At 42.6% G+C, this 144,179-nt stretch overlaps 5 protein-coding genes, 1 long non-coding RNA gene and 1 pseudogene across 10 annotated transcripts in view; 4 read left to right on the top strand and 3 right to left on the bottom strand.

Moving 5' to 3' along the window:
• The window catches only part of npy8ar (neuropeptide Y receptor Y8a), a 25,013-nt gene extending 15,707 nt beyond the window's left edge, over positions 1 to 9,306 (bottom strand). For 2 of the 3 annotated variants that reach the window (XM_029620168.2, XM_029620171.2), the window contains exons 1-2: positions 9,152 to 9,306; positions 3,993 to 4,109 (exon numbers count right to left, since the gene is read on the bottom strand). The gene's annotated coding sequence lies outside the window, so the exon portion shown is untranslated. The remainder of the gene's footprint in view (positions 1 to 3,992; positions 4,110 to 9,151) is intronic. The other variant, XM_029620169.2, reaches the window with a different exon arrangement.
• LOC115101023 (uncharacterized) lies at positions 1,989 to 5,738 on the top strand. Its single transcript, XR_003859235.2, has 3 exons — positions 1,989 to 2,925; positions 3,303 to 3,792; positions 4,001 to 5,738. It is a non-coding gene; the product is annotated as an uncharacterized LOC115101023 (long non-coding RNA).
• A 49,978-nt stretch (positions 9,307 to 59,284) lies between the features above and the next one.
• Positions 59,285 to 69,916, bottom strand: LOC115101021 (cytochrome c oxidase subunit 5B, mitochondrial). The gene is made up of 4 exons (XM_029620167.2): positions 69,776 to 69,916; positions 69,250 to 69,320; positions 60,613 to 60,712; positions 59,285 to 59,885 (listed from the first exon to the last, which is right to left on the bottom strand). The coding sequence occupies exons 1-4, from the start codon at positions 69,870 to 69,872 to the stop codon at positions 59,773 to 59,775; spliced, it is 381 nt and encodes a 126-aa protein (XP_029476027.1). The 5' UTR covers positions 69,873 to 69,916; the 3' UTR covers positions 59,285 to 59,772.
• Positions 69,917 to 77,665: 7,749 nt separating this feature from the next.
• tcf7l1a (transcription factor 7 like 1a) lies at positions 77,666 to 97,091 on the top strand. Of its 2 annotated transcripts, none has more exons than XM_029620164.2 (12): positions 77,666 to 78,629; positions 78,771 to 78,852; positions 79,184 to 79,347; positions 86,640 to 86,723; positions 89,087 to 89,204; positions 94,567 to 94,660; positions 94,797 to 94,883; positions 95,603 to 95,719; positions 95,806 to 95,971; positions 96,112 to 96,219; positions 96,305 to 96,392; positions 96,503 to 97,091. In XM_029620164.2, exons 1-12 carry the CDS (start codon positions 78,444 to 78,446, stop codon positions 97,075 to 97,077), a joined length of 1,869 nt encoding a protein of 622 aa, XP_029476024.1. In that variant the 5' UTR covers positions 77,666 to 78,443; the 3' UTR covers positions 97,078 to 97,091. The 2 variants fall into 2 exon arrangements, with proteins under 2 accessions (XP_029476024.1, XP_029476025.1); XM_029620165.2 differs by having other exon boundaries at positions 77,667 to 78,629; positions 78,774 to 78,852.
• Positions 97,092 to 99,123: 2,032 nt separating this feature from the next.
• On the bottom strand, positions 99,124 to 105,349 carry LOC115101020 (caspase-7-like; annotated as a pseudogene).
• A 3,830-nt stretch (positions 105,350 to 109,179) lies between these two features.
• dusp11 (dual specificity phosphatase 11 (RNA/RNP complex 1-interacting)) lies at positions 109,180 to 117,063 on the top strand. Of its 2 annotated transcripts, none has more exons than XM_065004706.1 (10): positions 109,180 to 109,353; positions 109,567 to 109,648; positions 109,757 to 109,832; positions 110,485 to 110,586; positions 111,941 to 112,064; positions 112,197 to 112,257; positions 112,362 to 112,408; positions 112,484 to 112,559; positions 112,658 to 112,786; positions 115,966 to 117,063. In XM_065004706.1, exons 2-10 carry the CDS (start codon positions 109,614 to 109,616, stop codon positions 116,357 to 116,359), a joined length of 1,044 nt encoding a protein of 347 aa, XP_064860778.1. In that variant the 5' UTR covers positions 109,180 to 109,353; positions 109,567 to 109,613; the 3' UTR covers positions 116,360 to 117,063. The 2 variants fall into 2 exon arrangements, with proteins under 2 accessions (XP_064860778.1, XP_029476023.1); XM_029620163.2 differs by having other exon boundaries at positions 109,181 to 109,353; positions 110,455 to 110,586.
• Positions 117,064 to 121,874: 4,811 nt separating this feature from the next.
• LOC115101017 (V-type proton ATPase subunit B, brain isoform) lies at positions 121,875 to 136,933 on the top strand. The gene is made up of 14 exons (XM_065004705.1): positions 121,875 to 122,057; positions 122,383 to 122,438; positions 122,558 to 122,656; positions 122,802 to 122,895; positions 126,424 to 126,501; positions 126,645 to 126,784; positions 127,121 to 127,222; positions 129,933 to 130,030; positions 132,692 to 132,815; positions 132,936 to 133,086; positions 134,590 to 134,672; positions 134,836 to 134,940; positions 135,043 to 135,172; positions 135,298 to 136,933. The coding sequence occupies exons 1-14, from the start codon at positions 121,919 to 121,921 to the stop codon at positions 135,426 to 135,428; spliced, it is 1,530 nt and encodes a 509-aa protein (XP_064860777.1). The 5' UTR covers positions 121,875 to 121,918; the 3' UTR covers positions 135,429 to 136,933.
• The last annotated feature ends 7,246 nt before the right edge of the window (positions 136,934 to 144,179 follow it).

Here is a 144,179-nt window from a genome sequence, read left to right as displayed (position 1 = left end):
GTGCGCGAGCGTCGCAAAATAATTTTAGAAATCCATGTTATTCAATTATTGCACCTACACTGCTTGTGCACGCCAACGAGAGTCTGCGTTTCCAAGGGCTGAAATAGAAGTCATTCCTATTTCTGACGCAGATCACGCTGCAAGTCCCGCCTCTCCCATCTCCTCATTGGTTTATAGAAATAGGCACTCACGTGCCATCTCCTCATTGGTTATACCCACGTGGGTGATTGAAAGATGAACTTTGTTGCCGGTTGTGGTGGTAACACAATGAAAGTTTAGATGGATCACCATATAAGTTCAAAGATGAAAAAACCTGGAAGGAGGAGAGATGACTAGAAACGATTTTATGAGTGGATTAATTGTCGGAGTAGAGGTCCTTGTGCATTTCAGGTAAAATAACAACTCAATGTTTATATCCCAGGACAAATTAGCTAGCAAGTGCCAGCTAGCTGGCTAAATTGCCATACATGTTTAATGCTTTTCGACCTGTCCCCAAATTAATGTCATTGGTTCAGAGTTTGTTTTGATATTTTGACCTGTGTGTCGTGATCGTGTTTGGTTGTGGGGGGGGCAAAAATAAATTTGTGCACGTGCTCTATCAGCCGGTTTGGGTTCCGTGTTACAGATAACTTCTAAATACGAGGTTCACCGGTATTCACCAAGGTACTTATCGCTCATTTCATAATGGGCATGGACACGTGCCTACATCATGGAGTTTTTTTTACGCACGTCCAAACGGGAACTGCATGGCTAAAATATTGTGGGCCTACCTCTCCTTTCAAACTTAAGCTTCGGAGCCAAACGCATTATCGACAGTCTTGATTACTGCATTGGGCAGAAAAAAAGGATTCATTGTGAGGAGGGGAGGCTATGCTTGGATTTTAATCAAATAAAACATTTTTTTTATGTAGGTTTCTAAATACGAAGTATACAGGCACCAAAAGCACATTGGGCTGCTCTTGTTTCATGCGCATATGGGCAGTGTGCTTCACAGCCGAATAGTCTGCGTTTCTGCAGTCAAAATTCATGCCATAACCAACTGTTACCACTAAACCCAGCTTTTGGTTGGTCTAATATATTCGATCAGCGCTGCCTGAAATTAGTACTTTGGAACATGCTTTTAAGAACAAACCTCAAATATTTCCACCACACCTATCTGAGCGCAAGCGAGCTGATATGAGACTAAATTACTGAACCTGGCGTTAGGGCTGGAAAATATTAGGGCTGGAAAATGCCAGTTCACCAGTTTTTACATGACAAAATTACAAACTAACATGCGTTTGACACTAGCGCCGCCTTAACCCCAGCCGAAAATTTAGCCAGGAGTATTCTCTCTCAAATGGTAGAATACTGACTCACCTCCCCTCTTTTCTCTTTCCATCTCCTCTCATAACCCCTATTCTATTCTCTTCTCTCCTAACCCCTCTTCTCTTACATTTTAGTCACTGGGCGAAAACAGTCCATTACAGGGGATATCTTTACATGACATGTTTTTTATATTCTAAAGAATACAGAATTTTTCCAAAGCATATTTTGAGTTTTGTGGATATGCACCATATCCTGAAAAAAATCTCAAACCAGATATGTCCTTTAAACATATATGATATTGGGATTATTCCGAATATCACACATGGACATTTACTACAGCTGGATATGGACTCATTCAATATTCTGTATCATGACTGTACTGTGAGGATCCGAATGGGTCAGATCAATTTTCTGGTGGATGGGATTATTTAAGATACTATTTTAAGTGGTAGGATTTCAGATGTTTTCGGAAGATGGGCAGGGACTCTGTTGTCCTAGCTTCAGGGGGAAGCTGGTTCCACCATTGGGGTGCCAGAACAGAGAAGAGCTTGGACTGGCGTGAGCAGAATCTGGGGTGGGAGGGCCAAGAGACCAGAGGTGGTAGATGAAGTGCTCGGATTGGGGTGTAGGGTTTGAGCATAGCCTGAAGGTAGGGATGGGGCTATGATCCTTCTCCCTCCTCTCCTAACCCCATTTCTCTCCTAACCCCTCCCCTTTTCTTTCCCACTACATCCCTAATGACTTGAGTATCTCACAGCAGGCTGCCTCAGGGCTGGATTAATGCAGGGGTTAACCGGGGTTGAAGCCCCTGGGCCCAGGCCTTGGGGGGCCTGTCATTCCAAATAGTGTCCACCTGCCAAAAGGTGTCTTCCCATGCCTCACAATGGGATTCAGTGAGTTCTAGCTTCTGTTGCTAGGGCTGTTGCTAGAACTTGCAAAATTCTGACCGGTCTACGTAATGAACCAAAGCATCCGTTGCTCTGCTGGTTGCTTGGCTCCATTTTACCTAGCGGTCATGGAGGACAGAGGACGCGGGCAGTTCTAATTCTATTTCACCTCATCAGCGCTCGCTCTGTCTGCACAAAATTATTAGCTCAGAATTGCTCCCCAACGACAGTGTTTTTGACGGCGACTAACTGTTACCTGCTACCGACTGCTTCGGAGGACCGAGAAAACTGGAAAGAGAACACTCTTTCTTTACCATATAAATGTCTTTATATAAGAAAATATTGTTAAATAGGATGAAATAATTTAAGCTGTTTTCAGATTGACATTGCTAGCTAATGTACTTATTTAGCTCAACCTGCCTAGTCAGCTAGCTAGCCAGACAGTGTTATTTAGCTCAGCCTGCCTAGTCAGCTAGCTAGCCAGACAGTGTTATTTAGCTCAGCCTGCCTAGTCAGCTAGCTAGCCAGACAGTGTTATTTAGCTCAGCCTGCCTAGTCAGCTAGCTAGCCAGACAGTGTTATTTAGCTAATGTTAGCTAGCTAACTAACTGTTATTGTAGCTTTCTGTTTGTATGTGACTTGCACCTCAATGATTTTCTTTTATCTTTCCAACCAGGCGAAGTACTATGAAGACACCCCTGATCTCGACAACAGAAATTCACATTTCAGGGTAACGTTAAGCAGTTAACTTCTATTAGATAACCGGAAGGATTTAGCTATGTACAACCATTTTTCAACAACCATTTTCCATCTAGCTAGTTGGTCATCTACATGTTGCTCGCTATACATGCAGTTAGTTATATGTCTGTCATATTGTGGTATCGAGCTATAAGTTAAACCTGATCAATCAAATGGATAGGTGGAAGCAATTATGATAATTCCAACTGCCCTTAACTAGGTCTCTTAGCTAGACTACACAAACAGAGAGGGGGGGGGGTGAGATAGGATGAGAGTGGGAGACGGAGAGAGAAACAGAGAGAGAAAGACAGCAGTGCAAATGTACTTAGACTTGAATATCTCAACAACTCTTCTCTACCAATTTGTTAGGCAATCACATGTACCTACGGGGGAAGGATGGCCAGCCACACAGGAGGTTGATTTTCACTAAGGACTAGAAGGAGGCTGTGCTGACCAAAATGCATGCTTGCCATTTTGGAGTGAAGCGCATGATTGGCAAAATAAACCTACGCTTCTTCTGTTGTGGGATTGTCAAGGATGTGGACAGCTGGGCAAGTGAAATAACAATCACATTCTATTATATCTGAAAGTATTATGATTTCAACGACTGTCATAATCAAAGAACACACAATGTTTAAATGTGTCACTTTGTGCTTAAAAGGTCAGTACCCTGTCTAGCCTACCAGAAGTTTGAGAGGGTGAAGACTGTGGCGCTGGAGCACAATTCACGTTTTGCCCTGATAAGTTGTTTTGTAATGGTTGCTTTATTTGACCACAGGAGATGTCAATACTATAGAATGGGTGTGTGCCAGTATCCTTATAAATATGAACATCTGCATACTGTACGACACAGATATGGGTAAGAATGATGTAATCTTCTATCTAATACTTTAAATATTAGGGCGTGGACCTCATCGGACCCTTCACTTTAACAAGTGGGTGGAAGCAATACACATTAAGCTCAGTAAAGGAAGAGAATGTGCTTAACTCTAAATTCCCTTCTGTATAACCCAATAAGGGTGCTTGGAACCAAAAATGTTTTCTCGTTTTGTGTGATACCTATCAAGGATGAGACTGGCGAGGCCACCTCCAAGGCCACCTCCAAGGTGACGATGGACATCTTCAACACCCACGGTTTTAGGCTGAGTTCATCTTGAGTGACTGAGGTCGTGAACTCTGGAACAATGCACAGATGTTATAGGTTATATTCTGTCACCAACGGTTTGTTTTGTTTCTCTTTTTAAATTTGTTTTTCTATGGTACATAGTCAGACATACACTACATGACCAAAAGTATGTGGACACCTGCTTGTCGAACATCTCATTCCAAAATCATATCCATTAATATGGAGTTTGTCCCCCCTTTGCTGCTATAACAGCCTCCACTCTTCTGGGAAGACTTTCCACTAGATGTTGGAACATTGCTGCGGGGACTTAATTCCATTCAGCCACCTGAGACGTAGTGAGGTCGGGCACTGATGTTGGCCGATTAGGCCTGGCTCGCAGTCGGCGTTCCATTTCAAATCAAAGGTGTTCGATGGGGTTGAAGTCAGGGCTCTGTGCAGGCCAGTCAAGTTCTTCCACACTGATCTTGACAAACCATTTCTGTATGGACCTCGCTTTGTGCTCGGTGGCATTGTCATGCTGAAACAGGAAAGGGCCTTGCCCAAACTGTTGCCACAAGTTTGGAAGCACAGAATCATCTAGTATGTCATTGCATGCTGTAGTGTTAAGAAGCCGGTTGGATGTACTGCCAAATTCTCTAAAACGACATTGGAAGCGGCTTATGGTAGAAAAATGTACATTCAATTCTTTGGCAACACCTCTGGTGGACATTCCTGCAGTCAGCATGCCAATTGCACGCTCCCTCAAAACTTGAGACATCTGCACATTTTAGAATGGTCTTTTATTGTCCCCAGCACAAGGTGCATCAGTGTAATGACCATTTCAGGGATTTTCTTTATTTTTACTATTTCCTACATTGTAGAATAATAGTGAAGACATCAAAACTATGAAATAACACATGGAATCATGTAGTAACCAAAAAAGTGTTCTTCAAATTAGCCAACTTTTGCCTTGATGACAGCTTTAAACACTCTTGGCATTCCCTCAACCAGCTTCATGAGGTAGTCACCTGGAATTCCTTTCAATTAACAGGTGTGCCTTGTTAAAATATAATTTGTAGAATTTCTTTCCTTAATGCGTTTGAGCCAATTTGTGTTGTGACAAGGTAGGGGTGGTTATACAAAAGAAGCCCTATTTGGTAAAAAAAAATATATATATCCATATTATGACAAGAACAGCTCAAATAAGAAAAGAGAATAGTTGAAGTGTACCTATGATGAAAATTACAGGCCTCATCTTTTTAAGTGGGAGAACTTGCACAATTGGTGGCTGACTAAATACTTTTTTGCCCCACTTATGTGGGAACTCTTTTGAGACTGTAGGAAAAGTGTTCCAGGTGAAGATGTTTGAGAGAATGCCAAGTGTGCAAAGCCATCATCAAGGCAAAGGTTGGTTACTTCGAAGAATCTAAAATCAAAAATAAATGTTGATTTACTTAACACTGTTTTGGTTACTACATGATTCCATATGTGTTATTTCATCTTTTTGATGTCTTTACTATTGTTCTACAATGTAGAAAATAGTAAAAAGAAAGAAAAAGCAGGTGTCAACTTTTGACTGGAACTGTATGTTCTTGTTTTGTTGCCTGTTTTGCATGTTATTTCGGCATTCATTTGTATCACAAATCAGTGTCCAAACAATGTGATAAAAAAAAAAAAATAAAAGTTTAAAAAGGTAATAAAGCCACATAAAAACATGGTCGTTTTTTTGCTTTCTTGAGTAAGGCAGCTCCAAAATAAGAGTTTCAGCCTAGCTCAGTGCTTTCTGTGGTGGTGGTGCAGGCAACGGAAAATACAGAGTGTAGGGGTTGGTAAGGTTCTCTAGGTGCGCCGTGAATGGCTCCGTGTTCTGTCAGTCATGGGGACATTACACCACCGCAAAATCTATGGGGAGAGCTCAAAAATTCAAGCCCCTTGGGTGCTGCCATAGGTTTACTTTAGAAGTGCCTATCCAACGACGCTCAAGGTAATTTGCCACATAAAATGACGTCAAATCACATATCTACCGTAGCTTTGATTGGACTGATCATGTCAAGATCATACTTTCAAAATGTTAGCTAGCAAGCTAGACAAGCAGTCATCATGAATCAAGTCAGCAAATCATTTTCAATCCTTGTCATTTGAAGAGCTGTTATAGGTGCTCATCGGCCACTGGAAATAAACATTACACAACAAGTTGGAAATCGCAAAATTCAATAACGAGTGGTTTAGAAGGAATCAGTGGCTAATTGCAAGTGTTGCAAACCAATCACTAGCCTGCTATTCAGTGGAGAGGGTGTGTGGTCTATGGCTAAGTTTAAGGGTCTTTATGCCAAGCAGAAAAGGATAGGCATTCAGATTCAACACCATGGGCCAGAAAAGGTTGAATACATTGGCCATGCTGCCAATCCAGCATGACTTCTGCTGAGTTCAAGACAACTGGGAACTCGCAATAAAATGTGCTCCGACTTAGAAAATACATTTTGAACGGTCATCCAACTCGGAATTCCAAGCCGGGAACTCTGGCCTCTTTCTAGAGCTTTTTTTTTTTTTGCTGTCAGAAACCACAATATAAATGAGCTAATAGCAATTACTGTTTATAATTCAACACAATACAGGTAACCTTAACATTGATCAAAATAATTGAGTAAAATACTTTCTAGAAAATAAAAGTAATCCGACGATCGCTAGTTTGTGCGCGTCGCCATGATTGTTTTTTTGTATCAACCAAAAGATAATAAGAGGAGACAAGATGAGTTTGGTCTGTTTGCAGTGTGCATGTTGAAGGGGGTGTGTCGTCTACGATCATTCACGTCCCTTCATTCACTTCCGGGAAGTTTACTTGAGAGATGATTGACACATTCCTTCACCTCATAATAATATCTTTGGAAAGAGCGACATTTACGTGACACCCAGAATGCATTGTATAATGTCAACAAACATGGCTCGACACATACCTGGCAAATAGCTTAACATTAGCTCATTATAATCAGTACAACCTTCAAAAAAGTATTTTACACAAATCACGTGTCCATTACAATCTAATCAATAATCAGAATGCATTACTTGTCACCAGAACTTGAAAACGTGAAAAAAACTGTAAATACATTTAGCTACACACATACTCGGCCTTCGGAAAGTATTCAGACCCCTTGACTTATTCCACATTTTGTTAAGATTACAGCCTTACTCTAAAATGTTATAAATTGTTTTTTTTTCTCTCATCAAGCTACACACAATAGCCCATAATTGCAAAGCAAAAACTGTTTTATAGAAGTGTTTGCTAATTTAAATATATGTTTTTACTGAAATATCACATTTTCCATAAGTATTCAGACCCTTTACTCAGCACTTTGTTGAAGCACCTTTGACAGTGACAGCCTCGAGTCTTCTTGGGTATGACACTACAAGCTTGGCACGCCTGTCTCTGCAGATCCTCTCCAATTATGTCAGGTTAGATGGGGAGCGTTGCTGCACAGCTATTTTCAGGTCTCTCCAGAGATATTTGATCGGGTTCAAGTCCAGGCTCTGGCTGGTTCACTCAAGGACATTCAGAGACTTGTCCAGAAGCCACTCCCGCGTTGTCTTGGCTGTGTGCTTAGGATCGTTGTCCTGTTGGAAGGTGAACCTTCGCCCTAGTCTGAGGTTCTGAGCGCTATGGAGCAGGTTTTCATCAAGGATCTCTCTGTACTTGGCTTCGTTCATCTTTGCCTCGATCTTGACTAGTCTCCCAGTCCCTGCCTCTGAAAAACATCCTGACAGCATGATGCTGCCACCACCATGTTTCACCGTAGGGATGGTGCCAGGTTTCCTCCAGATGTGACGCTTGGCATTTAGGCCAAAGAGTTCAATCTCACCTCCCTGACCAAGGCCCTTCTCCCCCAATTGCTCAGTTTGGCCAGGTGGCCAGCTCTAGGAAGAGTCTTGGTGGTTCCAAACTTCTTCCATTTAAGAATGATGGAGGGCACTATGTTCTTGGGGACCTTCAATGCTCCAGAAATGTGTTGGTACCCTTCCCCAGATTTGTACCCTGACACAATCCTGTCTCGAACCTCTACGGACAACTCCTTCGACCTCATGGCTTGGTTTTTGCTGTGACATGCACGGTCAAATGTGGGACCTTTTTATAGACAGTTCTGTGCCTTTCCAAATAATGTCCAATCAATTGAATTTACCATAGGTGGACTTCAATCAAGTTGTAGAAACATCTCAACAATGATCGATGGAAACAGGATACACCTGAGCTCAAATTCGAGTTTCATAGCAAAAGGTCTGAATACTTATGTAAATAAGGTATTTCTTTTTTTTTTTTTTACTTTTAACACATTTGCAAAAAAACTCTTTTCACTTTGTCATTATGGGGTATTGTGTGTAGATTGATGAGGAAAACAATGTATTAATCAATTTTAGAATAAGGCTGAAACGTGGAGGGGTCTGAATACTTTCCAAATTCACTTTATTGTGGTCTGACTCTATGACTAATGGCATAGCTGCCACACACACACACACACACACACAGTGATCCCCACTGCAGTAATGCCCTCTATATTCAGTGTCCTATTCTGCAGTGTTAGCTGCTGTGTTATTGTGTAAGACTTCATGGTGTATGTTTTTGGCCTGCTCTGGGAAATGTGTTGTTTGCTTTACACTGTACTGTACAGGATATAAAACACTACCATGTATTTGACTGAAAATGGTCTGTCTTCAACACTGTACATGTTATAACACACACATGCACACACAGACAAAGAGTTACACGATGTCTGGTATTGATCCTTTCTCAGGAGTAGCCTGGGTAAACAGCACGCCTGGAATTCTCTCTCTCTCTTGCTCTCTCTATACTTCATTAGCGTTTCAGTAAATCAGATCACTGTACTTGAGTGAGAACCATTCACGCTTTATCAGTGTCAGTATGGTTCCCTCGTGCTGAAACAGCTGTCTACCCGAAACCAAGTGATTGACAACATCTTAAAAAACACAAGATTTCAAGAAGACAACAAATACACTCATAAATAAACGGTAGCATCGGAGAATACAGGCGCATCAGAGCTGGACAACACAAATCTCGGTGAAGAATGAAACCAAATGTCTGAATGAGATTTGAGAGGACATTTACCTTGTGTCTATCTCCGAATGCTCAGCCAAGTCACCTGCTGTAGGCTACACGGACAGAACAGATGCGTTCTCTCTCTTGTGTGTGATATATCGGTGCTTCTCTGCTGCCGCCTCTGGGCTGTGCTGTGTGGAGGGACTCACTGCGCGTAAACGCGGCTTTATAACGAGAGGAGCATGGGGAGAAACAGGGGAGGGGAGAGACAAGTAGGGGGCAGTCGGCAGCGAGTCTTATGATAAGAGAGAGAGAGAGAAAGAAAGAGGGGGGGTTAATAAGGTAACTTCTTGGGAAAAACGTGCATTTCTTCTAAGACATTTCAACAGATTATTAAATCAAGAGGAGGATAACTTTGCTGTGAATATGTCTAATAATCTCAAATGACATATGAAGGCATGAGTCATCATATTTGTACATATTCTTCTTTTATCTAGAAGAGACTGTCAAACGTAGTTAATAGTCAGACGCGTCTTATTGAGCCGATTGTCATTGGATACTCTTAGAGAGGGACACACATAGGCCTAGACTAGGGGAAAATAAAGAGTTTAGCGGGGATGGACACAGCATGCTTTGTTCTATAGCTAGATGACTCCTGATATCTAAGTATAATTGTTGTCTTCATTTGTTGTTGTCAAGTACCAATGGTGTAAAGTAAGTAGTATTTTGGGGGTATCTGTATATTACTATTTATATTTTAGAAAAGGTTTACTTTTACTTCACTACATTCCGTAAGAAAATAATGTACTTTTTACTCCATAGATTTTCCCTGACACGCAAAGTACTTGTTACATTTTGAATGCTTAGTAGGACAAGAAAAATAGTCCAATTCACGCACTTATCAAGAGAACATCCCTGGTCATCCCTACTGCCTCTGATCACTAAACACAAATGCTTTGTTTGTAAATGATTTTTGAGTGTTGGAGTGTGTCCCTCTCTATCCGTAAATTAAAACATCTGTCCTCGTTATTGTCTCTAACCCCTCCAGGTGTCGCTTGTTTTCCCCGGTGTATTTATCCCTGTTTTTCCTGTCTCTCTGTACCAGTGTATTTATCCCTGTGTTTCCTGTCTCTCTGTACCAGTGTATTTATCCCTGTGTTTCCTGTCTCTGTGCCAGTTCATCTTGTATGTTCAAGCCTACCAGCGGTTTTTCCTGCTTTGCCTTTTCTCCTTTTTCTAGTCATCCCGGTTTTGACCCTTGCCTGTTCTGGACTCTGTACCCGCCTGCCTGACCATTCTGCCTGCCCTGACCTCAAGCCTGCCTGCCACTCTGTACCTCCTGGACTCTGATCTGGTTAGATCAGATTGTGCCTGTCCACGACCATTCTGCCTGCCCTGACCTCGAGCCTGCCTGCCACTCTGTACCTTCTGTCCACGACTATTCTGCCTGCCACTCTGTACCTCCTGGACTCTGATCTGGTTAGATCAGATTCTGCCTGTCCTGACCTCAAGCCTGCCTGCCACTCTGTACCTTCTGTCCACGACCATTCTGCCTGCCCTGACCTCGAGCCTGCCTGCCACTCTGTACCTTCTGTCCATGACCATTCTGCCTGCCCTGACCTCGAGCCTGCCTGCCACTCTGTACCTTCTGTCCACGACCATTCTGCCTGCCCTGACCTCGAGCCTGCCTGCCACTCTGTACCTTCTGTCCACGACCATTCTGCCTGCCACTCTGTACCTCCTGGACTCTGATCTGGTTAGATCAGATTGTGCCTGTCCATGACCATTCTGCCTGCCCTGACCTCAAGCCTGCCTGCCACTCTGTACCTCCTGGACTCTGATCTGGTTAGATCAGATTGTGCATGTCCACGACCATTCTGCTTGCCCTGACCTCGAGCCTGCCTGCCACTCTGTACCTCCTGGACTCTGATCTGGTTAGATCAGATTGTGCATGTCCACGACCATTCTGCCTGCCCTGACCTCGAGCCTGCCTGCCACTCTGTACCTTCTGTCCACGACCATTCTGCCTGCCCTGACCTCGAGCCTGCCTGCCACTCTGTACCTTCTGTCCATGACCATTCTCTTGCCTATTCCCTTTGGATTTAATAAACATCTTAAACTCCAACCATCTGCCTCCTGTGTCTGCATTTGGGCCTCGTCTAGTGTCATGACTTTTACTTTGAATGCTTATGTATATTTTAGCAGTTGCATTTACTTTTGATACCTAAGAATATTTAAAATCAAATACTTTTAGAATTTTACTCAAGTAGTATTTTACTGGGGGATTTTTGCTTTTACTCAAGTTTGACAATTGGATACCTTTTCCACCTCTGTCTAGTAACTATCTTTTTGCTAACTAGGACCATCTACTTTAAGTGCTGCCTGTCTTCGCAGTAGCCTACTTGGTGTGTGAACTGCTTACTGCTCATAACTTGCAGATGATTGTTGACACATCAACCAGGATTAAAGGGCAGTGCAATTTGACTGTTGTGGTTTTGGTAATACTGTCTGTGTCAACGGCGGTCTCATCAAAACTAAGACCGTCGCTGAAACAAAGATGGTTCTGCTGAGCTATTTGTGGAAGGAAAGAGGAAGGCTTCATACCACTCACTCGTTTACCTAGTTATTTTCAGCTGATCTCATTTAGCTCATTTGTAGCTTTGGCAACTACTCCTCTCTACCTTCTATTCATCTGTATCCGCTGCTAGAGGCACTTTCTATCACTCTAAATTTCATGCTCTTGCCTCCACCATAGGAAACTCTTTTCCATCTGTGGAGACCTTCTCCCATTCCTCACTTCCCTCATCAACTCATCCCTGGCCACTGGCTACGTCCCCTCTGACTTCAACAGGCAGAAACTGCTCCCCACCTTCTAAAACCAAAACTCTGATGTCCAAAACGACAGACCGGTAATTCCTTTAATCTTTTCTTCCAAAACACTTGAGCGTGCTGTCTCCGACCAACTCTCTTGCTATCTCTCTCAGAACATTTTTCTTGTCCCTAGCCAGTCAGGCTTCAAGACAGGTCGCTCAGCTGAGCATGCTCTTCTCTGTGTCATGGAGCCTCTCCGTACTGCCAAAGCTGACACTCTCTCCTCTGTTCTCATCCTCCTAGATCAGGGATGGGCAACCGACAGGCCACGGCCCCCCTTTTGAAGGCCCTCGGATGCATGAAAGTAAAAAGTCAGTTGGGGTCTCGACCTTCTGTTGCAAGTTACAGCAGTAGAATACACAAGGTGCAATTTCAAAATGTGGTTGTGCATCAGCAGTTTTCTCTGGTTATGTCAGTCACTGATAGTCACTCAATTAGCCCATCAGCTAAATGTTTTTAGATTGGTAAATTAGTCTAGCTGCCAACTATCTAAACTTAGTCATCATGGTCGAATTACCGGCTGGGGGGTCCCCATTGATTTTGTTAGTTAGTCTCACTCAGATATCATATTAATTTAAAACGGCAAACATTTCTCTTCACCTTATGGTCAAATGTGTAGAATTGCATGGAATTCGCTGTAAAACAGATGCATTGCAATGACTTCAGATTTTTGTTGTGGTCCTCACCGCCATCAAAGTTGCCCGTCCCTGTCCTAGATCTATCCACTGCCTTCGACACCATGAATCTTCAGATCCTCCACGCCACCCACTCAGGGCTGGGCGTCTCATGCTCTGCACACTCTTGGATTGCATCCTGCCTGGCAGGCCACTCCTACCAGGTGACATGGAGACAGTGGTGTAAAGTATTTTAAGTTTAAAAAATATATACTTTAAAGTACTACTTCAGTCATTTTTGCGGTATCTGTACATTACTATTTATATTTTTTACATACATTTTCCCTGACACCCAAAAGTACTCGTTACATTTTGAATGCTTAACAGGACAGGGAAATTGATCCAATTCACACACTTATCAGGAGAACATCCCTGGTCATCCCTACTACCTCTGATCTGGCGGACTCATTTAAACACAAATGCTTCGTTTGTCAATTATGTCTGAGTATTGCAGTGTGCCCCTGACTATCCGTAAAAATACAAGAAAAAGAAAGTTGTGTCGTCTGGTTTGCCTAATATAAGGATTTTGAAATCCTTTTAATTGAGTCATTTTCTATTAAGGTATCTTTACTTTTACTCAAGTATGGCAATTGGGTACTTTTTCCAACTTTTTCCACCGCGTAGAGAGGATCTGTGTCTTTGCTTACTGGTGTCCCACAGGGCTCTGCCACCTCTGGTCTCCTGGCCCTCCCACCCCTATGAGAGGGCAGCTCCCGCTCAGCGCAATCCAAGCTCTTCTCTGTCCTGGCACTCTAATGGCGGAGCCAGCTTCCTCCTGAAGCTAGGACAGCATAGTCCCAGCCCATCTTTGAAGACAGTTGAAATCTTACCTCTTTAAAGTGTATAGTAAACAATCCCACCCCCCAAAAAGCATTTAGTGAACCAATACACCATTCAAACCAACCAAGACGTTTTCTCGCCAACTTTTCTTTATATATAAACCAAACGAAACCATGAGATAGGATTGTGTTGAGGCACAGATCTGTGGAAGGATACCAAAAAATGTCTGCAGAATTGAAGCTCCCCAAGAAGACAGTGGTCTATAACATTCTTAAATGGAAGAAGCTTGGAACCACCAAGACTCTTCCTGGAGCTGGCTGCCTTGCCAAACTGAGCAATCGGTGGAGAAGGACCTTGGTCAGGGAGGTGACCAAGAACCCAATGGTCACTCTGACAGAGCTTCAGAGTTCCTCTTTGGAGATGGGAGAACCTTCCAGAAGGATAACCATCTCTGCAGCACTCCACCAATCAGGCCTTTATGGTAGAGTGGCCAGATTGAAGCCACTCCTCAGTAAAAGGCACATGGTAGCCCGCTTGGACGTTTGCCAAAAGGCACCTAAAGGACTCTCAGACCATGAGAAACAAGATGGTCTGATCGATCTAAGATTGAACACTTTGGCCTGAATGCCAAGCATTACGTCTAGATGAAACCAGGCACCACTCATTACCTGGCCAATACCATCCCTATGGTGAAGCATGGTGGTGGCAGCATCATGCTGTGGGGATGCTTATCAGTGGCAGGGACTGGGAGACTAGTCAGTAGGGAAAGATGAACGAAGCAAAGTACAGAACGATGCTTGATAAGGACCTGCTCCAAAGCTCTCAGGACCTCAGACTGGGGTGAAGGTTCATCTTCCTACAGGACAACGACCATAAGCAGACAGCCAGACAACACAGGAGTTGCTTCGGAACAAGTCTCTGAATGTCCTTGAGTGGCCCAGCCAGAGACCGGACTTGAAACCGATCAAACATCTCTGGAGAGCCCTATAAATAGCTGTACATCAACGCTCCCCATCCAACTTGACAGAGCTTGAGAGCATCTGCAGAGAAGAACAGGTGTGTCAAGCTTGTAGCGTCATTCCCAAGAAGACTCGAGGCTGTAATCTCTGGCAAAGGTGCATCTCAAGAATGATCCATGGAAAGACAATGCACCCAAGCTCAATTTCGAGTCTCATAGTAGAGGGTCTCAATACTTATGTAAATGTGATATTGGAGTTATTTATTTTAATACTTTTGCAAAACATTTCTAAAAAACGATTTTTTATTTGTCATCATGGGGTATTGTGTGTAGATTGATGAGGAAGAAACCATTTAACCCATTAGAATACGTCTGTAACGTAACAAAATGTGCAAAAGGTGAATGGATCTGAATACTTTCCGAATGCACTGTAGTTTTATTTTCACCAAATGGCTAGTCATGATTGTGGCAACGTTCTTAAACTCTTGATGGTTGCTTGCAAATTTGCTTACATTCCTGTTAGTGGGCATTCATTCTTTGCCAAGATAATCCACCTGACAGGTTTGGCATTTCAAGAAGCTGGTTGAACATTGTCATTACACAGGTGAATCTTGTGCTGGGGATAATAAAAGGCCACTCTAAAATGTGCAGTTTTATCACGCAACACAATGCCACAGATGTCTCAAGTTTTGAGGGAGCGTGCAATTGCCATGCTGACCGCAGGAATGTCCACCAGAGCTGTTGCCAGAAAATTGAATTCCTGTCAGTAAAAGGAGCAGGTAGGTCCATATTTATCAAGTGTAAAAGGACAGAACGTCCCTCACCTCTCCTCTCAGATCAATCCCCTCCTGTGGGACGCATTCCCTTGGTATCATGTCAACCTGTCAGCTAGCCACTCTCTCATCTAAATACATTTGGGTACACTACAAACCCTGACCAGAGGTCTACACCTTTATAGGCCAGGTTTGGTTGCCCTATTCCCGGGGATGCTGGTTCAAGCCCAGCTGAACCCCAGCTGTCTTATACAAACGCTACATTGAGGCAGATGTAAGTAGAGTTCCTGTCTACCATGAGTAATTGGGAATCAGTGTGCGTGTGTCAGTGCTCAACAGGCCTCTACTCTCTCTTTGAGGTGTCTGTATGGACACGATGCCTCACGTCTCTATGGGGGCCACATCATTTTTTTGGGGGGGGGGGAATCATTGCTAATATTATATATAAGTTCCAGTGAAGCACCTTTCACTGTGCAATCTGAGTTTACACATTGTTCAGAATAAGTGCTGCCTATGCTGACAAAAAGCCCCTTTAGGAGAAATGAAACAAGCAGATTGTAGAGCTGCCTTTGTTCACAATTGTTCGCAATTTACTTTGATAATGAGTTTCTGATTCTCCGAGATACTGAGAGAGACATACAGAGAGAGAGAGAGGGGCGGAGGGAAACAGGGTGGGAGAGAGCGAGCGAGACACAAAGATCCCAGCTAACAACAAATGTTCCCACATCTTTCGAGAATGTTCCATTTTAGAGTGTCATTCGGTCATTACTTAATGTCTTCACGGGAATGTTCCAGTGATGTTCAAGGACGGTTTCCAAGAGACCATTCCGTTAATGTCAAACAGTACTTACCCAGAACGTGGTTACCATGTTCTCAGAATAATCAATATTAAGGTTCTGGACACGATTCATTGGAAATCTGCAAGACCATTCCTGTAACCAATGACGTGCAAAACATAGGGCCTTCTGTTTTGTCTAGTTCCCAGCTTGCTCCGGGGCAGTTTAAGACGTTTATAGGATGTCCCCTGATGGTCCCAAAGAAACTTTTTTCACCATAAAATGTGTTTCTTTGCATACCACCCCTTGTTACTTTTGCCGAGGCCATCAAGGCCCTCATTGTTAAACAGATCGACTATTTACAGATTTTTGTCTGTGGCAACATTAGAGACAACCACACACAGTGCTCTTAACATACAATGCTTTCAACTTACATATTTGACACACCTGGTTACAATAGTGCATGTTCATTTGTACAGTAAATATTATTCAACATGTCCTCAACTGGGATTTGAACGCAAAAACCTCTTGGGTCACGGCATTCCGATCTTCCTGCTATGCCACTGTTTCCGTTATCCGTTACTAAATATTCTCTCATTATTGATTTGATTGACTTGTTTCAGCAATGCAGCCCGCTGTCCCTCTTTTGAAGACCCTCAAATCAATAAATTAAGTCAGGGGTGCACACATGTGGGTACGCAGACCCATGAGCAACTGTGGCCCCTCATGATGAGTTCAGATATTTTTGTGGCCCCCACCCCCCATCAAAGTTACCCATTCCTGATGTATGTCAAATTGTGTCAAATATGTCAGTTGAAAAAGCTTTGTGTTGAAACACTGTTTGTGTATGTGGGTATGTGTCCCTAACCTGGCCCACAGACAAAGACATTTATGGGCTTGACAACATTTATTCGGGACCATGTCTTTAGGAACATCCCCGGAACAGGTCGGGAACTTGATTTTAAGTTTGAGATTCTGTTGTGGTCGATAGACACCCATTTCTGGAAATGGATTATTTCAGACTGAGTCAGAGTGAGAGTCAGGCAGAGGAACATTTGAAAGTCTGTAGAGATTCTCAGAACGAGAGAGAGAAAGTAAAAGAGAGAGTAAAAGAAAGCAAGTTACACTAGTCATATCTTATATTTTGAGAACATGGCGACCATATTCTGTGCATTTCTGGTGGGGTAAATACAGATAAATATATTGATAAAAATCACCTTGTCCTAGAGAGATTTACACAGTTATCAAAATGTCATGTCAGGGCAAGCCTACAAGAAACACAGCCCTTATTTCAAGTGTTTCTAAAATCCCCCATGGGAAAAATGAATGGTGGAAAACAATTGGAACCATTTCCTTGTTTGACAACTAGATTTTATGGGTATTATGACTCGTACTGTGGTACTCTATAAGGGATCATAGCCTTCACCTGGATTCATGGAAAGAGCAGGTGTTCCTAATTTCTTGTACACTCATTGTATGTCCGAACTCAGAATCAAAGAAGCCTTCCCCAAAATAACATGGCTTCTGTGGTGTAACATTTATTTTGATTGGCGATTTTACGCATTTATCAAAATCACAACAGGTAGGCTGATTTCAGATGTGTCATGTAAACAAGGTTATTTGGGAAATCGTTCTTCTTGCACAGCATGTTAGTAATGTTTAAATTGAACTATTATATTAATCTGACCATTCACAATAATCGTATCGTATTGTGTGCATACTCAGTGCCGGCTGTGTTCCTATTGGTCAGTCACCGGGATCAGCTTGTAACACCAGCCACACCAAATCAAATCAAATCAAATTTTATTTGTCACATACACGTGGTTAGCAGATGTTAATGCGAGTGTAGCGAAATGTTTGTGCTTCTAGTTCCGACAATGCAATAATAACCAACAAGTAATCTAACTAACAATTCCAAAACTACTGTCTTATACACAGTGTAAGGGGATAAAGAATATGTACATAAGGATATATGAATGAGTGATGGTACAGAGCAGCATAGTCAAGATACAGTAGATGGTATTGAGTACAGTATATACATATGAGATGAGTATGTAAACAAAGTGGCATAGTTAAAGTGGCTAGTGATACATGTATTACATAAGGATGCAGTCGATGATATAGAGTACAGTATATACGTATGCATATGAGATGAATAATGTAGGGTTAGTAACATTATATAAGGTAGCATTGTTTAAAGTGGCTAGTGATATATTTACATCATTTCCCATCAATTCCCATTATTAAAGAGGCTGGAGTTGAGTCAGTGTCAGTGTCAGTGTGTTGGCAGCAGCCACTCAATGTTAGTGGTGGCTGTTTAACAGTCTGATGTCCTTGAGATAGAAGCTGTTTTTCAGTCTCTCGGTCCCAGCTTTGATGCACCTGTACTGACCTCGCCTTCTGGATGATAGTGGGGTGAACAGGCAGTGGCTCGGGTGGTTGATGTCCTTGATGATCTTTATGGCCTTCCTGTAACATTGGGTGGTGTAGGTGTCCTGGAGGGCAGGTAGTTTGCCCCCGGTGATGCGTTGTGCAGACCTCACTACCCTCTGGAGAGCCTTACGGTTGTGGGCGGAGCAGTTGCCGTACCAGGCGGTGATACAGCCCGCCAGGATGCTCTCGATTGTGCATCTGTAGAAGTTTGTGAGTGCTTTTGGTGACACGCCGAATTTCTTCAGCCTCCTGAGGTTGAAGAGGCGCTGCTGCGCCTTCTTCACGATGCTGTCTGTGTGAGTGGACCAATTCAGTTTGTCTGTGATGTGTATGCCGAGGAACTTAAAACTTGCTACCCTCTCCACTACTGTTCCATCGATGTGGATAGGGGGGTGTTCCCTCTGCTGTTTCCTGAAGTCCACAATCATCTCCTTAGTTTTGTTGACTTTGAGTGTGAGGTTATTTTCCTGACACCACACTCCGAGGGCCCTCACCTCCTCCCTGTAGGCCGTCTCGTCGTTGTTGGTAATCAAGCCTACCACTGTTGTGTCGTCCGCAAACTTGATGATTGAGTTGGAGGCGTGCGTGGCCACGCAGTCGTGGGTGAACAGGGAGTACAGGAGAGGGCTCAGAACGCACCCTTGTGGGGCCCCAGTGTTGAGGATCAGCGGGGTGGAGATGTTGTTGCCTACCCTCACCACCTGGGGGCGGCCCGTCAGGAAGTCCAGTACCCAGTTGTACAGGGCGGGGTCGAGACCCAGGGTCTCGAGCTTGATGACGAGCTTGGAGGGTACTATGGTGTTGAATGCCGAGCTGTAGTCGATGAACAGCATTCTCACATAGGTATTCCTCTTGTCCAGATGGGTTAGGGCAGTGTGCAGTGTGGTTGAGATTGCATCGTCTGTGGACCTATTTGGGCGGTAAGCAAATTTGAGTGGGTCTAGGGTGTCAGGTAGGGTGGAGGTGATATGGTCCTTGACTAGTCTCTCAAAGCACTTCATGATGACGGAAGTGAGTGTTACGGGGCGGTAGTCGTTTAGCTCAGTTACCTTAGCTTTCTTGGGAACAGGAACAATGGTGGCCCTCTTGAAGCATGTGGGAACAGCAGACTGGTATAGGGATTGATTGAATATGTCCGTAAACACACCGGCCAGCTGGTCTGCGCATGCTCTGAGGGCGCGGCTGGGGATGCCGTCTGGGCCTGCAGCCTTGCGAGGGTTAACACGTTTAAATGTCTTACTCACCTCGGCTGCAGTGAAGGAGAGTCCGCATGTTTTCGTTGCAGGCCGTGTCAGTGGCACTGTATTGTCCTCAAAGCGGGCAAAAAAGTTATTTAGTCTGCCTGGGAGCAAGACATCCTGGTCCGTGACTGGGCTGGATTTCTTCTTGTAGTCCGTGATTGACTGTAGACCCTGCCACATGCCTCTTGTGTCTGAGCCGTTGAATTGAGATTCTACTTTGTCTCTGTACTGACGCTTAGCTTGTTTGATAGCTTTGCGGAGGGAATAGCTGCACTGTTTGTATTCGGTCATGTTACCAGTCACCTTGCCCTGATTAAAAGCAGTGGTTCGCGCTTTCAGTTTCACACGAATGCTGCCATCAATCCACGGTTTCTGGTTAGGGAATGTTTTAATCGTTGCTATGGGAACGACATCTTCAACGCACGTTCTAATGAACTCGCACACCGAATCAGCGTATTCGTCAATATTGTTATCTGACGCAATACGAAACATATCCCAGTCCACGTGATGGAAGCAGTCTTGGAGTGTGGAGTCAGCTTGGTCGGACCAGCGTTGGACAGACCTCAGCGTGGGAGCCTCTTGTTTTAGTTTCTGTCTGTAGGCAGGGATCAACAAAATGGAGTCGTGGTCAGCTTTTCCGAAAGGAGGGCGGGGCAGGGCCTTATATGCGTCGCGGAAGTTAGAGTAACAATGATCCAAGGTTTTTTCACCCCTGGTTGCCCAATCGATATGCTGATCAAATTTAGGGAGTCTTGTTTTCAGATTAGCCTTGTTAAAATCCCCAGCTACAATGAATGCAGCCTCCGGATAAATGGATTCCAGTTTGCAAAGAGTCAAATAAAGTTCGTTCAGAGCCATCGATGTGTCTGCTTGGGGGGGGGGGGGGATATATGTGATTATAAACGAAGAGAATTCTCTTGGTAGATAATGCGGGCTACATTTGATTGTGAGGAATTCTAAATCAGGTGAACAGAAGGATTTGAGTTCCTGTATGTTTCTTTCATCACACCATGTCTCGTTAGCCATAAGGCATACGCCCCCACCCCTCTTCTTACCAGAAAGATGTTTGTTTCTGTCGGCGCGATGCGTGGAGAAACCCGCTGGCTGCACCGCCTCCGATAGCGTCTCTCCAGTGAGCCATGTTTCCGTGAAGCAAAGAACGTTACAGTCTCTGATGTCCCTCTGGAATGCTACCCTTGCTCGGATTTCATCAACCTTGTTGTCAAGGGACTGGACATTGGCGACAAGAATGCTAGGGAGTGGTGCATGATGTGCCCGTCTCCGGAGTCTGACCAGAAGACCGCCTCGTTTCCCTCTTTTTCGGAGTCGTTTTTTTGGGTCGCTGCATGGGATCCATTCCGTTGTCCTGTTTGAAAGGCAGAACACAGGATCCGTGTCGCGAAGAACATGATAAAGGCCAAAAAATTCTGACACGACCAGAACTTTGTCTGAGCCTACGACGACACGTGGTGGTACTTAATCGGCGGACCTAAACCCTGTTACACTGAACGAGCCAAGATGTCCGACAATCGTTTACAACCAAGAATTTGCCCACGACATGTACATCTTGTCTTGGACAGCAAAATCCAGGCATAACATGGCTAAAATTGTACAGTCTGCAAAGGCTTTAACAGAGACAAGCCACAGTAATAGTCAGACTTTAAGAGATAATTTCAACAGATTATAAGGGTTTGATCTTTTGACTGACTCACACAGAGGATGATTTATCTCATCAGAGGCCAGATGGCGTGAGGGTGTGTGTGTGTGTGTGTGTGTGTGTGTGTGTGTGTGTGTGTGTGTGTGTGTGTGTGTGTGTGTTTTTTGTGTGTGCATGTATGCGTGTGTGCCTCCGCTCTGTGACATCAGCCACTACTTTGGATGAAGGTGGGAGACGAACAGCACACACACACAGGGCCATATCAGCGATGGGTGATGTCATATCAGGGTACAGAAATAACACACACATTCTCAATCATCTCCAGGTCCTATTCATATATGAAACAAACTGGCCATTAGTGCTGAGCAATTAACCAACATTTTGGTTATTTTTCATTTTTTAAACAACTAATTGACTGACATCTGTCGAATTATTTGAATTCCATTTTGTTTGTGTTTTTTTTTCCGTGAGCTCAATGTGCATTTTTCACAGTTTCTCTAGAGATTAATCAGATCAAGCCCGAACCGTGCAATGTAGTAGGGAGTTGTAGTTTCTAACAGTCCAATATTCAACATAGTTTAGCGCAGAAAACACAGTAATGAACTACAATGACCATAATCCATTGCCCGCCTACTTGTCCGGTCTATGTTTCTTTTATGCCTGCTACATAAAAGAGACAGAAAAATGCGTGATCGAGAGGGATAGAGAGCAGTTGCTTCATGAGGTATCTCTACCTGAAAATACATCGTCAAAATGATTGATAATTGGTATTCATTAGGCAGTCATAAAGGTATGGCTTATTTACTTTGAAGAACTCCTAAAATAGTGCATAGGCAGAAGCTCTATAGAGATGAGATGATGACTTGGAATTAAGTAATAAAGTCTTTAAATAAAAAAAATGTAATATATTATTAAAGGAAAGTAATGTGAACAAATTATGTTTTATAAGTGATAAGCAGTAATGGGCAGTCACTACCATCAAATAATTGTTATTCATAGTGTTTATTCTGTGTTGTTACAGCATTCAACCCACATAATGAATAGCGCATTTAATGTTTTCAAAATGATCGTGTGTGCATGCGTGCCTTTGTGCGTGTGTGCGTGTGTGACGAGCGCAATTGCTCGCTTGCTCGTCGCAGCTTAGAGCCCTCAGAAACACCTGCAGCTGTGAGTGTGAAATCAAGCAGACAGGACTTCTGCAGCCAACCATCATCTCAACACACACACACACATCCTGTTCTCTGCTCATCAACACAACATCCACAACAACCGTTTTCTCTCAGTGACATTAAAAAGACTTCAGAAATGATTTGTGTTTTTTTATTAGCTGCATCTTCATCGATCTGAAGGACAGTCTCTATTGTCTCTTCTCTCCTCTGTCTTCCTCCCATCTCTCCTTTCACCCCCTCTCTCTCTCCTTCTCCCTATTTCTCTCTCTTAGTAATGCTCTCTCAGTACCAGCGCTCCACACAGGCTGGTTGATGGGTATCTGAGCCCCAGTTGGAGACCTCTAGGATGGGAAATCATCTTAGCTCCTTCAAAATCATCTTAGCTCCTTCCCCTGGGAGTGACACAGCCTGGAGCTCAACGTTCTAATATTACACAGCCAGAGGAGAGGAGAGATGGGATCATGGAGGGATAAGTAGGGGTGAGAGGGGGAGCAGGCGCACAAAATGTGATTTGATGTGAACCCAATCTTCTCCTGCCAGAAAAGCTTATCACACCCTGTTATCATCTCTTCTCTCCATTTGAATAATAGTTTCTCTCTCCATCCTTCATCATGAATGTTCTTCCATTGTTCCCGTGAAATGTGTCTAGAATGTTAATATTGAATATTCTGAGAACACGGCAACCACGTTCTGGGTAAGTTCTGTTCTGACATTAAGGGGATGGTCTCTTGGAAACCATCCTTGCACGTCACCTAACGAGACTAAACATCTCCAACGTTCTCTCAAGTTGTGGGAACGTTGGTTGTTAGCTGGGAAGTTTTTGATGGGGTTTTATTCTTAAACGTTCCAATGTTTAAAACATACAGTTGTCCGCTGAGAGAGTGAGCGTCGCTGGGTGTCGTCTCTAATGAAATGGAATGAGAGAGAGAACACAAAACATTGACAGTTCTCCAAACACATTTTTGAATATTTCCTATTAAAAGAAGTTGTGATTACTTGGCTCACTGCATATTTGCATTTAGAAGAGTTAAGTGTCACCAAATGTATGGTAATGTTCTGTGCAAGTTTGGTGGAATATTCTCCAAACCATCAGAAAACTGATTTGATGTGAACCCAATCTTCTACTGCCAGAGAAGCTTATCACACCTTGCTCTCCTTCCATCTGAAAAATGTTCTCTCTCCCTCTCTCTAACGCCATGACACACGTCTGTCCTACCCATTACTTGATCTTCAGGTCGTTCACATGTATGTGCATGCGTACATGCACTGCCTAGTCACACCTGATGAGATTGACAAAGCATGATCAGGGGTGTCAACTGTAAGCGTATGTGTGGGACAGATGTTATTACAATGTAAAGGTGAGGGGTCAGATGAATGAGATTTGGTTCCATAGGGAAATCATTGAATTAGATAAATGCACCAGTAGATGTGTGTGAGTTATCAGACATGAAGGTAAGACCCAAATGCAGACCACGTCGGATAACCAATAATCCCAAAGGGGCAGGCAAATAGACAGGTCAAGGCAGGCAGGGGTCAATAGACCAGAGAAGAGGGGGAAAGGTACAGGACGGCAGGCAGGCTCAGGGTCCGGTCAAGCAGAGGTTGGTTATCCAGAGGAAGGGCAAAGGTACAGGACGGAAGGCAGGCTCAGGGCCAGACAGAGTGGTCAGGCAGGCGGGCTCAGAGACAGGACAGGCAAGGGTCAAAACCAGGAAGGTGAGAAAAGAGAGACTGGGAGAAAAGCAGGAGCTGAGACAAAATGTTGGTTGGCTTGAACAAACAAGACGAACTGGCACAGACAGACGGAAAACACAGGTATAAATACACAGGGGTTAATAGGGAAGATGGGCGACACCTGGAGGGGGTGGAGACAATCACAAAGCAAGGTGAAACAGATCAGGGTGTGACATCAGTAGGCATATGTAGGCATATGTGTGCCAGTGGAGGCTCCACAGAGGAGGAAGGGGATGGCCATTCTACTCAGTGAATTTCATCTTGTCACGGATATCATCCTCTTCGTCTGAAGAGTAGTAGCAAGGATCGGACAAGTACGCAGCGTGGTAAGTGTCCATGTTTTAATAGCATAAAACTGAACATGACAGAAATACAAAATAACAAAGTGAATGGAAACAAAACAGTCCCGTGTGGCATAAACACTGACACAGGAAACAATCACCCACAAAATACCCAAAGCATATGGCTGCCTAAATATAGTTCCCAATCAGAGACAACGATAAACAGCTGCCTCTAATTGAGAACCAATCTAGGCAACCATAGACATACAAAAACCCCTAGACTGGTGCCAACCCCACAAACATACAAAACCCATAGACAGGACAAAAACATGTAATCACCCATGTCACACCCTGACCTAACCAAAAATATAAAGAAAACAAAGAAGCCTCAGGTCATGGCGTGACACATCTAAATAAAATAGTGAACATTAACTAAATTATCATTTTTAGATAAAACTATACTAAATATATTCACGTGTCACCAAATAATTTATTAAAACACACTGTTTTTCAATGAAGGTCTGTAGTAGCCTCAGAAGCAGTCTGTAGGGTAGCACCATGGTGTAGCCGGAGGACAGCTAGCTTCTGTCCTCCTCTGGGTACATTGCCTTCAATACAAAACCTAGAAGGCTCATGGTTCTCGCCCCCTTCAAAAGACTTACACAGTAATTATGACAACTTCCGGAGGACGTCCTCCAACCTATCAGAGTTCTAGCAGCTATCCACCCAATCAAAGGATTAGAGAATGAGTCTAGTACTGAAAGCATATAAAATGTGGTGAGTAGTTGACTCAAAGACAGAGAAAGACAATAGTTGAACAGTTTTTAACAAATTAATTTATTCCAAAATTGAGAGAGAGCTATTTGGTTGTATCGATTTTTTAAAACTTTCACTTTACAAATGCAGCTAGGTAGTTTAGCCTACTCAAACAACCGGCTCAAACAGAGAGGGATGCCATGTTCGCTAGCTGATTATGGTTAACCAACACTGGAACTCTTCCAAGTCAAGGTAAGCTTTTGGTTTTATTAATTTATCACCCCAGAGGCCCGTCGGTTAACTGCTAAACTGCTTTCTGACTGTACACTGTACTGCATGATTATAGCGGGTTTACTAACGCGTTAGTTCTAGTAGGTATGTTGACTATGATGTGAACACGATGTATGCTGCGTGTAGTGGTTAGCGGTCATGATATGAAGGTGAAGTGTTGCGCAATGAAGTCCGCAAGCGAAGGGAAAAGGTGAGAGGAGGAGAGCGCGCAGATAGTTGCGAACAGGAATTATACAGTACCAGTCAAAAGTTTGGACCCACCTACTCATTCCAGGGTCTTTCTTTCTTTTTTATATTTTCTACATTGTGGAATAATAGTGAAGACATAAAAACTACATAAGGAATCATGTAGTAACAAAAAAGTGTTAAACAAATCAAAGCATATTTTATATTTGAGATTCTTCAAAGTAGCCACCCTTTCCTATGTTGACAGCTTAGCACACTCTTGGCATTCTCTCAACCAGCTTCATGAGGTAATCACCTGAAATGCATTTCAATTAACAGGTGTGCCTTGTTAAAAGTTAATGTTCCTTTTTCCTTCTTAATGAGTTTGAGCCAATCAGTGGTGTTGTGACAAGGTAGGGGTGGTAGACAGAAGACAGCCCTATTTGGTAAAAAAAAACAAGTCTATATTATGGCAAGAACAACTCAAATAAGAAAAAGAAACGACAGTCCATCATTATTTTAATAAGACATGAAGGTCAGTCAATACGAAATAATGCAAGAAGTTTGAAAGTTTCTCCAAATACAGCCGCAAAAACCATCCAGCGCTATGATGAAACTGACTCTCATCAGGACCACCACAGGAAAGGAATACCCAGAGTTACCTCTGCTGCAGAGGATAAGTTCATTAGAGTTCCCAGCCTATGAAATTGCAGCCAAGAAACACGAGCAATGGACATTAAACCGGTGGAAATCTGTCATTTGGTCTGATGAGTCCAAATTTGAGATGTTTGGTTCCAACCACCATGTCTTTGTGAGACGCAGAGTAGGTGAACGGATGATCTCCGCATGTGTGGTTCCCACCATGAAGCATGGAGGAGGAGGTGTGATGGTGGGATGAGGTGGACCACACAGTGAAGGAAAAGCAGCCAACAAGTGCTCAGCATATGTGGGAACTCCTTCAAGACTGTTCAAAAAGCATTCCAAGAGTGTGCAAAGCTGTCATCAAGGCAAAGGGTGGTTACTTTGAATAATCTAAAATCTAAAATATATTTTTGGTTACTACATGATTCCATGTGTTTTTTAAAGAAAAACCTTTGAATGAGTAGATGTTTCCAAACTTTTGAATGGTACAGTGTATTTACAATGAGCAAAATGATCATGATGTTTATATTTGTATTTATTATGGATCCCCATTAGCTACTCTTCCTGGGGTCCAGCAAAATTAAGGCAGTTATACATTTTAAAAACATTACAATACATTCATAACATATTTCACAATATATCAGGGGTGTATTCATTCCGCCGATTCTGTTGAAAAATGTTTCTGAAATGGAAGCCAACGAAACGGGAATAAACATACCTGAATTAGTCCAATAGAAACTCTCATTTGCAAATATTGGACTAATGATTCCACCCTAGATCAGCTAGATGCAGGCAAGAGTGTGCAAGGTGGTATTGAATGAGTCACTGTTTGTCACCTTTATTACAAAAAATAATCTCGACCTGTGCACTTAAGTTGTAAACTTTCATTCATATGACACTTTAGTATCATGTAGTAGCCTAAAACCTATCGATGTTACATTGAGCTGGGTGAATGGAATAGGAATGACTGTCATCCAATATGCTGTAATAGAAATAAGGCTCATAACAACAACAAGAAACGTTACCAACCGCCACTGCTGTGTGCATGTGGGTGAGTGAAATGAAGTGTGAAAATAATAAAAATAACTTGGTTTGATTTTCACATTGAGGTTCTGTGCTGGTCGATAGCCACCCACTTCTGGAAATGGATTATTATAGAGTGAGTCAGAGTGAGATTCAGGCAGATATCGAATTATACAGAGGAACATTATAAAGTCTGCAAGAGATTCTCAGAGAGAGAGCGAGAGAGAGAGAGAAACAGAGAGAGAAAAAACACTAGCCATCCAGGTCCATTTTACACTCCTAACAGAATAGAGATGGGGATGCGGGTGAGATTAAGGTGAAGGGAAAAGTGGCCACCTCTCCCCTCCATTCTACTGGCCAATATACAGTCACATGATAATAATAATGGATAATAATGGATGACCTCCAATTGTGGATTTTCCATCAACGGGACTCTCAAAACTGCAATTTTCTCTGATTTGCCCCCCATAGCTTTCCAACTCAATGGATTCTCTATTCGCCGTGCGGACAGGACAGTGGAGTTACGGAAATCGAGAGGAGGGGTTTGCCTCTTCATCAACAACAACTGGTGTGCTGAATCAAGCGCAGTGGGAGTGTTGACCCATTGATCACCTGTCTTGGAATGCCGGATGGTCAAATGCCGACCCGAGGGACTTTTCAGCTGTTATCGTGACTGCTGTATATATTCCACCCCAGGACAAGAAAAATAACACGCTGGCAAGAGCTGTACGAGGCTATAAACAAGCTAAACAAAATGTAGATCCGGAGGTTGCTTTTCTGGTTGCCAACGATTTTAATTCCACGTCACAAAGACAAGTGATGCCCAACTTCTATCAACACGTCTCCTTCGCCAATAGGCACAATAAATTCCTAGACCAGTGTTATTCTGCCCACAAGCAAGCAAGGCCCTCCCTCATCCGCAATTTGGCAAATCAGATCATGACTGCTTACTCTGCGTAGTAAGTACCCGTGATTCACTCCATGGAGAAATTGTCACCAGAATCAGAGAGTATACTACAGGACTGCTTGGCTAGCGCTGATTAGAATATGTTTCGATACCCCACCGGTAACATTGACGAGCTAACCACCTCAATCGCCGGCTTCATTAGGAAATGCAATGGTGACGTTGTCCCCACAGTTTGCTGCTTCTCCAATCAAAAGCCCTGGATTAACACAGAGGTTGATGCTAAACTAAAGGACAGGCCTATCACAGACAACCCTGAGGCTACGGCTGAAGACAGGAACAGTACAAGAAGTCCCGCTACGACCTCCGCAGAGTCATCAAACGAGAAAAATAACAATATAGGAATAAGGTGGAATCATATTACACAGGCTCCGCCACCCACCGCATGTTGCAGAGGCTACGATCCCATCACAGATAACAAAGGATGACCCAGCCGTGATCCGCCCAACGCTGCCTCTCTACCAGATGAACTCAATACAATTGATGCACGCTTCGACAATAACAGCATCGTGCAGAGTGTGAGGGCCGTCACCAACCCAGAGGACTGGGTGATCGAACGTGAGTAAAGGCCTTTAATCAGATCAACACTCGCAAAACCGCGGGGCCCGACAGTATTCCAGGGCTCATTCTCAGAGCATGCGCAAAACAGCTGGCAGGCATATTCAGGGTCATTTTCGACCTCTCCTTGTCCCAGTCTGTCATCCCCATGTTTTAAGATGACCACCATCATTCCTGTTCCCAATAACGCTAAGGTTTCATGCCACAATAACTATCGCCCTGTAGCACTCACATCTGTAATCATTAAGTGCTTTGAGAGGCTGGTTATGGCACACATCACTCCATCATCCCAGACACCCGAGACTAGTGATTCCCAACCAGGGATATTAGGACTAGGTACTTGGCCTATCCACAGGGGGTCATTGAGAAAACTCATGAGACTATAGGCTTTATGGTAAAATGCACATGAGGGGATACTTCAGGGGAACTTCAGGCAGAGCAAAGTTCAGTTGTAGGTACAATAACTAAAAAAGGTTGGGAATCACTGCCCTAGACCCACTCCAATTTACATACCGTCCCAACAGATCCATAGACGACGCAACCTCAATTGCACTTCACAAGGCCTTCACGGAACCTAGATAAGAAGAATACTTATGCGAGAATGTTGTTCATTGACTATAGCTCAGAGTTTAACACCATTTTTCCTTTCAAGTTCATCACCAATTCTTAGGACCCTGGGACTTAACACCTCCCTCTGCAACTGGATCCTGGACTTCCAGACGGGCCGACCCCAGGTGGTGAGGATAGACAATATCACCTCTGCCATGCTGACCCTCAACAGGTGGACCCCACAGGGGTGTGTGCTTGGTCCCCTCCTGTACTCCCTTTTTATCCATAACTGCATGGCCATGCACGACTCCAAACCCATCAACAAGTTTGCTGACGACATGACAGTGTTCACCGGCAACGATGAGACAGCCTACAGGGAGGAAGGAGGTCAGTGACCTGGCAATGTGGTGACGGAAAAACAATCTCTCCCTCAATGTCAGTAAGACCAAGGAGCTGATCGTAGACTACAAGAAATGGGGGGGGCCGAGCACGCCCCATCCACATCAACGGGTCTGTAGTGGAGGAGATCGAAAGCTTCAAGTTTCTCTGTGTCCAAATCAATAAGGACTTAAAACAGTCGACACACGCACAGTTGTGAAAATGGAGCAACAATGCCTCTTCCCCCTCAGGAGGCTGAAAAGGTTTGGCATGGGCCCTCAAATCCTCAACAACGTATACAGCTGGTACCGTAGAGAGCATCTTGACTGGCTGCATCACTACTTGGCATGGCAATAGCACTGCTCTAAAAACGTGGCGCTACAGAGGGTGGTGCAGACAGCCAAGTCCATCACTTGGCCAAGCTCCCTGCCATCGGGGACTTCTATATCAGGCAGTGTAAAAGGAAGGCCCAGAACATTGTTAAAGACTCCAGCCACCCAATCCATAGAATGTTCTCTCTGCTTCCACACGGAAAGCGGTAATGGTGACACCAACAGGCTCCTTTACAGCTTCGATCTCTAAGCCACAAGACTGATAAATAGATAACTAAATAGTCAACAAAATGTCTACACAGACTATTTGATATGATATCCATGCTCATTAAAAAAACATCCTCTAAACATTACCGACCACCACTGCTGTGTGCATGTGGGTGAGTGAAATGAAGCCGGGGAAAAATAAACATTAAACTGAACACACTTCAAACATTATTTTGTATTGCTCCTTTGGTTTGATTTTCACATTGAGATTCTGTTGTGGTCGAGAGTACATTTCCAGAAACGGGTGGCTTTTACAGAGTGAGTCAGAGTGAGATTTAGGCAGATTTTGAATCATACAGAGGAACATTATAAAGTCTGCAAGAGATTCTCAGAGAGAGAGAGAGAGAAAGACAAAGAGCGAGAGAGAGACACAATCATCATATACGCTGCTGCTACTCTGTTTATCATATATCCTGATGCCTATGCCATACATATACTGTTGAAGTCAGAAGTTTACATACACCTTAGACAAATACATTTAAACTCCAGTTTTTCACAATTCATGACATTTAATCCTAGTTAAAATACCCTGTTTTAGGTCAGTTAGGATCATCACTTTATTTTTAAGAATGTGACATGTCAGAATAATAGTAGAGAGAATTGTTTATTTCAGCATTCATGTCTTTCATCACATTCCTAGTGGGTCAGACGTTTACGTACACTCAATGAGTATTTGGTAGCATTGCCTTTAAAATGTTTAACTTGAGTCAAATGTTTTGGGTAGCCTTCCACAAGCTTCCCACAAAAAGTTGGGTGAATTTTGGCCCATTCCTCCTGACAGAGCTGGTGTAACTGAGTCAGGTGTGTAGGCCTCCTTGCTCGCACACACTTTTTCAGTTCTGCCCACAAATTGCCTATGGGATTGAGGTCAGGGCTTTGTAATGGCCACTCCAATACCTTGACTTTGTTGTCCTTAAGCCATTTTGCCACAACTTTGGAAGTATGCTTGGGGTCATTGTTCATTTGGAAGACCCATTTGCGACCAAGCTTTAACTTCCTGACTGATGTCTTGAGATGTTGCTTCAATATATCCACATCATTTTCCTGCTTCATGATGCCATCTATTTTGTGAAGTGCACCAGTCCCTCCTGCAGCAAAGCAACCTCACAACATGATGCTTCCACCCCCCGTGCTTCACAGTTGGGATGCTGTTCTTTGGCTTGCAAGCCTCCCCCTTTTTCCTCCAAACACAACGATGGCCATTTTGACCAAACATTTCTATTTTTGTTTCATCAGACCAGAGGACATTTCTCCAAAAAGTACGATCTTTGTCCCCATGTGCAGTTGCAAACCGTAGTCTGGCTTTTTTAATGGCAGTTTTGGAGCAGTGGCTTCTTCCTTGCTGACCGGCCTTTCAGGTTATGTCGATATATGACTCATTTTACTGTGGATAAAGATACTTTTGTACCTGTTTCCTCCAGCATCTTCACAAGGTCCTTTGCTGTTGTTCAGGGATTGATTTGCACTTCTCGCACCAAAATATGTTAATCTCTAGGAGACAGAACGTATCTCCTTCCTGAGCGGTATGACGGCTGCGTGGTCCCATGGTGTTTATACTTGCGTACTATTGTTTATACAGATGAATGTGGTACATTCAGGCGTTTGGAAATTGCTCCCAAGGACTAACCAGACTTGTGGAGGTCTACCATTTTTTTCTGAGGTCTTGGCTGATTTCTTTTGATTTTCCCATGATGTCAAGCAAAGAGGCACTGACTTTGAAGGTAGTCCTTGAAATACATCCACAGGTACACCTCCAGTTGACTCAAATGATGTCAATTAGCTTATCAGAAGCTTCTAAAGCCATCACATTTTCCAAGCTGTTTAAAGGCACAGTCAACTTAGTGTATGTACATTTCTGACCCACTGGAATTGTGATACAGTGAATCATAAGTGAAATAATCTGTCTGTAAACAATTGTTGGAAAAATGACTTGTGTCATGCACAAAGTAGATGTCCTAACCGACTTGTCAAAACTATAGTTTGTTCACAAGAAATTTGTGGAGTGGTTGAAAAACGAGTTTTAATGACTCCAACCAAAGTGTATGTAAACTTCCGACTTCAACTGTAGTATCTACCTCTATCACCGCAGTATCCCTGCACACTGTGGTACTGGAATTGACTGATTCTGTATATAGTATGCTTACTTACTTTCTCGTGTTCATATTTCTATTTCTCGTGTGTTTTTGTTCTACCTTGTGTTATGTTTAGTATTACATTGTTATTGATTACTGCATTGTTGGGTTTAGAGTTGACAAGAAAGGCATTTCACTGTGCTTGTGCATGTGACATTAAAACTTGAAACTTGAATAGAGAACATCTAAGAGGTACATCATCTAAGATATCCAGTATCTAAGATATACAGTATCTAATATGTACAGTATCTAAGATGTACAGTATCTAAGATGTACAGTATCTAAGATATACAGTATCTAAGATGTACAGTATCTAAGATATACAGTATGCTATATTTGATGATTCTTTATCCAAGCTCAAAGAAGTTCATAATGGTATCTGTGATGAAAACTTTTCACACATTCAAATGTGAAACATACAGCGCATTCAGAAAGTAATCAAAGCTCTTCCCTTTTTACACATTTTGTTACGTTACAGCCTTATTCTAAAATGTATGAAATGAATTGCTTTCCTCATCAATCTACACGCAATACCCCATGATGACAAAGCAAAAACAGGTGTTTAGACACTTTTGCTCATTTATTAAAAATGAAAAACAGAATGAACTTTTTTATATAGGTATTCAGACCCTTTGCTATGAGACTTGAAATTGAGCTTAGGTGATTCCTGTTTCCATTGAACATCCTTGAGATGTTTCTACGACTTGATTGGAGTCCACCTGCGGTAAATTCAATTGATTGGACATGATTTGGAAAGGCACACACCTGTCTATATAAGGTCTCACAGTTGACAGTGCATGTCAGAGCAAAAACCAAACCATGCGGTTTGAAGGAATTGTCCTTAGAGCTCCGAGAAAGAATTGTGTCAAGGCACACATCTCAGAAAGGGTACCAATAGAATTCTGCAGCATTGAAGGTCCCATCAGGCCTTTATGGTAGAATGACCAGACCAAAACCACTCCTCAGTAAAAAACACATGACAGCCAGCTTGGAGTTTGCCAAATGGCACGTAAAGGACTCTCAGACCATGAGAAACAATATTCTCTGGTCTGATTAAACCAAGATTCAACTGTTTGGCCTGAATGCCAAGAATCAATTCTGGAGGAAACCTGTCACCATGCCTACGGTGAAGCATGGTGGTGGCAGCATCATGCTGTGGGGATGTTTTTCAGTGGCAGGGACTGGGGGACTAGTCAGGCTCGAGGGAAAGATGAACGAAGCAAAGTACAGAGAGATCCTTGATGAAAACCTGCTCCAGAGCGCTCAGTACCACAGACTGGGGGCGAAGGTTCCCTTTTCAACAGGACAACGATCCTAAACACTCAGCCAAGACAATGCAGGAGTGGCTTCGGGACAAGTCTCTGAATGTCCTTGAGTGGCCCAGCCAGAGCCCAGACTTGAACCCGATCTAATATCTTTGGAGAGACCTGAAAATAGCTGTGCATCAACACTCCCCATCTAACCTGACAGAGTTTGAGAGGATCTGCAAAGAAGAATGGGAGAAACTCCCCAAATACAGGCATGCCAAGCTTGTTGCGTCATACCCAAGAAGACTCGAGGCTGTAGTCGCTGCCAAAGGTTCCTCAACAATGTACTGAGGAAAGGGTCTGAAGACTTATGTAAATGTGATATTTCTGTATTTATTTGTAATACATTTGCAAAAATTACAGGGTATCGTTTGAAGATTGATAAGTAACTATTTTAAAAAATCAATTTAGAATAAGGCTTTAATAACGTAACAAAATGTGGAAAAATTCAAGATGTCTGAATACTTTCCGAATGCACTGTATGCCAACTCACACTATTCAATTTGACAGAAGCCTGCTTACCTGAAATGGGTGTACCAGCAAATCTCTACAGCATAGCAGTGCTATATACAAGTGATATGGGTATATACAGTGAGTGCACAAAACATTAAGAACACCTTCCAAATATTGAGTTGCAGTTGCACCCCCCCCTTCTGAACTCCCCCCTGACCATACTGATCCACATGGAAGAATCCCAGAGCTCTGCATAGTGCACGCTTTCATCTCCCAGTCAGTTTGATTTGGGTGGATTCACCAACCATGGCAGAAAGTGCATAGAGGAGAGAGACGAAAACCAAGATTCAGGATTTTTTTTTTATTGGCTTCAAGGAAGCTGTAAAACTTCCCAATCCCTCCTGGACCGACTGAAGCCCGAGAAAACTCCTGCAGACAGTCACAGCTCACAGCAGGGGAGGGCCAGCTAGGATGGGGAAATAGGGTGCAGAGTTTGGATGTAGAGTTAAGACGTAGAGTAAGAGAGCTGCAGCGTCAGGGTGAAGACAGAGGGTGCAGAGTTAGGTGGAGAGTTAAGACGTAGAATAAGAGAGCTGCAGCGTCAGGGTGAAGACAGAGGGTGCAGAGTTAGGTGGAGAGTTAAGACGTAGAGTAAGAGAGCTGCAGCGTCAGGGTGAAGACAGAGGGTGCAGAGTTAGGTGGAGAGTTAAGACGTAGAGTAAGAGAGCTGCAGCGTCAGGGTGAAGACAGAGGGTGCAGAGTTAGGTGGAGAGTTAAGACGTAGAGTAAGAGTGCTGCAGCGTCAGGGTGAAGACAGAGGGTGCAGAGTTAGGTGGAGAGTTAAGACGTAGAGGAGAGCTGCAGCATCAGGGTGAAGACAGAGGGTGCAGAGTTAGGTGGAGAGTTAAGACGTAGAGTAAGAGAGCTGCAGCGTCAGGGTGAAGACAGAGGGTGCAGAGTTAGGTGGAGAGTTAAGACGTAGAGTAAGAGAGCTGCAGCGTCAGGGTGAAGACATAGGGTGCAGTGTTAGGTGGAGAGTTAAGACGTAGAATAAGAGAGCTGCAGCGTCAGGGTGAAGACAGAGGGTGCAGAGTTAGGTGGAGAGTTAAGACGTAGAATAAGAGAGCTGCAGCGTCAGGGTGAAGACAGAGGGTGCAGAGTTAGGTGGAGAGTTAAGACGTAGAATAAGAGAGCTGCAGCGTCAGGGTGAAGACAGAGGGTGCAGAGTTAGGTGGAGAGTTAAGACGTAGAGTAAGAGAGCTGCAGAGTCAGGGTGAAGACAGAGGGTGGAGAGTTAGTAGGTTGGAGAATTAGGGTGGAGAGTTAGTGAAAGTGCACAGTGTTAAGGGCGTCGACTTAACTAATAGTGAAGGTAGATTGAGTAGAGTGTGAAGTTAGCAATCATGGGACCTGGGGCTACCACTTTCTCCAGGCCTGAGGTTAAATGGTTTGTTTTAGCTTGAACATGAGCATTGACAGATATCCAAACTCAAAAAGGAGAAAGGAGTAATAACACTGTAACGGAGATGCTGGGTCGAGAAGCAAGTGCAGGGGGGTGAGTTTAATAATACAATAAACATGGAACGATACAAAACAAGAGTAGCGTCTGGACATGAAAGACATAACTAATCGTCCCTGGGGAATGAACCAAAGGGAGTGACAGATATAGGGGAGGTAATCAGTGAAGTGAGTCCAGGTGAGGCACATAATGAGGCGCAGGTGCGCGTAACGATGTTGCCAGGTGTGTGTAATGATGAGTGAGAGAACCAGTGATTAGTAAACCGGCGATGTCGAGCTCCGGAGAGGGGGAGCGGGGGTAGACGTGACAAACACACTCTTAAACATAACACACATGTGTCACAACATTTGCTCGTTAGCAGATACACCCTCTCCACTGCAATTAGGGAACCGCAGGGGCTCGTTTTCCACGACAACCACTCTGTCACTTTCATCCTCCAATGAAGTAAATGGTGGCATCCGGCTCCTGATCACAGGGCGTGTGTGCTTGTGTAACAGACGTCAAGCTGCTTGCTTCTATGCCTGCATTGCTTACTGTTTGGGGTTTTAGGCTGGGTTTCTGTACAGCACTTTGATATATCAGCTGAAGGGCATTATAAATACATTTGATTTGATTTGCTTAGCAAGTACCGCTTCCTCCTGATTCGGCTCACACGGAGGCTGGAACACAGGACCTCTGCCTTGCTGGCACACATGACCTCCTGAAAGCATTTTACCAGTCGTGCCATGCAAAAAGCCACCTATTCACCAATGCAAGTGGGGTACATTTCAGGCTGAGGAGTGTGTTTCACACATCCCAATGCTACAAGTCTGTGTGTGTCTGTGTTTGTGCCTTATTTTGCTGTAAGTTTCCGACAGGCTACAGACTACCCCTTTGTGTGTGTGTGCTAATACAGTATGCACAATGCATTCGTAAAGTATTCAAACAGCTAGACTTTTTCCACATTTTGTTATGTTGTAGACTTATTATAAAATAGATCAAAACATTGTTTTTTTCTCATTAATCTACACACAATACCCCATAATGACAAAGCAAAAACATGTTTTTAGACATTTTTGCACATTTGTTCAAAATACAAAACTCAAATATCACATTTTCAAAAGTACTCAGACCTTTTACTCAACTTTGTTAAAGCACCTTTGGCAGCGATTTACGCCTCAAGTCTTCTTGGGTATGACGCTACAAGCTTGGCACACCTGTACTTGGAGTTTCTGCCATTCATTTCTGCAGATACTCTCAAGCTCTGTCAGGTTGGATTGGGAGCATCGCAGCACCGCTATTTTCAGGTCTCTCCAGATATGTTCGATCGGTTTCCAAGTCCGGGCTCTGGCTGGGCCACTCAAGGATATTCAGAGACTTGTCCAGAAGCCAATCCTGCGTTGTCTTGGCTGTGGGCTTAGGGTCGTTGTCCTGTTGGAAGGTGAACCTTCGCCCCCAGTCTGAGGTCCAGAGCTTTCTGGAGCAGGTTTTCATCAAGAATCTCTCTGTACTTTGCTCAGTTCATCTTTTCCTCGATCCTAACAAGTCTCACTGAAAAAGATCCCCACAGCATGATGCTGCCACCACCATGCTTCCCTTTAGGGATGGTGCCAGGTTTCCTCCAGATATTACGCTTGGCATTCAGGCCATAGTTCAATCTTGGTTTCATCAGACCAGAGAATCTTGTTTCTCATGGTCTGAGAGTCCTTTAGGTGCCTTTTGGCAAACTCCAAGCTGGCTGTCATGTGCCTTTTCCAGAGGAGCTGCTTCCGTCTAGCCCCTCTACCATATAGGGCTGATTGGTGGAGTGCTGCAGAGATGGTTGTCCTTCTGGAAGGTTCTCCCATCTCCACAGAGGAAGTCTGTTACAGTGACCTATGGGTTCTTGGTCACCTCCCTGACCAAGGCCCTTCTGCCTCGATAGCTCAGTTTGGCCAGGCAGCCAACTCTAGGAAGAGTCTGGATGGTTTCAGATTTATTCCATTTGAGGATGATGGAGGCCACTGTTTTCTTGGGGACCTTCAATGCTGCAGACAATTTTTGGTACCCTTCCCCAGATCTGTGCCTCGACACAATCCTGTCTATGGACAATTCCTTCAACCTCATGGTTTTGCTCTGACATGCACAGTCAACTGTGTCCTTTTCCAAATCAAGTCCAATCTATTGAATTTACCACAGGTGGACTCCAATCAAGTTGTAGAAACATCTCAACAATGATCAATGGAAACAGGATGCACCTGAGCTCAATTGAGTCTCATAGCAAAGGGTCGGAATACTTATAGTTGAAGTTGGAAGTTTACATACACTTAGGTTGGAGTCATTAAAACTTGTTTTTCAACCACTCCACAAATTTATTGTTAACAAACTATAGTTTTGGCAAGTCGGTCAGGACAAGTAATTTTTCCAACAATTGTTTACAGACAGATTATTTCACTTATAATTCACTGTATCACAATTGCAGTGGGTCAGATATTTACATACACTAAATTGACTGTGCCTTTAACCAGCTTGGAAAATTTCTGAAAATTATGGCTTTAGAAGCTTCTGATAGGCAAATTTACATAATTTGAGTTAATGGGAGGTGTACCTGTGGATGTATTTCAAGGTCTACCTTCAAACTCAGTGCCTCTTTGTTTGACAGCATGGTTAAATCTAAATCTAAATAAATCAGCCAAGACGTTCATCTATACAACCAATAGTACGCAAGTATAATCACCATGGGACCACGCAGTCGTCATACCGCTCAGGAAGGAAACGCGTTCTGTCTCCTAAAGATGAACGTACTTTGGTGCGAAAAGTGCAAATCAATCCCAGAACAACAGCAAAGGACCTTGTGAAGATGCTTGAGGAAACGGGTACAAAAGTATCTATATCCACAGTAAAACGAGTCCTATATCAACATAACCTGAAAGGCCGCTCAGCAAGGAAGAAGCCACTGCTCCAAAACTGCTATAAAAAAGCTAGACTACAGTTTGCAACTGCACATGGGGACAAAGATCGTACTTTTTGGAGAAATGTCCTCTGGTCTGATGAAAGACAAATATAACTGTTTGGCCATAATGACCATTGTTATGTTTGGAGGAAAAAGGGGGAGGCTTGCAATCCGAAGAACACCATCCCAACTGTGAAGCACTGGGGTTGCAGCATCATGTTGTGTGGGTTGCTTTGCTGCCGGAGGGACAGGTGCACTTCACAAAATAGATGGCATCATGAGGTAGGAAAATTATGTGGATATACTGAAGCAAAATCTCAAGACATCAGTCAGGAAGTTAAATGGGTCTTCCAAATGGACAATGACCCCAAGCATACTTCCAAAGTTGTGGCAAAATGGCTTAAGGACAACAAAGTCAAGGTATTGGAGTGGCCATTACAAAGCCCTGACCTCAATCCTATAGAAAATGTGTGGGCAGAACTGAAAAAGTGTGTGCGAGCAAGGAAGCCTACAAACCTGACTCAGTTACACCAGCTCTGTCAGGAGGAATGGGCCAAAATTCACCCAACTTATTGTGGGAAGCTTGTGGAAGGCTACCCGAAACGTTTGACCCAAGTTAAACAATGTAAAGACGATGCTACCAAATACTAATTGAGTATAAGTAAACTTCTGACCCACTGGGAATATGATGAAAGAAATAAAAGCTGAAATAAAAAAATTCTCTCTACTATTATTCTGACATTTCACATTCTTAAAATAAATTGGTGATCCTAACTGACCTAAGACTGTAACGACTTCTCCCGAAGTCGAAGCCTCTCCTTGTTCGGGCGGTGCTCGGCGGTCGACGTCACCGGTCTTCTAGACATCATTGATCCATTTTTCATTTTCCATTGGTTTTGTCTTGTCTTCCTACACACCTGGTTTCAATCCCATTCATTACCTGTTGTGTATTTTACCCTCTGTTTCCCCTCATGTCTTGTTTGTTTGTTATTCAGTGTTGTGTTGGTTTTTGTATTGGTGCGAAACGGGTCCTCGTACCCACTTTATTTATTGTTACATTTAGTGTTTGGAGTATGTTTTGTTTATTTGTTATTAAATACTCCATTACACTCAGTTTGATTCTCCTGCGCCTGACTTCCCTGCCACCTATACACACGACTCTGACAAAGACAGGGAATTTTTACTAGAATTAAATGTTGGGAATTGTGATAAACTGAGTTTAAATGTAATAGGTTAAGGTGTATGCAAACTTCTGACTTCAACTGTATGTAAATAAGCTATTTAAGTTTTTAATTCGTAATAAATTTGCAGAAAATTCTAAAAACCTGTTTTTCTCTTTGTCATTATGGGGTATTGGGTATTGTGTGTAGATTGATGAGGGAAAATGTATATTTAATCCATTTTAGAATAAGGCTGTAATGTAACAAAATGTGGAAAAAGGGTAAGGGTCTGAAGACTTTCCGAATGCACTGTATGTGTTGCAATGCTAGGGTCATGCATTGAGTTGTATTATTCAAAAACACAATATACCGTCAAATACCGTCATACAGACTTGGCCATATCGCCCAGTCCTAGGCGTGGCTAACGGTGCTGTCGTCGACCCAACATTTTAGAGGCCCTCCTGTTTGCCGCAGCGATAAAAAATGTAGCTATTTTAAAGTTAATCTCTGGCAATTCTACACATTTTGCCATGTGGTGGAGATAACATTTTGCCGTTTTAATGCTAATTTTCTGCAATTCTACACATTTTGCCATGAGGCTGAGAGAAAAGATGTCCATTTAAAGCAAATTGTCTGCAGTTATTCACATCTTGCCATGGCTTATTCTATCTGAGTGGCTCAAACATTATAACAAAATCAATGGTGGTCCTATGCCATGACAAAAATACTCCTCAATGCATAATTATTTTCATTTTAGAATCTCCCTGATTTGTCTAGCTCTCACGCCTGTTTCCGATTCCCCTCCCTGGCGCTCGCGGGCGGCAGGCTCCCCAACATTACGCACGCGCCTCAGTGATCATTGGACTCACCTGTCCTCAATCCCCTCTGTTATTATAGCCCCTATATCTGTTCCCCGCTCTGTTCCCTGCTTCAGCATTAATTATCATTTGTCGTTGTTTACCCGCGTGCTGATGCAGTTCCTGTTTTGTTACCTGTCTGCTCCTGGATAAATGTTGACTCCCCGTACCTGCTTCTCATCATCGTTCCTTACATTTCATTTAGGTGATTGTTTGTTATCAAAGATAATATGGGTCCATGACCTTTTCTACATAATTTATATGTATTGTTTTAGTATGCACTGAAAACATTTTTCCATCGTGAAAATGATAGAATATAGTTACGAATTTGCAAAACATTTGATATGTGACAAATTCCAATTTGTTGTGGCTAACGTAAGCTAGGTGGCGTTGTGGAAAACTCTATCCAAAGAGTAGGCAGAGACTATTGGAGTACAATTATTAACTTTTAATCAAGTAGCTGCAGGCGAGATCTATTTCTGAGCATAGTCAGGGAAGGAACTCGCCTGGGAGATGGTTACATGTCCTTCATACAGAGGGAGATGATAATACAACCATATTGTTTACACAACAGGTCAATTATACAAGCAAAGCAACAGTTCCAGAACACAATGGCCTTGGGTTAGGGCTGCAGACATAACAGGAGTCTATGAAATGCAGTTTATTACAGTTCAACGCATCAACCTTGAGATGGTACAACAGCTTAAGTCAAATTCTGCCACCACAGTGGCTATCACGAATGTTAGCTAGGTGGCTAACGTTAGCTAGGCTAGGGGTTAGGGTTAGAGGTTAAGGTTAAAGGGTTAAGGTTAGAGTTAGAGGAAGGGTTAACTAGCATGCTTAGTAGTAGCTAAAAAGTCACAAAAGTTCCTAATGAACTAAAATGCTAAAATTGTCCATGATGAGATTAAAAACGCTACCTTTGGGTTGCTAGATGTTCGCGTTGTACACCCACCCATCCACCCTGACCAACCACCCTACTTTTGTTTTTGCCTCATGTATCCTTCTGTATTATGTAGGCTATGTATACCAAATGTAACATATCATACTCATTTGAGTGTCCCCGATACGTTTACTGTGTTACGTCTAGTCTATGAGACCAGGCTGGTGTGTTTGTGTGCAATAATAGGCTAATGAGCAAAAGCTTGAAATCTCCCCAGTGTGTACAGTACCAGTCAAAAGTTAGGACACACCTACTCATTCAATGGTTTTTCATTATTTTTTACTATTTTCTACATTCCCATTGGTGTCCTTTAGTAGTGGTTTCTTTGCAGCAATTCGACCATCAAAGCTTGAGTTACACAGTCTCCTCTGAACAGTTGATGTTGAGATGTGTCTGTTACTTGAACTCTGTGAAGCATTTATTTGGGCTGCAATGTCTGAGGCTGGTAACTCTAATGAACTTAACCTCTACAGAAGGTACTGTATGTGTCTGGGAATAAGTTAATAAACAGACCGTCAGATACCCTTCACAATCAATTACAGCCAAATGTCAATGTAGTGGCCCAGGCGTCGAGGGACGGCTTTAGATTAGAAATCTCCATTATTAAAGATGGGCTGAAAATGAAGGATAGTGTGTGTGAAAGCAGAAATGAAGCAATCGCACATCCTTTACCTCCAGTGTCCATTGCTGACTGACAAGTTGACAGTTAGCCTGTGGGTAATGGCTTGAGATTGTGATGGAGATGGTCGTCTGTGGGAGTTTGGGCAGCAGAGATCTGAGAGTGAACAGCTCGGATACAGTTAGTCAGAGCTATGCAGTACTTCATCATAGTGTCATCCAACCGATGCAGATTTGGGACAGCACATGGAGGGGATGCTGGGGTTCTCATAGGCCACTTATCCTGCAACCGGCACTCAGCCACTGTCTTTGCTTCCTCATTTGTGGTGGGAAAGCTTCAGTCCATTTTGAGTAGCTATCTACCATTACCAACATGTATTTCTTTCTCTTACAGGTGGGTATATGTACACAAACAATTAGCATTTTTACAAATGGGCCCCTGGCAGTCGAGACAAAGAAGTGGGTACTTGTTTTCCTGCGTTGTGTTCTTGGCAAATTAAACATGATGCACAAATGTGTGCTGCAATTGTAGTACATATCGGTGCGCACCATTCTTTTCTGCATGCACTGACCATTCACCCTTTGGACACATGACTCACACTGTGATGCATGCGTCCAAGGTAACCGAACAGTGCCGGTGGCTAATCGTTCGAGGGTTGTTTGTTCTCCAGTAAAACCCTATCCCTCTCCATATGTAGCCAACGGAGTATGAAATTGCAATAAATAGTTACAGTAATCAACCAGCAGCCACTGACGCAGAGTAGATTGTTATTGGCTGGAGTAGTACACAACAGGGCCTTCTCGCTAGACCTTTTCAGGAAACACTCCCAGAAACCAGGGAGCTCAATGGATTCGTACATGAAACCACCTGCAGGATAACATTTCCAAGTCTAAAATCATGACACAATTGCACAAAATATGAAGGAGGGCACAGGAACGTATACGAGTAGCTTAACCACCTCTCTACATCTCCCCTCTTGTGTAACGCAATGCTGTCAGTGTAATGCAATGATTCTTCAGAATAAAACAAAATTAAGAAAATAAACTAATCAGAATAACGAATCAAATTAGAATTATATCCCTTGATAAATCCATAAGGAAATAATTGTATCCCATAAGGGAATTCAATATATAGTAAAATAGACTACAAACAGGTTTCTCTCACACTACTCATGTACTGCTGTGTGTGAGTAACTCACCCGCCCACTCCCTTTGTGCTTTCTTCACAGTCAGGAGAAACGCTTCTCTCAAAACATACAACAATAAACACTTCTTCAGAATTATCCGCGTTTACTTATTACATTGAAATTTCAACCATGTCACTGATCTCTCTAGCGAGGGTGATCAGACCTCACAAGAAAGTCGGTGAGGGCAGACAATAGGAGCATTGTGCCGTAATCGTCTCAGTGTTCGGTCACTCATGGGCACACTACATCACAGGCCAAGACTAAGTCCTTAGTAAGAGTAGACATTGAACGTTTAAGCCCTTTGGGTCCTGCCATAGAGTTACATTAGAAGAGCCCTTCAAGACGGCTCAAGGTCATTGGTCACAGATAAAATGACGTCAAATCACGTTATATGTACAGTACTTTCAAAATATTAGTGAGCAGTCATCATCATGAATCAAATTGACAATCTACTGGCAAATTCTTTTTAGTACTTGTCATATGAAGAGAAATAATGAAGAGATTATAGAAAATATGTATCGGTGCTCATCAGCCATTGGGACATAAACATTACACAACAAGTTGGAAATTGCAAATTTGACAATGAGTGGTTTGGAAGGAATCAATGGCTAACTGCAAGCATTGGAAAGCAACCACTAGTCTGCTATTCAGTGGAGTGGTGTTTTTTTTCAGAGTTCCCTCCATAAATCCAGAGAATACCAGACTTTGATGACAAAATTTGCCCACAAAGGAACACAGCGCCACCTTCCTGTTTAAGTGAGCACAGCACAAGGTGAGTCAAAAAATGTCTTGTAACGTTATGCTGCGGTATAAATGATGTAATATGCAAGGGAGATATGTAGACTGTAGCTAAGAAAGTAATACTAAGTGTATGTTGTGTAGTAAGCTGTTAGTAGCCCATGTGCCTCACCCTAATAATTTGGTTTATTTTCACCAACGCGGTATTGTAAACACATCGTTCGTGGCCAGTGTGTGCCTGTTTTCAGATTTTGTTTTGTACAGCTTTGACAGTGCTACTGATAGTAGTGGTGGCGCTTGGCTTACACGTGCAAATTCAGCACAAACAACATTCTATAATAGAATTGTGTTATTTGACGTGTCAAATTAAAAGCTTATTTAACGTGTCAAATAGTGTTATTTGACGTGTATCTTTTTTGACACGCAAAGACTCAAACGGCGTTCAATGTGCCTCACCCTAATAATTTAGTCTATTTTCACCTCTTAATTTCACCTACTGTTCTAACTTGGTGGTGCACATGTAGCTTATAACCTGTTTTAAAGAAATGTAATCATCGAATATTGTAAGAGCTTTCATTGTCTGCTTCTATGCCCCCTTTATTTATCCTACGGCTTTGACTTGGTGTACAGGGAGTACACTGTAAGAATGGCCCATGTTCTGAATTCTGTTGCTGTACATTTCAAAAGTGCTGAACAAATAGTTATATTGACTACATCCGTCGTCGCTCGCTCATGAATGTCTTAATCGAAATTACGGATTGCCTCTTATGCCCTTGTTGTCCCCTTATGTCATAGTTTGTACATCTCAATTGTTAGTAGAAACCACATTTGTTTAAGCAAGTCAGCCATATTGGCTATGTTTTTTTTAAAGACAGTAAATGAGGCTGAATGAAGTGTTTTGATGTGAGAGCTCCTTTTATAGCCAGGTGTAGCAGTGGTAATGTGTTGGGACTGCTGTTGGGACAGCTTTACATAGGCCCTAACAGTTTGTGGGCAAAGTTTGTCACCGTTATAGGGCAATTAATGTATTGTTTAGTGTTGTAGCTTTTCTGGCATGTGTAACAGTATAACTTTAGACCGTCCACCACCGCTAACCGTTTCACATCCGTTACACTCACTCCCCTTTTGACCTCCTCCTTTTCCGCAGCAACCAGTGATCCGGGTCAACAGCATCAATGTAACAGTATAACTTTAGACCGTCCCCTCGCCCATACCGGGGCGCGAACCAGGGACCCTCTCCACACATCAACAACAGTCACCCCTCGAAGCATCGTTACCCATTGCTCCACAAAAGCCGCGGCCCTTGCAGAGCAAGGGGAACTACTACTTCAAGGTCTCAGAGCAAGTGACATCACCGATTGAAACACTATTTAGTGCACACCACCGCTAACTAAGCTAGCCGTTTCACATCCGTTACATTCACCTCCCTTTTTCTGCAGCAACCAGTGATCCAGGTCAACAGCATCAATGTAACAGTATAACTTTAGACCGTCCCCTCTCCTATACCTGGGCGCGAACCAGGGACCCTCTGCACACATCAACAACAGTCACCCATGAAGCATCGTTACCCATCGCTCCACAAAAGCCGCGGCCCTTGCAGAGCAAGGGGAACTACTACTTCAAGGTCTCAGAGCAGGTGACATCACCGATTGAAACGCTATTTAGCGCACACCACCGCTAACTAAGCTAGCCGTTTCACATCCGTTACACATGCATCCCACAATTATTATTTTTTGCCCCATCAAGATTTACATGCTAAAACTCAACCCAAACTCATCCCAAACCATCTCAATTTGTTTGAGGTCAGGGGATTATGGAGGCCAGGTCATCTGATGCACCACTCCATCACTCTCCTTCTGGGTAAAATAGCCCTTACACAGCCTGGAGGTGCGTTGGGTCATTGTCCTGTTGAAAAACAAATCATAGTCCCACTAAGCCCAAACCAGATGGGATGGAATATCGCTGCAGAATGCTGTGGTAGCCATGCTGATTAAGTGTGCCTTGAATTCTAAATAAATCACAAACAGTGTCCCCAGCAAAGCACCCCCAGACCATAACACCTCCTCCTCCATGCTTTATGGTGGGAAATACACATGCGGAGATCTGTTCACCCACACCGTTTCTTACAAAGACACGGAGGTTGGAACCAAAAATCTCCAATTTGGACTGCAGACCAAAATACAAATTTCCACCGGTCCAATGTCCATTGCTTGTGTTTCTTGGCCCAAGCAAGTATCTTCTTCTTCTACTGGTTTCTTTGCAGTAATTCAACCATGAAGGCCTGATTCACGCAATCTTCTCTGAACAGTTGATGTTGAGATGTGTATGTTACTTGAACTCTGAAGTATTTATTTGGGCTGCAATTTCTGAGGCTGGTAACTCTAAGGAACTTATCCTATGCAGCAGAGGTAACTCTGGGTCTTCCCTTTCTGTTGCCGTCCTCATGAGAGCCAGTTTCATCATAGTGCTGGATGTTTTTGCGACTGCATTTGAAGAAACTTTCAAAGTTCTTGAAATTTTCCGGATTGACTGACCTTCATGTCTTAAAGTAATGATGTACTGTCGTTTTTCTTTGCTTATTTGAGCTGTTCTTGGAAGATTCGTTATTAAAGGGAAATAGTTCTGCCAAATTGAACCCCAAAATGTAATGGATGAGGACGACAAGAGATAAAGCTTCATAATAAATAATTAAAAAGCTAAGTTTTGTGCTTGAAGGATTTTTGTTAGGTTCAGTTTGATAACGTTAGCTTGCTAACTTAGCCAGGCAGACACAGTTGTGACTTTCCGTAGCAGGCTAGGAGAGAATTTTAGCTAACCCTTACCCTTTTCCTAGACTAAGTATCCTAACCTACCATGTTAATTATCCTAATCTGCCATCCAGGTTGTTCAAGATTGGCGTCGAAATTGGACATCTATCCATGTCCTGAGGAATTCGGGAAATGTCTTCCAAACTGGCTACTAGAGGAAACAGTGAGCGCTATTACTATCAAGTAGGCTTGAGTTTTGCTAGGGCTTATCCCTCCTGGGTCAACTGGAGGGATAAGCCAATCATGAAGAAAATGCACTACTCAATTTTCCCTGTCACCGACACTATAATGGCACAGATACAAAGATGATTCAACATAGCTAGCTAGCTACTCCACCGACTCTCGACAGCTAACAGGCAGCTGCTTCATTCAAAAATGAATCCATTGTGATTTAATTCAAATGTAAATAGCTACACTAGTTATCTAGTTGTGACTATCTGGTTAGTATCAACATGGGCTTACCACAATTCCTAGTGTCCCCAAAGTTTTTTGACTTAACAACCTGGTCCTAAATACTAAATACCTTGCAGGAACTCTCTTACACTCTACAGAAATGGAAGTTAAAAATCCCATTGCTACCACAGAGAGAAACTTTGCAGTACTGTAACATAACAAGATTGGACGTTTGTAATGTGAATAATGTGGTAAATGGTTCATGGGGCTCGAAACAATAATCACGTCAAATAAGTCGTTGTTTGTGATATCATTAAGGATGGTATACCAAATAACGGCAACTCTACAAATGTATACGTTCCAGTTATCAGATTTATATCTACATGTTGCGGAACTTATATGAGTAAATATGAAACTATTTGTGAGAAGATGAAATTGAATTTTTAGCCTTCTAAGAGAGATAATGGGTTTTTCATATAAGACTTTTGCCAAGTCAGTGTCCGCGGGAGCACACATTATGACTAAAAGTTGGATTGCCCTTTTTCCCCAATTGTTTAAAAGGACTGGCTGAAGAATTTACATTAGACCATACAAATGGTTAGACAATAGAGACCAGAAAAATGTGGATCTCTAGAGATCAATATACGGACGGTAAGCCAGACGTGTAAAATGGTTAGACTCTACATTAGACCTGCGTGACCGACAGCATGAGCTGAAAGGTACGAAATGGTTAGAAACTCTGAAACTCTTTCTAACAGACACTCCGAGACCAACATACTACAACTACAAAGGACATGGTGACCTCTGGTGAACCACCAGAGACTTACACAACCAGAGACTTTCTGATGAACTACTCTCCACAGACTGATCAAATGATTTCAACAGAGCGAGACGAAAAAGACATACAAGCGTAAATATGTGCTGCATTTCTAAATTCGAATGATCGGTTGTTAGGGTGCTAAATACCCATATTTATGATGAGCGTATTATTCAACTGTATGTACGATAGTTGAATTCCTCTGTCTCTCCTCCTCCTCATATTGGGTTAGTCCACTAGGGACTTTTCATTGTATTAGGTTAACTATCAATACTATACTGTCTGTGTTTATGTATTTCTCTGTGATTATTTCATTAGTTAGTAAATAAATAATTAAGGCAATTTGTGTAACTTGATTTATCATGGACACTAGGGTTCGTGCAGACTAGGATATTACGACATTCAGAATGAGACTGATGAGTTAATAATGATAATTAATGGATGACTGGTATAACAATATATTTATGTTCATTTGGGAAACGGTAATGCATTAAATAAACTTTTCCCATGGTGCCCCAGATTCACACTTAATTAATTGTTATATGATTAATTTAATTGAGTAATAATTGAACGTGGTATGTAATTATTTGATCAAATAATTTCCATCGCAATAATGGTACTAACATCACAACACTAGCTAGCTAGAAACATTTGCACAGCTTGCTAGTTAGCTTACATTAGGTAAAGCAGGCACAAGCTAAATAACTTTGTGCCCTTGAGTTTTTAAACAAAGGAAATCGGAGATAAAACTGTTCTATGTTCTACCAACGAAGGGGCATAGACTTCGGAGCCAAACTTTGCTTACCTCCAGAAAGAAATGTGTGAGCCCGAAAAACCAAAAAGGCCAAAATGAACAAAAACATCACAAAATATCTTCATAATTTATGCATGAAATCTACCGGACTGTTTCAGCTGGGAAGCATGCGGTGATTGGTCAGCAGCAGGGATTCTTAAATAAAGTCTTTGTTGTCTATCAATGAGAGACGACTCGTTTTCCTGCACTTGTTTAAATAAAAAAATTATACTGCACCAAACATCTTAGTTTGATGTCAAATTATGCGACTAAGATCTCTTCGGCAAAAACATCAACATTAATAACAGATTTCTTGAGTTAATTCGGACTATTTTGAGGAAGTCTGTACTGGCTAGGTGTCTCAAAATGAACAAACAGCACTTATTGCCGCTTTTTTTCTAGTTTTTCAAGCAAAGGACTTTTAAGGGAGTATGCCAGCACACTTGTTTGGTTCGGCTAGCCGACTTTGGCTAGACGCAAAACACCAGTCTCAACGTCAACGGTGAAGAGGCGACTCCGGGATGCTATGAGTAGTCCACAGCGTTGTACGAGATCTTCAGTTTCTTGACAATTTCTCACATGGAATAGCCTTCATTTACCAGAACAATAATAGACTGATGAGTTTCAGAAGAAAGTTCTTTATTTCTGGCCATTTTGAGCCTGTAATCGAACCCACTAATGCTGATGATCCAGATACTCAACTAGTCTAAAGAAAGCCCGTTTTATTGCTTCTTTAATCAGCAAAACAGGTTTCAGTAGTGCTAACATAATTACAAAAGGGATTTCTAATGATAAATTAGCCTTTTAAAATGATAAACTTGGATAAGCTAACACAACATGCCTTTGGAACACAGGAGTGATAGTTGCTGATAATGGGCCTCTGTATGCCTATGTAGATATTCCGTTAAAAATCAGCCGTTTCCAGCTACAATAGTCATTTACAACATTAACAATGTCTACACTGTATTTCTGATCAATTTTATGTTATTTTAATGGTAAAAAAATGTTGCTTTTCTTTCATAAACAAGGACATTTCTAAGTGAACCCAATCTTTTGAACGGTAGTGTAAGTAATCAGATCCTTTACTCAGTACTTGGTTGAAGCACCTTTGACAGCAATTACAGCCTCGAGTCTTCTTGGGAATGACGCTACAAGCTTGGCACACCTGTTCTTCTCTGCAGATGCTCTCAAGCTCTGTCAGGTTAGATGAGGAGCACTGCTGCACAGCTATTTTCAGGTCTCTCCAGAGATGTTCGATCGGGTTCAAGTCCGGGCTCTGGCTGGGCCACTCAAGGACATTCTGAGACTTGTCCCAAAGCCACTCCTATGTTGTCTTGGCTGTGTGCTTAGGGTCATTGTACTGTTGGAAGGTGAACCTTCGCCCCAGTCTGAGGTCCTGAGCGCTCTAGAGCAGGTTTTCATCAGGGATCTCTCTGTACTTTGCTCCATTCATCTTTCCTCAAACCTGAAAAGTCTCCCTGCCCCTGAAAAACATCCCCACAGCATGATGCTGCCACCACCATGCTTCACCGTAGGGATGGTGCCAGGTTTCCTCCAGACTTGACGCTTGGCATTCAGGCCAAAGTTCAATCTTGGTTTCGTCAACTCCAAACTCCAAGGTCACCAGACCCGGGCTTTGCCCCAAGTCTTTTTCCCTGCTGGGAGGTTGTAAAGCTTGGCTACACTGCATTACACACCGCAATGAATACTCTAAACATGAGCCCTGGCCTGCCCTGCCTTTTTAGTGCTGCCTAAAACCAGCATTTCTGCAGGGTCAAAGTGGTTTTCCAAAGTCATTTTTGATTAATCCCAAAAACATTTTTTTACGACGCTCGCGGGCAACTGTTCATACTCTGAGGGAGAGAGTGCAAAGATGAGAAGAAGAAACGGAGGTAAACTTTGTTAGCTTGTTTTTACAACAGCACATTTTGTTAGCCCATGATGATGTTTTTCAAAGTTATTGACCTCACAGTAAGCCAGATTTGAGTAACTTACACTTCAACATGTTGACTCAAAAGCTGCAATGACAGATAACGTTAATTAAGCTAACTAACTAATGTGAGGGACTACCCAGTCTAGCTAGCCGTGTTGCTTCATGAGCAAACTATGAGATTTTATGAGCAAGGTTTTGACAGTACAGTTATTGATTAGCTATCTGGACATTGAATCCAACTGCTGGAGCTCTGTTACCACCCGACAAAGTATCACTAACTAACCAATTACTGTTTCATCAAGCACTGTCCAAATATGCACAAAAACAAATAGTAATAAAGATGACATTAGCCACTTTTGTTAACATCAGCTCAATTAGCTAGCGAACCCTATGTTATCTGTTGAAAAAACAGCTGGATAGTTTTTTGAATTTCTAGAAGATGGACATACGCAATTGAAGATGCAGCTCAGCAAACACAGAGACGGTTGTTGTATTTGTAGGAGTAAGTGAATAGGTTGTGTGCTTACATCTAACAGTAGCTACATAGATGGCAAAGTGGCTGACAACGTCACGAAAACGATGTGCGTCCTTCCATGGGGCATAAGTCTGCCTGATTCTGGATGGCCAGATTGCTAGCAAGGGTGACACTGCCATGTGTGGGAATCATAAGTGGCTTATTTCAGCATGTTCCATTATGAACACCGGTATTGTGGTTAGTGAAGGGTAAAACATTTGAATGTTAATCAGGTTTAAGATTGAGTGAACTGCTAATATCATTTTGGGACAGAAATGATCCCAGATTTGACCTTTAGCTCAATTCACGTAAACATTATTTGCCTGTTGTTCATGTTGTGAATGTGTGCGTGTGTATTTTTCTTACGTGTGTTTGTTAAGAATTCTCCATATTGCTACGGCACTGATGCTATGCCGTCTCTGTATTAATATAGGAGATCCGAGAAAGCAGAACTTCAGACAGCAAGGAAGAGAGGGGAGCAGACAGCACAGAGTGAGAACACAGGAGAACATAGAGAGAGGGGAGGCCCACACAAGACAAACATGGCATAAGTCCTTGCTAAACATTATCTCTCAAAAAAGGAAAGATGCCACTCCTGACATGTCCTGTGTATATAAATTGTTTACACCCTGATATGTTCCCATCACTGAAGGCAATCATACAGGCTGCGCTGAACGTGCCAGTTAGCAGCTATGAGAGATCTTTCAGTGCATTAAGATGTCACATACCTGCACTAGTGGGAAAAGTACTTAATTCTCATTATTGAATAAAAGTAAAGATATCTTAATAGAAAATTACTCAAGTAAAAGTCACCCAGTAAAATACTACTTGAGTAAAAGTCTAAAAGTATTTGTTTTTAAATATACTTCAGTATCAAAAGTAAATGTAGTTGCTAAAATATTCTTAAGTAGCCAGGGTCACACTCCAACACTCATCTTTTAAAAACAAAGCATTTGTGTTTAGTGAGTCCGCCAGATCAGAGGCAGAAGGGATGACCAGGGATGTTCTCTTGATTAGTATGCGAATTGGAGCAGTTTCTGTCCTGCTAAGCGTTGGACTAGTAACCAGCAGGTAGCCTAGTGGTTAGAGTGTTGGACTAGTAACCAGCAGGTAGCCTAGTGGTTAGAGCGTTGGACTAGTAACCAGCAGGTAGCCTAGTGGTTAGAGTGTTGGACTAGTAACCAGCAGGTAGCCTAGTGGTTAGAGCGTTGGACTAGTAACCAGCAGGTAGCCTAGTGGTTAGAGCGTTGGACTAGTAACCAGAAGGTTGCAAGTTCAAATCCCCGAGCTGACGAGGTACAAATCTGTCGTTCTGCCCCTGAACAGGCAGTTAACCCACTGTTCCTAGGCTGTCATTGAAAATAAGAATTTGTTCTTAACTGACTTGCCTAGTTAAATAAAGGTAATAAAATTATATATATATATTTTTAAAATCATTCAAAATGTAAAGAGTACTTTTGGGTGTCAGGGAAAATGTATGGAGTAAAAAGTACAGAATTTCCTTTAGGAATGTAGTGAAGTAAATGTAGTCAAAAGTAGAAATAGTAAAGCAAAGTACAGATACCCCAAGAAACGACTTAAGTAGTACTTAAAGTATTTTTACACCACTGCATACTTGGCTGAGGAGACCAATGACTCAAAATAGAATGCATCATGACAATTGACAAAGATATACATACTAACACCCTTGGGAAAGAGTGAAGTCATAGACAGGTTTGCACCTACAGTTTAATTTGGTTTCATTTCTAATCTTTATGGATGGACTAACATCCTAGTACTGTGTAATAGAAACATTGTGAATATTTATTTGGCGAAAGGATTGTATGCTGGTATGTACATGTGTGTAAAATTGTGAAGTGTTGTTACTACAGGAGTGTTGGAGGGGGTGTACTTGTTTTTGTGTAATTAAGTAGGTAGAAATATTATCCTGTAGCTAATTGACCTTGGAATCTGTGATTGATTACCACAATTATTATAAAATCATGATTTTCAAGTGTGTTTGGTGCCCCCCCAACTAATCTACAGTTATAATACAAGCCTATTACTAATGAGTTTCTGGAGTTCCAACATAATCTGAAGGATGGCAGCCTAAAATCCCAATCCTGCCATATTGCACGTAACTACAATATTTTTTAAATTGCAAAACATTCATTTGTGGTTTAGGCTGCCACCATTGGGATTATTTTGGAACTGCACAGTGTGTGAAGCATGACTATCTCAGCAGTAATGTGACCAACATCAACATGAGGCTTTTTTAATGTTTTATTGCCCAATCAAACATTGGACATGGTTTATGAAAAAATTGCAACAAAATGATAAATACTTTTCCCAACCATTTTTCTTCATGGAAAATTGTGATGAACTCTGATCACAGCACTGTCCAGATCCTTCCAACCTCCCTTACAGCAGTAAAGCCCTTGTGAAATCTGCGAACGTGTGGACTGAGGACAGCATAGAATCACTTAAGATATTTATTTTATGTACAGATTGGGACATGTGTCATGAATTAGACGTGCACAAGTCAACACTGATTGTCACAGACAACAAGTGTTGACTCTGTGATACCCAAAAAGCAAACAAAGGCATATCCAAACAACAAACCACACATCACAAGGGAGGTAAAGGACTTTATCAACTGCAAGAGGCAAATGTTAAAAAACAAGGACCAACAACAACTGCTGGGGCGGCAGGGTAGCTTAGTGGTTAGAAGGTTTCAAGTTCAAATCCCCGAGCTGACAAGGTACAAATCTGCAATTCTGCCCACTGTTAACCCACTGTTCCTAGGCCATCATTGAGAAAGAAAGGTTAAAAAAAAGGTTATAAAATAAAATAAAAAATGTGTGCAAAAGGAGCTCAACCAAAAGCTCAGTCAGATAATGAAACACAAGGAATCAATAAGAAACATTTCCTTACAATGAACTCCAAAAAAACTGTGGGAGTCAAGGAGAACAATCACCAACATGAACCTGCAAAACAAATCCTTGCACACACCAGATGAGCTGACCGAAGCCAATTAATTACATGTTTTTGCATGCAAGATTTGATGTGTATAATGTGATTGACTCCATTGTTATTGATGGTTGTGTTCGTAGGTTGGAAATCAACCCTATAGTTGTCACTGGAGTCTTCAAGCACACCTGTATGAATAAGGTAACAGGTCCTGATGACATCTCTGCTTTTCTTCTAAAAACATGTGCAGAGGAACTGACTCTGGCTTGGTGCCCTATCTTTCAGAGGTCTGTAGACTCCCATACCGTCCCATCTCTGTGGAAAAAGGCTCTTATCACTCCAGTCCCCAAAAAGCTTTGTCCAAAAGAAAATAATGACTGGGCCTGTTGCCCTGACGCCCAGTGTTTTGAAAACATAATGGTGTGCGAGCTCCGTTCAGATGTGAACCGTGTTTAGCAAATTGATAAAAGGATCTATAAGTAAAGTCATGGGATTCATGATGCAATCAACACCATAGTGCATCTCATTGTTTAGCATCTGGAAAACCCCAAGGCTTGTTTCTGACTAGCTGTACTCAGCAGCTAGTTTCTGACTAGCTGTACTCAGCAGGTTAGAGTTAACAGTACCCTCTGAGGCTAGAGACATTAGCACAGGGGCCCCACAGGGTTGTGTGAGTTCACCAATGTTATTCACACTGTACACAAACTAATGCACTAGACTAATCCTGATAATTATATTGTCAACTTTTCTGATGATACCGGCATTTTTGGTCTGCTGTATAGAGATGCTGAAACTGCTGTGTACAGGTCAGAGATTCAAAAAATGTTAGTCAAGCGGTGTGATGAGAACCATCTCAATGTTAATGGTGTTTGACCCCAAGTACCTGGGTGTACACATGGACAATGTGCTGTGCTGGAAGGTCCAAGTAGAGAGTGTCTGCTGCAGAGTCCAACAATGCCTCTATTTCCTACTTAGACTCTGGGATTTTGGAGTTGACCAGAAAATAATGCTCTCGTTCTGCAGTGCAACAATAGAGATTATCCTGAGATATGGCATCAAAGTATGGTTTGGTATTTGATGAGTTCAACTGAAATCCCAAATTGCCCACCTGGTACAAACTGTCATGAAGGTCATGGGTGGCAATTATCATCAGCTGTTTGCGTCATGGGTGTAGACATGGGAGGCCCACCCACTGGGAAGCCAGGCCCATCCAAACAGATTTGATGTGGTTTAAGCATTGTTGTGGACTTAGGGGATTAATTTTTTTTTATTTTTTAATGTATGTTCTATTAAAAAAAGTGCAATTTTGAGTGAAAATCTGAATAGTATATATGAAAATATAGGATTTTTCACACAGGGGTGCCTTTCCTAAACTGGTGGACCGTTTGGGAACTTTTTGGCAAAAGTAGAGTTATACCCACTTCTCCAGGCACCACTACACCACTGCATAGGGCTGATGGAAAGACAGCAGTCACACACAGCATGATGTTATTGCACCACTGCATAGGGCTGATGGAAAGACAGCAGTCACACACAACATGATGTTAAAGCACCACTGCATAGGGCTAATGGAAAGACAGCAGTCACACACAACATGATGTTAAAGCACCACTACATAGGGCTGATGGAAAGACAGCAGTCACACACAGCATGATGTTATTGCACCACTGCATAGGGCTGATGGAAAGACAGCAGTCACACACAGCATGATATTAAAGCACCACTACATAGGGCTGATGGAAAGACAGCAGTCACACACAGCATAATGTTAGAGCACCACTACACCACTGCATAGGGCTGATGGAAAGGCAGCAGTCACACACAACATGATGTTAAAGCACCACTGCATAGGGCTGATGGAAAGACAGCAGTCACACACAGCATGATGTTGATGCACCACTACACCACTGAATAGGGCTGATGGAAAGACAGCAGTCACACACAACATGATGTTAAAGCACCACTACATAGCGCTGATGGAAAGACAGCAATCACACACAGCATGATGTTAGAGCATCTATGGAGAGGTGTATTTATACACCACGTCAAAGCCTTTTTTAACTCCAACCATATGACTTGGCTCACTGATAAGTGAGAAGTGACAGTAATGCTTTTGAATGAGCACTTTTAGAACGCAATGAACTAAAGTGGTAACTGATAAATGAACCTGAAAGTAACAAACTGCACACCTACTGCCTTTTCAAATGCCCTTTGGGGATATAACTTTATGTACTTACGGTTTTATCCCAGCAATATCGAAGCTCTTTTGCAAAATGTAGATGTGGAGTGGCCCCTCTCGCTCGAGTCTGGTTGATGCACAAACACTCCCCTGGATGAACGCGTTTGTACTTTATGTAACGATGGTTCCATTGACACGGAAGCTCGTGCCTTAGTGTAAATGCCTGCGCCAAAGCCTGACATCGTATCGTCCATTTATCCACTGTACTTTGTTTTAAGCATAGATGTCATGTATTATAGATGCTTGTACCACGTTTGACCATGATTGTTTTTAGCATCTCAAAAAGCAATTGGAGTTGTCCACAATGTGGTTTTAAAAATAAAATAAAATTCATTTTTCGAACACAAACATACAGCAGGGTCGGGAAGGTCTTATGGTCTCAGACCCATCCGGCTGATCTGACCCTAGTAGCCTGATGCTGGAGCTGACCGGGGGCTCTCACAGCAGATATGCCCATGATGAAGACAGGGTAAGACACCCTGGACCTCTAGGAGGAGACCATGCCAGCAGCAGCCTGAAGGTAGGACAGTTCCTCCAAATCAGACCTCTGTGTCTCAGAGAGACAGGAGAGCAGTGGCTCAGCGGCAGTAGACTAAAAGTAACAACTGCAGCTTAATGAAGTCAGCACAGTTGATGTAATCCCCCTGAGCTCTCCTCCCGAAACACAGCCTTTCCATCTACCTCTTCTCCTCTCTATGGCATTCACCCGCTCCCTTCTCCCTCATCATATCCCCCCTACACCCTTCCTACCTCCTTTCCTGCAGTATAAATAATTTCCAAGCTCAAGTCAGGCATTTCTCAGGCCTGTAGGATGTGACTGTCCTCTCTTCCTCTCCCTCCCCATTCCTCAACCTCTCCTGAAAGAGTGGTAATGGGTAGAGGAGATGGAAATATAGAAGGACAAGGAATGAGTCCCAAAATACACAGGAAAAAAACAAAAAACACAATGGGTAATTGGGCATCACCATCCTTTTCTTCTAGTAGCCATGGAAACGCAACTTCATTAGGCTACAGGGGATTATAGCCCCGGGCAAATCTCCACTGACAACCTAAACCTCCACTTAGTGCACTATATGGGGAATGGTGTCATTTAAAAGTTGTGAACTATAGTGAATCAGGTGTCATTTGAAGACAAGCAGTGGGTCAAAGAACCCTCATATTTCCCACCATCTTGTGGAAGACATCCGTATCAACATACTGTAGGCCTACTGTGAGAATGGAATAACACTAGTGTGACTAACTTAAAAACTAAGGAACTCAGACATTCTGATGTTCTGTCCGGTACAGGAGAAGTTGTGGAGTCAGACTGAGATGAAACTGCTGTGTTGAAGCACGTCTACCAAACTAACCAGCCGAATGACTCACTCAAGATCCTCAGGAATAACTAAGCAGAAGTTGTTTTTTTAAATATCAGCCAGTCCCTGAAGGAGTCAGTACGGTTCACTAATTCATATTAAACTGCTTATGGCAGTAGGCAGAGCATGGTATTAGTCATGTAAACACCTTACTTTGCTCCTCTTAAAATCGCCACATGGGTCATAATCAAAGTAAGCATAAGTACGCTGATTAAAACTTGGTTTTCAGGGCAATTTTGAATGATTACATGTAAACACCTTTTTTTTATTTATTAAAAAAGGTTTTGCCGTTTCAGTGTATTCTGTCTGTGCATGTAATAGCACCAGCCGACTCGAGCAAGCCTCCCTCTAACACGAGTGACGTGTCCCTACGTCCTATCGGCATCGAACATGTCACCCTCCCTAGCAGAGGGGGTGACCTCGACAATTTGTTAAAACGAGAGGCTGCCTGGATCTTTCACTTAAAGACCCTTGCTCCCTTCGGTCTCAACGTCGATTTTGATCTGAAGCCAATCTTGTGATTTTGCAGCCAAATTGTATCGATGATCGTATACTATCCATTTGTATGCTTTCTTAATATGAGAATTAACCAATGATCTCGGGCCACACCCAGCCATGATTTGACCCCTGTATGTGTCCTTTGAAGCTATATAAACTAGTCACCCCGCAGTGTTTGTCATTATACCCTGATGAAGACAGCGTGTCTATCTAAACGTTGGATATTAGGTTACTGCGTCTGAGCCCCTAGAGTGTGCGACTCGCTCTATTTTTTCAAGTGTTCTACTCCGCTAACCAGCACCTCGCCTAAATAGGTGTGCGTTTCTTTCACTTCTAGATCGAACTCCCCAAAAATAACATGGTCGGTCAAGTAGAACCTTTATTTTGAGAGGCGATTTTCTGCATTCATCAAAGTCCCATCAGGTAGCCCGACTTCATGTGTCCATGTAAACACCACTATTAGGGAAATTGTTCCTCGCAAAATATGTGAACCTTTTTAAATCAAACCACTATATTAATCTGACTACCCACAATAAATTGTAATTGTGCGCTTGTAACCGTACTCATTGTATAGAATGAATATGGAACATCTGCAGGGAGGCACAGAACTGGGATCATCTGATGGTAAATGTCACCCTCTGTTGGCGACTGGCCACATGTAGCAGAAGCAAGTCATATCGAGAGACTTGCAAAACTGCGGTACATGTACAGAACATCACACAACCCACCACTAAGGAGATTGTCCAAAAAAAAGGGGTCCCGCCGTCACCACCACAATCTACACGTCACCACTGAAAAAGCAGCATGAGGAGTTAAAGAGTTTATTGGTTTGATAAGAGGGGTAAACTGGACCAAGTAACATTGTACAGTACATACGTCAACGTAAAACTGCTGTTTGAATATAATTGCTTGAACAATAACATTGTGTCCCACACCGTAAAGCCTAGGCTTTTGGTACTTTTAAAACAATAACTGGCACTGTAAGCACAGACCGACATTGAGGTTAGATCATCAAGTAGACTCTAGGATGAGATAAAGAAGAATTGGACAGCAATGAAATCATAAAAAGGAATCCAGAAAGTGCACAGAGCACAACGTTCTAATTTAGAAACCCCTACTCCCAGTGCAAATACACTTCCTGAAAGAGCATTGTGATTTCTGACATCACTGTCTAACCCCACTTCACCCCATTCTAAAGAAGCTGGAATCTTTCAGAGTGAATGTAAGGGAATAGGTGTGTTTTTTTTTGGTGGTGTGCATGTATATAATAGATAAAGGGTATATATATATATATTTTAGTGTGGCAGCTCGTGGGGCATCAGTTTGTAGTGGGAGCCACAGGAGGGACAGCGCTGAGCCTCGCCCTGATGGAGCCAGAACCACACCACTGCTGTGTTATCCTCCTCACCTAGAGATGGAAGAGAAGGGGGGAAAGAGATGGAAGAGATGGAAGAGGGGGGAAAGAGATGGAAGAGATGGGGGATGGAAGAGATGGGGGGGAAGATGAGATGGGGGGGGAAAGAGATGGAAGAGATGGGGGGGAAAGAGATGGAAGAGATGGGGGAAAGAGATGGGGGAAAGAGATGGAAGAGATGGGGGGGGAGATGGAAGAGATGGGGGGAAAGAGATGGAAGAGATGGAAGAGATGGAAGAGAAGGGGGGAAGAGATGGAAGAGATGGAAGAGAAGGGGGGGAGAGATGGAAGAGGGGAAAAGAGATGGAAGAGAAGAAAGAGATGGAAGAAAGAAAGAGATGGAAGAGAAGGGGGGAAGATGGAAGAAGGGGAAAGAGATGGAAGAGAAGGGGGAAAGAGATGGAAGAGAGGGGGGAAAGAGATGGAAGAGAAGGGGGAAAGAGATGGAGAGAAGGGGGAAGAGATGGAGAGAAGGGGGAAGAGATGGAGAGAAGGGGGAAGAGATGGAGAGAAGGGGAGAGATGGAGAGAGGGGGAGAGATGGAGAGAAGGGGGAGATGGAGAGAAGGGGGAGAGAGGAGAGGCAGAGTGATTGAAGGAGAGATTAGATATGAGCAGAGACGAGAACAATCGGACAGCCAAGACAAATGAGTGGTATGGCTTCTGGCAACGGAGCGCTACCAGACAGCTGTTGCAAGACTAATATGAAGCCAGTCACGTACAGACACAGCCCACAATCCTCTTTGTGGTGACGGAGGGCACCAGATGAGGGTCAGCCTTGGAGCCAGCATACTCCTTGGGTTTCAGCATGCTGTAGGGGTCCTGGAAGGAATTCAAACAAGGCAGGTTCAGTAATAGAGACTTATACAGTATGAGAGAGTGAACTACAATAAGGGCAAAGCCCACTAAGAAAACTTGTAATGATCCTAGCTAAGTTAGCCAAGTAACATCAAAATCACACGGTCACATGCGTCGTAAAACAGGTGTAGACTAACAGCGAAACGCTTAATTTACCGTCCCTTCTCAATGCAGAGAAAAATAAGAGAATAAATACACAATAAATAACGATAAGTAACTTGGCTATACACACACACAGCGTACCAGTACAGAGTCAATGTGCAGGGGTCTGAGGTAATCAAGGTAGATACAAAAGTATGTGGACACCCCTTCAAACTAGTGGTTTTGGCTCTCTAGACTAACAGCGAAACGCTTAATTTACAAACTTTGACCATAGAATGGCCTTACTGAAGAACTCTGACTTTCAACGTGGCACCGTCACAGTATGCCACCTTTTCAACAAGTTAGACGGCCAAATATCTGCCCTGCTAGAGCTGTCCCGGTCAACTGTAAGTGCTGTTATTGTGAAGTGGAAACGCCTAGGAGCAGAAATGGCTCAGCCGCAAAGTGGTAGCCCACACTAGCTTACAGAAGAAGCTTGTTCTCTGGAGTGAGGAATCACACTTCATCAGCTGGCAGTGATGTAGACACCGAGGAACTTGAAGCTCTCAACATGCTCCATTACAGCCTAGTCAATGTGGACATGCTCGGCCATCCGTTTCCTGTAGTCCACGATCAGCTCCGTTGTCTTGCTGACATTAAGGGAGAGGTATTTGTCATGTCTAGGACCTCCTCCCTATAGGCAGTCTCATCGGTGATCAGGTCTACCACCGTCGTGTTATCAGCAAACTGCAGTTGCTACATCCATTTTCTTACTTATAAAGTGTGATATTTACCCATTGATTCCCGACGAATGTAACAAAACACCTCCATGAGCTTAGTTCAGCTGTCGTACCCCATCAGAACCCCAAATATACGCTTTTACTCCATTGTAAACCAACACTGGGCCTATATAGCCTCTAAACATGCTTAAAACAATCATTTAGATCACTTGGATGAGCAGTCCTTGCATCCCTAGCACTATGAATTTGAGAGTGGTTACATTTCTCCAGGCCCATCACTCAGCCGTTTCAAATGCGGAATGCTGCTTTAAGGTCGATGTCCCTGGAGTTGAAAAATGTGATAGAAAGCTACCATTGCTGCACTGCTGTGTTTAATCACTTTCATGTTCGGGAATGTTGAGGTCCACAGAACTTTGACCTCTAGGGTACATCAGATTTACCCATATAAAATGTAAAAAAAACAACAAAAAAAAACATTTTTAAACTTTGTTTGACAAGTGGTTCTGTACGGTCATGAAATGACCTTCCAAGTGATAGTGTCTTTAGAAAGTATTCACACCCCTGATTCAATACTTTGTTGAAGTCCCTACAGCTCTGAGTCTTTCTGGGAAAGTCTCCAAGAGCTTTCAACACTTGGATTGTGCAACATATCCCATTATTCAAGTTCTGCCAAATTAGTTGATTATTTCTAGACAACCATTTTCAGGTCTTGACATATTTTGAAGTAGATTTAAGTCAACCAACTCAGCCACTCAGGAACATTCACGGTCTTCTTGGTAAGCAACTCCAGTGTAGATTTGGCCTTGTGTTTTAGGTTATTGTCCTGCTGAAAGGTGAATTCCATCTCCCAGTATCTGGTGGAAAGCAGACTGAACCAGGTTTTCCTCTAGGATTTTGTTTCTTTTTTTTTTTATCCTTAAACTCAGCTTGAAAATATGATGAGTTGTACTCAGTAAAACAGAGTTACACATGGGATAAACAAACGTACAGTCAATAACACATTAGAAAAATAGAGATAATTGTATGTGGGGTGTAAAGAGAACACAGTTACTCCATGCAATTGGCAACAACAAAACATGCATCTTTCTCTCCTGAAGTTATTTAGGCTTAACATAAGGGGTTGAAAACTTGAGACATTTCAGCTTAATCGTTTGTATTTCATTTCTAAAAAACAATTCCACTGACATTATTGGGAAGTGTGTGTAGATCAGTGACAATATAAATGATATATTTTAAATTCAGGCTAGAAAACAAAAAGGTGGAAAAAGTCAAGGGGTGCGAATACTTTCTGAAGGCACTGTATAGAGGAAACTTTTACTTCCCTAAAAATCAGTATCGGTCTCAAAAAAAAACAAACACACAAATCGACAGGCTCTGCTAGTGTCACTGGGCAGCTGGATTTCCCTCTAATCTCTGATAGGTTGCAAGCCCGGCGGTCACGAGTCAACTTCCACGTTACTGTTTAGTCACGGTAATTATGCTTCTCCAAGCTCTAATGCTGCTGATGGTCATTACCAAACTTGCCAACTGCCTGGCACTCAGCACTCCATTTTCCCTCTAATCACTGACATCAATACAACTGTAATCGTAAATCCAATCAATCACTTCATGACCGCCCATGAGCTCATGTTGTAAAACATTTCTATAGGCTAGGCAATTGTGTGAGAAAACACAGTTTTGATGGATTCCATCAGCTTTCTATAGGCTAGGCCTACCATTTATCAACTTTCCTAATATTAAGCACATCACTTCGCTTTACAACAGGAGTATAGCCTACCTGGATGGCATGAAAATGCACCATGGGAAAAGCGCCCAGTCGCTATTTAAGTGCGTAGTTGACATGTTTTTTCCTTCGCATGCCCCCTGTTCCAAGACAGGAGCATGATACTGGTCCATTCTAAATCAAAACTAATTTCACACGTATTATCTAGTATATGCAAAGACATTAAATGAAGAATAGTTTGATGGGTGACAATAGTAGCCCATCACGTGGGTCATGTGAATGATACCCAGCTTGTGCAGTAAAGGAATAGTAAATGCCTTTTTTGCGACTTTTTCAAAATCAGTCGCACACCTTATGTAGCCTAGCCCAAAGACCTATATAATTTATATTACAACTAAAAAGGCCAAATAGCTCCTTAAAAATAAGCACACGCATGAGTTAAGTTTGGGGAAGATATTGGTCAGCATAAATACACACCTTTTTAATAAAAGCATTACATGCATAAATCGCATTGGCCTTCACTTTCCAGAAGTGTTTTCCCGCTAATTGATTGCATTTTGGAACATTTGCGCTTACAGCCTACTGCCATGTGTGCATTGCTGCGCTTAAAAATGTGAAGAAAATCACATAACTTATCAACATATTCAGCTAAATGTTCTGATCTGTTGCATCAGCCCCATTGCTTTGAAAAGATTGATGCGAGTAGTTGTATTAATTTGGGATATATCGCATCCCACAACTGTCCCAGAGTATGTTTGGTATATTTATTTATTGTACAGAACAGTTGACTAATAGCATAGGTCAACTTTTGTATTATTAGGGATAGTAGATTGACATAGGCTTTGCTTTTCTTTAGGCCTACTCATCTTGTTGGCTGACGAAAATTAGTCTAAATATGGAAACCTCTAACATTTTCAATATGGGCGTCGGAATTGAATTGTAGCCTACTTATGAGTTGAAATGCATTGGCTACAATCTGAAGGGGCCAAGTGAATGAGCGGCTTCAGAGCACGGCAGCCAGGAAATACAATTATATTCAGGACACAAAAAACATGGATAAAAAAAAAAATCCTTTCCATTTTATTAAGCTATGTTCAATTGGATCCCTCATACTATAAACTAAAAATGTATGCCACGGAATTCTAAGCAAATCTTGCCTGCTAAATTAACTACCGTAGCCGACAGCCATGTGGCATAGCCATATCAGGGCCTAACAATTCAGAAGAACTCCACATGCTATTCTGTTCTTCTGAAATATACTACATCTTCTTCAAATTATGTTTCTTTAAACCTGTGTAAAATAATGGATTTATGGTGATGGTGTAGAATATTTTACATCGATTTATTACAGTTTAAAATGTAGACGTTCCAAAAAGGTCTGTGTCAGTGGCTTGTAGGCTATGCATGGAAGCCAGGAGATAAACATCTGACGAGCATCAGAGCCGGCGTTGTAGGATTCAATCTTGGTCCTGTGTAGACACTGTCTGTTTGATGGCTCGGAGGTCGTAGCAGGATTTCTTATAAGCGGTCGGATTAGTGTCCCTCTACTTGAAAGCGGCAGCTCTTGACTTAAGCTCAAGGCAGACGTGGCCTGTAATCCATGGCTTCTGGTTGGGATATGTACGTACGGTCACGACGCCGTTGATGCACTTAAATCCTTAGCCTATAATTTACACCGCCCCATGGAAATCTAAGTAACATAAAATCCCAATCAAAATGTGTCTGCTAAGCTAGAGATGTGTTGTTTTTGCATGGGCTGCGTCTCAATCCACCACATCCACTGATATCGCCCTTTCCAGGGAAAGGTGGTGGAGCTTGAGCGGTGTTTCAGACCATGAGCCATCTTCTCACAAAAATGTCTGTAGTGTCCAAACGGTTTGGCCTACAAAGTGTTATGACCACTACTGAACCGCTTTAGCTCTAGGATGCCCACAAACCTCATGATCGTAAAAAGAAAATGAAAGTATATACGGAGATATTTTAGGCACTAAACTAAGGGGATAAATACATGTAAAAAGAAAAAAATGGTTTCCTGATCTCTCATATATAGGAGACTTCAGAATAAACTTACTTCAGATTTTTGGGGGGACTTATTCAATGCGTTTCTATTGGCTAATAGCAGTAATGCCAAATTCAATGTTTCATCCAATAATTTCTATCTTTATACCTTAAGGGGTCTTAATTAAAAACGATCCTTGGTAAGACAAAAACAATTCCATATTTTAGCTTACAACAATATGCATATAACTGGTAGATTTGGATAGAAAACTCTAAAGTTTCCAAAACTGTTAAAAATAGTGTCTGAGTATAGACCTGATTTGGCAGGCAAAAACCTGAGAAGAATCAATTCAGGAAGTAGGATTTTTTTTGGTTTTGTTGTTCTCTATTCAATGCCATTACAGTATCCATTGACTTAGGACTCTAATTACAATTCCTATGCCTTCCACTAGATGTCAGTCTTTAGAAATAGTTTCAGGCTTGTATTCTGATAAATGAGGGAGTAAGACCAGTCTGAATAAGTGGACCCTGCCGTGTCACAGAGCTTTTTCATGCACAATCCCGAGAGAGTGCCTTTCTTGTTTACCTTTTATATTGTCCTGTTGAAATATTATCGATTATTTAGGCTAAAAACAACCTGAGGTTTGAATATAAACATCGTTTGACATTTTTCTATGAACTTTACGGATACAATTTGGATTTGTCTGCCTGAGGTTTTTGGATATAAAGAGACTATCGAACAATACGAACATTTATTGAGTAAATTAATGTCTTCTGAGTGCAACCATATGAAGATCAAAGATAAGGGATTAATTCTCTCTATTGTTACTGTTTGTAATGATTTGTCTGCTGGGCTATGTCCTCAAATAATCGTAAGGTATGCTTTTGCCGTAAATCTGACACCGTGGTTGGATTCACAAGAAGTTAATCTTTAAAGCTATGTAAAATATGTTTTGTTTTCTGAATTTTTATGAGTATTTCTGTATTTGAATTTGGCGCTCTGCAATCTCACTGGATGTTGGCCAGGTGGGACATCCCACATACCCTAGAGAGGTTAAGCTCCCTTCCCCTGATTTTGATCAGCTCCTTTTGTTGGTAGTCTTGTCACTCCGAGCTCCAAGTCTGTACTCGGTGGAAAGTCACCTTGTTTACAGTCTCTATAGAAAGTTTCAAGGCGGATTGCATGAATTCTCTGATCTTGATTATTGGATGCGTCCTCAGGAATCTCAGAAGAAGAAAAAAAGATTCACGCACGCTACGACTTTGTATGTCTAGTAGGGACTCCACCACCCTGTTTTCCCTGAGTAGACAATCCATGTTGGAATCGTGGATTTTTACCTTGGCTGTGAGTGCCTTGTTCTCTCCTTGGAGCGTGAGAATTTCACTCTGGCTAAACTCCAAACTCCCCCTCAGACCTGCTACCTCCTCACACAACTTCTACAGTGTTGCATGAATTCCAGCCAGAGCACTAGCCTCTAATTCAACGCTGTGTAAAGAGTTATTTTGTGAGGTAGTCGGCTCTTTCCATGATGGAGTATGTTGTTCCTCCATGGCGTAAAGCTGTTGGTACTCGTCTATTTCCCCTCAGGATCTCCTTAGTATCCAGGTTCGCTTATACTGCAACCAGTTTTCCGGAAAAGATAACAATGAGTCTTTCCCACAACAGGTGTCTGTAGTACAGCCAGCTAGCACTCGCAGAACCCATGCAAAAACACGTTTGGTCTTCGTATTTAATTAACTGCCATTTCGCTTTAATCAAAACAAACAAACCAGTGTTTTCCAGCATACAGTGTTCAGCTGCGCACTGTGATGACGTCACCTTGCAGAGTTGGCCTTTATTTCTTGATGCACATCAGTTCTAGCGTGTTAATATGCTTTATGGAAAAAGTGTTGGAAATAGGTGTCTCCATAATGACAATCAATATAGCCTACCGACAACTGGTAAAAAGTTAACCCCCCCACCCTAGCCTGGGGTGACAAGTGGCATCCTGTCCTTTGTTCTGTGGAGAAAAACTGACAGGGAAAACTGAACGTCCACTTTTTAGCATAGCATCTATGGATTTGTCCTTCTCAAATAAATATATTTTCTCCCCCCGATTTGCTTCGGGGGTCAGTGTTATTGAAGAATAACATCAATTGCTAACACCGGTGTAGGCAGTCATTGTAAATAGGAATTTGTTCTTAACCGGCTAGCCTAGATAAATGTAAAAATTAAGTTAAAGTTCTACCTGATGTTATTTTTTTCAACATAGAAATGCCTAACTTTCACATATATGTTGACACTGGTATTGTGCTGGATGAGATAATGAAAATGAGGTTGAAACGTGGTGGAGTTGTCCATTAACTTTCATATGAACAAGAACAAATGTTCCAGATACAAAAGATAAACTTACTGTATGCAGTTTATCAAAGTTGCTTTGAGTAAAGGCATCAGCATGCTTCAGTTTGGCTGGCGGTCAGCCACAGTCAGCTAGGCGAACGAGTGTGTTCGCACACTCCCGTAAAAGACCTTAGCTTCAAAAACGAGACAAAAAGCAACAATACTATGGTTTGTCCATTTTGAGATGTCCTAGCTTCCTCAAAAGTCAGAATTCATCTAAGGAACCTCAAGAAATGACATTTTTGCAGTGATCTTAGTCACGCAATTTTACATCCAAGATGTTTGGTGCAGTATTTCTAAATGTCAATGTGCATGAAAATAAGTAGTCTTTCGTTGAATTGAAGATGTTCCTGAAGAATCCATACTGTTGACCAATCACGATGAAGGGGCGTAAGACTTCGGCTTGCCTCAAGAAAAAAATTATTGCTCAAAAAACCCTCGGCGAACCTCAAAACTAACATATATTTGGATGACATTTTGATGTATATGCACAAACTCTTCCGAACTGTTTCGGCTGGGAAGCAATGCAGACGCCTTAACACCTGCTTCCAACCGGGAAACCGGAAACGTGGAATGGTCCACAAGTGCAATGTGAGAAGATGTCGTACCTTGGCTGGAGGCTGTGTTAAAGCCAGGTGCAGCTTTGCTAAACTGCGTACATTAAGTGCATCTTTTGTACATTAAAAACATTATTTCTCACTGGTATGAAAATGAGGTCCAAAGGTTTGCAAAAAGTGAGGATTAACATTTCTAACTAGTGATATACATATTGCCAGAGTCCATGTGTTATATAGTAGTTAGTTTGAATAGGATGTGCAACCTTACTCTCCACTCTCCTTCCTCCCCATTCTATTGATTTCAACACGAAAGCGGTACAAGTGATTGACAAATAAGTGTTGCGTTTCGGCCACCCCCATATCAAAATGCATCACTCCAAAAATGTAGCTGGCTGTCTTCAGTAACTTGTCTTCTAACGAGTGCTGTAAACAATATTTCCAGTCTCAGTGTGTTTTTTGAGTTGTGTTAGTTTCAACAGTGCATAGTAATTCATACCGAGTGATTTATTTCCACTTGTCAAAACAGGGGGATTGGTGCAAATGCAGTTTATAAGGTGCTCTAAAAAATAAACCATATGATGACTAATGTAGCACATGCATGTGTAGGTAACACATTTGATGTTTAGGTTTTAAATGGATCATGAACTGGTTCAGCATATTCATTGGTTTAAACTGACCTTTGTTTTGACATTGGTCTATTTATCAAAGGTTGTTGCCAACAGGATATCTTGACGGAGTAATTTTCAACCGGTTATAATAATGTACCTTCAAAACTTTCGACAATTCAATTCCAAAAGTATTGTACTTAATTTTGAACAAAACTGCGTAATGAGTACAAAAACGTGATGTGATTTTGATGAACAGAAACGATTAAACAAAACAAAAAAACTGATTTGACTTACCCTGGCCTTGGGTTCTAAGAGAGCTACATCAACGCTAGCTTACTTACGTTAAGTATTTTGCACTAACTAGTTAACTGACATTCAAATATTTTTTTTAAATACTCCAAAATCTTGACCTACCGCGCCCTGTTGGGCAGCCTTCATAACGATCTTCTCCAGACCAGTGGCCTGCTCCTCGTCGGTGGGGATGCCTGAAAACATGTCATCGTCAGTGTTTGCTAGCAAGCTTAGCTAACTAGCTTGTCAGCTGGCTGATGTAATTGGATTTAGCTAGCCAGCTAGCAAAATTAGCACTGGGCTACTTTCGCGCTACACTCAATAATAATGTCGACACTAAGCTAGAAGGCTAATGCACCATCTTTGGCTACGGTCGCTAGAAAGACAAAATAGCTCAATATGGAACATGGAAACATTTACATCTGCTCAGTTAGCTACTTCATGTGAACAAAAAACGGAACATATATAAAAATATATATATTTTGCTACAACGTTTTATGACAGCCATCTAATACTATACTGTTAGCTAACTCTGATAAATTGGATAGCTAAAGCCTTGCGCCATTGCCTGGCATCGTCTGTCCTTGGCATGACATCAAATATGTCTAATATGATGCTTCTGCCCAAAAACTCAACATTACCGACTCACCTCCAGCAGCCATGCCGCGGGTGAGAATAGGGACCGGTGCGGCCCGGCAAGTTGTAGCGGCCCTAATGGACGATCGGAGCAGTAACCTTGCAGCCATTTCTCCTTCTGGTCGAAAATACAACTGGCAGCACGCTGATGACGTTAAATATTTTCACCTTCTTCTACTTCTTCTTCTTCTTTGGAAGTTAATTGGCGGATCGCATCCAACTTTTAGGTGCACACACCGCCACCTACTGCACTAGTGTGCGATGCCATTCACGGCCTACCTACATTATATTCTTAGATACAATAAATCAAAATTGGGGAAAAGGAAAATTACCCTACCATCTATTAGTCCTCTATAAAAAAACACCACCCATTCCACTATTTAACCCTATCTAGTCCTACTCCAGACCAATGTTCTGAGGGGACATATCAATACCACTCAACACCCCCTGCAGCTGTTCTGCAGTAAATCTTGGCAATCTCAAGTACTTCTCTGCCGCTGCCACTACAACCTCTATTTTCGGTGACTTTCAATTCATTTCTGCTGTACAATTAACAACCATGGCTATAAATGCTAAAAAGCCCATGTTACTGAAGCACATATTATTCCCATTACTCTCTCTTGATCTCTGCCTCCTCAAAGGAATCCTCTCACGATCTTTCACCCTGTAGCCATCTTCCTCTAACACTCTTCACTGCGTCGGCATACAAAACGTTCTGTACTACCCTAACCCTGGCAACCTCAATCTGCCTTTCTATCACCGGACATCTCCGATCTCCTGCCCCATGATCACCCCCACAACTAACACACACAACTTTCTCCACGATACCACACTTTCCTTCGTCTCATGCCCACTCATGCACACTTCTCACATCTAGGCCTCGGCCTCCTACACACTGCTGCAATATGCCCATAACTTTGACACCTAAAACACTGTCATATTTTTGGAACATTAACTCTCACAGGATAACTCTCACAGTACACCTCTGATCTCCAACACCATGGGTTTAGCACATACAGAACCTACAGTTTACAAACAAGTTCTTCCACTGATACCACACATTCCTTTGTCTCATGTCCAACTGCACATTTCTCACATCTAGGAATTTCCCTCCTACACACTGCTGCCACATGACCATAAGCTTGACACCTAAAACATTGTAATGGGTTCGGGACAAAAGCTCTCACGGATTAACTGACATACTAAATGGACTATTTGGTCAAAACTCAGCAGTACAGACATCGTAAACTTCTGTTGGCCCTCAACACTGAACGCCACTCCAGTTATCACTCCTTTCAATGGCACCCTGCTCCGGGAAGGAAAGCAAGTCACAGTTCTTGTCCCCAGTCGCATGGTGCGGAGAGCACGCTCCCTCTGAACAGCAGAAATGCAAAAAATCTACATGATTCCACCGACCCAACCTTTTCTCCACCCAACCTGGCACCACATATGGATCAGCCAGAGGACAAGGATCCATTCTCTCCAAAAAATCTCACTCCCACTGGGCAAAAAAAAAGAGATCTTTATCACCATCTGGACCAGGCTCAAACTCAGCGGTCTTCACCGCACATGCCTCCGCAGTTAATTCATCATCACTCTAGTCCTGTTCAACTTCCTTCTGCAGCACTCCATACTCTTAATATTTTGTACTTTCTTCCTTTTTTTCCTGCCCACCTTCTTACCAACCTCTATGGGTTACATCGACTCCATCTCCAAATCCGACAGCCATTAGGGCATAGGCCTACCCGCCATTTTGTCCACCCGTCTTCTTTTGACGCGCTAGTCAAAGAAAGTCTGTGCTCTTTATTAAAAAATAGATGGGGTGCGTTAAAAGGGCCAGGGTTCCAGTTCCTTAATACACACATACTAAAACAAAATTAACGTAACAAGTTCTAACTCCCTCCCAAGCTCCGGGGCCTGAGAGGGTGGTACTGCTCATGCAAGTACATCATGTAAATCCTCAAACAACTGCTCCATTTGTGGTGGTTAACTGTACCTGAAAAGGTAGGCTATACACATACAGTACTTCATCATTCATGTAATTTCTGTACATTCAGTATTCTATATGACATGGCTAATGACAGAGATGGTGGTGTGGCACTGTTCCTCTGCTAATAATCAGATGAGCCCAAATACACTTACCCACATTTCGTAGCCGAGGGAAGATATAAATAATAAATAAATAAATCTAGACTTGACTAGATTTAATCTAGACTTGACTGTGCTTCAAATGCTAGAAATGATTACGCAAACGTAAACAATTGGACATGCAACCATCTTTATTTGATTTAAAAGCTCAATCAAAATCAAAAGCCTGGCAAGACAGATAGTAAAACACAAAACATCCCCCTGATCAAGTAGAAGACCATGAGTTAGAGCCTAATAGTCTAAGACTGGACTAAAACCAGACTAATAAACTGACATTATCCCTGGGTTAATTAAGATACAGTAATCAAGTCAGTTTCTTTCCCTGACATCTCTCTAATCTCCCCCTATAAATCTTAGCACGGTTCCCAGAATGATCCAACTCATGCTCCGCTTGGTTGCATAGGCATGTGGGGGCTTTGGGACTACAGGAGCTCAACGTAATTGCCCGGGAACATTCTGTAGTGTCCGTCCGGTCTGTGGTCTCCCCACCAATCCTTGTCCACCACATCGATCCCTGAGATGACATCATCTGAATCAGAGGTGATCTGAATCAGAGGTGATCGTAGAGTCATCAGCTGATGAGAGGATTGAGAGGTGAGAATAGATGAACGAAGGGAAGAAATGGAAAGATGACAGAAGACATGAGAGATGAGAAAATATGGAATGAGATGAAGAGGGATGTGTTTTGAAACCAGAGCTGGGCAACACTCACTGGCTTAGTAGTCACACAGGGACCTAGTTCGCAAATTCTGTCCACTGGCCTCCTCTCCCTGCTCCACCATCTGAGAGAGAGATTGTTCAAGTGATTTTCAAGTGATAAGGAGTTAAAGAAAACCTAAGGACGATTAAAACATTGTATTCATAACATGGCTAAGGGTAATGCCGTCCTACTTCATGTAGACTCAGTGTTGGTGTGTCCTGGTAGATACCCTCATAAATATTCTCATTTGTCTCAGCCAATGGCAGGGGCTCGGACACCTCGTCTGGGCCAATGGGCGCCTCTGTACCTGGAACCAGGGTGGCAACGGTTGGCTCAGAGAGATGAAAAAGACCTCCAGCCAGCTGTAGTTTTTAAGCGGTAACAAAGTGAGAGTGGAAATGAGTGCACGTGTCTGAGGCCTACTGTCCTCTAGTGCTGTGTCCTCTGGATCATCAAAATCATCAGACCAGTACTCCTTTTCAGTAAAAGAAGACTGACACACACACAAAGATTTTTATTTTGACTGAAAGGCTGAAAGGGTTAGCGGCGTGCATGCATGTCTGACCTGTTTGATGGACAGATGAGGGCGGGCAGCTGGTGATTCAGGCTGTGAGAGCAAAGGAGCAGGAGTTAAAGGGTTATTTATGATAAAGGTGTGTGCATGCATGTCTGACCTGTGGGTTAGACAGGTGAGAGCGGGGCAGCATTTTTAGGGGTTTCTGGGAACAGGGGTTTCTGGGAGCAGTGGAGCAGGGGTTAAAGGGTTATTTATAATACAGATGTGTGTGTGTGTGTGGGTATTAACTGTGTGTTGGACAAGTGAGAGCAGAGCTGTCGGTGCCTCTGGCCCTGAGAGCAGAGGATCAGGGGTTTCTGGGAGCAAAGGAGCAGGGGCTTCTCGAAGAAGTGGAGCAGGGGATTTTGGGGACTGTGGTTCGATTGGCGTCTCTCTCTCAGTGGACTTCTGAGACAGAAAGGGGCTCTGCAGATTCCCTGAAAGGGGGGGGATGTGTTATTGATATGTCATAATTATTAATTGAGAACCTTAGAGTCAATAAGTGTTTAATGTTGACTGGTTTTCTAAGTCGATACCCATCTAGCTTGTTTAATTTTTTGTATTTTAATGAACCTTTATTTAACTGGGCAAGTCAGTTAAGAACAAATTCTTATTTACAATGATGGCCTACCAAAAGGCAAAGGCCTCCTGCGGGGATGAGGGCTGGGATTAAACATAAGAAAAAATTTACATTTACATTTACATTTAAAAAATGAAATAATTATCGGACAAAACACACATCACGACAAGAGAGACAACCCAACACGACATAAAGAGAGACCTAAGACAACAACATAGCACGGCAGCAACACATGACAACAAAGCATGGTAGCAAAACAACATGACAACAACATGATAGTAACACAACATGGTAGCAGCACAAAACATGGTGCAGACATTATTGGGCACAGACAACAGCACAAAGGGAAAGAAGGTAGAGACAAGAATATATCACGCAAAGCAGCCACAACTATCAGTAAGATTGTCCATGATTGAGTCTTTGAATGGAGAGATTTAGATAAAACTGGCCGGTTTGAGTGTTTGTTGCAGCTTGTTCCAGTCGTTAGCTGCAACGAACTGAAAAGAGGAGCGACCCAGGGATGTGTGCGCTTTAACAGAATGTGACTGGCAGAACGGGTGTTGTATGTGGAGGATGAGGGCTGCAGTAGATATATCTCAGATAGGGGGGAGTGAGGCCTAAGAGGGTTTTATAAATAAGCATCAACCAGTGGGTCTTGCAACAGGTATACAGAGATGACCAGTTTACAGAGTAGTATAGAGTGCAGTGATGTGTCCTATAAGAAGCATTGGTGGCAAATCTGATGGTGTTGCTTATCTATGGGCAATTCCACGATAACTGAAATGCGTCAAGACTCAGAAACCATTGATTTCAAAGTTTAACAAACCATACTCTATGCACAACTACTTTTAACAATTTACACTGAACATTTGACCTAAAAACACATTTACTGAAAGAATTGTGCAGATGCAAAAAGTTTGGTAAAATAATTTATGTAAAATCTCCCTCAGTTTTGTTGTATTTGTATGTAATCTCGTTTTCCATGATGTCTGCAGAAAGAAGGGGGTGCCAGCCATGACATGACACCTCGAGTTTGAAAAATATATATATTTAGATTCTTGATCTACAGTAAGTGAAGTGGATTTACACCCAGTAACATAATTGAATTGAATTATTGTGTAGAATAATACCCAGATATGCAAAGGAGGATATTGCATATTTCTACCTTTCTTTGTGGGCCTATTTAGGATACATCTCCATGAAGAGATTGACATCCATTTTGTATTTCTGTGTAGTACAGATTATGAGTCCCTGATCTGTACTACACAGAAATACATAATGGATGTCAATCTCTTCATGGAGATGTATCCTAAATAGGCCCACAAAGAAAGGTAGAAATATGCAATATCCTCCTTTGCATATCTGGGTATTATTCTACACACTGGCTATTACAAGTCTAAGCCAGGGGAATTGTTTTCAGATGGTCATAACAACGATCATTTAAATATTTGATTAAATTTTTAGACCCCATTCAGGTATAAAGATAAATAATAACATTTTGATTAAACATTGCATTTGGCCTTACTGCTATTAGCCCATAGAAACATATTGAGTAACAGATGCATACATGGAAAAAACAGATAGTCAAAAAATAAATAAATAAATAAGAAGTTTGTTTCAAAGTGTCTGTCCTGTATCTGAGAGATGAGATCAGGAAATTATATATACAGTACCAGTCAAAGGTTTGGACACACCTACTCATTCAAGGGGTTTTCTTTATTTTACTCTTTTCTCCATTGTAGAATAATAGTGAAGACATCAAAACTATTAAATAACCCATATGGAATCATGTAGTAAACAATAAAGTGTTAAACAAATCAAAATAGATTTTATATTTGAGATTCTTCAAAGTAGCCACCCATTACCTTGATGACAGCTTTGCACATTCTTGGCATTCTCTCAACCAGCTTCACCTGGAATGCTTTTCCAACAGTCTTGAAGGAGTTCCCACAGGTGCTGAGCACTTGTTGGCTGCTTTTTCTTCACTCTGCGGTCCAACTCATCCTAAACCATCTCAATTGGGTTGAGGTCGGGTGATTGTGTAGGCCAGGTCAACAGACTCCATTACTCTCTTTCTTGGTCAAATAGCCCTTACACAGCCTGGAGGTGTGTTGGGTCATTGTCCTGTTGAAAAACAAATGATAATCCCACTAAGTGCAAACCAGATGGGATTTCAAATCCCTGCAGAATGCTGTCATGCAGTAACGCTCCCCATCCAACCCGACAGAGTTTGAGAGGATCGGAAGAGAAGAATGGGAGAAACAAAGGTGTGCCAAGCTTGTAGCATCATACCCAAGAAGACTCGAGGCTGTAATCGCTGCCAGATGTGCTTCAACAAAGTACTGAGTAAAGGGTCTGCACTTATGTAAATGTTATATTTCAGTTTTTTAAAATGATAAATTAGTAAAATTTCTACAAACCTGTTTTGCTTTGTCATTATGGGGTATCGTGTGTAAATTGATGAGGGGGGGGGGGGGGGGGGTGAACTATTTAATACATTTTAGAATAAGGCTGTAACGTGACAAAATGTGGAAAAAGTCAAGGGGTCTGAACACTTTCCGAAGGCACGGTATAACAGTCATAGCAATAAAACAAAATATATTACCTTTACTGTGAATGTTATTGTACCTGAAGTGGTCTGTTGGTTTATTATGTAGATTTGACTACTTTGAACATCATTACTGCCAGTTTTAAAGAGTGGCTTTGCCTAAAAAGTAATGTCTCCGTTTGACAATGGGCTATGTGGCATTGATATGAATCATAAACATTCATTCTAGTGTCAAAATAAACTATACAGTGTAAATAGGATAATGTTTGTCATTAAAGTCAGTCTCCTCCAAAACTGAGATTTGCGAGCTGATAGGAAAAAATCGGAATGAAGGGTACTCTAACAGTTTTCTTTTGGTTTCGTTTATTTCAACTCTGCCCACGTACCCATAGTTGGCATCACCCAAGTAATCGTCAATTCCGAGCGCGGCTGCACGCAATCATAATGCCCACGGTCAATTTTGTTCGCACACCAGCTGGCTGAAATAAATTGGTGAAAGAAGTTGACTAGCCCTATCTAGCCTAGGCGACTTCAAGACCTTGTTAGACTGTTACAAGTTATCTAGCAGGGTTGTTACTGTAACTGTTGACTGTTTTGGCCACCTTTAAAGATTTTTGAAAAAAGCTAACATAAAAGTACATGTGACAGATTGTATCAATAATAAATATATGTTGCAATCTTTAGTTGGTTCCTTTTTCCAATGTGAAATGGATTTAAAAAGCTTTATTGTGATATCATGCTTACTTCAGTGAGATTGAATGTGCAGTATAGATTTAGCCATGACTAAAATACTTTCATTCAGAACTGAAAATGAACCTGATTTCAACGTCTGGAAAATACGTATTTCGACATCTGGAAAATAGGTCTTTTCAACTTCCGAAAAAACAAACATATTTTCACCTTTCATTCAGAACCTAAAATGGACCTAACTTCAATGACTGGAAAATGTTCCTTTTAGAGGTCTTTCAATATCATTTTGCTATCTGGGTTGTCTCATTAACTCATTGGTGTGCGGTGGGATTATGATAGGGATGGGTGCATGCGCATTATCATCATAGTACATTCTTCACTTCACACCACGAATATGTACATGGCCAATGCAAATCCAATCTAATTCAGTGTAGTGAAAAAACAGCGATTTTCAGTGTGCAATCCAAACTAATGCAGACATGGCGAAGATTGACAGAACTTTCACACTGATTTAAGAACGTTTAATTTTAATTTTAAAGAAATCAACTGGGAAAGATCAGGTTCTACACATGATTGATGGCTGGACTGGCATTTCTCCGCCCAAACGTCTTCCCTCCTCCCCCTGTCTACCTTCCTCCCCCTCTTTCCCTCCTCCTCCCTTCCCCCCTCTTGTCTCTTCACCCCCTCCCCCAGTCTCCCGGCGGCGGCCTAGCTCTCTTCCTTCCACTCCACTTCAGAAACACCAAGCGACTTTTCTTCTTTCCCACGCCAACACAGACACACAAAAACAGAACACAGACAGCCCGCGAGTAACTTCTTCTCGAAGTCACAACAATTACATTTTTCTCAGTTTTAACGATAATGGACAACGAAATAAGCAAGAAAGTAGGGCTGGTGAGCTGACTTCGCTTCGGATGGATTTTACTCGGGGGAAACAGGATAAAGTTTTATGTGCGTGCGTGTTTCAGCGAACTTCGACGCACAACTTTTCATTGTTGTCGTTTTCCCTTTCAGTTGGAGGAGATACCTAGCTATATATATATTTTTTTTTACACCCGTATGCAAATATTCATGGATTTAACTTTTTGGTTTCGTCGGTGTGTTTTGTAACTTGTTTTTCTATCCCAGAAGAGGCAACAAGGAACGAGGGGGACAAGTCAAGAAATCAGCTACCTAAATAGCTACTGTAGTTAGCTTAGCTACTGTAGCTAACAAAAATGAACAGTCGTTGAATGCTTATTTTTGCGGAGTTTGCAATAAATAGTCTCTTGTTTATGGGTTATATCGTTACTACCACTGAAAAGCGTGGAATTATAAATAATACCGTGTGTTAGCTAGGTAGCTAAGTGTTTTGAGATAGGGTTTTTGGAACTGGATATTTTCCGAACGGAGTAAGTTAACTGTTAGCTAGCTAAAAACAGGACTTCCACAGCAAGACCACACTGTTTCGAAATCCAAGATGCCGCAGCTGGACGGGGGAGGAGGCGATGATTTGGGGGCAAACGACGAGTTAATTTCGTTTAAAGACGAGGGGGAACAGGAGGAAAAAACAGCCGAGAATGTGTCCTCTGAGCGGGACCTGGACGACGTCAAGTCCTCGCTGGTTAACGAGACGGAGAACAACAGCAGTTCGTCTGACTCCGAGGTAACCAGTTTGTCTACTTAGCTAATGTTAATGTGACGGAAGATCGAATCACTATATAAACCACTGCAGTACAGTACTAGCCGTTGTCTTCTAGCTACCAATCTGTGTTGTTTTTACAAACTATGTTTATGTGTTTGTCAGCAGGCAGGCAGTCACAGACGTCCCCAGCAGCACAGACCAGATTGGGAGAGCTATGTCAGGCAGAGAGAGTTCTTTGCAGAAGGTAGCTAAAACTTTACAAACTCACTAGTAAAACTATAACTGTAACTCTCACGGATCCTTTATGAATGCTCCCCCGTTTTCTCTCGTTTTCCAATGCATTATCTTTACAATCTCTTTCTACCTCCCAGTCTCCCTTTATCTCCCCATTCATTTAAATAAGCTTTGTTGAAATGAGGTCATTTTACACCCCTTATAAGAAACAACCCTCTTCCTATCCCTCCGCCCCCTCCTCTCTCAATTCAATGAGCACTGTTGACCCCCAGTCTATCCCCCGGCTCAGAGGAGGGAGTGGATCAGCAATTGCTGAAGTTAACAGTGTGTGTCTTTTCCAGCTCTGAGACAGCAACACGACAGTGGGTTGTTCAAGGCATCTCCATATGCTGGCTATCCCTTACTGATGATCCCTGACCTGGGTAACCTAGCTAACCTGAGTCACCTGGGGAACCTTGGCAACCCCTACCTCTCTCCCGGAGCCCTCTCACCCGGCGCCAGGACGGTGAGTCAGTCACACATGCACGAACATGCGTTAAACACACTCAATCTTTAGTTAATATTTTTTTGCAAGTAAGGCTGCTAGACTAACATAGCTTTCTATGTGGTGTGGTGGTGTATCTAGTGTGTGTTATAAGGGACGGTGAACGATGAGTTCTGTGTGTGCTCTGACTCTGAGCAGTGTAACATGTCTCGTAGCCATTAATGGTGTGTTATGATAACACACTAGCGTTTCGGCAGCAGGCAGGCCTCAACACCATCCTGCTAAAACGCTGATGCAGGAATGTGTGCACGTGTGAGAGAGACATGTATAGATGCTACAGTATTTCTGTCATCACCATCCATGTGTACCTATGTTAGTTGTAGTTCGTTTTTTTTGTTTGCTTTCTGTATATTGGGGCCGAGGACCTATTTGGGTTTATCCCCTAAGTCCTTTCTGTTTGTGTCTAATAAGACATACAGTCTTAGCTTTTTAACTCAGATGTGAAAAATAGTCCCTACGACACAACTGGCAGAAGCTGCTCTTTTAACATGTACCCCCCCACTCGCATACCCTGCCTGTCTCTACATTCCCCTCCCCGGGTATTAATGAGCTATTGTTGTCATGAGGTGGAGAAGCTCAATTGACCTAATGTTGCTCTCCACAGGAGATCATTACCACATGCACACACAGTGGAGGTTGTGTTGACTTTAGTCAGCACCGTGGTTAATGCTCCCTCCTCCTCATTACATGGCATGTGTGTAAGAGATGCACGCCTCTCTGTCTGAGTGAAGCTCTACATGCTAATGTAAATTGTACAATAGCTGAATCGTAGCACACCACCATGTGTGTTGTCCGGCGTCTACCCTCACCAAAATATGGAACGAAAACTCTAGGGGTATCCAAAACAGTAAGGGTGAAATCGGGTGCACTCTAGACCAGGGCTGAAAGTTAAGTGTGTAACGTTCTGTGATCGGGGCCTGATATAGGTGGACCCCCCACGGATACTGTAACCCCAGGGAGAGTTGCTCTGGCCCCTTTCCTCTTTTAAAACACGCGTTTGAGTTGGAGTTAGACAGGAGTGTTGGGGATGGATTCAGCCTTAAGTTTCTGATTTTACTCACTTGGTGAGCTTTCAACACACACACACACACTTGGTTGTCAGTCACCCCTAAGCATTAGTGAATTTGTGGAGGGGATGCTGGGAGAGATTACTGACACTGTTCTAACACGTCTCGCTACCTCACTCTCTCTTTGTGAATGGTGTGTGTCGACAGCCTTCTCTCCTGGTATTTTAAGTCCAGTGAGACAATGTGGAGTAAACACAAGCCAGAGGGCCTCACACTTTACATAAACACACACTGCAACCTTTACACACACACACACTGAGTGAGAGATTCTGACCATCTGAAGAGTGAACTCACATGGGACAATGAGATCAGTTGCACAAAGTCTGCAAGGCTGACATGGAGTTGACTTTTGTGTTCTCCACAGACCTGGGCAGAAAATAGTTTGAGTTTTTATTATAGTAGTTTATTTGAAAATGCCAACTTATCAAATACTCAAGGTAGTCAAAGATGGTTTGTTTTGCGTTCAACTAAAAGGCAACAATTTGATATTCAAATACAGGTCTCAGAAAACCAAATCATATTTGAAGGTATTAGAACATATGCAAGTTATTTGAAAAATGTATTTATGACTGGCGAATATTTGTTGAAGAACCAAAATCTACAACAGTTGTATTAGTCTAAATATATGACCATAAGCACATGGTTTGGAGGGCACCTGGATATCCTTCTTAATAAATCCTACAATCAAAGGCCCACCCAGTGCAGTAAAAAAATAGATTTTCCTGTCTTTGCTGTTATCGGCTCAATTAAATAAATTAAAAATTCTCTCCCATCTACACACAATATTCCTTAATGAAATGCATATCTTTTCTGAAATGTTTGCAAATCTATTAAATACAGAAATATTGTATTTACAATACAGTGCCTTCGGAAAGTATTCAGACACTTTCACCTTTCCCATATTTTGTTACGTTACCGCCTTATTCTAAAATTGATAAAATAATTTCCCCCCTTATCAATCTACAAACAATACCCCATAATAACAAAGCGAAAGCAGGTTTTAAGAAATGTTTTCAAATGTATAAAAAAAATACTGTATTTTAAGTATGAGACTCAATTGAGCTCAGGTGCATCCTGTTTCATCCTTGAAAGGCACAGAACTGTCCCACGTTTTACAGTGCAAGTCAGAGTAAAAACCAAGCCATGAGGTCAAAGGATTGTCCGTAGAGCCCTGAGATGGGATTGCATCGAGGCAAAGATGTGGGGAAGGGCACCAAAATATGTCCGTAAGAACACAGTGGCCTCCATCATTCTTAAATTGAAGAAGTTTGCAACTCTTCCTAGAGCTGGCTGCCTGGGCAAACTGAGCAAACGGGGGAGAAGGGCCTCAGGGAGGTGACCAAGAACCCGAAGATCACTCTGACAGAGTTCCTCTGTGGAGATGGAAGAACCTTCCAGAGGGACACATATTTCTACAACACTCCACTAATCAGGCAGAGTGGCCAGACGGAAGCCACTCTTGAGTAAAAGGCACATGACATCCTGCTAGGAGTTTGCCAAAAGGCACCTAAAGGACTCTTATCTATGAGAAACAAGATTCTCTGGTCTGATGAAACCAAGATTGGAATGTTTGGCCTGAATGCCAAGCTTCATGTCTGGAGGAAACCAGCCACCGCTCTTCACCTGGCCAATACCATCCCTATGGTGATGCGTGGTGGTAGCATCATGCTGTGGGGATATTTTTCTGCGGCAGGGACTGGGAGTCTAGTCAGAATCGAAGGAAAGATGAACAGCGCAAAGTACAGAGATCCTTGATGAAAACCTGCTCAGGGCCTCAGTCTGGGACAAAGGTTCACCTTCCAACGAGACAACAACCCTAAGCACACAGCCAAGAGATTGCAGGAGTGGCTTCGGGACAAGTCTTTTAATGTCATTGTCTAGTCCACCCAGAGCCCAGACCTGAACCCGTTCGAACATCTCTGGAGGGAGACCTGAAAATAGCTGTGCAGCTTTGCTCCCCATCCAACCTGACAGAGCTTGAGAGGATCTGAAGAGAAGATGGGTGTGCCAAGCTTGTAGCGTCATACCCAAGAAGACTTGAGGCTGTAATTGCTTATAACAGTGAACCTTTTTTTGTGGGATACACACAAGATACACAAGGTCTTGTGGCATATTTTGGTTGAACTTTCCCTATTTTAGATTTTTTTAAATTGAATTTATTTAACCTTCAATTAACCAGGCAAGTCAATTAAGAACACATTTGTATTTACAATGACAGCCTAGGAACAGTGGGTTAACTGCCTTGTTCAGGGGCAGAATGACAGACTTCTGCCTGAAGCACCTACACACTGCAGAGTACTTGTTGGACCCCAAGTATGCTGGCAAGAGCATCCTGTCTGGTGCAGAGATCAACAAGGCCTATGGTGTCATCACTACCGTTTCTCGCCACCTTGGCCTGGATGAGAGCAAGGTTCTTGGCGGTCTGACGAAGTACACTTCCAAGCAAGGGCTTTGGGATGGAGATGCAATATGGCAGTCGTGCCAACATATCTGATCAGCCACCTGGTGGAAGGGACTTTGCGGATCTGAGGCTCTTTCCCCTGTTACCTCCAACATCAGCCCCCTCAGAGCGCAACTGGTCCTTATTTGGGAACAGACACACTAAAACACGCAACAGGCTGACCAATACAAGGGTTGAAAAATTGGTGGCCATCCGGGCATATTTGAGGCTTTTTGGGCCTGACAACAAGCCACCCTCAACAAGGTTGGAAAGTGACAGTGAAAAGGAGGCCTCACAGTCTGATGTTCAAGAGGTGGACATTGAGAAGGTCCAGGGAGAAGACATGGAAGCCTGAGAGGAAGACAACCAAAGCTTTAGTTTCTAGACTATCATTTTACAGATGTATGTTGAAAAACATTTTTGGGGATGTGATAGGTCATTGGGCGTCATTCTATATTCCCTTTTGTTTTTCAGTGAAATCATCCCATGTGAAGAGTCAACTAATTTAATTAAAGTTCAATTCGTAACAACATTTTTATTTTATTTTGGAAGGATTTAATCATTTGCAATTGTCTACTTATGATAAGGTAAAAGGTTTGTTTCTGTCTCCATATGATATGGTAAATATATCCAATCCAAAAATAACATCTACATTTAAATGGTATTAATATTCATTCCCATATATTTCCATGGAATGTTTCCACCTCTGAATATCCCCAAAATGTGCAACCCTAGTCATACCCAAGAAGACTGGAGGCTGTAATAGCTGCCAAAGGTGCTTCATCAAAGAACTGGGAAAGGGTCTGAATGCTTCAACATCAACAAAAGGAAGGAGCTGATTGAAGACTTCAGGAGACAGCAGAGGGAAACTGCCCCCATCCACATTGACAGGAAAAACTTCAGGTTGAAAAGCTACAATCTGAAATGGTCCACCCACACAGATAGTGTGGTGAAGAAGGCGCAACAGGTCCTCTTCAACCCAAGGAGGCAAAAGACCCTCACTACCTTCACATCCTGTCGGGCTGTGTCAGAGCTCTCCAGAAGGTGGTGCGATCTGCCCAACGCATCACTGGGGGGGCACACTGCCTGCCCTCCAGGACATAAATAACATCCGGTGTCAGAGGAAGCCCAAGAAAATCATCAAGGACATCAGCCAACCGTGCCACGGCCTGTTCACCCCGCAACCATCCAGAAGGCGAGGTCAGTACAGGTGCATCAAAGCTGGGAAAGAGACTGAAGAACTGTCAAGTAGACTGTTAAATAGTCTAGTCACCACTAGCCGGTAACCTGCCCTGAACTTTGGTCACTGTCACTAGCCGGCTACCACCCGGTTATTCTACCATGCACCTTAGAGGCTGCTGCCCTATGTACACCGAAGAAAAATATTAACGGAACATGGAACAATTTCAAAGATTTTACTGATTTGCAGTTCATAAGGAAATCAGTTGATTTAAATACATTTATTACGCCCTAATCTATGGATTTTCCATGACTGGGAATACAGATATGCATCTGTTGGTCACAGATACACACCCCTACTTAAGGTATCAGAAAACCACCATTTGTCTCGTAGTGCGACATTTCCTTTGCATAGAGTTGATCAGGCTGTTGAATGTAGTCCCACTCCTCTTCTGGAACGTGCTTGAATGTGCTGTCATACATGTCGACACAGAGTATCCCAAACATGCTCAATGAGTGACATGTCTGAGTATGGCCATGGAAGAACTGGGACATTTTCAGCTTCCAGGAATTGTGTGCGGATCCTTGTGATGTGAGGCCGTGCATTATCATGCTGAAATATGAGGTGTTGGCTGTGGATGAATGACACGACAATGGGCCTCAGGATATCGTCACGGTATCTCTGAGCATTCCAATTGCCAGTTGTTTGTTTTCTGTAGCTTATGCCTACCCATAACCTCAGCACCACCATGTGGCACTCTGTTCACAACGTTGACATCAGCAACTGCTCTCCCCACGGTGCTGTACATGCTGCATGCCATCTGCCCGGTATAGTTGAAACCGGGATTCACATATCCCGCATGCCAGTGGCCGTCGAAGTGAGCATTTTCCCACTGAGGTCGGACATGACGCGGAACTGCAGTCAGGTCAAGGCCCTGGTGAGGATGACGAGCACGCAGATGAGTTTCACTGAGACGGTTTCTGACAGTTTGTGCAGAAATTCTTCTGTTGTGTAATCCAGTAGTTTATGTTTTGCCAAATTCTCTAAAACAATGGAGGTGGCTTATGGTAGATAAATGAACATTCAATTATCTGGCAACAGCTTTGGTGGACATTGCTGCAGTCAGAATGCCCATTGCACACTCCCTCAACTTGAGACATCTTTGGCATTGGGTTGTGGGACACAACTGCACATTTTAGTGGCCTTTTATTGTTCCCAGCACAAGGTGCACCTGAGTAATGATTCAGTTAATCAGCTTCTTAATATGCCACACCTTTCAGGTGGATGGATTATCTTGGCAAAGGAAAAACTCACTAACAGGGATGTAAACAAATTTGTGCACAGCATTTGGGAGAAGTAAGCTCTTTGTGTGTATGAACAATTTCTGCAATCTTTTATTTCAGCTCATGAAACTTGGGACCAACACTTTACATGTTGCGTTTTACATTTAGGTTTAGTGTAAGCACAGAATGGCATGCTAATTTAAAAGATAGCTAGTCGCCTGGCCGGCGGACACTCCTGTATGTCAAGCCGTGTGCTGTTTACATACCTTTTTCATTTATGGTGAATAGCAATTCACAAACCTAAGTGGAGGGAAGGGGGTGTTGGTGTGTGTGGTTTCTATCTTGGTGTTTTGTAAGAAGCAGTAAGTTTAGCCTCCAGCCATGCAGCAACATGATTGTACAGCAAACTACTGATTGTTTAGGGATAAAGAGGGAGAGGCAGAGTTGTGTAGGCTTCATCAGTATGGTATTTCTAACAGCTGGTTTCATTTAGAACTCACAGCCAGAACTTCCTGGGGCCTTGGAATGGGGGTATATGTGTGTGTGTGTACTGGAGGCCGGTGTGTGTGTGCTCAGCCCCACTCTCCCTCACACACACACAGGGCCTACACTTTCTCCTTGTGCAGTGAACACACTCCCTGCACAGGCAAACACTTATTATGTTCTTGTGGTCCTCATTATTTGAGTTTTATTTGACCTGCCACACAATGGGACCCTTATCCATGATGTGCGTGTGCTCTTGTTTTTTTTCCTCAACTGAAAGTCAGCGACTCGGCGTAGCATGTTGGTCTGCTGTGAACATTATACCACAACCCTGACACACATTCCCCGACACTCTCCCCTTTTCTACTCCTCTATATTGCCATGTCCATTTTTAGCCCTATATCTTATCCCTTCTTCCTTCCTGTCTCACCACCTTGGAGTGGTGACTGACCGCTGAGAGGTTGTGCCCTACGTTAAAAGCATGTGTGTGTGCCCGCTGCTTTTCTAAACTAATGCGCTCCCACACATAAACCTTCATGCAGAGAGACGTACAGCTGGAGTCTGACTGATACACTCACCAGATGTCTGCAGAAAGTAATCCGACCAGGACTCATGTGGAGAGTCATCGGAATTCACTTCTCATTCTCACCTCTCACACTAGCGCACACATCCTACCAGCTGTACCCATTTCATGATATGTTGTTTGTCCACAAAGTACATTTTTTTTGTGGTGCTTAATTGTTTGCACGCAGTCTTTAAATCTTTGAATTCTCTCCCCATTCCTTTGTCTTTCTCTCCAGTATCTACAGATGAAGTGGCCCATGCTGGATGTTCCTGGAACCTCTGCTTTAAAAGACCCTCGCTCCACCTCCCCCGCTCACATGGTGGGTTTGTGTGTCTTAGGGCTGGGCGGTATACTGTATTTTACTATATACCGGTATTGATGCACGGACCAGTTTGGGTTTTTACTTCACCTTTATATAACATTTTTTCAATGTTTGGTTTGCTAAATGTGATACGCTACTGCGCCGTGTGTAGCGTCCATTTAATATAGTTTCCCCCGCAACTTGAGACGTCTCTCTCCTCTTCCTTTCTCTCTCTCCATGCCACTTTCCACACAGACCAAGCTCCCACCCCTGTCACTCAAGGAGCGTGCAGTTGTTGCGTTCAGTTTGCATGGTCAATGCAGCACACGCAACAAGATGTTGATGACCACCATGCTGATTTCCACTTTACTAAATATAAATCTACAAGCGTTCTATAATTACACTTTGTTTGTGTATCTTACTGTCTGCAAACAGCTAGTTTGTCTTAGCATGTTTCAAAAATGTATTGTTTTTGACACTAACGCTAACACTAATGTTTTTGACATTAGTTAGATGTCTGGCTAACTAGCTAGCTAATAAATTGACTGAGTCAGAGCAAACGTAGCTAGCTAATACAGCCTTGTACTAGTGATGGTGTCTAAAACATTCAGAAGAGAGCCATTGAAATCACTTAGAATAATGTATTTGTTTCCACCTTATCGTCATGCACTACTTACCCATAAAGCAAATGTGGAGCGATTATTGTTCAAAAACATAAAATACTGTCCAAATACCATCACACCGAAAAAAAATTGTTATATTTTGGCCATATTTCCCAGCCTTGTACTAGTGATGGTGTAGGCCTAAATCAGCACGTTTCTTCAAAATCAAAGGGGAATAGGCAAAGCGTGAATGTTAGCTACATGACGTAGCTAAGAGAACATTTGAATGTAACCAAAGGTTATAGGGTCCCCTAGGAAACACTGACCAACACTTTGGTTCCAACCTGTCACAACTACTCGTCTTTTTTTATTTGTCATGTCAAACACTGTATTCGAAGTGCCCACTATTATATTCTAACTTTCCCCCAAGTGTTTTGATCTAAATCGCAAGTCAAATTGTAATTGCAATATTTGGTCAAAAATAAGGCCTAGATTTTTGCCCATATTGTGCAGCCCTATGTGGCAGTGTGGAAATGGTCTCAAGAGTGTAGGAAATGGATGAAAATGCCGGAATTTTAAAAGTATAAAACATTCAGCCATTGAAATCACTTAGAATAATGTATTTGTTTCCACCTTATCGTCATGCACTACTTACCCATAAAGCAAATGTGGAGCGATTATTGTTCAAAAACATAAAATACCGTCCAAATACCATCACACCGAAAAAATGTTATATTTTGGCCATATTTCCCAGCCGTTGTGCGTGCTTCACAATCTAGCCACCATGCAGTGACAATGGTCGGCGCACAATTGGCCCAGCGTCGTTAGGGGAGGGTTTGACCAGGGTAGGCCCTCATTGTAAATAAGAATTTGTTCTTAATGGACTTGCTTAGTTAAGTTTAAATGAATAAAATTACAACAGAAGGCCAACTGTTGCTCAAGCTAGCTTCTTGCTAAGTACCTGGTCTTCCTTACAAAACTTACCTGGGTATGTAACCCTGCTCTGCTAGTATAAGCCATTTAGATTGTCTCCTAGAGTGCTTCCCCCCCCCACACACATACACACAAAGCACTCGGGTGACCTGACACCTGACCTCCCTCAAACTCGCTGCAGACAGACACTGGAATGTTCATGCTGAATAGTGTTAATCTGCCTGGAGACACAGGACTTTCACACCTCGGGGTGTGTGTGTCTAAGACCGGCGGAGTGAGTGTGTATGAGATGAGCGGGATTGTAATTCCAGTGAGTATTAGCCAGTGTGTGTTGTGTATCTGAGGATAGACCTGCTCTGCCATGGAGGACTGATCCCCTGTCATTGATAGTCAGACAGAGAGGCCCTACCCAGAAACAACCCTGGGAATTGCCAGGGACCGGACGCTACGATATTATCACGGTACTTAGGTGCCAATACAAAATGTATTGCGATTCTCATGATACTGATTTATTTTGATTCGATGTTCCAAACATTGCTGCTCATATGTCTGCTGCAGAGGGACGAGAGTCATGAGAAAACAAGTTTCAGTCATGTAAATAAGTGCTGGGGAAAAAATGTGGATCCCTATTTAAAAAGATAAAGAACAAGCAAATAAGGCAAATAATATTGCGATATTGTCAAAACTATATGATATATTGTCAAAAATAATATCCCGATATGCATGCTCAATGTAGTGAAAATTCCACCTAGGGGAGAAACTGTTACTCCTTGTGACCAGACATCGTATGAACTTTCCTCTGTTCCTAATCTCTTGCTCTCATCCCTCTACCTCTCTCCTCTCTAGTCCAATAAGGTACCAGTGGTGCAGCACGGTCACCTGCCCCCCTTCTCTCCCCTCCTGTCCTACAGTCCAGACCCCTTCCCCCCGCGGACACCCCCTCCTCACCTCTCACCTGACACAGGTATGGAACCTCCTCATCCCTCTCGCTAGTCTCTCTGTAACAATGGATGTGTGTTTATTTATATATATATATATATATATTATATAACACACATACAGTTGAAGTCGGAAGTTTACATACACTTAGGTTAGATTCATTAACTCGTTTTTCAACCACTCCACAAATTTCTTGTTAACAAACTAGTTTTGGCAAGTTGGTTAGGACATCTACTTTGTGCAGGACACAAGTACTTGTTCCAACAATTGTTTACAGACAGATTATTTCACTTATAATTCAATGTATCACAATCCCAGTGGGTCAGAAGTTTACATACACTAAGTTGACTGTGCCTTTAAACAGCTTGAAAAATTCCAGAAAATTATGTCATGGCTTTAGAAGCTTCTGGTGGGCTAATTGACATAATTTGAGTCAAATGTAGGTGTACCTGTGGATGTATTTCAAGGCCTAACTTCGAACTCAGTGCGTCTTGGCTTGACATCATGGGAAAATCAAAAAATCAGTTCTCAGAAAAAAGTTGTAGACCTCCAAGTCTGGTTCATTCTTGGGAGCAATTTCCAAATAGGGAGGTGCTTGCCATTTGAAGAACACCATCCCAACCATAACGCACGGGGGTGGAAGCATCATGTTGTGGGGGTGCTTTGCTGCAGGAGGGACTCGTGTACTTTACAAAATAGATGGCATCATGAGGTGGGTATATTGAAGCAACATTTCAAGACATCTTCCAAATGGACAATGACCCCAATCAAACTTTCAAAGTTGTGGCAAAATGGCTTAACTTCTTGATAAACCCATCCCGTTAGCGGGATCATTTTCATCAACCAACTCTGAATTGCAGAGTGCCAAATTCAAATTAAATGACTAAAAATATTTAATTTTCATGAAATAGCAAGTGCAATATAGCAAAACACAGCTTAGCTTGTTGTTAATTCACCTGGCGTGTCAGATTTCAATAAAGCTTTTCGGCGAAAGCATACCAAGCGTCTATGTAAGAACATCTCTCTCAATAGACAAAATATTACAAACAGCTAGCAGCCAAGTAGATTGGTCACGAAAAGCAAATTAAATCGCTTACCTTTGATCTTCGGATGTTTGCAATCACGAGACTCCCAGTTACACAATAAATGTTCATTTTGTTCCATAAAAATTATTTTTATATCTAAAATACCTCCATTTGGTTGGCGCATTATGTTCAGAAATCCACAGGCTTGAGCGATCACGACATTGCAGACAAATTCCAAATAGTATCCGTAATGTTCGTGGAAACATGTCAATCCTCAAGTTGTTTTTATAATATATCAACCGGGACTGTAGCTTCTTCAATAGGAGAGAGAGAGAGAGAAAATGGCTGCTCCATGCTGTTGCGCATACAAAACGCTGGTGGCACCCAGCCATACAGTAACGCGATGTGATCTTTCTTGCTCATTTTTCAAAATAAAAGCCTGAAACTGTCTAAAGACTGTTCACACCATGGGGAAGCCATAGGAAAAGGAATCTGGTTGATTTGACGTCCCTTTAAATGGAGTGAAGGCAGGCTATGGAACATGGAGCTTTCAAAATAGAGGACACTTCTGGGTTGGATTTTCCCCAGGTTTTCGCCTGCAATATCAGTGCTGTTATACTCACAGACAATATTTTGACAGTTTTGGAAACTTAGAGTTTTCTATCCAAATCTGGCAATTATATGCATATTCTGGGCCTGAGAAATAGGCAGTTTAATTTGGGTACGTTTTTCATCCAAACATCAAAATACTGCCCCCTACACTCAACAGGTTAACCTCTCTGGGATATGGCCAAAAGCCAGTGAAAATGCAAATAAATTACTATAAAAATCAAACTTTCATGAAATCACACATGCAAGATAGCAAATTAAAGCTACACTTGTTGTGAATCCAGCCAACATGTCAGATTTCAAAAAGGCTTTTCTGCGAAAGCAAACGATGCTATTATCTGAGGATAGCACCATAGTAAACAGAGAGAGAAGCATATTTTATCCCTGCAGACGTGACAAAACGCAGAAATAAAAATATAGTTCATGCCTTTGACAAGCTTCTTTTGTTGGCACTCCAATATGTCCCATAAACATCACAAATGGTCCTTTTTGTTTGATTAATTTCGTCTATATATATCCAAAATGTCAATTTATTTGGAGCTTTTTATCCAGAAAAACACGGTTTCCAACTTGAGCAACTTGACTACAAAATATCTCAAAAGTTACCTGTAAACTTTGCCAAAACATTTCAAACTACTTTTGTAATACAACTTTAGGTGTTTTTTTAACATAAATAATCAATCAAATTGAAGACTGGATGATCTGTGTTCAATACAGGAGTAAAACAAACTGTAGCATGCTTTCTGGTCACATGCCTCTATCTTCAAGTGAAGATGGCCGTACTTCATTACACAAAGGAAAAACCTCAACCAATATCTAAAGACTGTTGACATCCAGTGGAAGTGATAGGAACTACAAGACGGTCTCTTAGAAATTTGGATTCCCAGTGAAAACCCATTGAAAACAGTGAACCCCCCCCCCAAAAAAATCTGAATGGTTTGTCCTCGGGGTTTCGCCATCCAAATATGTTCTGTTATACTCAGACATGATTCAAACAGTTTTAGAAATGTCAGTGTTTTCTATCCAAATATACTAATAATATGCATGTCTTATCTTCTGGGGATGAGTAGCAGGCAGTTAAATTTGGGCATGCATTTTATCCGGACGTGAAAATGCTGCCCCCTGTCATCAAGAAGTTAACCTTTTTTGCGGACACCTTCGACAACTTACGGTGAAATTGCAGAGCGCGAAATTCAAAATAAAAAAATCATAATATTCAACATTCATGAAAATACAAGGTGTCATCATTTAAAAGCTTAACTTATGTCTGCAATCCTGTTAACGGGGGATATGACAACAGCCAGTCAAAGTGTAGGGCGCCATTTTCAAAACATCAAAAATCTCATTAACATTCCTCAAACATACATGTCTCATACCATTTTAAAGCTATTCTCGTTGTTAATCCCACCACAGTATCCAATTTCAAATATGCTTTACAGAAAAAGCACCACAAACAATTGTTAGGTAGCCACAGATAAACACAGCCATTGTTTTTCCCCCAGCTAAAGAGAGGAGTTTCAAAAACCACAAATAAGAGATCAAATTAATCACTAAGCATTGATCTTCATCAGATGACACTAATGTTACACAATACATGTGTGTTTTGTTTGATAAAGCTCATATTTATAAAAATATGAGTTTACATTGGCGTGTTAAATTCACTAGTTCCAAAAACATCCAGTGATTTTGCATAGCCACATCATTCAACAGAAATACTCATAAATGTAGATGATAATACAAGTTATACACATGGAATTATAGATATACCTCTCCTTAATTAATGCAACCGCTGTGTCTGATTTCAAAAAAACTTTACGGAATAAACCAGCCATGCAATAATCTGAGACCGCTTAGAAACATTTGTCACAATAGCTGCCATGTTGATGTCAACAAACAAGAAATTACATGATAAATATTCCCTTTGATGATCTACATCAGAAAGGACTCCAGGAATCCCAGGTCCACGTCCACAATAAATGTTTGTTTTGTTATCGCGTTTGGTATACATAGCCAAACGCTCATTCTGGTCAGCGTTACATCGGACAAAAAAATTCAAAAAGTTATATTACAGGTCAAAGAAAAATGTCAAACTATGTACAGAATCAATCATTAGGATGTTTTTAACATATAGCTTCAATAAAGTTCCGACCGGACTATTCCTTCCTGTCTTCGTGAGCAATGGAACGCAAGTGACTACCATGAGGAATAAGCATGATCAGAAAATGGCTGACTGCCAGACACCTGACTGATTCTGCCATCATTCACTCCCACAACACCATAAGTCTCATTATAATTTCTATTGATGGTTGACATCTAGTGGAACCCCTAGACAGTGCAACATCCTTCATATCTCAAGGGGATTTCATTGGGGACTCTGAATACATACAAAGCTCAGATTTCTCACTTCCTGTTTTGATTTCTCCTCAGGATTTTGCTTGCCGTATGAGATCTGTTATACTCAGACGTCATTCAAACAGTTTTAGAAACTTTAGAGTGTTTGCTATCCAATACTAATAATAACATGCATATATTTGCAACTGAGACTGAGGAGCAGGCCGTTTACTCTGGGCAATTTATTCATCCAAGCTACCCAGACATAAGAAGTTAATCCAACTGCGTTGTCAGATTTACTCTTTTTAGGCTTTACGGCGAAAGCATACCATGCGATTATCTGAGGACAGCGCCCCACACATACTTTTTCAACCAGCACAGGTGTCACAGAATCACAAATAGTGGTTAAATAAATCACTTACCCTTTGAAGAGCTTCCTCTGTTTGCAATCCCAAGGGTCCCAGCTACACAATGAATGGTCGTTTTGTTCGATAAAGTCCTTTATATTAAAAAGGTCTGTTTAGTTGGCGCCAATGATCTCAGTAATCCACTCATTCAACGTGCATACAAACTAATCCAAAAAGTTACCAGTGAAGTTCGTCCAAACAAGTCAAACGCTGTTTCTAATTAATCCTCAGGTACTCTATCTAAATAAACGATAATGTTTAAGATGGAGAATAGTATGTTGAATAGGGAAGCTAAATAATGAAGAGTGCGCACCTCATTCATGCTCTAACAAGACCACTTTTCTAACGAGACACCTTGTAGTTTTTCCAACTACTTGTTAATTTTTCAAAAAACAAGCCTCAAACACTTTCTAAAGAATTGACATCTAGTGGAAGCCATAGGAACTGCAATATGGGTCCTTTCTATTTGTATTTCTTATGGACTGACATTACATTTCCGGATGGATTTTCCTCGGGTTTTCCCATGCCATATCAGTTCTCTTATACTCAGACATTTTAACGGTTTTATAAAACCCTCTGAAGTTTCTATCTAATGCTACCAAGTATATGCATATCCTAGCTTCTGGGCCTGAGTAACAGGCAGTTTACTTTGGGCACGTCAGTCATCTGAAATGCCGAACAAAAACCAGTCTCCAAAACCGGTTAAGCAATTTAAAGGCAATGATACCAAATACTAATTGAGTGTATGTAAACTTCTGACTCACTGGGAATGTGATGAAAGAAATAATAGCTGACATGTATCATTCTCTCTACTATTATTCTGACATTTTACATTCTTAAAATAAAGTGGTGATCCTAACTAACCTACGACAGGGCATTTTTACTAAAATTAAATGTCAGGAATTGTGAACTGAGTTTAAATGTATTTGGCTAAGGTGTATGTAAACTTCTGACTTTAACTGTGTGTTTATATGTGTGTGTTGCTCTCTCTCCACTGTCCTTCTCCACCTTCCAGGTCTTCCCCGCACTCCCCACCCAGCAGAGCTCTCCCCCTACTACCCTCTCTCTCCTGGAGGCATGGGACACATGACACATCCTTTGGGCTGGCTGTGAGTCACACACTCACATTTACCATCTTGTGATGGATACAATGATGGTTTAGTTTATTTCGCTAACAATTTCTAGCCGAATGAATGATATTGCAACACAAGTGACACTGTTTCCCCTCTCTCTCTTTGTCTCCAGGCCGGGCCAGTCTATGTACGGTATTCCAGCGGGGGGGTTTAGACCATCCTACCCTGCAGCTCTCGCCATGAACTCTTCTATGTCCAGGTACAGCTCACCTAATCACTCACACACATCCATGTATTACTGCTCTGGAGACTAATACTATAGAGACTGGACTTATATCTGTAAAGCAGGGGCTCTCAAACTGTTTGTGGCCTGGACCCCTTTTGAAATAGAACATTTTTACTATGACTTCGGCCGGATGAACCAAGTGTCAGGACCTGGGAAATAACATTTTTAAAGGCCTGCCTTTTGGCATCGGTGAGAAAATGTTGCAGTGTTCAAGCTAATTTTCTGCAATTCTACACAATTTGTCATGGGGCAGACATTTATGTTGTTTCCGCATTAAAGCTAATATCCTAGAATTCTACACAATTTGCCATAACGCAGAGAGAAAACGTGGCCGCTTTTTCTTTTATGCTTAAATTAAATACAAGAAGTATTGATTTGGATAATGAGTAATTGGTGGAGTACTATGGATACCAATATCCCCCTGTGAGCCTCCCTGGTCCATGTTGTCCAGGGTTGTTAACATCTACTGGAGATGAAGAAAATTATATTGCTCCCTCAACTTATTACGTGAATCCCTTGATCAAAATGTGTTTCATCGGTTATTAGTAATATTCATGAAAAAATATGTTTATTGATCGTTATATTTTGAGCTCTTGCCCCGGACCCACTTTGAGAACCTCTGCTGTAATAAATACAATCATGTCATTTCAAATGGTATTTATGCTTAATGGACCTGTGTGTGTGATTGACAGCTTGGTGGCCAGTCGTTTCTCGCCCCACATGGTCCCGTCCCTGCAGACGTCTGTCCCTCACCCTGCCATCGTTTCCACGGCGATCAAACAGGAACCAAGAGACGGCAACCGCCACGGGTACGCATCCAAACACACACCTTTCTATCACACACATGTTAACACCTCTTGCCGACTCACTGACTGTCTCTGTCTGGTGTGTGTAGGTGTGGCGTATCCATGGGGGACAGAGAGAAAGAGGAGGAGAAGAAGCCCCATGTGAAAAAGCCTCTGAATGCCTTTATGCTGTACATGAAGGAGCAGAGACCCAAGGTGGTGGCAGAGTGCACGCTGAAGGAGAGCGCTGCCATCAACCAGATACTGGGACGCAGGGTAAGTGGCAGCGTCAGCTTGCACACTGTCTTTCTTTGGAGGATTAAACAATGGCTGTGTTCATACTGAGAACTGTTGTCGATGGCCTATGTTCCAGAAGGGAGTATGTGTTAACCCTTTGTGTGTGTGTGTCTCTACAGTGGCACTCTCTATCTCGTGAGGAGCAGTCAAAATACTACGATATGGCCCGTAAAGAGAGACAGCTACACTCCCAACTCTACCCGGGATGGTCAGCTAGAGACAACTACGTAAGTACTATAGTAAACATTTAGTAGTGATTTGATTGGTTGCTTTGAGATGGCGGGTGTGATGTGATTGGTTGTTTGTGTGCAGGGGAAAAGAAAGAAGAGGAAGAGAGATGGCAGGCCAGAGACTGCTCCAGATGGACAAATAACACACACCCAGTCTGCTGCTTCAGAGGGTAAGTGACTTCCAAGACCAGAGAATTATGAGAAGTGACCAAACTATATTTTCTGACAGTACTGGAAACTAACAGCAAAGACTGATCAGTGTTTTATTGTGTCTCTCCAGAGCACTTCTCTCCACAACCCAAGAAGTCATGTGTGTCGTATGGAACTCAGGAGAGGCCCAGTGTTTCTCACACACACCTGACACACACACACCTGTCCCAGGCTAGTCCCGCCTCCTCCCTGGACTCTCCAGCCACGCCCACCACTGCTCTGGCCTCCCCTGCCGCTCCCGCACCCACACACACTGAACACACACACTCTCACTCTGAGCACACACATCCTGAGCAGGTCCAGCCCCTCTCCCTCACCACCAAACCCCCTCGCCCACACTCGCACAGGGAGACACACGGTCAGACTTACACCCACATCCAGTCTCACACACACCCACACTTGTTCACTCACACACACCTGCCCCTCACCACTAAGACCACTTCTTCTCAATCCTCTTCCTCTCATCCCCCCTTTTCTCCCCACATGAGCTCATCCAGTAACCAGACTCCGCCGCTCCTTACTGGACCAATCCCATTCACCTCTGGCTTAGCCCCTACCACCTCCATCCACCAATCGACGATGAGCTCCCATCATGCCATGCTCCAGTCCCAGCCTCTTTCCCTCGTCACCAGAAATAATCATTGAAACCCAAAGATGCTAACTAGGATACAATTTTGCTATGCCCAGTCCTAACCTTAAGCATTACACTAACCCTAACCACTGATCTAGGATCAGATTTTCCCAAACCGTAAGCATTACACTACCCCCAGATCCTTTATGCACAGTCTATCCGTATTCATGGGTGGGATGAAAATCTATCTGACCCTGTATCAGTGGATAGGAGGGTACTCTACTCTGGGGTGAACAACTCCTTGAGGGTTTTAGCTCCAGAGCAGCAATACACCCAATTTGAATAGTGGTTTAAATGAAGATCATGATTAGTTGGTTAGCTGAATCATGTGCTGGGCTGGGAAAAAAGCCTGCAATAACCAATAACCTGTTGCCTTCGAATTAGGATCAACTTTTTCCTACTCTTTTTTTTTTTTTTTTTTTGTGTGTGTCTGTTTGTAAATAAACTTTATTTTTATTTTTTACCTTTTCTAGTTAGTAGATCTGGTTTTATATTAGTATGAAAAGAAAACAATTATTGGTCAATATTTGACCACCTCTTTTTAACTTGTCTTTGTGAAACCAAGCATATTTTTAGTCAAATGCTATTGTAGAATATTACCTTTTTTTGATGAATTTGTTACTTGTATGAAATACAAAAATTTAAAGGCACATTTTTTAAAAGAAAAATAGATCAAAGTAATAATTTCTGTCTTTGGTAGTAATGAGTGCAGATCTGCCCCCCCCCTACTCTTTTATAAATCCCCCCCTCCTGTATGACTGAGTCTTTGTTGATAATAAACATCTACTTATTTCTGAAACGTGTCTTTGCCCGTGTCTGTGTGTTTCTGTTCCTGTGTGGTCTTTGCCTTTGGTAGGATGGTCTTTGACATGAACTCAAGGCAACTTCAATGGATCTCATCATTGAAGCTAGTTGTTTCTTAACAAACAAATACAATGTTTGACCAGTAGAAGTAACACGTTTTAGATATGGTCTCTGTCCAAGAACATGTTTCCTTAACTCAACCTTTTATTGCTACAATAAACAATCTACAAAGTGCAGTAACTGGGTGTGCTCCAGAAACACCCAATATGTTGCAGAAACTACCGGAGACACCTGAAACCCCACCTCTTTAAGGAATACCTAGGATAGGATAAAGTAATCCTTCTCACCCCCCTTAAAAGATTTAGATGCACTATTGTGAAGTGGCTGTTCCACTGGATGTCATAAGGTGAACGCACCAATTTGTAAGTCGCTCTGGATAAGAGCGTCTGCTAAATGACTTAAATGTAAATATTATATGATCGTCTTACAATCTAAGCAGGGCTTAGCATAGTTTGGGTATGTGTGCGCATGGAGCAGTTTGGGTTTCCCTGTACCATCCCTGGGTAAACTTTGTTGTATAATGTTTGCTCTATTAAACTGTTTCAGTTCGGTGTCTGATCGGCTTCCTGATGGAACACCGCTTACCGTAAATTAATCTTTAGAGTGAAAAGCAATGGCTCAGAAGCACAATTTTATCAGTAATGAATCCATAATGTGTGGCAGAGTTGGGGTCGATTCCATTTAAATTTGTCAACTCCGAAATCAAAACAAATTTTCCTAATTGAAAAGCATTGGAATTTTAGCAGACACTTATCCAGATCGACCTACAGGAGCAGTTAGGGATAACTACCTTGCTCAAGGGCACAGGCAGATTTTTCATCGGCAACCTTTCGGTCACGGCTCAATGCTCTTAACCACTAGGCTTCCTGCCATCATAATGTACTTTCTGAATTGAAATAGAATTTACGCCAACCCTGGTATGTGGTAGGTTTTTATGTGGTTGTTTATCAGTGTGTTGTGTATATAACAGTATATCCGGTTGTGGATAGCGTGACAGGCACTCGTGTTCCTCTGTCCCATTCTTACCTGTCTGTGTTGGGAAATGCCCCTAGTCCTTCCAACAGCTCAGTATGTCTTCCACACCTGCCCACCTACACATACGTGGGTTTAATCTTTTAGTATATATGGGCTGTTGCTCCTCATTCCTCTACAGCAGAGGTACTCATATTTGGCTGTATCTTCAACTTCACTGTATATAGACTTTGTTGTACTTTATTATTGACTATGTTTTGTTTAGTCCATGTGTAACTCTAATTGCTAGGCTTTATCTTGGCCAGGTCGCAGTTGCAAATGAGAACTTGTTCTGGTTAAATAAAGGTGAAATAAAAAGTAAATCAACTGTATCAGCCCAGTCAGAGCCATAACTCAGAAATAAACTAATTTGTCATAGTTACAATACAAAAAAATACCTTGAACATATCAGTCAATGAATTAAAAATATCAGACAATTTCCTCAAGGTAGTTTTTAGCACACTCCACTTACATGAAATGGTTTCAAATAAGAGCATAGCAGCAGAAGCTAAGTGATAGCTAGCCATTTTCATCCTCTAGGATATTTTAAGACGCATTAGTTTGTTGAGGAAAGGGGCCATGATAATCTACTCTATGGTGAAACCATCAACACCTCCCGATCTGTTCCTGCATCCACATGTCTGATCATCACAATGTTATTTTTATTTCATGCACACAAATGTAAGAGTGGAAATTCCATCCCAACCTAGGCCCACAAACACACCCTTCTGACCAACAACACTCGAAGTCAACCGTACTAGCTGACAGAGCAAGAGTCAAGCCTAACAATCCGAGAGAGACCGTTCTCTTCAGATCTAACTAAGGCTTTGGGTTCAGCTTATATGTTTGTGAGGTCTGTTGTACTCTGGGTTGACGAATGTTGCGGCAGAAAGTCCATTGGCCACGCCCTCCTTCCGGGCTCGGCAAATGGGAACACCTCTCTGGTCAGTCGTGATACGAAGCAAGGCATTTCCTTTTTCCCCCCCAGCAGACGACCTTTGGCCTCGAAGCAAAAGGCCACACGATGGGAAAGGCGTGTCAGAAGGCGTGTCAGTTCCAGGGCACCACCCCCTTCCTCCTCCAATAGGATGCAGAATGTCTGGAGGAAGACGGCCCCCAGAGGGTTCATGAACGCCCCGTAACCTGGTGCGGTGGCGTACATAACTGCCGTATCCATGGGGATGGACATGTATTGAGACAAGGTGTCCTCAATGATGTCACTTCCTGCTGAATCCGTCTCCACTGTCACGCCATCATCCAGCTCACCCCCACGACACGCCTAGAGAGAGAAAGAGGGAAAGATGATTACTATTGATTATTATCACTGACTGATTGAATGACTGACCTCACTGTTGTGGGTGTGGTGATGATGGTACTGACCTGGATGAAGAACAGTTTGATCTTTCCCTCCATGTGTGTGTTGTTGAAGCAGGAGAAGATGTGGGACAGTCTAACCGGCATTCCGTCCGCCCCGAACACACAACCCTCCTCCCCGTGAGATGATAGCACCGCCAGGAAGCACTCTTTCACCGGCTGCTCGCTCTCTGCAATCAATCAATTAATCAAATTGTATTCATTTATACATTTTTGGGTCAGAAAATGCTTTATTGGCCTAGACCCACTAAGAGCAAGCAGCAGCACAGTGGCAAGTAAAAAAAACCTTGAGAGGACCAGACTAGCTTTCTGGCTGAGCCGGTTAGCAGAAAAAAGACAACTAGAAAAGTATATCTCCTGCTGTGGCATGTGACGATGGTGGCCCTTGATTCCTCGAAACAGTCTGCTTCAACTAACAATTAGCTCACCCATCAGTCATCCTTCTGTCTGCCGGGCACAACACAGTGTGCGCATGTCTGCAGGTGTTTGCAGAGTAGTTATTAAATAGGTGTGTATGGGACTGTGCAATGCATCACTAGGACATTATGTCTCTCTCGCTGTGTGCATGTGTGTGTGTCATAGTTTCATCCTGTCTGCGCCCTTTACATATTTCACATCTCCAGTGGTTTTTACTGTAAATAACAATGAATGACAGTATCTTTCCTCTGCCACCCCCACCCCCCCCCCCCCCCCCCCCTAATATTTATTTAACCTTTATTTTGACAGGGAAGACAGATTGAGACCTAAGTCTATTTACAGATGTACCCTGTATAATGCAATCTAAAAGAATAGAATATGTTCCGGGATTCATCCAATGGCTTTAAGGAGTTTACCACATCAGTCACCGGCTTCGTCAATAAGTGCATCAACGACGTCGTCACCACAGTGACCATACGTACAGTATGTATCCCAACCAGAAGCCATGGATTAGATGCAACATCCACACTGAGCTAGAGCTGCCACTCAAGGAGCGGAACACTAATCCGGATGCTGATAAGAAATCCCGCTATGTCCTCCGATAGTACACCAGCTCTGACGCTCTTCGGATGTGGCAGGGCTTGCAAACTATTATGGATTACAAAGGGTAACCAGGATACATACTCAGTGGCTGCACTGGCCAACTGGCAAGTGTCTTCACTGACATTTTCAACCTCTCACTGACCGAGTCTGTAATGCCTACATGTTTCAAGCAGACCACCATAGTCCCTGTGCCTAAGAATGCCAAGGCAACCTGCCTAAATGATTACCGCCCAGTAGCACTCACGTCTGTAGCCCATTCACATCGACGGGGCTGTAGTTGAGCGGATCGAGAGCTTCAAGTTCCTTGGTGTCCACATCAATAACAAACTATCATGGTCCAAACACACCACAAGTCATGAAGAGGGCACGACAATGCCTATTCCCCCTCAGGAGACTGAAAGGATTTGGCATGGGTCCTCAGATCCTCAATGAATTCTACAGTTGCACCATCGAGAGCACTGGTTGCATCACTGCTTGGTATGGCAACTGCTTGGCATCCAACCACAAGGCGTTACAGAGGGTAGTGCGTCCGGCCCAGTACATCACTGGGACCAAGCTTCCTGCCATCCAGGACCTCTATACCAGGTGGTGTCAGAGAAAGGCCCTAAACATTTTCAAAGACTCCAGCCACCCAAGTCACAGACTGTTCTCTCTGCTACCACACAGCAAGCAGTTCCAAGTCTAGGTCCAAAAGGCTTCTCAACAGCTTCTACACCGAAGCTATTAGACTGCTAAACAGTTAATCAAATGGCTACTCAGTAAAATCTTTGAAATTATTTTATGTTACATTTTTATTTTTGTTCAGTTTACAGTACCAGTCAAAAGTTTGGACACACCTACTCATTCAAGGGTTTTTCTATGTTTTTACTATTTTCTACATTGTAGAATAATAATGAAGTCATCAAAACTATGAAATAACACATAAGTAGTAACCAAAAAAGTGTTAAACAAAACATTTGAGATTCTTCAAAGTAGCCGCCCTTTTGCCTTGATGACAGCTTGGAACACTCTGGGCATTCTCTCAACCAGCTTCACCTGGAAGTAATGTAGAGATCTACAGGTCTTTAGCGAAGTTAAGCCAACGTTTTGATACAGGATACAGCGATGGGTATGAAAACTGTCACCTGTAAACAAAACGAAGGGCACTATGGGTGGTGGCATCCAAAGGTTTAAGAATAGGAGCAGCTGCACTTTGATAAATAACATCACCATAATCAAGAACAGATAAAAAGGTTGGCTGAATGATCTGCTTCCTACCTGCTTAGAGAAAGGCATGATCTGTTTCTGTAGACAAAGCCAACTTCAAATCTTAGCTCCTTAACCAGCTCATCTATATGTTTTTTAAATGTCAAACCCATACAAATACAAGTGCCTAAGTATTTATACGCGGGGAAACATTCAATCGGAGAACCATCTAATGAGTGAACATGTAAGTAATTTGAAAAGTTCTTACGAGAATTTAAAAACAACATGAATATAGTCTTGCCCATATTAAGCACAAGTTTTAAATCAGCTATAAAACCTGACTGTAGTTTAGACACAGCCAGACCAACAGTCAGGAAATAACATACATAATATTATTGTGCGCATATAGATGAAATGTACCATTTTTAACAGATTGACGTATGATGTTAATATAAATAGAGAACAGGTCCCAAAACCGACCCCTGTAGTACACCTTTATGGACTTTAAGAAAGTCAGACTAAACCGCATAAATCTCGATGGCCAGAGTTCTGTCACTAAGATAATCATGAAACCATGAACAGGCGTCAGAGCTCAGGCCTATCGAGGCCTATCAACTTAGTCAATAAAATAGCACGACCAACAGTATCAAAAGCTGTTGACAAGATCATTAACAATTAAAGTGGTTGCTGTCATAACGCTACGCCAGGCCTAAACCCTGATTGGCTTACGTTCAAAATACATTTCTCCGATCATTTTTTGTTAGCAAAGTTGTACAATTACCAAGGATTCGAGAATCTTAGCTAGACAAGGACATATTGAAATGGAGCGATAACGATGAAGATCTCTACTATCCCCGCAATTATGGAGTGGCAGCACAAGAGCTGATTTCCCATACTTTTGCAATATTTCCTGATAACAACGTTAAATAAAAACGGTGGGCTTATTGAACCAACAACGATGGGCGCTGCACAATGAAGCAGACCAGGATCCTAATTGGTCAGCTCCAGCTCCTATAGATTTCTAGTTGTCTATTTGCTAGCAAAGCATCCAGGAGTTCCTTTTCTGTAAATAAACAAAAAGAAAAGCACTGGCTATCAGCATCCAGCCTAATATCATTGTGAATAGGCTAAGAAGTTATTTTCAAAGAGATAGCCCAAATAAAATGGTGATTCAATTATGACATTTTTGTTTTTGTTGTAATGAAGCCAGAGTCTGAATTAATTTGTTGTGGCAGAGAGGGGGAACTAGAACTATTAAGGGATTTTTACAGTTTTCCAGAATTTAGCTGGGTTCCCATTACAATCTGAAAGCACAGTTATTTAATAATCAGATTTTGCCTTTCTGATTTTTTTTTTTACACAATGCTTCCTCAGTTGCTTAAAAGCTTGCCCGTCTGGGCCTAAGCCTGTGTTTCTGGCCTTGACCCAAGCCTTATCTCTTTTATGAATGACTTCTGATAATTCCGGAGTGCACCAGGAAGTCAAACTATCTTTAACCCTTCATTTTTTAAAAGGAGCATGATTATCCACAATAGCATTGAAGACATCTGCAAAAAGGCTCAAAGCTAAATCAGGTTCAGGGAAAGCTGAAATTACAATCAAGCTCACTAAAATAAAGATCCTGTAAAAAAGTCTATTCACTGTGGTTTTTAAAGTTCCTATTTGTCATGACACAAGGCTTAGATTTTGGTATTCTCACATCTCTAACACAAACAACTGGGCAATGGTCATTAACGTCTTGGGCAAAGATACCAGTAGAAATCAAATCAAATCAAATACAACAGGTGTAGACCTTACAGTGAAATGCTTACTTACAAGCCCTTAACCAACAATGCAGTTTTTTTTAAAAATACCTAAAACGGTAGGAGATAAAGTAACAAATAATTAAAGAGCAGCAGTAAAATAACAACATTTAACATATAACATATTTCTCTGGTGTATGTGTTAAAACAAGATCAATCAGTGTTGACTTCGAAGGATCTTGAGGGTTGGGTTGTTTTCAGGAGACAATTCCTCCCAGAATCTGAGACCTTCATAGACTTTTAGGACTTTTGAGTTAGAGAACATGATAAATGTGTTTGTATGTGTGTGTATACGTTTTCCATTGCTTTGTGTGCTGGGCTGCGGCGGACTCCGTGACCGTCCCCTCATTGATAACAGTATGTAGCAACTCTGACAAGTTTGATAACATTGATAAAACCAGGTTATAAAGTATTTATTATTGTTTTCTAGCTGATTTGTAGCAGGGACGTGTGTATAAGATGTGTGTTACCTGTCTTGAAGAGTGTGTAAATCTCCTGAGCGTTAAGATCCATGTGAATGTCCACCCTGTAGCCCAGTCTGGTCAAGGCACCGTGGAGTCTCTTGGTGTCTTTCTCTGCCCCCGGCCTTCTGCCCAGTGGTACCCCGTGGTCAAAGTTTGACTCGGAGACCAGCACGGCCCGGTTGCACTCCTCATCGCCAGCATTTGTCCGTCTCCACAGCGGCATGTCCAAATATATAGAGACCAACGGCCCAGTCACGTTGTTGCAGTCTGGTTCCTCTCAAGATTTCGACCTATCCCTTGGGAGTGTGTCCGTGCTCCTGTCTTCCCCTGCTTGCTCTCTGGGGGTTTATGTCAGAGTCTGTGACAAATGTACCGCTGTATTGTGCACAAAGCGTGACACAAGTCCAATGTAATAGAAAGAGTGTGGATCAGAGCACTGAATGAAGTGAGCTCTCTTCCCTTATGGGGTTTGGTCCAACAGGTAAAAACACACCTGAATAGACCACCAGCAGGCAAATATCCACCTGAGCTGTGTGTCAGTCAGTGTAAAGTCGGAGAGTGTCCGGTTCATGTGTGCATATGTATTTTATACTGCCGCTGTTCCAACCGGCAGACAGGAAGGCTACCGGCTACAGCCACGCCCTCAACACTAACACACCTGGGTGGTTGTTGGCAAAATGTCACGATCGCATGCTGTTGCATCACAGTTCCTGGTATTACCTGTTATTTTCTACATTCATTCCTCCTTCCCTCTTCCATTCTTCTTTGCTGTCTACTGGGAATGCCAGCTCAGTAAAACATGTGCTAGCTCATCTCTGGACTTACCCACCTTTTACATTCAATAGCAATTCATTACCAGCTCATCTATCATTTTGACAGGGCTTGCTGGACAGACTATCATCAGTAGCTTCACTTTCACAATGACTTGGGACTTAAAAGGTCACATTATATGAATAGGGGTAAAGGGTTCTGAGAAATCACATCACTGCAGGGATTGACATTAAACCAAAGTCTGAAAGGCACATGCCCATCAGGCAGGTCAGGATTTTTGAGGTGTTGCCCAAAGATTATGATCACTTTCCTGAACATTTAAAGTATTTGTTTTCACCTACACACAGGGGAGGAACCACAAAGACCAGACTACTGTCTTTATCTTATTTTTACTTATTGTTAGGGATGGGTCTGAGTACTCAATTCAAGGTTAGTAGTCAATAACTAATGCTGCGTTCAAGTGGGATACTCAGAAAGTACTACTTGTAAACTGGGAGCAAAGAGTTGTGTGCATTCACGTGCTTTCAACTTGAGAACGCCGCAAACAAATTGTAGTGTTAAAAACCATATTAATATATTGTTTTTCACAAATAATGTTTTGTTGTTGCATTTAACTTCTGAAAAATGCTGTTATCGAGGTAATTTCCTTAGTGTGTGACGTCAGAGTTCGGCATGTAACATAGGTCGGAGCTCAGAGATGATAGACAAGTTTCCCACTACTAATTACCAGTTGCGGTGGCGTTCAAGTGGATTACTCCCAGTCGTATTCTGGTATTTACGAATTTAGGAGCTGTTATGCGCGCCACATAATAATCGCCTTGTTCAGGGGCAGAATGACAGATTTTTACCTTGTCAGCCCGGGGATTCGATTTAGCAACATTTACAGTTACTGGCCCAACGCTCTAACCACTAGGCTACCAGCCATTCTAATTGACAAACATACAAACCAAAATAAAGGCAAAGTCTTCTCATGCTTTCTTGATTTCAAAAACGCTTTTGACTCAATTTGGCATAAGGGCCTGCTATACAAATTGATGGAAAGTGGTATTGGGGGAAAACTATTATAGACATTATAAAATCCAAGTACACAAACAACAAGTGTGCGATTAAAATGGGTAAAAAACACACACAATTCTTTCCACAGGGCCGGGGTGTGAGACAGGGATGCAGCTTAAGCTCCACCCTCTTCAATATATATATCAACGAATTGTTGAGGGCACTAGAATGGTCTGCAGTACCCGGCCTCACCCTACTAGAATCTGAAGTCAAATATCTATTGTTTGCTGATGATCTGGTGCTTCTCTCCCCAACCAAGGAGGGCCGACAGCAGCACATAGATCTTCTGCACAGATTCTGTCAGACCTGGTCCCTGACAGTAAATCTCAGTGAGACAAAAATAATGGTGTTCCAAAAAAGGTCCAGTTGCCAGGACCACAAATACAAATTCCATCTAGACATTGTTGTGCTAACCTAGAGCACACAAAACACTGTACATACCTTGGCCTAAACATCAGCGCCACAGGTAACTTCCACAAAGCTGTGAACGATGTGAGAGACAAAGCAAGAAGGGCCTTCTATGCCATCAAAAGGAACATGAAATTCGACATACCAATTAGGATCTGTCTAAAAATGACTTGAATCAGTTATAGAACCCATTGCCCTTCATGGTTGTGAGGTCTGGGTTCTGTTCACCAACCAAGACTTCACTAACTGGGACAAACACCAAATCAAGACTCTGCATGCAGAATTCTACAAAAAATATCCTCTGTGTACAACGTAAAACACCAAATAATACATGCAGAGCAGAATTAGGCCGATACCCACTAATTATCAAAATCCAGAAAAGAGCCGTTAAATTCTATAACCACCTAAAAGGAAGTGATTACCAAACCTTCCATAACAAAGCCATCGCCTACAGAGAAATTAACCTGGAGAAGAGCCCCCCTAAGCAAGGTGGTCTTGGGGCTCTGTTCACAAACAGACCCCACAGAAGTCCAGGACAGCAACACATATAGACCCAACCAAATCATGAGAAAACAAAAAGAGAATTACTTGACGCATTGGAAAGAATAAAAAAAATAAAAAAAACAGAGCAAAACAGAACGCTCTTTGGCCCTAAACAGAGTACACAGTGTCAGAATACCTGACCACTGTGACTGACCCAAAATTAAGGAAACCTTTGACTATGTACAGACTCAGTGAGCATAGACTTGCTATTGAGAAAGGCCACCGAATGCACACATGGCTCTCAAGAGAAGACTGTTGTCTTAGGTCTCTCTTTATGTAGTGTTGTATTGTCTCTCTTGTCGTGATGTGTGTTTTGTCCTATATTTATATATGTTATTTTTGATCCCAGCTCCCGTCCCCGCAGGAGGCCTTTTGGTAGGCCATCATTTTAAATAAGAATTAGTTCTTAACTGACTTGCCTTAATTAAAGGTTAAATAAATATGTGCATACTGCCCACAAAATGAGGTGGAAATTGAGCTGCACTTCCTAATATCCTGCCAAATGTATGACCATATTAGAGACACGTTTCCCTCATATTACACAGACCTCCAATTTTGATAAACTCCCATATCTATTGGGTGAAATGCCAAGCTGTGTGACCTGTTGCCACAAGAAAAGGGCAACCAGTGAAAAACAAACACCTATATTTATGTTTATTTATTTTCCCTTTTGTACTTTTACTATTTGCACATCATTACAACACTGTATATAGAGATATGACATTTGAAATGTCTTTATTCGTTTGGAACTTGTGTAAGTGTAACGTTTACTGTTAAATATTTGTACTGTTTATTTCACTTTTGTTAATTATCTGTTTCACTTGTAAATATGTAAACATATGTTTCCCATGCCAATAAAGGCCCTTTAAATTGTAATAGCCTATAATAGATTGGAATAGCAGGTCTACATCCTGTCTGCCTTCAAGTTGACTATTTTTCTAAAGCGGAACCTATTGCATTAATTAGGGTGCTTAAGACCGAATCTTACACTAGACCTAGTAAAACACATTATATGAACACACTGCAGAAAGTATGGTTTCACATAAAACAATTTTCAAAATAGAGTGCCTTCAACCTCACACAGTTACGTCTCTAACTGTTCTACAGTATAGACTATACTATAGTATAGAACAGTGAACAGTTATAGTTCCCGACTCTACCGGCTAAGCTGCCGGTCTACCGGTCAGGTGAACCTATATGCACAGCATCCTAATTCTATTTGTGAGTAGTACAGTAGAAGTCGGCGTTAGAAAGCAGCTTGGACTCGGAAGAAAACACCGGAACCACGGCAAAACCAGCCGGGATCCCGCATTTTGCTACACAAGGGTTGAAAAATCACGGGATTAAATGAAGTTTCGGACGTCGTTGATGACGTCCTTTTGATAAAGCGAAAAACGCGTCCGCCACCCGCCTCCCCGCACACTGCTTCGAATTCAGCTGCTTAGCGAGTTCGCCACCGGTGCTCCGGTATCACTACAGACAACTGACTGACAACCCAATGGTGCTTTATAAAGACCGTGTCAAAATTGGTCTAGCAATATCCGCTATGCTTGTATTCAGGTTTAAATTGGGGTTCCTCTCCTGCCATAACACATCCAAACCACTAGGGGAGAACAGAGACATTCTGACCGCAAGATACACTAGACTCTCCTTACGTCATCCAAACGCGGCAGCTGAAAGGTGGAATGCGATTCATGCTAACTTGCTTTCGGTTGAATACATTTACTTTTGTTTTCAGGTCAAATGAAACACGATTCATGTTAACTGTTGAGAAGAGTTAATATTTGACTGGGTGAGTAAGGAAATTGTTGACGACGTTACAGCAAAAAATGTGCCTTGAGAACTAACGTAGTTAGCTAGCGCTGGCTAATCCTCCGTCGACCGCCCAGCCATTTGTGATACCTTTCTCAATACGTCTGTGTTGTCGATATAATTTGATAGCTAACGTAGACATACTTTGGTTTTGCTGCTAGTGGCTAATACACTTTTTAAAAATGTATTGCAGATCATGTTGATTGTATAAGTAAGGTTAACTGTTAACCCAAGAAAAAGATGCCTCCTCACAAGAAAAACGGGATACCGGACAGGTAAATAGCCACTGTTTAAACGGTTAACTATTTAATGCTAATGTTAGCCCCCAGAGCTGGACCTCAATTAGTAATGTACATATTGATGTCCTGCAATCTCTCCTACAGATGGGAAGACTACCAGGCCGTAGGGAAGATTATATCTGGGACGCGGTTCATCGCTTTTAAAGTCCCTCTGAAACCGGTAACAGTCAAGAGCTGTGTGTGTGTGTGTGTGTGTGTGTGTGTGTTAAGTCACTCAACTCCACGATGTACTTGATGTGAAATACATGGTGAATTTCAGTGACTTCGCTGTGTGTCCCCCTGGTGTGTTGTCAAGCACTGGGTAGTCTAGGAAACCCAGAACTAGAATCTAGCGGAATTGTGTCAGCTGCTCAATATTATGTTTTATTTAATTTAACTAGGCAAGTCAGTTAAGACCAAATTCTTATTTTACAATGAAGGCCTACCATTATGCAAGTCTGTCCAAAAGAGATTAAGCACTGGGTTACGGGGTTGGTGTTTAGTGGCCTTGGGGTTTGTAATAGGTATCCTGGGATGTATTTGTTGTTCAGATTCCGATGCAAAACGTTTTGCAACAGAAACCTTTTACTCTAGGATGCAAACAAAATGGTGAGGGACCTACCTGAATATGTCAAATAGAAAATCTTGTTTGTTGCAAAATGTTTTCCGTTTGGAGTAAATTATTTCTGTTGCAAAACATTTTGCAACAGACGAAACGTTTTGCAACGGAGTCTGACTAATGGTACACCCCTGGTAGCTAGGAGTGCTAGTAATTACTAGGCTAATAACTGTGTGTGTTCCAGTCCCTGTGTCGTCATGTTGAACGTTCGCAGGCGTTTGGTCCATGGGAGCTGATGCAGACTATGGAGAAAGATGGACAGGAGCTGGGACTGATTATAGACCTCACCTTTACTACGCGCTACTACAAACCTGAGGTACGCACACACAATCACTTCCCCACACACACACACACACACAATCACTTCCCCACACACACACACACACAATCACTTCCCCCCACACACACACACACAATCACTTCCCCACACACACACAAACACAATCACTTCCCCACACACACACACAATCACTTCCCCCCACACACACACACACACACACAATCACTTCCCCACACACACACACACACACATCACTTCCCCACACACACACACACACAATCACTTCCCCACACACACACACACACAAATCACTTCCCCACACACACACACACACACACACACAATCACTTCCCCACACACACACACACACACACAATCACTTCCCCACACACACACACACACACACACAATCACTTCCCCACACACACACACACACACACACAATCACTCCCCCCCACACACACACACACACAAATCACTTCCCCCCACACACACACACACACACAATCACTTCCCCACACACACACACACACACACAATCACTTCCCCACACACACACACACACAATCACTTCCCCACACACACACACACACACACACTCACTTCCCCACACACACACACACACAATCACTTCCCCACACACACACACACAAATCACTTCCCCACACACACACACACACATCACTTCCCCACACACACACACACACAATCACTTCCCCACACACACACACACAATCACTTCCCCACACACACACACACACACAATCACTTCCCCACACACACACACAATCACTTCCCCACACACACACACACACACACACACAAATCACTTCCCCACACACACACACACACACAATCACTTCCCCACACACACACACACAATCACTTCCCCACACACACACACACAATCACTTCCCCACACACACACACACACACACACACAATCACTTCCCACACACACACACACACACAATCACTTCCCCACACACACACACACACACAATCACTTCCCCACACACACACACACACACACAATCACTTCCCCCACACACACACACACACAATCACTTCCCCACACACACACACACACAATCACTTCCCCACACACACACACACAATCACTTCCCCACACACACTCACAAACACACACACACAATCACTTCCCCACACACACTCACAAACACACACACACAATCACTTCCCCACACACACACACAATCACTTCCCCACACACACACACAATCACTTCCCCACACAATCACTTCCCCACACACACTCACACACACACACAATCACTTCCTCACACACACACACAATCACTTCCCCACACACACACACACACACACAATCACTTACTGTGTAGTCTAGTGTAGTTTGTGTGTGTGTGTAGGACCTTCCAGACTCCGTGTTCTACCTGAAGATTTTCACAGCTGGTCATGAAGTTCCCAGTGACCCCACAATCCTTAGCTTCAAACGTGCCGTCCGCGGGTTCCTACGAGACAACACACACAACGGTCAGTCACACACACCCACACCCTCACTTGTGGTTCGTGAAACTGATTGTCTGTGTCTTGTTAGTTACTTGTCAACACATCAGCAGAAATACAAGATAATGTAAACGTATTTATTATCTTTCTCTTTCAAAGATAAGCTGATCGGAGTACACTGTACTCATGGGCTCAACAGGACAGGCTACCTGGTCTGTAGGTAAGGAGCTTTTAGCAGATTTTGTGGAGTTTCTGGTAGATTCTACATGTGCTTAGTTTGTAACCTACATCTTTCTTTTCCTCTTCTCACTCTCTCCTCTTCAGGTATCTGATAGATGTAGATGGGATCGATCCTAAAGAGGCTGTGGAGTGTGAGTACTGAATCTCATTCAAAAATTGTGTGCACACATGCATGTGTGTAATGTATTTTCCATGTGTTATTCCAGTGTTTAACTCTTCGCGGGGTCACCCCATAGAAAGAGAGAACTACCTGAAAGACCTACAGACTGGGCCAAAGAGAAGGTAATTTGTGTCTCGGTTGGTTGATCGGTCGGTTTCTCTATTGTTGTCTCTGTCCATCCATACTTTTATTCATCCATCCCTCCTCCCTCCCTCTGCAGTAATGATGGGATGGAGGAGTCGGAGCAGGAGCCAATCAGAGGCCGCTCTGGCAGTCGTCATAACATTCTCGACTCTCCTGCCCACGACCGCGACAGACATTACGACAGGCATGACTACAACCAATTTGTGTAAGCACCCTGTCCTCTAACCCTTATAGATGTATAGATATACAGGTATGTCTACATACAGTACTATCATAAACTATTCAGATCCCCTGACTTTTTCCCCAAAAATGTAAAGTTACAGCCTTATTCTAAAATTGATGAAATATATCAATCTACACACAACACCCCATCATTTCAAAGCGAGAGCAGGTATTTAGACATTTTTGAAACCAGATACCTTATTTACATGTACAGTTGAAGTCGGAAGTTTACACACACTTAGGTTGAAGTCATTAACTCGTTTTTCAACCACTCCACAAATTTCTTGTTAACAATCTATAGTTTTGCAAAGTCAGTTAGGACATCTACTTTGTGCATGACACAAGTCATTGTTCCAACAATTGTTTACAGACAGATTATTTCACTTATAATTCACTGTATCACAATTTCAGTGGGTCAGAAGTTTACATACACTAAGTTGACTGTGCCTTTAAACAGCTTGAAAAATTCCAGAAAATTATGTCATGGCTTTAGAAGCTTCTGATAGGCTAATTGACATCATTTGAATCAATTGGAGGTGTACCTGTGGATGTATTTCAAGCTCAGTGCCTCTTTGCTTGGCATCATGGCAAAATCAAAAGAAATCAGCCAAGACTTCAGAAAAAAAATTGTAGACATCCACATGTCTGGTTCATCCTTGGGAGCAATTTCCAAATGCCTGAAGGTACTACGTTCATCTGTACAAACAATAGTATGCAAGTATAAACACCATGGGACCACGCAGCCGTCATACTGCTCAGGAAGGAGACGTGTTGTGTCTCCTAGAGATGCACTTACTTTGGTGCGAGAAGTGTAAATCAATCCCAGAACAACAGCAAAGGACTTTGTGAAGATGCTGGAGGAAACGGGTACAAAAGTATCTATATCCACAGTAAAACAAGTCCTATATCGACATAACCTGAAAGGCAGCTCAGCAAGGAAGAAGCTACCGCTCCAAAACCGCCATAAATAAGCCAGACTACGGTTTGCAACTGCACATGTGGACAATGTCCTTTTTGGAGAAATGTCCTCTGGTCTGATGAAACAAAAATAGAACTGTTTGGCCATAATGACCATTGTTATGTTTGGAGGAAAAAGGGGGAGGCTAGCAAGCCGAAGGACACCATCCCAACCGTGAAGTACAGGGGTGGAAGCATCATGTTGTGAGGTTGCTTTGCTGCAGGAGGGACTGGTGCACTTCACAAAATAGATGGCATCATGAAGTAAAATGATGTGGATATTTTGAAGCAACATCTCAAAGACCTCAGTCAGAAAGTTAAAGCTTGTTTGCATATGGGTCTTCCAAATGGACAATGACCCCAAGCATACTTCCAAAGTTGTGGCAAAATGGCTTCAGGAAAACAAAGTCCAGGCATTGGAGTGGCCATCAGAAAGGCCTGACCTCAATCCTAAAGAAAATGTGTGGGCAGAACTGAAAAAGCGTGTGCGAGCAAGGAGGCCTAGAAACCTGACTCAGTTACAGCAGCTCTGTCAGGAGGAATGGACCAAAATTCACCCAACTTATTGTGGGAAGCTTGTGGAAGGCTACCTGAAACATTTGACCCAAGTTAAACAATTTTAAAGGCAAAGCTACCAAATACTAATTGAGTGTATGTAAACTTCTGACCCATTGGGAATGCGATGAAAGAAATGAAAGCTGAAATAAGTAATTCTCTACTATTATTCTGACATGTCACATTCTTAAAATAAAGTGGTGATCCTAACTCACCTAAGACAGGGAATTTTTACCTGGATTGAATGTCAGGAATTGTGAAAAACTGAGTTTAAATGTATTTTGCTGAGGTGTATGTAAACTTCCGACTTCAACTATAAGTATTCAGACCCTTTGCAATGAGATTTGCAATTGAGCTCAGGTGCATCCTGTTTCCGTTGACCATCCATGAGATGTTTCTACAACTTGATTGGAGTCCATCTGTGGTAAATTCAATTGATTTGACATGATTTGGATAGGCAGACACACCTGTCTATATAAGGTCCCACAGTTGACAGTGCATGTCAGAGTGAAAACCAAGCCATGAGGTCGAATGAGTTGTCCGTAGATCTCCGATACAGGATTGTGTCGAGGCACAGATCTTGGGAAGGGTACCAAAAAAGTGTCTGCAGTATTGAAGCCCCTGACAAAAAGTCACCATCATTCGTAAATGGAAGAAGCTTGGAACGACTAAGACTTCCTAGAGCTGGCCGCCTGGCCTAACTGAGCTATTGGGGGAGAAGGGCTTTGGTCAGGCAGGGGACCAAGAATCCAATGGTCACTCTGACAGAGCTCTAGAGTTCCTCTATGGAGATGGGAGAACCTTCCAGAAGGACAACCATCTCTGCCCTACTCCACCATAGTAATGGCCAGGTGGAAGCCACTCCTCGGTAAAAGGCACCTGACAGCCTTCTTGGAGTTTGCCAAAAGACACCTGAAGGACTAAGACCATGAGAAACAAGATTCTCTGGTCTGATGAAACCAAGATTGGCCTGATTCCAAGTGTCACATCTGGTGAAACCTGGCACCATCCCTACGGTGAAGCATGGTGGTGGCAGCATCGTGCTGTGGCAGGAACTTGGAGTCTCGTCAGGATCAAGGCAAAGATGAATGGAGCGAAGTACGGAGAGATGCTTGACGAAAACCTGCTCCAGGGGGCTCAGGACTTCAGACTGGGGGGGCGAAGGTTCACCTACCAGCAGGACAACATCCCTAAGCAAAGACTACGCAGGAGTGGCTTCGGGACAAGTCTCTGAATGTCCTTGTGTGGCCCAGCTAGAGCCCAGATTTAAACATGATCGAACATCTGTAGAGAGACCTTTAAATGGCTGTGCAACGACACTCCCCATCCAACCTGACACAGCTTGAGAGGATCTGCGGAGAAGAATGGGAGAAGCGCTTCAAATACAGGTGTGCCAAGCTTGTAGCTTCATACCACAGACTCTAGGCTTTCATTGTCGCCAACGGTGCTTCAACAAACTACTGAGTAAATTGTCTGAATACTTATGTAAATGTGATATTTAAGTTTATAATAAATTAGCCAAAATGTTATTATTTTAGAATAATGCTGTAACAACAAAATGTGGAACAGGTCAAGGTGTCTGAATACTTTCCGAATTCACTCCATATGTTTCATTTTGGTCTGACGGTTCTGCTCTCGCTCTCTCTACAGGCCTCTCCACCAGAGGGGTATGAACCACCAGACTCACAGCTTCCCCCCTCCTCTGCCTCCTTATGGCATGTGGCCTCCCCACCCGAGCCTTCTCCCCCATCCTCCTCACTTCAACAACTACCAATGGAGACCCCCCCAGCCACAGAACAACTGGAGGAGGCCCTACCCACCAGAGGAAGACCGGAGGGGAGGGGAGGACTGGAGGTCCTCCCACCACGAAGGCGAGAGGAGAATTCGTTGCCCTCCCCCTTTCCCTGTTCTTCCTCGTTACTCCCCCAAAGGGTGGACTAATGAGCCTGAGGGGCCTGCCTCCTCCCTCCCCTCTGAAGAGATAAGTGGCCCACAGAGGAAATTCCGCCCACGACACAAATGCAGCAACGACTGGACTAAATAGAGGAGAGAGGGGGGAGTGCAGTGTGCTTTAAAAAAAATTCAAAGTGAAGCTTCCTGGTGTTTGACTGCTACAGTTCCATGGGGGCTGAATAGTTTGATTTGCTTTTAGAAACAGATTTGAGGTTTTAATTGAGAGATGTGTACGGTTGAGACGGAGAGAAAGGCCTTAGTTCACTTACATAAAGTGCCTGACTGACTGTTTTCTGACTGACTAACCTTGTCCCCAGGCTATTGCGTATGTAAGGCTGGTACATCAACTATTCAATGTTGGCCTTACTGGGTAAAGGGGTATTTTATTTTAGAGAATAACACTTGTGAAAGGCAAGGCTCTGCTTGTAGTGTGTTAGCGTATGGGGGAGGTGTTATGGGAGATGATTGGTTGGCATATTAAGCTGAGTAAGTTGACTCCCATGCACCTGGAGTTTCTCCAGGTCTTTCTGTATTGGCTAACGGAGGCCAAGTTTAACACGTTGGTCCACCAGGCTTTTTGCGCAATTTGGGTGGAATTGCCTGGGAATGAGATGACTTGACGATTGATTTACTGACCGACTGGTTTCCATTAGACATGAGTTGCCAATGCACTCTGTTTCATGTATGTATCATGTATGACAGGCAAATCATATACATGCATGAAAATGTCTTATGTGCTTTTTGGTCTGAGTGTTTTTGATCAAAGGTAATAAAGAACATTGGGAGCAGGAAAAACATGGTGTGTCTCATGGTTGAATGGTCACTATGTCTTAATGACTATGTCTACATGGTCTGTTCCAACTGTTCAAACTACAAGAATGAAACCATACTTTTTGAATTGCTGTGAAGACTTCTGTCTCCTGGTGATAATGGCGCCGAAGGCGATGGCTGCCGTTTTATGATACCGTAACCAATTGTGCTATTGTATGTTTGTTTTTTTGTGCGTTTTGTAACTTATGTTGTACATAATGTTTCGTCCACCGTGTCTCATGACCGAAAAAAGCTTCTTGATCTCAGGGCAGCGATTAATCACACTGTACTGGAGGAATTCTTCAACGATTCGGACGGGAAGGATTTACTCCAGACACCCGACAAGGCCCTCATCCCTGTCATTTGCGAGGAAAAGACGGGGGTATTGTAGACGACGGTCCTTGTGCCTTGTAAGGATCCATCGCCGAGAGGGTCATTTACCATCGGTCCTATTAGCCAACGTACAATCAATCGATAGTAAAATAGAGGAACTACGAGCACGTGTATCCCACCAACGAGACATTAACTGAAATAACTTATGTTTCACCGAGTCGTGGCTGAACGACGACATGATTAACATGCAGCCGGCGTGTTTTAAGCTTTTTCGGCAGGATAGACCAGCGGCCTCTGGTAAGACAAGGGGTGGCGGCCTATGCATATTTGTAAACAACAGCGGGTGCATGAAATCTAAGGAAGTCTTGAGGTTTTGCTGGCCTGAGGTAGGTTATCTCATGATTAGCTGTAGGCAAGTCGATTTACCAAGAGAGTTTACATCTATATTTTTCGTAGCTGTCTATGCACCACCACAGACCTATGCTGGCACTAAGACCGCACTCAATGAGCTGTTTTCCTCCATAAGCAAACCGGAAAAGCTCATCCAGAGACACGTACAACGCTCTCCCTCGCCCTCCATTTGGCAAATCTGACCATAATTCTCTCCTGATTCCTGCTTACAAGCAAAAACTAAAGCAGGAAGCACCAGTTACTCAGTCAAAAAGAAAGTGGTCAGATGAAGCAGATGCTAAGATACAGGACTGTTAACCTAGCACAGACTGGAATATGTTCCAGGATTCTTCCGATGGCATTGAGCACACCACATCTGTCACTGTCTTCATCAATAAGTGTATCGACGATTTCTTCCCCACAGTGACTGCGTACATACCCCAACCAGAAGCCATGGATTACAGGCAACATCCTCACTGAGCTAAAGGATAGAGCTGCTGCTTTCAAGGAGTGGGACTCTAACCCGGAAGCTTATAAGAAATCCTGCTATGCCCTCCGACGAACCATCAAGCAGGCAAAGTGTCAATACGGGACTAAGATTGAATCGTACTACACGTGCTCCGACACTCGTCGGATGTGGCAGGGCTTGCAAACTTAGACTACAAAGGGAAGTACAGCCACGAGCTGCCCAGTGACACGAACCTACCAGACGAGCTAAATTAGTTATATGCTCGCTTCGAGGCAAGTAACACTGAAACATGCATGAGAGCACCAGCTGTTCCGGATGACTGTGATCACGCTCTCCGTAGCCGATGTAAGACCTTTAAACAGGTCAACATTCACAAGGCCGCAGGGCCATACGGATTGCCAGGACGTGTACTACGAGCATGTGCTGACCAACTGGCAAGTGTCTTTATTGACATTTTCAACCTGTCCCTGACTGAGTCTGTAATACCAATGTTTCAAGCAGACTACCATAGTCCCTGTGCCCAAGAACACTAAGGTAACCTGCCTAAATGACTACTGACCGATAGCACTCACGTCTGTAGCCATGAAGTGCTTTGAAAGGCTGGTCATGGCTCACATCACCACCATTATCCCAGAAACCCTAGACCCACTCCAATTTGCATACTTCCCAAACAGATCTACAGATGATGCAATCTTTATTGCACTCAACACTGCCCTTTCCCACTTGGACAAAAGGAACACCTATGTGAGAATGCTATTCATTGACTACAGTTTAGCGTTCAACACCATAGTGCCCACAAAGCTCATCACTAAGCTAAGGACCCTGGGACTAAACACCTCCCTCTGCAACTGGATCCTGGACTTCCTGATGGGCGGTCCCCAGGTGGTGAGGGTAGGTAACAACACATCTGCCACGCTGATCCTCAACACGGGGTCCCTCAGGGGTGCACGCTCAGTCCCCTCCTGTACTCCCTTTTCACTCATGACTGCATGGCCAGGCACGACTCCAACACCAAATTTGTCGATGAAACAACCGTGGTAGGCCTGATCAACGACAACGATGAGACAGCTTATAAGGAGGAGGTCAGAGACCTGTTCGTGTCGTGCCAGGACAACAATCTCTCCCTCAACGTGATTAAGACAAAGGAGATGGTTGTGGACTAAAGGAAAAGGAGCACCGATCACCCCCCCCATTCTCATCGACGGGGCTGTAGTGAAAGTAACTATTTCTCGTTAAGGTCTACTCCGGTTGTATTCGGCACATGTGACAAGTAAAATTTGATTTAGATTTGATTTCATAATCTGATTACATATTGACCTTTACAGGATTAGTAGGTCCCCCTCGGGGCGGTTGAGCTAAAATGGGCTAATGCCATTAGCATGAGGTTTTAAGTAACAAGAACATTTCCCAGGACATAGACATATCTGATATTGGCCGAAAGCTTAGATTTTTGTGAATCTAACTGCACTGTCCAATTTACTGTAGCTTTTCACAATGAAAGAATACCATGCTATTGTTTGAGAAGAGTGCACAGTTATGAACTTAAAGTTATTAATAAACCAATTAGGCACATTTGGGAAGTCTTGATAGAACATTTTGAATAGAAATGCAATGGTTCATTGGATCAGTCTATAACTTTGCACATACACTGCTGCCATCTAGTGGCCAAAATCTAAATTGTGCTTAGGCTGGAATAATATATTCTGGCCTTTCTCTTGCATTTCAAAGATGGTACAAAAAAAACTCACGTTTTTTGGTGTGTATTATCTTTTACCAGATCTACATTCATTTCACATTAACACAACCTTCAAAGTGTTTCCTTTCAAATTGTATCAAGAATATGCATATCCTTGCTTCAGGTCCTGAGCTACAGGCAGTTAGATTTGGAAAATTTAAAAAAATGGTTCGATCCTTAACCCTGAAAGTGCCACCAGACCTAAAAAAACAACAACTAATGTCTCTATACCAAGTTGAGTCTCAGCTTTCAGATGCAATTGGCTCTTTGTTAAACCCTGATCCCCTTGTTTACTGTTGCAATCTCGGACAACTTTTTTCTGGAAAACTCGATTCCCCCTTCTAACCACTGATTTCAAACTGTTTTTAATATACTTTGAAATTAAACACCAACTACACCTTGCTAATCAGGAAACTCTCGGGTATTTGTGGTGGACTTTCATCATAATTGCTTCACGTGAACCTCATAAAATTATCTTTGTAGTGTGGCTAGCCACTGAATAGCTCTGAATTCACTGTCAACATTGTCAAAGCTACAACCAATTTTGGAGCAAACTACTGCTCCCAAATCGTATTCTGATGGGAGTTGTATTATTAACATGGCTAACAACCGTTATGAGAGAAGTTATATTATGTGGCTAGCTAGCTAGCATTAGCCATGTTTGGCGGTCAATGAGACAGAGCTAGCTTACCAGCTGAGCTAGCAAACAATGTAACAAAAATATAATTTCAGATTAGAAAAATGTATTATACATTTCAGGAATCACATTATCAAGTACACCTGGTTCATTGTTAAATTATTTAGCCAAATTATTCCCCACTGCCCTCTCTGGCTTTCATGGAGCTCTGCAATTGGTTGGTCAAAATTCTGGGCCTTAGCGAAGGGTCAATTAGAACTGAGTTGATAGCCCATAGCGTTCCAAAGTTAGAGCTAAATGTCTGATGGCACCGGCCCCTATATCAGCCGCCATCTTAGGTCGTACCAGTATGTCAGAATCAGTAGAGGCTGCTGAGGGGAGGACATCTCATAATAATGTCTGGAACGCAGCAAATGGAATGGCATCAAACCATGTGTTTGATGTATTTGATACCTTTCCATTAATTCCGCTCCAGTCATTGCTACAAGCCCTTCTCCCCAATTAAGGTGCCACCAACCTCCTGTGGTCATATTAGCGCAATTGCAAATTTCTCAGCCTCAGGATCACAGAAATACAACACTGAAATATAGCTGCTAGCAGCAATTAACGGGGTTCACAGGATGACAGAAAGGACATAAGATTAGCTGGATAACAAAGCAAGCACTCTCAGGTCGGAACTATCTTCATTTATGTGCAATCAGTGAAGTCATTACCATGTTTATCTCTCAATACCACGAGGATGATGCATGTGATGTTAGTCTAGTGCTGTAGGTTCGTTATCTTTTAGTGTAGAAGGTAAATAATTCTTAAGTCATTACTTAATGTATTGAGTTAATATAATATATAGCCAAGTTATTACTCATTGTGTAGTTATCCCTTTTTTATTATTATTTTTCTATTATTTCTCGTAAGTAAGCATTTCACTGTTAGTCTACACCTGTTCTTCACAAAGCATGTCACAAATAACATTTGATTGTTTTATTTGATTTGATAACATTTCACTATAAATGTGTGAACATTTTAAAATACTGTACATTGTTTTGTCATACCAGTGGTATACAGGTATTATTTACCATGGCTGTCAGCCAATCAGCATTCAGCGTTCGAACCACCCAATTTATAATACTTGTTTTAGCCCAAAATGTCAGTTTACACACCTTATAATAAAACAAATCTTGGAATAATCAGCACCTTGGTCAGCTCCTCCGCGTAGCTACCTCGCATGCGCACTTTTGCTGTCACGACTGTCTGCTCCAACTCCAATCCAGAGGTAAACATGGCGTTGAAGGTGCTGAAGGGAATGGTCAGCGGAGCTGTTAACGAGCTCTCATCAGCCGTTACCGGCAACAAGACGGCTGCCTCCCGGGAGCAAGTCCTAGCCGTTAAACGCGACTACATCTCCCAGCCGCGCCTGAGTGAGTTATTAGCTGTCGTGCCCGGTAAACCGGAGAATAACGCAGGAACGGAGGGGCTAGACAGACAGCCCGATAGGAGATAACGTTGCGCATTCTGCGGCAAGTGATGATGACTAGTAGTAGTATTTAGGGGAATCGATTGCTATTGAAACGCATTTGTATCATATGTTGCTGGGAAATATACGTTTCTCATATCCTAATGAATGAAAATAAATCGAATTTCACCATCACCCCCTCAAAATGTTTTGCAGCAGTTGCGTGACTTGCAGCTTCTTACTACAACGGGTGTGAGCAGTGTGTGAGTAACTCTGCTCTGTGTTTATAGCCTATAAGACAGTGTCTGGAGTCAACGGGCCTCTCGTGATTCTGGACCAGGTGAAGGTGAGCGATCACAGATTAGTACATCTTCAGATCAACATATTGTATTAAAACACTGCCAGGCTCTGACCAGCGTGTCATTCAGTTTCCCAGGTGACCCTGTGTGTGTGTTTGTGAGACAGTTCCCCAGGTATGCAGAGATCGTCCACCTGACCCTGCCAGATGGAACCAAGAGGAGTGGCCAGGTGTTGGAGGTTACAGGGTCTAAAGCCGTGGTGCAGGTCAGTGTGTCTGTGTGTGACTTGCCCATCATGTCTCAAAATCCTACAACTCAGAGCCCTGTGTTAACTGTCCCTTTGCGTGTGTGTGTGCGAGTGCATGTGTGTGTGCGTGTGCGTGTGTGTACATGTTTGTGGGTGTGTGTAGGTTTTTGAGGGGACATCAGGTATTGATGCTAAGAAGACCAGCTGTGAGTTTACAGGAGACATCCTACGCACCCCTGTCTCTGAAGATATGCTGGGTACGGCACTTAGGGACTGTATGTTATTCATAATGAGGGATACCTGGAGAAAATCTGACCTCTGAAGTGAGGTCAGATATTCCCCTATACCCAAAATATAGATAAAAACAAAGTGGATAGCAGAGAACATGCCTATCATTTACCCTCACACCTAGAACAGACAGACCAGACCCTTTGATATGCCGTTTTAGAAACTGTTCTTCATTTTGTATTACATGGCAACGTAGCCAGAAGGACAAGGGTAAGGGGTGAAGAGATCTCCATTATTATAAAAGCACCGAATGAACCTACCATCTTATTTGCGGTCCGAGAAAGAAATATCCATTTAAAAACGCATTTGATACAATTCTGTCATTTTACATGACTGCAGAATCTGTTTTTAATACCACATCAGAGCATGACAACGAATAACGCTGCAGCAACAGAGACGTTTTTTAAATTTTTATATACAGTGGGACAAAAAAGTATTTAGACAGCCATCAATTGTGCAAGTTCTCCCACTTAAAAAGATGAGAGGCCTGTAATTTTCATCATAGGTACACTTAAACTATGACAGACAAAATGAGAGGCTCCTCTGTCCTCCACTCGTTACCTGCATTAATGGCACCTGTTTGAACTTGTTATCAGTATAAAAGGCACCTGTCCACAACCTCAAACAGTCACACTCCAAACTCCACTATGGCCAATAACCAAAGAGCTGTCAAAGGACACCAGAAACAAAACTGTAGACCTGCACCAGGCTGGGAAGACTGAATCTGCAATAGGTAAGCAGCTTGGTTTGAAGAAATCAACTGTGGGAGCAATTATTAGGAAATGGAAGACATACAAGACCACTGATAATCTCCCTCGATCTGGGGCTCCACGCAAGATCTCACCCCATGGGGTCAAAATGATCACAAGAACGGTGAGCAAAAATCCCAGAAGTGTACCTATGATGAAAATGACAGGCCTCTCTCATCTTTTTAAGTGGGAGAACTTGCACAATTGGTGGCTGACTAAATACTTTTTTGCCCTACTGTAGGCTATTGTTAAAAAAAGAGGGTAGTCTAAGTTTGGAACAGTGGTACAGTTGTCGATCAACTGTAAAAATTGAGCGCAACAGAACCAATGACAACTGAAGTATCTGATCATCATCAAAACATTTGAGAAAAAGCCATTTGTTTATTAAAACAGCAGCCGCATATCATCAGGTATGCGCTTGTAACATTCTGTCATTTGGAAACCTGTCATTTTTCTAATTTATTATATTTTATTCCATGATATTGTTGTTACAAAATAGATTTGTGTTGACTGTGAAATATAAGAGCATTTGCTAGTCTAAATGAACATGCGTAGGTCACTGCATGATCCTCAAACCAAAGACTGGCCAAACTCATATTTCTTCAAGTGAATTCAAAAGGCACTGTAGAATGATTGTATAGCATAATAAGACTATTTTGTCTAATTACTATCTAATTCTAAGTAATTAGTTAACATTTTATACAGCCTAAATGTCAAAATCATAGGCATGTTGTTGATGTGTTGTTGAAATGCTGAGCGCTCCTGCCAGCCTGTTGTGTGTAACAAATGCTTCACAATATATATTTTTTAAAATGGCATTGCGTACTAAAGCTTAGTTATAGATCGCTTTATATAAAATCTTAAGAGGTAAGCCTATGCTTTTAGCCTTTTTCTTTAACAAAGGCCCCAATACCCTCACATACCCCCTCAATTCTAGCCCTGATTTTAACTTAGCACACCAAGCCATTCAAGTTGCAACATTTACTAACACTAGCTAGGTTTCCTTGTAAAGTGTTGGTCCCATGTTTCATGAGCTGAAATAGAAGATCCCAGAAATGTTCCATATTTTTCTCTCATATTTGGTGCACAAATTTGTTTACATCCTTGTTAGCGAGCCTTTCTCCTTTGCCAATATAATCCGTAGCATATCAAGATGCCGATTAGCAGAATGATCATTACACAGGTGCACCTTGTGCTGGGGACAATAAAATGCCACTCTAAAATGTGCAGTTTTGTCACACAACACAATGCCACAGATGTCTCAAGTTTTGAGGGAGCGTGCAATTGACACGCTGACTGCAGGAATGTCCACCAGAGCTGTTGCCAGAGAATGTGATGTTAATTTCTATACCATACACGTCGTTTTAGAGAATTTGGCAGTACGTCCAACTGGCCTTAAAACCACAGATCACGTGTAACCACTCACCTGTGGGTCGTCTGAGACCAGCCACCCGGACAGCTGATGAAACTGTGGGTTTGCACATACGAAGAATTTCTGCACAAACTGTCACAAACCGTCTCAGGGAAGCTCATCTGTGTGCTCGTGGTCCTCACCAGGTTCTTGATCTGACTGCAGTTTGGCATCATAACCGAATTCAGTGGGCAAAGGATCACCTTCTATGGCCATTGGCTCGCTGGAGAAGTGTGCTCTTCACAGATTAATCCCAGTTTCAACTGTACCGTGCAGATGGCAGCGTGTATGGAGTTGTGTGGGCGAGTGGTTTTCTGATGTCAACGTTGTGAACAGAGTGCCCCGTTGTGGTGGTGGTGGGGTTATGGTATGGGTAGGCATAAGCTACACACAACGAAAGACAACTGCATTTTATCGATGGCAATTTGAACGCAAAGAGATTCCGTGATGAGATCCTGAAGTCCATTGTTGTGCCATTCATCCGCCGCCATCACCTCATGTTTCAGCATGATAAGGCATGGCCCCATGGCGCAAGGATCTATACACAATTCCTGGAAGCTGAAAATGTCCCAGTTCTTCCTTGGGCTGCATACTCACCAGACATGTCACCCATTGAGCATGATTGGGATGCTTTGGATCGACGTGCACGACAGCGTGTTCCAGTTCTCACCAATATCCAGCAACTTTGCACAGCTATTTTAAGAGGAGAGGAACAACATTCCACAGGCCACAGTCAACAGCCTGATCAACTCTATGTGAAGGGGATTTGTTGCGCTGCATGAGTCAAATGGTGTCCCCCAGATACTGACTGGTTTTCTGATCCACGCCCCAACCTTTTTTTAAGGTATCTGTGACCAACAGATGCATTTCTGTATTCCTGGCCATCCCAGTGCTTCTCCCAGCATGCTCTTCGTATAGCCTTAGCCTACGGTATAGGCTATGGATCATTTGACTGAGACCACACTAGGCACACTTACCATTGCACGCCCAGCAGAGAATCACCTATGAGGGGCAGCATCGGACACACATCGAGTTATAATAAGCAACTCATTCTCAAACACTGAGCAATACGACATTTAATCGATTACAAATGACATGACCCTCCCCTGTACTAAATAAAAAAATACTAAGCACTCTTGACTGAAATTGCAAAAAAAAAGCATGACTCTCCCCTATTTTCCTCCGGGTAACAATTGTGTAATTTCGACCTCTCCCTCACTGTAAATGTTTTGTTGTTGTATACACACGCACAGTAACACACGTTAAGAACAGTCCATCTGAACCTGTGTGTGTCGGTGTGCGTGCCTGTGCGTGTGTATGGGCATTTCTGTTTGCAGGTCGCGTGTTTAATGGATCAGGCAAGCCCATCGACAAAGGCCCCACGGTGATGGCAGAAGACTACCTGGACATCATGGGTACACGTCTAGAGTTATAGATTGAGAGATGAATATAACGATAGAGAGTATTGTTTCTTTTTTGAGGAGATAATAACGTGTGTGTGTGTGTGTGTGTGTGTGTGTGTGTGTGTGTGTGTGTGCGTGCGTGCTCGTGTGTCCAGGCCAGCCTATCAACCCTCAGTGTCGTATCTACCCGGAGGAGATGATCCAGACAGGGATCTCTGCTATAGACGGCATGAACAGCATCGCTAGGGGGCAGAAAATACCCATCTTCTCTGCTGCAGGACTGCCACACAACGAGGTACGCACACACTCCCTACCTCCGTTAACCCCCATCCTCAGCATTAAGAGCTGTGTGAATGGCCTGGCAATTTGTGTGAAGGTATTGAAGTAGCACATCCATAGGGTCTAGTGCTGATTAAACCCACTAATTAAATTGATTCATTAATTTGTATCATTTTCTTTTAATTAGTTCAGTTTGATTAAATGGGAAATGAGCTTTGAGGCTCTCCTCCAAGGAAGGAAACAGTTGTTTTTTTCATATCCTGCAGCGTGTTTCTATCTTTTGCCCCATCTCTTGTCCTTTTTCTCCCCCCCCCCCCCCCCCCTCTCTCTCTCTCTCTCTCTCTCTTTGTAGATAGCGGCTCAGATCTGTCGTCAGGCAGGCCTGGTGAGGAAGTCTAAAGATGTGATGGACTACAGTGATGACAACTTCGCTATCGTCTTCGCTGCAATGGGGTGAGACACACGCACATGACCCCTTAAATGGCCAAAAGCTGAGGGATAGGCCTGGAGAAATGTATCCCCTCTCAAATTCATAGACAGAGGAATGGATGCAAGGACTGACCATCCATGATGTCACATGTATAGTTTAAAGCATGTTTTGAGGCTGTTCAGTGTTTGTCTAGATTTACAATGTTTACAAACATTGGAGTCAAACAAGCTTATATTTGTTGTTCTGACCGGATGTGACAGTTGAACTAAGCTCATGAGGCATTTATAAGTTATATTCTTCTAGAAACAAAGGATACATATTATACATTTCTAAGTTGAAAAAATATGTATGTAACAACTGCAGATTGACTCTTTAAAACAGTGGTTCCTAAAGTAGGGGTTGCGACCCCGGGAGAATTTCCAACCCTGCCCCAAAAATGTTTTTATTAATATACGGTACCACCTTCTCATTCAAGGGTTTTCCTTTATTTTTACTATTAATAGTGAAGACATCAAAACTATGAAATAACGCACATGGAATCATGTAGTAATCCCAAAAAGTGTTTTATATTTGACCAAATAAGGCTATCTTCTGTATACCACCCCTACCTTGTCACAGCACAACTGATTGGCTCAAACACATTAAGAAGGAAAAAACTTCCACAAATTGACTTTGAACAATGTAGGCCTGTTAATTGAAATGCATTCCAGGTGACTACCTCATGAAGCTGGTTGAGAGAATGCCAAGTGTGTGTGAAGCTGTCATAAAGGCAAAGGGTGGCTACTTTGAAGAATCTCAAATATACAATGTTTTGATTTGTTTAACACTTTTTTTGTTACAACATGTTTCCATGTGTGTTATTTCATAGTTTTGATGTCTTCACTATTATTCTACAATGTAGAACAGTTTGCAAGTCAATGTAGAAAATAGTTAAATAAAGAAAAAACCCTTGAATGAGTAGGTGTTTCCAAACTGTTGACTGGGACTGTATATATCGTCTTTATCTCAAAATCATTGTAATGTGGTTGACCTTAAAAATCTAAATGAAAGTTAGATGCTGTGACAATCTCCCTGTGGAGATTGGGCCTGAGTGATCAGGTTACTGTAAACTTGGTATTGTTTGACTGGACAATGGTGGTTGGTTTTACACATCTTCAGATGTTATAAATGAAATGAAGCCCTGTTGTTCTCTCTCTCATCCTGTATCCTGTCCATTTGAAGGTTATATGATCAATTCAACATTTCTAGGACTCTGGTCTAGTAGGCATCTCTTTGTTCACGCTTTGTCTTATATGTTAACTGAGGATCTATACCCTCAGAATTATGCTTTGTTAATGTAAGTATTGCCTTGCAACTTAAGTTGCGAATTGTGAATCAATTTGTTTCGCAAGTAATGAAATTACACTTGCTTTGATATTCACTTCTCATAATGTTTATTCTAATTTTAAAGGGTGAGATTTTACGAGTGAGGCACACTATATATAGAAGTATGTGGACACCCCTTCAAATGAGTGGATTCAGCTATTTCAGCCACACCCGTTGCTAACAGGTGTATAAAATCGACCACACAGCCATGCAATCTCCATAGACAAACATTGGCAGCTCAGTGACTTTCAACGTGGCACCGTCATAGGATGACACCTTTCTAACAAGTCAGTTCGTATAATTTCTGCTCTGCTAGAGCTTCCCCGGTCAACTGTAAGTGCTGTTATTGTGAAGTGGAAACGTCTAGGAGCAAAAATGGCTCAGCCGCGAAGTGGTAGGCCACACAAGCTCACAGAATGGGGACGCCAAGTGCTGGAGCACGTAGTGCGTAAAAAATCTCTGTCCTCGGATTGCAACATTCACTACCGAGTTCCAAACTGCCTCTGAAAGCAACGTCAGTACATGAACTGTTTGTCGGGAGCTTCATGAAATGGGTTTCCATGGCCGAGCAGGCGCACACAAGCCTAAGATCACCATCCGCAATGCCAAGCTTCGGCTGAGTGGTGTAAAGTTCACCGCCATTGGACTCTGGAGCAGTGAAAACCCGTTCTCTGGAGTGATGAATCACGATTCACCATTTGGCAGTTGGACAGACTTTTCTGGGTTTGGCGGATGCCAGGAGAACGCTACCTGCCCAAATGCATAGTGCAACTGTAAAGTTTGGTGGAGGAGGAATAATGGTTTTCATGGTTCGGGCTCGGCCCCTTAGTTCCAGTGAAGGGAAATCTTAACGCTACAGCATACAATGACATTTTAGACAATTCTGTGCTTCCATCTTTGTGGCAACAGTTTGGGGAAGGCACTTTCCTGTTTCAGCAGGACAATGCCCCCGTGCACAAACCGTGATCCATGCAGAAATTGTTTGTCGAGATTGGTGTGGAAGAACTTGACTGACCTGCACAGAGCCCTGACTGCGAGCCAGGCCTAATTGTCCAACATTGGTGTCCGACTTCACTAATACTCTTGTGGCTGAATGGAAGCATGTCCCAGCAGCAATGTTCCAACATCTAGTTGAAAGCCTTCCCAGAATAGTGGAGGCTGTTATAGCAGCAAAGGGGGGAGCAAGCAACTCCATATTAATGCCCATGATTTTGGAATGAGATGTTCGACAAGCTGGTGTCCTTTTGTTGATGTAGTGTATACATAATATACACATATCAAATATTACCCCACTACAGGGGGACCGCTTTGTTATTATTTCAATTAAGGATTCCAGCTTTAAACTTTGACCTCTAACCCTTGACCCCAGGTCAACATGGAGACAGCTCGGTTCTTCAAGTCAGACTTTGAGGAGAATGGTTCCATGGACAACGTCTGTCTGTTCCTCAACCTGGCCAACGACCCCACGTAGGTCACTTCTAACCTTTAACCTCTACCCTCATCTCACCTGCTCCTCAACCTGTCCAATTAACCTTCATTGCAGGGTTTTCATTAGCTGGTAATTGCCTGTTTTTGGGCAATATTTTTTGTTGTTGTAGCTGATAAATAGAATCGTTGCCAGACAAATTGACCGGGAGAAAAAACAATCCCATTGAAAACTATTATTTTTTATTAATTGATGGAAATATCAGTTGATGTAAATACAGTTGACTGTCGTGCTTATAGGTTAATTAGCTACATTTAGTGGAATAATTGGGGCGTGTGCATTTTCGTGAGTCGTCATATATCTTATTTATCACACGTCACGGCATATCGAGCTAATTTTGAGGGGAATATCACGAGTCCTCAGCTAGTTGCTGCTGGAGTGAAACGTGCTTTTATAAGCCCAGTCATTGTGCAACAATTGTAAATGTAATTGCGTTTTGATGTCCATGTTTAAAAAGAGCTACAATCTTTTTTTCTCAACTCGTAATTGAAGCGTGCCTCCCATTTGCCATTCAGTGCATAGGCAACAGTAGGCAGGGTATCCAACTAGCTCTCACAGTGTCACTTCAGAATTAGACGTTCATCCGTGTGTCTCAAATTTCGAAGTTGTTGCCCTTTTAAAAAACTGTTTTAAGGTGGTTTAGGCATTATTACTTTTATTTTTTTATTTTTTTTATTTTTCGTGGTATCCAATTGTTTAGTAGCTACTATCTTGTCTCATCGCTACAACCCCCGTACGGGCTCGGGAGAGACGAAGTTTGAAAGTCATGCGTCCTCCGATACACAACCCAACCAAGCCGCACTGCTTCTTAACACAGCGCGCATCCAACCCGGAAGCCAGCCACACCAATGTGTTGGAGGAAACACCGTGCACCTGGCAAACTTGGTTAGCGCGCACTGCGCCCGGCCCGCCACAGGAGTCGCTGGTGCGCGATGAGACAAGGATATCCCTACCGGCCAAACCCTCCCTAACCCGGACGACACTGGGCCTATTGTGCGTCGCCCCACGGATCTCCCGGTCACGGCCGGTTGCGACAGAGCCTGGGCGCGAACCCAGGGTCTCTGGTGGTACAGCTGGCACTGCAGTACAGCACTGTGGGTTTAAAATTTGGGTTAAGCTTAAAACAAAAAAACAAAAATAGCTTTGTTTCGCAGGATTTTGAACTTGCAACATTTGGAATCAGGGGCAGATGTTTACACGCATCCCCATCGCCCGAGCCAAACTGAAACCTACTTGAAGGTAAAAGTGCTCGCTGTTTGCCCCTAAGTCAACAGACATAGATGAACGTCAAATACTGACTTGTGTCATTGGTGACCTGGCTGGGGTATCAGTGTCTCACACTCCACATTGCAATGCGAGGCGGATGCATTTTGAAAACATATACTTAATTGTTTGAAACCTGAACTTTTGTTTATTTCATATGAGGCATGTCTTACCTTGCTTCAAATGATCCGAGGTAAAATCTGACCCGAGAAACGCGGGTTGTTTTATAAAGACTTCCTCATATATCATTGAAACCACAATTTCTTTCGTGTTCTATTGGTTTCCACATCCACTTACTTTTGTAGTCCAGAAGCTCAAAGACACAATCCTAGTCATATTAGCAACCCATCCTCGTTGTTGCATCTTTAAAGTCCCCGTCTTTCCAAGTTTCCAACAGAGATTTTCATCTCTGTCACATACGGAACCTATATTATCAGGTGCAGGTAGCCTAGTGGTTAAGAGCATTGAGCCAGTAACTGGAAGGTCGCTGGTTCGAATCCCCAAGCTGTCCAGGTGAAAAATCTGTTGATGTGCCCTTGACGAAGGTATTTAACACTCATTTCTCCTGTAAGTCGCTCTTGAAATGAGCGTCGGCTAAATGTTTAGATTGGTGTTTTCCTGCTAATTGCATTTTGGGAAATGTTTGAAAATGACGTTTTATTGGCTACTTCATTACAGGAGTTGCATGTTCTGTTAACCTTTATTTAACAAGTCAGTTAAGAAATGACAGTCTACACCGGCCAACGCTGGACCAATTGTGCACGGCCGGTTGTGATACAGCCTGGATTCGAACCAGGGTGCCTGTAGTGACGCCTCTAGCACCGAGATGCAGTGCCTTAGACTGCTGCACCACTGTTAAGATGAACTTCCATAGTGTAAATGTGATTCCTGTCCTTCTGAGCGCTGGGGGTGGACACCCTAATGCATGGGTCGGCAAACAGGCAAAACTCTTTTTTTCGTTCTTTTTTTTTACTGTAGAATTCATTTCGGTAATCTGTTCCTAAGTATTCCCACAAATAAAAAAATATACATATGTCATTGTGTCTCAATGTAATCAATGTTTTTTATTTTCAAATACAATCTATTTTTGGGCCTAGATGTGGTCATTTTGCAGTGTACAAATGATCAGAATTATATTCCGCCCCCGACCATATCTTCCGGAGAAAATCGTCCCGCCGCACAATCTAGTTGCCTACCCCTGCCCTAATGGGTTAGTCACCCTATGCATATGTGTCAGGTAAATTTCTCAAATGGCCAGTAAATTCAAATCTGCCCAGTCATGTTGTCCGGCGCCACATTTTCCTAACGGAAACCATGCTTCATTGGTGACCTCTCACCTCTTGCCTTGAAGATCTTACCCTCTCCCCGTCTCTCTGCAGTATAGAGCGTATCATCACGCCCCGCCTAGCTCTGACATCAGCAGAGTATCTGGCCTACCAGTGTGAGAAGCACGTCCTGGTCATCCTGACTGACATGAGCTCCTACGCAGAGGCGCTACGAGAGGTATAACACACACACACACGCTGAGGTGCTACGAGAGGTGAGACATCACCACAGCAAACATCAACATTATTACACATGAAATCAATGACAACGAGTAAATGTCATCCCCCCACCTCTCAGGTCTCAGCGGCCAGAGAGGAGGTCCCAGGTCGTCGTGGTTTCCCAGGCTACATGTACACTGACCTTGCCACCATCTACGAGAGAGCTGGTCGGGTGGAGGGACGCAACGGCTCTATCACCCAGATCCCTATACTAACTATGCCCAACGATGGTATGTCGATCACCCAGATCCCTATACTAACTATGCCCCCCAACGATGGTATGTTTATCACCCAGATCCCTATACTAACTATGCCCAAAGATGGTATGTTTATCACCCAGATCCCTATACTATCTATGCCCAACGATGGTATGTTTATCACCCAGATCCCTATACTAACTATGCCCCCCAACGATGGTATGTCGATCACCCAGATCCCTATACTAACTATGCCCCCCAACGATGGTATGTTTATCACCCAGATCCCTATACTAACTATGCCCAACGATGGTATGTTTATCACCCAGATCCCTATACTAACTATGCCCCCCAACGATGGTATGTTTATCACCCAGATCCCTATACTAACTATGCCCAACGATGGTATGTCGATCACCCAGATCCCTATACTAACTATGCCCCCCAACGATGGTATGTCGATCACCCAGATCCCTATACTAACTATGCCCAACGATGGTATGTCGATCACCCAGATCCCTATACTAACTATGCCCAACGATGGTATGTCGATCACCCAGATCCCTATACAACTATGCCCAACGATGGTATGTTTATCACCCAGATCCCTATACTAACTATGCCCCCCAACGATGGTATGTTTATCACCCAGATCCCTATACTAACTATGCCCAACGATGGTATGTTTATCACCCAGATCCATATACTAACTATGCCCAACGATGGTATGTTTATCACCCAGATCCCTATACTAACTATGCCCAACGATGGTATGTTTATCACCCAGATCCCTATACTAACTATGCCCAACGATGGTATGTCGATCACCCAGATCCCTATACTAACTATGCCCAACGATGGTATGTCGATCACCCAGATCCCTATACTAACTATGCCCAACGATGGTATGTTTATCACCCAGATCCCTATACTAACTATGCCCAACGATGGTATGTTTATCACCCAGATCCCTATACTAACTATGCCCAACGATGGTATGTTTATCACCCAGATCCCTATACTAACTATGCCCAACGATGGTATGTTTATCACCCAGATCCCTATACTAACTATGCCCAACGATGGTATGTTTATCACCCAGATCCCTATACTAACTATGCCCAACGATGGTATGTTTATCACCCAGATCCCTATACTAACTATGCCCAACGATGGTATGTTTATCACCCAGATCCCTATACTAACTATGCCCCCCAACGATGGTATGTTTATCACACAGATCCCTATACTAACTATGCCCAACGATGGTATGTTTATCACCCAGATCCCTATACTAACTATGCCCAACGATGGTATGTCGATCACACATATCCCTTTACCCAACGATGCTACTGTACACACATGTATTGCTTAACTGACTGCTCAAATATGGACCGTCTTTTACTTTCTTCCGCTCTCTCAAGTGATGTGCTCTCTCTCTCTCTCTCTCTCCGTCTCTCTCTCTCTCTCTCTCTCTCTCTCTCTCTCTCTCTCTCTCTCTCTCTCTCTCTCTCTCTCTCTCTCTCTCTCTCTCAGACATCACTCACCCCATCCCTGATCTGACAGGGTACATCACTGAGGGACAGATCTACGTGGACAGACAACTGCACAACAGACAGGTGACACCACAGAGACACACACAGGAATGTGGCTGTTACCTTCAAAAAGCGCCTCTGGGCATTGGCAGGATTCTAGTGTCTGGCAAATCGATTCTCTCAATTGATGTTGTGATGTTTCCGCCTCTCTCCCTCTTTACCCCTCTCTCTCTCTTTCTCTCTCTAGATCTATCCTCCCATCAATGTTCTGCCATCACTGTCTCGTCTGATGAAGTCAGCCATCGGAGAGGGGATGACACGCAAAGACCACTCTGATGTCTCCAACCAGCTGGTATGCATACACACACATATACACACACACACACACACACGCTGCTCAACAACATTAGACACTTCTGCTGGAAATCATCTGTTATTGTGTGTGTGTGTGTAGTATGCGTGTTATGCTATAGGTAAGGACGTGCAGGCGATGAAGGCTGTGGTAGGAGAGGAGGCTCTGACGCCTGATGATCTTCTCTACCTGGAGTTCCTACAGAAGTTTGAGAAGAACTTCATCGCCCAGGGTACACTGGGGCATAGGCGGGAGGGGACGGGAGGACTGTGTGTGTGCCTGTCTGCCTGCGTGCGTGTTTGAGTGCGTGCGCAAGTGTGTAATCTCTCTCTCTCTCTCTCTCTCTCTCTGTTCCAGGAGCCTATGAGAACAGGACTGTGTTTGAGACACTGGATATCGGCTGGCAGCTGATGAGAATCTTCCCCAAAGAGATGCTGAAGAGAATCCCTCAGAGCACGCTGGCAGAGTTCTACCCCCGCTTGAAGTAATGATGACAAACATAGGGATGCATAGTGACACACACAACTCCAACCCTTCCCTCTTGCTCGGCCTCTTTGTAAATGGTGTTGCTGTTGTAACATTGCCAGTAGCTTCTGTACTGTACGCATTATCATAGGCTAGTACTGATACTGTCACACACAGAGGCAACCCCTTACCCGAACAGATAGACCCGTAGAAGTAGAAGATGCAGATGATGGAGACAGTGGTTTCCAAGCCAGAGAGGTTCTCTCTGACCAGCAGAGCCAAATAGCCTGGTAATAGGGTCTGGGATTTTCCCTGGTCAGATCACATGATCAGGAAAATCTCCTGGCCTTGGCTGTTAGATGTATTGGATGGATAGATGGACGGAAAGGGAGCTGTATGAATAGTGAATGGTCTGTTATAAGTCAGAGGGATGGGGTATTTTTAACAGGATGTGTAGGTGTACTGTAGGTGTACTGTAGGTGTAGACTAGTGAATATGCAGTGATGATGCATGTGTATGAAAGATGGGCTCAAGGCTAACAGCCTATTTCACTCACATATGATTGTTTACGTTTCTAATGGCCTTTTGTTATGACCATATAAGTTGCCTGTGTGTTGCTCCTAGTATCTTTTGCATAGATCAGTGCCGTTTCTGCGCCGAGTTAACCCAAAAGCTCCCTTAGTTCATTGAACTAAAGCCAGAGATACAACACACAAACTGCCTGCTGTTATTATTACCTGTTCACTGAGTGCACGAACATTAGGAACGTCTTCCTAATATTGAGTTTGCAACCCCTTTTGCTGTCAGAACAGCCTCAGTTCGTCAGGGCGTGGACGACAAGGTGTCGAAAGCGTTCCACAGGGAACGCTGGCCCATGTTGACTCCAATGCTTCCCACAGTTGTGTCAAGTTGTCTAGATGTCCTTTGGGTGGCGGACCATTCTTGATACACACGAGAAACTGTTGAGCATGAAAAACCCAGCAGCGTTGCAGTTCTTTAAACACTCAGACCGGTGCTCCTGGTACCCCGTTCAAAGGCACTTCAATCTTGTGTCTTGCCCATTCACTCTCTGGATGTCAATTGTCTCAAGACTTAAAAATCATCATTTTTTAAAACCTGAATCTTCCCCTAAATCAACAATTATTGAAGTGGATTTAACAAGTGTCATCAATAAGGGATCATAGCTTTCACCCGGATTCACCTGGTCAGTCTGTGTCATGGAAAGAAGCAGGTGTTCCTAATGTTTTGTACGCTCAGTGTATATGTGTCGTCTATATATTTCTCTCTCTATTTCTCTATTGTAGCTGCTCCGTCGACACGCACGCTGTGGTTTAGTGATGACAATGTTGTTATTTACGGTGAAGACTGCTAGAGTAGACAGATGTACTGTACTTATGTATGTGTTCCTCCTATATCTTTTGGTAAATGTTCTGTTTCGGGATTTATGGTTATTGTTGTTTTGGTCGAAATGAAGGCATGACTGCTCAGCTTTCTGGGGTGTGTCTGTGCAATAAAGGAATACACGCTGCTCCCGCTCTCTTCTGTGGTTCCTAGCTCTTTAAGGACGCTGCCACACAGACTTTTGGCATCCGGAAATTACGGATTGAGCCAATGGTTTTTCGGTGGATGTCATCCGTTGATGGATGATGGACAACGGAGATGATTGTCCGACAGAAAACGAAATAATTGTCCGTACTTTATTTTATGAAACTCTTCCGGAAAGAGTTGAACTTTTGACGGACAAAAAAACAGACAGTGATGAATGCGTCATGCAATTTTGCACATCTTCATGCGTCTCTTTGTGGCCGTGGCCTTGCACATGCAGTGCACACACGTGCAGTGCGCACACACACACAGTTGCCGAGACAGTCCTCTGTGATAGCAGATGCAGTACAGTAAAAGGCCACAGGGTGGTGCTGTTGAGCTGTGTACTAATGTACGTAATAAACTGTTCCCCTCTCTTCAATCAGTGAACCTACCGTAGACCTACACCTAATAGGTAGATTGTAATTAATGACAGTTGCTCTCTACTGAACACATGCTGAGAAACAAGCTGGTTTGTTCCTCAGTCCCACTGAGTACAGACAGGATTTAAGGTTAGTGTTTAGGAAGGGAGCGAGGAGAGAAGGGGGAGCGAGAGAGGAGAGGAGATATGTGTGCATGACATGCCCTGTAGGCAGAGGGCTGTGTGTTCAACTGTGTCCTCATGCACACAGACAGTTTGTTCTCTCTCGACTCTCTTCTGGCCTTCAAACAGATAATGAACCTAATCTCTCCCTCGCTCTCTCTCTTCTCCCTCCTATGCCAGACTCACACCTTCGCTAAACACCTCTCTGTGGGGCGGAAATGGGCTGTATTTTCCCTGGTGAGGACAGGTGTGAATTTTCTTGTGTCTTTGTGTGTGCATGTGTGCGTGTGTAGGGGGACAGTCGAGTCCTACAGGGAGCTGAATCACTGGATGTAAATCAGCCATACAAGCCGAGCAGAAGAAACACACACACACACAGCTTGGTACAAGGGAAGGTCTTTGCGTGGGGTGGCATTTTTAGAGGGCATGTGTGTTTATCATTCCTCAAAGCCTCAGTCTGTCTGCCATGATGACACACACTGTCACATCTCATAGATCGCACACACACACACCTGTGTGTGTGAGCAGTTTTATTATGCTGAGTGTCACATGCTGTGAGCTTCTCCGTTCTGTCACCTGTATCTTTCTATTAATCAGACGTTTGTGTGTGGTGTGTGTGTGTGTGTGTATCAATACGTGTTTTTGCAGGGTAAACAAACATATGGTTTCTCTTCTCCACACGCATTGGAATTATTCATGAGCTGTCTGTATGCGATCACAGTCAGATAACACACATAATTGAAGTAATGACGATAGCATAAGGACGTGTGCTGAAGGACACACACGCACACACACACCCACACACACATAAACACCACTAAAATGGCCTGTATCCAGGCAACTGTGAGAGAGCAGTAGAGTGTGAATGGTAATAGTCAGAGGACTATTATTATGTATTTAATCGATATTTAATTGAGCCAACCTTAACCCTTTTCACAGTCTCTATGGGCTTTTTATTGTATCGAAGGGGACACACAATGTGCTGCACAAGAATAGAGGAGAGAAGAGGAGGGCGGAGGAGAGGAAATGAGAGCGGAGGAGAGTAGATGAAAGAGGGAAGGAGAGGACAGAAGAGTAAATTAAATATGAGGAGAGGGGAGGAGAGGACACGAAAGGAGAGGAGAGGACAGGAGAGTAAATGAAATAGGAGAGGAGAGGAGAGGAGAGAAAGGGGGAGGAGGCACGAGAGGAGTGAAAACAAGTGAAGAGGTGAGTCTAAAACAATGCCAATTGATCGCTGGAAACAAATGTGAAACCAGTCATATGGCAGCAATCTGAAGAATATCAACATATCACCTTTTCCACCTTCTACAGTGTAAAACATTTCCTGTAATTTTTACAGAAAATTGCTGGCAGCACAGTAGCCAGTAGGTTTACTGTACATACAGTATACAGTAATATACTGGCAACACAGAAGCCAGTAGGTTTACTGTACATACAGTAGCCAGTAATATACTGGCAACACAGAAGCCAGTAGGTTACTGTACATACAGTATACAGTAATATACTGGCAACACAGAAGCCAGTAAATGACTGTAGATGTACAGGACCTTTACTGTAACACTTTACAGGATATTACCAGAACACCTGACTACAGCAACATGCTGTATTTTTTGTAATTTATAGCACATTACTGGAAGCACAGTGGGTTAGTAAACTGTTGCAGATTTACAGTGCAGGTAGCTAGTGCCATCGGCGGCAGTATTTCTGTTACATGTATTTGATATATGTATTTCAATACCTTTTCACTAGCCTAGACTACAATTCATGCAACAGTTTAATTAGAATACATGTATTTTGTATTTTTTTTAATGCAACTATATACTTGCAAAGTAGCCTGCTTTTAACTACAACATTTCTCTGTAACGGTAACATCATCTTTTTACTTGCTATGACTGTGGTATATTATTGTCAACCTTAGTTTAATACACTGTAAGTCACTCTGGATAAGAGTATCTGCTAAACGACCCCCCAAAAAAGTGTAACCGAAAATGAACACTTGCAAAGCACACTGCTGGGTATTATTCTAATGACCTCCGCCCCCAAACAAGGCCGAATTGGATCAAAATACAAATAGTTTGAGGGCGGAGCTCATTAGAATAATACCCAGCAGTGTCCCTTGCAAATGTACATTTTTAACATTTACTTTTAGCTCATTTAGCAGACACTCTTGTCCAGACCGACTTAAAAAACAACAACACATATCATTGTCATAGCAAGTAAAATGGTTCTGTAGCCATTACGGGGAATGTTGTTGTAGTTAAGGATACATTCGCCTTCAGTAATACCCTGTATGTGTAACAACATACCTTTGGAATGTATCTTTGCCGATCTCTGGTTAGTGCAAATTATGTTACTGTCAAATTTACAGGAACTTGGCTCCCTGTAAGTTCCTGGAAAACGCAGAGCAATGACAATAATGTTAAACTAGCCCAATATACTGTACGAAAGGAAATACTACTAATCATGCTGGCATGTTACAGTAATTACACGGGGTTAGTGCAACCAGGTTGGCTGCTAGGTATTTGTGTATTACAGCATGTTTCTGAATATTTGGTGTTTTATATCACTTGCGCTTCTAGAGGCCTAAACAAAAGCTTCCAAACTGACTGTGATTAAATCAAATGAAATTGTATTTGTCACGTGCTGAATACAACACCTTACAATGAAATGCCTTTACAATGAAACGCTTACTTTACAAGCCCTTAATTAACGAACAATGCAGTTGTCAGAAAATAAGAGTTCAGGAAATATTTTACTGAATAAACTAAAGTTTTAAAAAATGAACACAATACAATAACAATGACAAGGCTATATACAGGGGGTACTGGTACCGAGTCAATGTACGGGTGGGTACTATGGTATTCAATCCTGATCTGTAGTCAATGAACAGCATTCTCACATACTTATTTTTGTCCAAGTGGGAAAGGGCAGTGTGGAGTGCAATGGAGATTGTGTCATCTGTGGATCTGTTGGGGCGGTATGCAAATTGGAGTGGGTCTAGGGTTTCCGGGATAATGGTGTTGATGTGAGTCATGACCAGCCTTTCAAAGCACTTCATGGCTACAGACGTGAGTGCTACAGCGCAGTAGTCATTTACGCAGGTTATCTTGGCTTTCTTGGGCACAGGGACTATGGTGGTCTGCTTGAAACATGTAGGTAATACAGACTTGTAGAGGTTGAAAATGTAAGTGAATGGCCTCCCGAGTGGTGCAGCGAGCTAAAACTCATCCAACTCATCCCAAACCATCTCAATTGGGTTGAGATCAGATGATTGTGGAGGCCAGGTCATCTGATGCAGCAATCCATCACTCTCTTTCTTGGTCAAATAGCCCTTACACAGCCTGGAGGTGTGTTGGGTCATTGTCATGTTGAAAAACAAATGATAGTCCCTCTAAGTGCAAACCAGATGGGATGGCGTATCACTGCAGAATGCTAGTTAAATGTCCCTTGAATTCTAGATAAGTCACAGACAGTGTCACCAGCAAAGCACCATCACACCTCCATGTTTTTTCACAGTGGGAACCACATATGTGGAGATCATCTGTTCACCTACTCTGCCTCTCACAAAGACACGGCACGGCGGTTGGGACCAAAAATCTCAAATTTGGTTCCACCAGTCTAATATCCATTGCTCGTGATTCAAAGTTCTTGAAAAGTTCTGGATTGACTGACCTTTATGTCTTAAAGTAATGATGGACTGTCATTTCTCTTTGCTTATTTGAGCTGTTATTGCCATAATATGGACTTGGTCTTTTACCGAAAAGGGGTATCTTCTGTATACCACCCCTACCTTGTCACAACACAACTTATTTGCTCGAACGCGTTAAGAAGGAAATAAATTCCACAAATTAACTCTTAACAAGGCAGACCTTTTAATTGAAATGCATTCCAGGTGACTACCTCATGAAACTGGTTGAGAGAATGCCAAGAGTGTGCAAAGCTGTCATCAAGGCAAAGGGTGGCTACTTTGAAGAATCTCAAATATAAAATATATTTTGATTTGTTTAACACCTTTTTGCTTACCACATGATTCCATATGTGTTATTTCATAGTTTTGATGTCTTCACTATTGTTCTACAGTGTAGGAAATAGTCAAAATAAACAAAAAACCCTTGATTGAGTAGGTGTGTCAAACTTTTGATTGGCACTGCACATTAAATTGTCAGGGTATTACTACAGTACCACATATCAGTTCAATTGGTATAGCCTTCTCACTAATGGGTGCAACAAATATAGCCACTTACAAGGCACGCTTTGAAACATGTTAATGAGACAGTGATTCTTTCCCCTCCCACAATGCACCATCATTTGCAGAATGCTGCAGTAAATATACAAATATACAGCAAAAAAAAAACACTATTGTTGTATTGTATTTTAATAAAACTATAGTAATTGATAACAGTGAATATTTCATTCTATTATACAGCACACCCTTTCAATATTTTGTGTTTTATATCGCTTGCACTTGTAAGAGAAAGGCTTCTAAAACTGTCAGTGAGTGCAGGGCAAAACGGATCAAAAGGACATGGCTAATCACTCAACCATTACAGCTTTGAGACTTGCTGTCACTCTCATCTGTCCCCTATAGTCATTAGGGGATTACTACCACATATCACTTAAATTGGTACAGCACTCTCACTAATGGGTGCAACAGGTATAACCTCTTGCAAGCCATGCCTCAACATTTGTTAATGAGCCACAACAATACCATGTACCCACAAAAGGTTTTTGGCACTCCAAAATTACACTATGGTACTGTATGCTGAATTGCAGAAAAATGACTTGCAGAACAGTAGCCAGTAAATTACTGTTGATTTACATTAAAAGGTTTTTGATTCCAAAAATACGGTATGGTACTGTATTCTGTGGGGTGGTAGTGAATTACAGTAAATTACTGGCAGCCCAGTAGCCAGTAAGTTACTGTAGATTTACAGGACAAATCTACCAAAATACAGTATGATACTGTATTCTCTGCTGCCCCAGAATAGAGGAGAGGAGGGCGGAGGAGAGGAAATGAGGAGACAAGAGCAGAGTCGATGAAAGAAGAGAGGGGAGGACACAAGAGGAGAGTAGATGAAATAGCAGAGGACACAAAAGGAGAGGATAGGGGAGGACAAAATGAGAGAGGGGAGGAGAGAATTTTCAGGACAAATATTTAAAAAATATGGTATAATACTGTATTCTGTGGGGTACAGCATTCTCACTAATCGGTGCAACAAGTATAGCCTTTTACAAGGTACGCCTCAAAATATGTTAATGAGCCAGAGATTCTTTCCCGCCCACAACATTTTCCCACAATCGACCATAATTCATAGTATGCTTCTGTAAATATAAAGCAAAACATGTAATACAGTACTTTACTGAAGAATTGTATTGTAAAATTACAAAAGTGTATTGGGATGCCATTGAGCCCCCATAATGCATTGCTCTTTACAGTAATGTAATATAGTGTTACAGTAGCTAACTGTAATGTTTTGCTGTACAGAAATTTGTTAGTGTAAGCTTCTGTAGCCGTGCGCAAATGACAGTATACCAACTGGGCACAGACGTCAGTTCAACATCTAGTTTTGATTTATATTTGGTTAAGTTGTCAACTAACGTGAATTCAACGGAAAATTACACCATGTCATTGGATTTAGGTTAAAAGTTGGGTGAAAAAAAGACAAAATTCCCTGATCAGTTTTCCACTTTGATTTAACATCATTGCATTGAATTATTTTGTTGAAATGACGTAGAAACAACGTTGATTCAACCAGTGGGTACCGCCAAACTTTCCGAGTTGATTTATGGTTTCTAGAATGTTTCAGTAATATGCCTAGATTTTTCATGCTCTTTTTTTGCCATTTGTATCTTGTTAAATATGAGTCACTATCGGTAGTCACCGTCACCGATGAAAGAAGAGACTAAGAGACTTTAGTGTTAGTTTCCTTACATTTTGCATCGTTCCATTCCGTTGTTAGTTTACCTTTCTTCCCTCTGTCATATTCATGTGGTTGTTCCTGAGGATTGCTAGCAATAATGGATCGTTGTGCAAGTTGTGCATTATGCAGCCTGAATTATTATGGAACGCAGACCATACGTAGCAGTATAAACCTGAAGCCTGCCACACGGTTCAAGACGACTGGACGTTGTCATCACAGCTCCATGAGCAGCTCCTATTCTACACCTTTCTCCCCTTCCAATATTTCATAGATTGAACCATTGGATACTGCAACTTTCCAAATGAATCCAAAAACCTTATTTCACCAATATATGTTGTGCGCAATTTTTTACATGTATTGTTCGGAAATACTTTACTAACCCTAAATAAATAAATAGTGTGCAGTATCAGAGTATTTTTAAATCTACCAATTGGTGCTGAAAAGGAGATCAATATGCATGTGTTTGCGTGTCTTTTTTGTCATAATCATCTGAACCGCTCTCTCCATATATTCTAGCGAGTCTGTCGAGAAAACTTAAATGAAATGGTACACCAAATTCAAAGGCATGGCTTTAGATAAATGTATCCCACGGAAAACTCTATTGAATGAAAACTCCAGGAGAAAATCTGTTGGCCAGGAAGTGGGAGGGCTTTCAGCTGTTGAATTACATTTATTCAGCGTGCGCAGAGGAACCATGCCTGCAAAGCCTGTTAGGCACCTGC

Source organism: Oncorhynchus nerka, linkage group LG19 (assembly GCF_034236695.1).
Source record: "Oncorhynchus nerka isolate Pitt River linkage group LG19, Oner_Uvic_2.0, whole genome shotgun sequence".
NCBI lineage: Eukaryota > Metazoa > Chordata > Actinopteri > Salmoniformes > Salmonidae > Oncorhynchus > Oncorhynchus nerka.
This window is presented reverse-complemented; position numbering and strand designations above follow the sequence as displayed.

Coding starts and splice junctions, on each gene's coding strand:
- LOC115101021 (XM_029620167.2), bottom strand. CDS start 69,872: ATGGCTGCAAGGTTACTGCTCCGATCGTCCATTAGGGCCGCTACAACT. Junction 60,713..69,249: donor AGGCTGCCCAACAGGGCGCG/GTAGGTCAAGAT, acceptor AATTCCTTCCAG/GACCCCTACAGCATGCTGAA. Junction 59,886..60,612: donor GAGGATTGTGGGCTGTGTCT/GTACGTGACTGG, acceptor TTCCATCTCTAG/GTGAGGAGGATAACACAGCA.
- LOC115101017 (XM_065004705.1), top strand. CDS start 121,919: ATGGCGTTGAAGGTGCTGAAGGGAATGGTCAGCGGAGCTGTTAACGAG. Junction 122,896..126,423: donor TGTCTCTGAAGATATGCTGG/GTACGGCACTTA, acceptor TTCTGTTTGCAG/GTCGCGTGTTTAATGGATCA. Junction 135,173..135,297: donor GAAGAACTTCATCGCCCAGG/GTACACTGGGGC, acceptor TCTCTGTTCCAG/GAGCCTATGAGAACAGGACT.
- dusp11 (XM_029620163.2), top strand. CDS start 109,614: ATGCCTCCTCACAAGAAAAACGGGATACCGGACAG. Junction 109,833..110,454: donor TTAAAGTCCCTCTGAAACCG/GTAACAGTCAAG, acceptor TGTGTGTTCCAG/TCCCTGTGTCGTCATGTTGA. Junction 112,409..112,483: donor TCCTAAAGAGGCTGTGGAGT/GTGAGTACTGAA, acceptor GTGTTATTCCAG/TGTTTAACTCTTCGCGGGGT.
- tcf7l1a (XM_029620164.2), top strand. CDS start 78,444: ATGCCGCAGCTGGACGGGGGAGGAGGCGATGATTTGGGGGCAAACGAC. Junction 95,972..96,111: donor ACCAGATACTGGGACGCAGG/GTAAGTGGCAGC, acceptor GTGTCTCTACAG/TGGCACTCTCTATCTCGTGA. Junction 96,393..96,502: donor CCAGTCTGCTGCTTCAGAGG/GTAAGTGACTTC, acceptor GTGTCTCTCCAG/AGCACTTCTCTCCACAACCC.